Source organism: Pezoporus occidentalis, unplaced genomic scaffold, assembly GCF_034315485.1.
Source record: "Pezoporus occidentalis ecotype Australia unplaced genomic scaffold, CSIRO_AGI_Poc_V1 ctg35, whole genome shotgun sequence".
Taxonomy (NCBI): Eukaryota; Metazoa; Chordata; class Aves; order Psittaciformes; family Psittacidae; genus Pezoporus; species Pezoporus occidentalis.
The window spans coordinates 1,990,320-2,134,498 of record NW_026915483.1 but is presented as its reverse complement, the minus strand read 5'-3'; the positions used below and the strand labels follow the sequence as shown (position 1 = coordinate 2,134,498).

The 144,179-nt window shown below is 41.6% G+C and overlaps 3 protein-coding genes and 1 long non-coding RNA gene across 10 annotated transcripts; 3 read left to right on the top strand and 1 right to left on the bottom strand.

Annotated features, from left to right (window-relative positions):
• Positions 1-18,882: 18,882 nt before the first annotated feature.
• PSMD6 (proteasome 26S subunit, non-ATPase 6) lies at positions 18,883-24,994 on the top strand. 2 transcript variants are annotated; one of them, XM_062630236.1, is made up of 8 exons: positions 18,883-19,112; positions 19,846-20,051; positions 20,554-20,711; positions 21,712-21,919; positions 22,005-22,113; positions 23,195-23,363; positions 24,490-24,561; positions 24,688-24,994. In XM_062630236.1, the coding sequence occupies exons 1-8, from the start codon at positions 18,968-18,970 to the stop codon at positions 24,782-24,784; spliced, it is 1,164 nt and encodes a 387-aa protein (XP_062486220.1). In that variant the 5' UTR covers positions 18,883-18,967; the 3' UTR covers positions 24,785-24,994. The 2 variants fall into 2 exon arrangements, with proteins under 2 accessions (XP_062486220.1, XP_062486221.1); XM_062630237.1 differs by lacking the exon at positions 20,554-20,711 and having other exon boundaries at positions 21,701-21,919.
• Positions 24,995-32,908: 7,914 nt separating this feature from the next.
• Positions 32,909-115,143, bottom strand: ATXN7 (ataxin 7). 6 transcript variants are annotated; one of them, XM_062630231.1, is made up of 13 exons: positions 115,011-115,143; positions 99,467-99,559; positions 91,140-91,397; positions 90,474-90,542; positions 68,897-69,001; positions 40,909-41,161; positions 39,931-40,193; positions 39,102-39,184; positions 37,202-37,467; positions 36,587-36,785; positions 35,602-35,723; positions 34,372-35,320; positions 32,909-33,070 (listed from the first exon to the last, which is right to left on the bottom strand). In XM_062630231.1, exons 3-13 carry the CDS (start codon positions 91,384-91,386, stop codon positions 33,053-33,055), a joined length of 2,574 nt encoding a protein of 857 aa, XP_062486215.1. In that variant the 5' UTR covers positions 91,387-91,397; positions 99,467-99,559; positions 115,011-115,143; the 3' UTR covers positions 32,909-33,052. The 6 variants fall into 6 exon arrangements, with proteins under 6 accessions (XP_062486215.1, XP_062486214.1, XP_062486216.1 ...); XM_062630230.1 differs by lacking the exons at positions 99,467-99,559; positions 115,011-115,143 and adding an exon at positions 91,560-91,784; XM_062630232.1 differs by lacking the exons at positions 68,897-69,001; positions 99,467-99,559; positions 115,011-115,143 and adding an exon at positions 91,560-91,784.
• On the top strand, positions 115,107-124,471 carry THOC7 (THO complex subunit 7). Its single transcript, XM_062630238.1, has 8 exons — positions 115,107-115,260; positions 115,775-115,892; positions 116,760-116,887; positions 117,674-117,760; positions 118,879-118,936; positions 122,639-122,705; positions 122,821-122,890; positions 124,093-124,471. The coding sequence occupies exons 1-8, from the start codon at positions 115,242-115,244 to the stop codon at positions 124,158-124,160; spliced, it is 615 nt and encodes a 204-aa protein (XP_062486222.1). The 5' UTR covers positions 115,107-115,241; the 3' UTR covers positions 124,161-124,471.
• A 4,859-nt stretch (positions 124,472-129,330) lies between these two features.
• On the top strand, positions 129,331-139,504 carry LOC134169564 (uncharacterized). The gene is made up of 3 exons (XR_009966922.1): positions 129,331-129,981; positions 131,138-131,817; positions 131,848-139,504. It is a non-coding gene; the product is annotated as an uncharacterized LOC134169564 (long non-coding RNA).
• Positions 139,505-144,179: the final 4,675 nt, after the last annotated feature.

Sequence of the window (144,179 nt, the reverse complement as noted above, 5' to 3'; positions counted from 1 at the left end):
ACTGCTTAAGCACAGGGTCCTCTCCAGGAGGTAAAAGCCCCATATCCTGACAGAAAACTGTGCCATTGTCCCTGTGCATGTGGACTCCAGATGTTTTGGTTATGGTAAAAATAAGAAGAGCTGTTGCCCACGGGAATGTTCTTCCCTTGGTGTGGCCTTGGCCCATCTTTAGGCAAGATGCCCAGAGCATCCTCTGTGTGACTTAGGTTGGCTGGAAGTGAACACTGGTTAGCGAGCCCAAATCTGCTCACATGAAATAATCTTTCTCAGCAGCAGGATTGCTGGTTCCTAATGAAAATGATTTCTTAACAACCTGCTGGAGAGCTCGCAATGTCCCCCTGGGTCCCTGCGAGGAGGTGTCACTCTCTGCTTGCCAGAGAACGCAAAAAGGCCTCCCAGTAAATCCCCTCTCACCCCTTTCTCATCACTGCAGTAGCTAAAGTCTGAATAGCTTTATCACAACCACCAACCAAAAATGCACCTCCATGCTCCTGGCCAGGTACTGGGAAGACTAGGATGTGCTTGGGATCTCCTCCAAAAGGAGCCAAAGCAAGCAGCCCTTGCTCTGCACTGAGAATCTGCCTCCAGCATGGAAAGCAGATGGATTTTCATTTACAGAGGCACAAGGCTCTCCTGCACAAACACACAAATGGAGTTCTGCATCACAGCCTTCATCCTCTATATGAAGAACTGTGAGGAAATAACATATTGTAATAATGGTACTAATAAATCCCTCAAGCTCTGAATGATAAGGCAGTAATCAAGCTTCACCAATGTGAAGCAAGGTTCCCCAATGCTCCTTCCTAAAGATAAGCACATCCCAGCACCAGCATGATACCCTCTCCCCACCAGCACATGCAGTCTTCCAGAGATTTCCAATAGCCACTACCTTAAACTACAGGCAGAATATCCAGATCTAAATCACCTCCTGTTGTGCTCTCAGCTAATAGTCCCATAACCACATTGCCTTCATTTTCATGCCACATAATTTATTCACAGCTCCTTGGGAAATGAAGAGCCTCATGAACAGTGGGAGTGGACAACATACCCGCAAACTAATATTCTGCTCTCACTGATGCATTACCAATACTTCCCGAGCAATGGACTGAGCAAACGAATTGTCAGCATGCTGTCCAGCAGCATCCCGAGCCCTCTGCTCTCCTGCAGGGCATACACTCCTTATTCTTATCCCAGAGCACAGCGTGAGGTGTAGGGACATGTGCTTAACATAATCCTGACCTGATTCCTTGGTTTCTTTCCTCAGACTGTGGGTCCTTTTATTTCAGGCTTTCAGAAGCCTGCATTACTGAGGTTTATGTCTGGCTGATCCATCCATCCCACCAAATACCATTTGCACAAGCAAGGATGTCAGTACTACGGAATGTTGTCTTAAGCACGTGGAGTAGGTAGGTGGTAGAAAGTACAACGGGACTTTGGTCCAGTGGTGGTGGTGATTACTAACTCCAGCTTGAAAGAGTGGGGAGAAAGCCCAACTGTTTCCCTTGACTTCACCTACATTTCTAAGTTCAATCCCTCAGTCCTGAATACAAGAGAACATGAACACATCTTGGACAGCTGAAATGTGCTGTTTAATGTCAAGGCCATTTGGTTCTTGTTGCCATCTCTCAGCTAAAAGCGTGCTGATTTCTAAAAGGCTTAGGAGAGAAGAGGAAACAGTATTTCAGGTTCTTACAAAAAGAAAAAAAAAATACAAGGAGATACAAGTTCCTGTGAGGTTTTTACCTATTTCATGCCTATTTCAGCTTCAATCCCATAATTAGATCTCCTATCGATTCATTGGATGCTCTGCCCCATTTATCCACAGCTTTCTGACCCTGTTTCCATATCTGGTAACATACTTTCCATTACTGTTCTCAAAAAAAAGAAGGATTTTTGACCTTCATTCAGATGACTGAAATCTGTAAGAACTGCCCTAACTTCATATTTCAAGGGAGACAATCGTGGTGTCAGAGTAGGATATCTATAAAGTAGGAGACATATATACATAAATAACATATATAAATAATATATACATAAAAAAACATATATATAAAGTAGGTTGTATAAAAAGACATTATATCCATAATGAATATAGTGATCCCATGGGGTCTCCTGAAATCAGACACTGAGAGGGGAGCACACCCTGGAGCAGCACTGGGTGCAAGAAGTCTGATTTGGGGGAAAACCTAAGCATACAGGCACATGCTGCAGCCTTTAGCTGGTGCAGAAAGAACGTGTGCTCATCTTGCATTTAAATCAGAGTTTATTAACAGTGAAGAAGCTTCCTGCCTGTGGAATGGTGCATGCTTCCAGTCAGATCCGAGCAGTGAAACCATATTCCCAAATGCCAAACCTAAGAATAGATGAGCTGTGTGGCAACTGCATCACCTTTTTATCTGATAGATGTTTATTAAGTGAAGACAGAAGATCTGTTGCATAAAAGCCACCTGCTGCCAAACAGCAACTTCACTCTGCCACAGATAAATGTGTTCTCAGCTAATTTATGCTAATGCTGTACTTCAAGTTACACCGTGCTTGCCAAATCCCGAAAGAACAGATCTCTCAGTGCTGCAACACAACCCCAGAAAGGGCAACCTCCTCTTCTGACAGGGGCTTAAACATCCAGTGATGGAGGCAGCTCCCTCAGAGAGGCTCTTGGCCAGGTCAGTGAGGCCAATCCAGTAAGTAAGTATTACTGCAATAAAGTCTTTGCAAAATAGACTGCAAACTTGTCTTTGCCATTGCCCATTGGATGGGGCTTTCAGCAACCTCATCTAGGACAAGGTGCCTATAGCAAGCGGTTGGAACTCGATGAGCTTTAAAGTCCCTTCCAACTCAAACCATTCTGTGAACTTGAGAGCACACACAAAAGGCTGGACTCAGAATATCTGGGACTTATTTGGCATGGCAAACTCATCCTGTTAGCCCATCTTCATTTGCAGTTGTAAATCTTGGGATTATCTCTATTGCTCCAAACAACGTCACCACTTTGGCGCATGGATCCCTTTCAAGCCACCCAGTACCTGCTCCATACTTGGATTTCAACCACCATCTCTCCAAGCAGCAATATCACTTAGTCTAAGGCTAGTGTTCCCTCCCAGCCCAGTATAAAATGTGCAGCTGTGTCCCTGAGGAGGGATGAGCAGGAGCAGCTCACCTGGCTCACAATCATCCTTGGCATCTCCATGGCAACTGCTACGGATGCTGCACTCCTAACGGCTCCTAAGGAACCACCGCACTCACAAGCAGCAGTTGTAATCAAGTTCTGTCTGGTCATCTCCAAGGGGGCAAGAGGATAATGCAGAAGAAATTAGTAAGAGGCATTGAAATCACTTTGAGTATCATAATTGCCACAACAATTCCTCTGGATTAAAATTAGTCTGTTCCTTAGAGTGCACAATATTTCTTCTGTCTCTGTTTTTGCTCTGCTACTGCTGCTCACTGATGCCCTGCTCACATCCATGGAGGACCCCAAACACAAGCTTGGAAAATCTAACACCGTTTACCTAGTGCACCTTTCAACTGCAGGATATTGGAGGGAAAAGCAGCTGAAAACCTGCTGCAGAATTTTGGCAGTAAAAAACTAAACCAAACTTCATTATAAGACATATGAGAGTCCTGAACTTAGCTTCTAGGTCAAAATCTCAGTCCTGCCCCCCACACCACTACCTCAAATCCCCAGCCTTCACCTTCCCCACAGGCTTTTTCAGGTGTTGTAGCAACCCCTGAGGGATTTTGTCTTCCAAGCTAAGTGAAAAGTGTATTTTCCATGCACAAGCTGCTGGGCAGCTCTCCACAAGGTCCCTGCTGCCATGGATGAGGTCTGCATCCCGACCCTGGGGCAGAAACACACCTGCAACCACCCAGGCACCCACTTGTCCCACCTCACTGCCGGGCTGCATCTCTGAGGATCACAGGGCAGGATTTAGCCATCCATCACTATTCAAAAGCCAAAAGGCATTTTGGTCTCATGGCTCACATCCAGCTCACTCCTAGTCTCTGTCACCATGGTGCAAGCTCCTCCTCACCAGTCCCTCCATCTCCTCCAGCTCCATGCACCAGGGTATATGGGAAAGCAAATTTACACCAGTTTTAGGGTTAATGTGCTTGCATGCATATGCCAAGCCTTGCTTTCACATCTATAACTCATTTTCCAACATCATCTAGCAAATTTCACACTGTTGGGAAAATGTCAAGGGTTTAATCTGATATGTGTCATACTTACTGATGCCACTACGGAGGGAGATGATTGTATCTTCCACTCCCCATCATGTTTTTTACAAGAGTGAAAACACATCAGGAAGATTCACTGGGTTTCACTACACTTGGTATATGCAAAGGAATATAAATCGAACTATCTGAGCAGCACAAATAACTTTGCATATGAGACAACCAAGGAAGAGCTTATATGATCAAAAGCTTATCTTATATGATCAAAAATCCCAGTTGTATTAGATCGTCTTAGGGTATGTGGCTTTGCCAACAATGCCTGCCATGGCTGTATTTTTACTGCATCAGAGAGCAGGATCTGAAGCCTAGGACCAGCTTCCTGCAAGCCTTATGCTTGTCATCAACTGGATTAAGAGTGGAATTAAGGAGAGCAGGAAAAAAAGCAGATGGATGAAGACTGTAGTGCATCAACACAGGGATTTCTCTCAGATTCATTTATCCCCTGCAATACCAACAGGAAAAAATTCCTCCAAATCTGCAAGAAATCCAGAGAGGGCTTCCACACACAGCAGAGAGGTCGGTGGCAATCTCGTGCCACAAACCAAGCAGAATGAAGCAAGCAGCAATATTCTTTCTGGTCTAAGTTGGTTCAGCTCCAGGATTTTAAACAAAGTGGCTACAAGATGAAGTTAGAGCATTGTAGAGCTGTGGTGGGGCTGGGATCTCAGTGGTTGTGGGATGGCAGAGCCATGCAGAGGGGATGTGTGCCATGAAAACAGCTGAGAGGGCTCAGGATGCCCAATGCCAGAGGGAGCAGGGATGTGTTGCAGGCTGGAGCCAGGTTTGCACAGCTTCACATCCCAGGCAGAATGCCCTTTGCTGTATTAAGCTCTTTTCTCTACCAAGGAAATTACTGCTCTAATTTAAAGCTTGGGATGTGGTGAGGAGAGAGGAAAAAAAAAAGCTAAATATTTCAGGTTTGGCCCTAACCTGAGCACCTGCAAACACATAGCAGGGCAGGAGGCAGGGACAGGCTCTGGTACCCATGGTGGGGAGGACACCCATCACTGGGCAGAGAGCACCAGGCATGTCAAATATCATCCCAGCCTGGCTGATTCCAGTACCCACAAGGAGCCCTCTTGGGCTTGTGGATTAAATTCAGCTATTATTAATGCATGACATTCTGCTGATAGCCAAATATCAATCAATATTATTGACTCCAGCAAATACTGCTCTGAGCCTATAACTGTAATATAATTTTGCTCAGAATGAAAAAAAAAAGGCAAGAAAAAAAAGCACACTGCATGAAAGCGGTATTCCTATGGCTTCATTTTGGAAAGGCATTCGGATCTCAGAAATAGGACTTGAAGTGTTTGTGGTGAGGAATAAGCTTAATTAGATTCATGTCTGTGAAATCTCCATCTGTTCCACAGACAAACAAATATCCGAGATTTCTTCCAGCTCTATGGAGACACGAGGATTGGCTCCTCTCCCTGTTCCCCCAGTCTGAGAGATCTGCACATATGATTATTATCTGGTGCTGTTTCAGACAATACAAGATGCCACACAACCTCTGAGCACAGAGAAAATATCCCAGCATTTTGTTCCATGATTACTTCCACTCAGTTCACTTCAGCAACTGAAAAATCCTTTGCTGCGTTATTTTCACGTGAAAGGCTTTCTGGAAGTTGGACATAACACACATTCATTATGAAATTACCTCATGTGTTCAGGATTGAGAAAAAATCCTTGGCTTTTGAGAAAGCTTTGTGAGCTTATTAAAAACAAGAGCTTGTTATGCACATCATGCTGCCAAATGAAAAGCTCCCTCCTCTCTTCTCAGGCTTGTAAGCTGCTTTGTGTGCTCAAGACATCTCTTTCCAGTGTCCAGCACATTCTCATTGTGCTAACCTGGAATGAAATACCATTCCATGACAGAAGTGGGCCACCGAGCAGCCCCATCATCATTGGGAAGGGATCATGGGGAAGCCATCAGCAATGACCCCTGTGCCACAGGGAACTGTTGTACCCGAACCATGTGTCCAGAGAGAAGCTGCAGCAGGAACAGTGTTGCCAAAACCACAGCTGGCCATAAACATCACAGCTCGAGCCGAAGCAAGCCGTGACTGCTCCCAAATCCACATCCATGTGGCACCACGGCAAGCCCATCCCACCACCCAGGAAAAGGAGCCCAAATGGGCTTCTCAGCACAAAGGGCCACTGAGTACAGCCCTAAGTACATGGTGCTATGGAAATGTAGCTCTTACCAAGGTGTGTCCCAAGGTGTTGGGATTGGATACACGGATTGGGAGCAGAGCATGGAGATAGAGCACCAAACACTAGCAACCCTCAAGAAAGTGAGGTTAACCTCTTGCTGATGAAGCTACCCACAACGATGTGTTTCCATGTCCTGGTGAGGCAGTCAGATAAGGAATGTCACCCCAAACCCACTGTGGCTGGGCTGGACCTGATGGTGAGCAATATATACTGCAAGGGTAAGACTAGCAAAGCGCACCCATGGAGATCACCTCCAGCAGACAGTGGAACAAGTCAAGGCTCTGATCAGCCATTTACCTAAAATTAACTTATTTCCAGAATAAAAAGCCTTCCAGAGGGATAAATGGAGTTTTTGAGCTAACTGGAAAAAGCTGCACAGAGCAGCTCAATCTCACATATCACCAAGATCTCCCTCCCCACCCAAAGAGGGCCACACACTGCTGGCAAGCTCCCAAAGGTTTTCCCAGAACTGGGATAATTTGCTCTCACAGGGCAGAGCGATTCACCCAGAATGGCTGCAATTCACCCTGCATTTCATCTGACTATGGATGAGATGAGCGAGAACTACTACAAGGATGAGTAAAAAACTTAAGGAGCTTTGTAGAGCTCCTCTTGGTTGCCAGCAGATCTCATAACCTCCTGAAATAGGACCTCTTGGTCCCCCTTGCATACCACAAGCCAAGTCAGTGGTTTGGTAGGTGGTGACATTTGGGCAGGCAGGTTGGTGGGACAATTCGGTACTGAATCCCAGCGCATTTGTCATAGCAGATCACATTCTCCATATGGATTATCTGCAAGCCTCTTTCTTTTTCCTAATTCTTTGTTCCCATTTATCTTGCAAGCAATTAAGACTGTTTAAGAAGATGATCACTTTGAAACCTTTTTTCCTCTGATCTGGGATGTTTGTTCCTTAAAATCTAACTTCAAATATTGTGGCATTCTGAATGGTTTCTGTTTCAGTAACAGGCTGGTAATTGTAATTAGTTTTATCACAGTCAAAATTAAAAGATCTGCTCTGAATGCGTTCCTTTGAATTCAGTCAAAAGGCACTTCTGGAGCTGACAATCATTTTGACTGGAGTTTGCTGAGAAAGACTCAGGTTTTCAACTTACGGGAAAAGCTTATTTTACTGCAGGGCTGAGAATCCACTGCCTCAGAGCTCACTGGCATTGCAAAGTGCTAGCAAGAACCAGAGCAAATATTTCTCTGGGCTTCCATTTTCACGCAATATGGTTTAGATTACACTTCAGTGGATTCAGGAGAGGAAGCTGGGGTGGCGAGAGGGAAGGACGTGAGTAGGTAAGAAGGGAAGGAGGCAGCACTTGGAAAAATGGAAGGAAATGGTCAAATAAAGGAAAAAATGATGCACAGAAAAGATGAGGAGGGAACGGCAGGATTGAGAGTAGATCACACAGAAGCTCAGAGTTATAGACTGAATAGATAAGGATCATAAGGAAATATATAAGGATAATGTATCAAAGGATTGCTGTTTGGCACTTCAGGAATGGCTGTGAGTCAGTAGAGGTGGTAAAAACAGGAAAGGGGGATAAGCAACAGGAAAACTCCAAGAAGATGCTAAAAATGTTAACACATTGAAATAGCCAATATATGGCTCAAAATGCTGTTTTTCATGTTTGATCAAGGCTGCAGTAAGAGCAATGTGTCCAGGAGGGAGGATGGAGGATGTGGCTGGGCAGAGGCTGGTGCTGGGTTACAGTGGGGCAGGAGCCAGTCAAGCCTCAAGGTCAGCACAAACCATCCCCACACACAGTGGTCGTTTCACCTTCCTTTTGTTCTTCCAGGTACCAGACCTGATTCCACTGTGTGTTGGGAATCCCTGCTGGGCAGTGGATTGATTCACTTTGCGCCAGGTAAAGATTATCCTTTGTACAAGTCGTTCCATGGGTGATGTATCCTCTTCCACTAGCTGGAACATGCTGCTTCTTTCAAGGCTATGCCCTCTAAATCATTCCCATGTCACTGTGGAGAATGCAATATATATTATGGTAGGCTGCAGCACCTGTATAGTGCTAGTGGGACATAGAGGAGATAGGGATAGGAGAATTAGAAATTGAACTGTATATAAACTTCTGCAGTCATATTTTCAGATGAGCAAGAGCAAGGGTAGCTTTGTAAACCAGCAACAAAGAGCAAGGCTGCCTCTAACTCTGGGGATAATTGTCATGGAAACTACAAGTAAAGTAGCACAAAACACAAGCAGGTATGAAAAAGGTAGCTGAAAATAGCTGCTCCAAGAATGTTTCTTTTCAAAGGTTCTAGACATCAAAAGTCAACTGAATAAACAGCATGGTAATTTTAGATGTTCTTGGAAAATAGATTTTAAAGGGCAAAATGGGGCAAACCAGAAAATTATGGCTCAGCAAAAAATCCAGGAGAAAAAAAGCTCGGAGAGGAACATGAATGCAAGTAAGACACTTGCAAGCCTTATTATATACATACCTATGTATGTATAGATAGATAAACTCATGCTTGTGCATGTGATTACAGATATACAGTACAGTGGGCATATATAGTTATATATATATATAATTTTCAGGTCCTTTCCAACCCTAACTATTCTATGATTCTATATATAACTATGTAGTGTATATGTATGTATATACACACTATTGATAAAAAAAAAGAAGCCAGCACAAAACCAACACTTCCTGCACCAAACTGAAGATGAGTGAGTTTCAGAGAGGTTAACTTGACCAAAGTCCAAGGCCTTGAGAAGGAAAGCAAGTTGTTTGATGAGTTGGACCAGTGTCTAAATGGCATCTGACTGAGGATGGTTATGACCAGAATACAGTGAGGGCGAGATCCAGCCACCCAGCAGCAGAATGGATGGATGCCAGAGAGCTGAAATAATCCAAACATGCACAAAACAGGGAGCTCAGCATGTGTGCAGAAAGCCCCAATTCCCTACCCCTGGAAGGCAGGGTACAACCTTGAACCAACTGGGAGGTACCCTGCAATTATCAGCAAGTAGTGATGGCCACAAACTGGGGAACCTTTGTCTCTGCTCAGGAGAGCAGCAAACCACGATTCACAAAGTGCCTTTTCTTTGCTATGAGGAGCGCCTCCCCGTGCCAGATGGATGGTGGCACATCCAGGGTTATTCCAGCCGGTGGGCTGATGCATGTGAGCTGCAAGTGCAGGGGCAGGAGCAGGGATGCCAGCCTAGAAAGCAGAGCAGCAGGGACAACCTCCATGGGACAGCGCTGGGAGCAGTAGGGCAGGATTCAGTGTTAACACTGATGTGGAGGTACTGTCATGCAGGTCACACTTGGAAAATATTAAAGGGCCATTTAAGCATTTAGAGAGGAAAGGATTGAGTTGTAGCAAGGAAAAATATTAGCTGGAAAATGCAAGAAGCAGCAGAATATGTTATATCATTCACTAGCACACACTGCTGGCTGGGGAGAGGATAATCCCACTCCATTTTTTATGCCACATTGGAGCAAGCAGTGAATAAATGGGAATAATCCTGTGACAGCAAATGGTGCCTGTGTGCTATTAACTCCCAAGCAGTGTGTCTCAGCAGCAAGACAAAAGCAGGTTGGTTCAAGGGCAAGTACTTTAGGGATGTTCCAGCATTGCATCAGGTTCGTGTGAGTTGTGGGGAGTGGATTTTAGAAGCTGGTCACATCTGCACCACATAAAATATAATGATCAAAACCCCAAAAGGAGGCAACAGCGGCAGAACCATCTCATTTACCAAAGGAGGACAAGGGGAAAAGAAAGGTCCATAAAGCAAGAGATGAGGATGGGAAGGTCAAGGGAGAGGTGAAAGGATAGTGGAAATTGAGAGTAAATAACACCATTTAAGAGGCAATTTTAATCAGCTACAAAAAGAGAGGTAAATGCAGCCCCAGTTGCAAGCGCAGCCTGTGAGATGGGCAGATACCTGCCACAGCAGCTAAGGATGGATGCTGCAGCCAGCTGGAGCATTACAGGGCACTAACCAGATATTCCTGAAACACCATGGAGGCACAGGTTTCTTTCTGAGCAGTTACAAGATAGAAGGACACAAAAAGGTACTAATTGCACAGGTGTTTTTTACTTGATAATGTCAAATCACAGCTGAAGAAGATCAAATATACAACCAATAGTTACCCACATTGCTGTAATACTGCTAGTAACACTAGCATTTAGAGAGAGCTAAACCACGCTTTCCTTGCTTAAGGCCCTTCTCTCTGACTTTGAAGGTTTGGTCTCAAGACATGATGTAAATCATCTGGAGAGTTTTCTTCACCTTTGCTCAATGAAGGATATTCCTATTCTGGGAAAGCAGGGTTAGTCTTTCCAATAACAGGAAGAAAGATACTGGAGGTACTTGGGTATCTGAGTTCTCTGCTTCCCAAAGTCACACAGGCAGCTCTGTGCAATGGCAAAGCAGCTTCCATCAGCTAAGGAGCACACAGAGATGGACTCTCAGTTTCAGATGGTTTGAATTTTCTGCATGCTCATTAAACATGGCATAAAACTCCCTAAAGTAATAATCCAGCTATTTTCACCCAAAGTAAAGCAATAGGTACCAGGGCAGTACAGCACAGGGCTGGCAGCATGTACCCTCAAATCCCACTCACTCTGGGACTCATAGTGCACTCAGGAGAACAAAACGAGCATCTGCTTCAGTTAAATTGGCATTCAAGCCAGTGGCCATTTGGTAGATGTTGTTTCCCAGTTACATCCTGGGCATGACGTGCTGTGAAAATATACTGTGATGGCAGAGCATGAGGCTCACAAAGTCCTTGGCCAAACCAAAACATCGCTTGTTATCAGCTTTTAGCACTGCACCAGCTACCAAGAAGGAGAAACATGACTGCTACTGCTGAACCCAGGGCATGCGCTCAGGAGAAGGGAAACCCATAGTGTACCCAGGAGAACGGAACAAGAGCATCTGCTTCAGTTAAATTGACATTCAAGTCAGTGGCCATTTGGTAGATGCTATTTAGGTACAGCAACATACGCAGTGATGCCAGAGCTAAATTCCCCTATGTTTCAGAACTTAGCAGTATTTGCATCACACACAGCATCACACACAACCTCCCTTGATGAGTAAACGTGTGCCTTGCTTGCTGCAAGAACTCAGCAGAAGTTGTAGAACACTTCTGAGCCAAGCGCTCTTTCTTTGCCTGATGTGAAAATGACTTGTTGTTGTAAAGAGTGTAAAATAAATAGAGAAATGTGTTTGTGTTTGAAAAGAAGCTGTGGAAAATACATCAATATTTGTAATTACAGTGGCAGCTGCTGCTCTGTGAGCAGTCACGGATTAAGGCAGCTTTCTCATGCATCCCATAACCATTCTACCCAGCCCATCCCCACTATGGCTCTTCCTTCCCATGTGCCTCATGCCTGTATATATCCTGTCCCTCCACGCCCCCTGTGATGCTCCCTGAACACCAGCTAAACTACAGGCATTGCTAGCACAGGGCACTGAAATGGAGGGCAGGACAATGTGGGTTAGCCAGAACAGCTGAGCCTTCCCAGTTTGGATTTGCCCTACCTCAAACAACAACTTCAAGGAACTGGACATTATTGAGAGCTAATAACAGCTACCAAATCTGGTTCATATTGACCAAGGAGTTCAAGTACATTACAGCACAGAAATATAGATTGATGGGCAGAGAGCATAACAGTATGAGACTACTGCCTTAGAAACACAGGCTTAAAAAAATCATCAAAGGACAAAAGTCACGAAGGCGCTGCAGGGAAGGCTGAAAAGGCCGAGCTGATGAGGAGGAAAATGGAGTAAGTCCCCAGAGGACTGAGAGATTTCCAAATCCTTGTTCTCCATTTCAAATCATCTCAGTAAACTAACAACTATCACATCAACCAGCCAACAACCTGAGGAGTTAAATAAGCTTTTTGCTACCAGCACATGTAATCCCCACTGAATTCCAAACAAATGGTTTACTTGAAGATATTATATGTACTGTAATCAATATCCCAATTACAGCAGGGCTGTTACAAGGTAAAAAAATGTAATTTTAGGCATGTAAAACTCTGCCAGTTTGGACAGAGACTGGGCAGGAGCAATCGGCACTTCTTAAAGTCTTTGAAATTTAGTAAAAGGGCTGAAGTTGTGTAATTACCAGTGAGAGGCATTGTAGCAAAGCAGATAATTATACAGTACAGGAGCATTTTGAGTTGATGTGGTAGTAATCACAGTCAACACAGAAGTGCCCAGCAGAAGGAACCACATACAATAAAAGCAATCATGTGGTGAAAGTGTACAGCACGAATTACTTAAAAGATAAAGGCAGATACAGACACACAGCTGCAGCTGACAGATCTTAATAAAGATTTGTGGGTTTCTACATGCAATAGGATACCTTAAAAAGCAGCAGTCCTTACCCTGTGGATGGTACCCCCCAGAAACCATCACATCAGCCTAAATGGGGCACCAATATTAGTGCCTTTGCAGGGAAGCAAAGGCCAGATCCAGCACCAGTCTGTGACAATACTGACACCACTTGTCATGGGAAACACCAGTTATGTCCAGGGTGCTGCTGCTGTGCATGAAACAGATACATCAGTGAGCTGATATAGAGTACCAATGTTCTGAAAGGAACTCTATAACTAGGGGAAAAGATTCAGTAAATAGACCTCACTTTGAAATTCAGCCTCACAGGTTACCAGTTGCTACAGACCGTCCACCAGTCTGCATTAAAAACAGGCAGATCGAACACAGCACCTAAAACACAAGCTTCAAGCATAAATCACTTGTGTACGTGTGTATATTTACACGTCTCCACAAACAGCATTTCAGAGTCTCTTGGCTTGATGATCGGACAGGCTCTATGCAAGATTTCACTTCCCCGTGCTGGCAGTGCTCTCTCCCACTCCTCATTACAGCCATTTCACCCCAGAGCTGTCTCTTCATATGTGTTGTCCTGGCACCAAACACAGTGGGTCCTCTGCTGTCCAAAAAGATGCAGTCTCAGGCAGCAGCATGTCATCACCCTCCACTGCACCCAGGTACAGGGAGAAGGAAGAGGCTCCCCCCCATCCCTTCCCATCCCACCCCACCCCATTCCATCCCATCCCATCGCATCCCATCCCCTCCTGTCAGTTTGATTTCTCATGGCTCTAACATATGAATAGCTTTTCAGATCTCTAATTACCAATGCGGTTTCATTCCAGGGTAATAAACTCCCCCTAACATGGCTGTTTGTTGGAACACCCTGATTAACAGACTTTAATGCTGTAAAAGACTTAATCTGGGTGCTATGCGAGATGCTGTCCTTCAACGCATCCTGATGTGCTAGGAGGGAAAGATTTATTGATTTGAAAATAAGCAGATAAACAAATAAGAGACAGGAATTGCTGTGAAACACATACCTGGATGATCAGATGCAATTAGCAATATGAAAAGGGTGACAAAACAGCATCAAGGAGGTGAAGAAGTGCATAAATCCAACTCTAAGGGCATTTTCTAACTGTCCTTACACTGGTGCCGGGGGTTGTCTAATGTTATGTTAGACATTAGTGGATCTGCACTGGCAGAGAGCTTGACCTTGTGCCTTTCACTCCTTGCTAACACAGACTGTAATTCCTGAGAGCCACACTTCCAGAGAAAAGAGACATATCTTGCCAACAGTAATTACTTACAAACCCAGGTAACTTCTAGGACCTTATTCGGAAGAAATCAACGGCAAACACCTGTAGGTTTATACAGGGCAGCTGTGAGCATTGCTGTCAACACTTCCACTACTGAAGGATGAAGCCAGACTTGATTCAAGTGTCATCTTTTCCAAAGTTTAACAGCCCTGAAAATGAAACAAACCCATTGGCCTTGAAGATGTCTGAGGATCACAGTGAGGTAAGAAAGTGTAATTGGTGTTACTGAGGTGAAGCTGCAGCTCATGGTGTGGTGGCTGTGCAAAAAGAGCTCTTCAATTACATCATGGGCTGCTTCAGTCTGGAGATGTGAAAGCTCTGGGGAGACCTCTGAGCAGCTTCCAGTGCTTAAAGGGGCAACAAGAAACCTGGAGAGGGGCTTTGGACAAGGGCCTGTAGGGACAGGACAAGAGGAATGGCTTTAACCTGCCAGAGGGGAGACTGAGATGAGCTCTTAGGCAGAAGCTCTTCCCTGTGAGGGTGCTGAGGCACTGGCACAGGGTGCCCAGAGAAGCTGTGGCTGCCCCATTTCTGGCAGTGTCCAAGGCCAGGTTGGACAGGGCTAGGAGCAACCTGATCTAGTGGAAGGTGCCCCTGCCCACAGCAAGGGATTGGAACTGGATGAACTTTAAGGTCCCTTCCACCCCAGCCACTCTATGATTCATTGTATGATTCTATGGACATACCAACCAGCTCCCAGGACACTTCATTCCTACCATGATGGGAATTAAAGCCATTCAGCAATACCCAGGTCCAATCCCAGGCCTTGCTGTGAATCCTGATCTACCCGCAGAGGCTGCTCCCAGTGCTGGGGTCCTCCATGCCTTTGAAGCCCTAGAAAACCAGGTAGTGCCACCAGACCTCCTTGGAGAGTGAAGCAGAACACTTCTGTGACCTGCTGCTGGCAACCCTAACTATGATTCTATGTTTGAACCCTTTGAGGGCTGGGAGAGAAGAGCCCCCATACCCAGCGGCGCTCTATGAGTGGATGGAGCAGTGGCAGCAGGGTCCCTGGCTGGTGGCTCCCAAAGCTTTCGGGTGGCATTTAGCGATAGCGGGGCTTCGCTTTGCACGCTAGGGGAGAACAAATACAAGCCCATCAAAGCGAGCTCCCGGAATTGACACTCTTGCTCTGAAACACTGCCACCTTGTGGCAGCTCTGCTGCGGGACACGCTGAGCCTCACCAGCCTCGCTGGAGGGAGGGACATCGGGCGGCTCGGGTACGGCCCTAAGGCAGAAGGGCTGGTCAGGAAACAAGGAGTAACCTCCCACAGGGGCACGGAAAGCCACCTGGCTCTGAGGAAAGAGGAGACATGGCAAAATGTGTTTTCCAGATATGAAGTTTCTGTGCCAAAACCACCATCAGGTAGGGGTCACCTCCCTGAATGCTATCAAAGCCACTGCTGGGGTTGGTGTGAGCAGGAATGCAGACAGGATTAGTGCTTTGTGGGTGCAGAGCCATAGAGAAGTCCTGAGTAGGTGCATAAGCAGCTGGCTCCTGCTTTCAGCTGGATAACCAGGGTGCATTATGCCATTTAAACAACCTGCATCCATGCTGTTTCTCTTCCAGCAAGAGCATCATTTATTGTTACCAGGAGCCACCACCAGGCTCCTTGCAGCCCTGCTGCATCTTGCAGGGAAGGAAACAACCATTTGAAGTCCATTTTGTGGGGATATTCATAATCAATGAATATGAATATTCATTTATTTGGACCATTTGAATGCTGTAAGGCCACGTGAGAATGATGTTCAACACAAGGCTTTATTTCTTCATATATTTGAGATATAAATGTTCTCTCTGAATCTTTCATGTTTAGCAGTGAACATCATGTCTGTGTAGGCAGCTCCCTTGCTCCCAGTTACTGCTTATATATACATAAATATGAAAATGTGGGCCAATATTTAGAGACAATAAGTGATGGATTGGGTTTATTAATGAGTGTTTCATTACAAAACAAACCCCAACCTTTTAGCATAAACTGAACCCAGGAAAATGAAAACTCAGCTCCCTTTTCTCCCACAGAGCAACTTAGTTTGGGGCCAATTAAAAAGTGGCAAATTCAGAAACAGGGAATAAAACACTTCTTCTGCCAAAGTACATAATGAAACTGTGGCTTTTACTGCCACAATGAATTGCAATGAACACAGCAACGTTGACAAGATGTGGATATTTCTATATACAGTGAGAATGGCCAGAGCTGTAACAGTTATGAATGTAGAAGAATAAGCAGCACACCCCTGCTCTGGAGCACACTGCCCAAGAAATAGAGCTGAGGACAAGATTCAAGAGAAAAAGATGCAAGAGGCCTGAAAGTGTCTGTCATAAACCCCCTAATCAATAGGTCTCCAAGCAAATGTAAAGGCCAACAGGCAAGTAACATAAATGCTGCTGCAGAAGATCTCTGTGCAGTTTTCTGGAAAACATCAAAGCAATTCCTTATCATGCAATCAATGCAAAAGTGATTGCAACTCAAAAAATAAGAAATTGAGACCAAAAAAAACCCTGTTTTTAAAGAAATAAAGGAGCTGCTCAACTTAAAGCCCTAATTCTTCTGTATTTCATTCTAAAACATTAGAAGTACAAGTCAATGACTTAAGTGTATGAAGACAGGCTGAGAAAGTTGGGGCTGTTCAGCCTGGAGAAGAGAAGGCTGCGTGGAAACCTCATAGCAGCCTTCCAGTATCTGAAGGGGGCTACAAGGATGCTGGAGAGGGACTCTTCATCAGGGTCTGTAGTGATAGGACAAGGGGTGATGGATTGAAACTTAAACAGGGGAGATTCAGATTAGATCTAAAGCAGAAGTTCTTTAATGTGAGGGTGGTGAGGCACTGGAATGGGCTGCCCAAAGAAGTGGTGAATGCCCCATCCCTGGCGGTGCTCAAGGCCAGGCTGGACAGAGCCTTGGGTGACATGGTCTAGTGTGAGATGGCCTTATCTATGGCAGGGGGCTGGAACTGGATGATCTTAAGATCCTTTCCGACCAAAACTATTCTGTGATTCTATGAAGAAAAAATCAGAATCAATGTATCAGATATTGGCACTTATGAAAAATGCAGCAGACAACAGCTCCTTACAGCAGACTTTCAAATGATTCACACCCAACACAAAGAATCCAATCTTAGGAATACACTGTGCCAAAACAGTCAAGGGAATGGTTTATCCCATGACCCAGACCAAAAAAACAACCCCAAAACAGAGGCACTAACAAAAAGCCTTGTGTTTAAAACCCAGCTGCAGACATTATTTTAAACCAAAAAGTGTCTGGAGGAGTCCAGTTGGGCAAGGAAACGTGGTCCAGCCAGGCTGTGTGGGATGCTGCATCCCACAGGATAGCCCTGGGCACCCAAAATTCCCCTCTGCAGGAGCCCCACTCCCCCAGCACTGCCCAGGAAAACTCACATGCAAATTCATGAAGACGCATCCATGCTGCATCCAGATATTCCACCTATAGCATCTGGCACAACCAGCGTGCAGGCAGCCTCTAGTGGGCAGGGCAGTGGGGCTGATAGGGTGGGGGGACACATGGGGCCACCAAACCTCACTGCCACTCACCCACCTTGGTTGGGCACTGGCCAGGGACATGCTCCATACCCCGGTACCAGCAGTGTGTGATGTGTGAGGTCTGGAAACACAAACATAAAGGTATTTAATGAAAAGATGGAAAAACGTTAAGAAAAGCTGGATGAAAAGTACACAGGAATGTGGGCCAGAAGTCGGGTGTGATGAGGGGTGTGTGTGTGTCCCAACTGGATGAAATATAACCAAAACACAGGGGGTTTAAAGCCCCTTTTATTTGCTTCCTGCATTTTGAGCCACAGGCACGCTTTGGGGTGACACTCCCTGTGAGTTACATCAGATTGATTCGTGGCAGCAACTCGGGGGTCCTAGTGATCATTGTACTTTGTGTGGAGATGGAATCCCTTGTGATCATTGTGCTATGTGTCAAGGGTATGATAAGTGTCCCTGTCAATACCACAGTGAGGAGGAAGAAGAAACAAGGGAATAATTCCCCTGGGTCAACCGCAATATTGTTTTGTTCATTGTTTAAATTGCATGAATGTTCTTAGAAAAGGGGGGGGGGGGGGGGGGGGTAACTTAGAGATATGTCCTGTTACAGAATGTTGTGAAATCTGTGTGCTGAACAAATAAACACAAAGAGTGGAATTTATGGGGGCTAAGATGGCAGTCAGACTTGTAATAGACATACTACTTCTTCACCCGGAGACAAGACCCCAAAAACAGGTGGAGAAGCCTGGGAAAAGAAGACAACAGGATTGGCTGAAACCCAAGAAGCCCGGGAAACCAAAAAGTATTGAGCTATCCCCAACCCGGTGCGCGCTCGGACGGAGCCTGAGGCTCCCAAGGCGCACCCAGCGCTTGCTTATTGTCTCTCGATATTAATTATAATAAAAATCAATTAAAACAGATTTTTATAACACTCCCCACCTCTTTCTTACAACTTCGAGGCCTTGGACCTGTTTTTTTGTTGTTTTCCCCAGCAAAAGCCGAGGTCCCTCGTTAGGCTTCACCTGCCGACCCTGCGCGCAGAGCATCCACCAGCAAACCGGACCCAGCGTCTCCCGCACCGGGCGTTCGCAACCACTTCAACCGGTCACACTCAATCCCTGCAGCCGTCGCTGGGCATTCGCAGCCATTCCCCGTTCGCCTCTCCTGCGCGTCCTCACAGCGCGCACACTGCGCGACCTGCGCAGCCCTGCGCCCGCCTCACCGCCCGGCCTCCGCGGCACCAGGGGACGCTGCGCGGCGGAAGCTCGCCGCCGGTTTCCGTCCGTCGCGGCTGAGTCACTGGGTACCGCCGCCACTGCTGCTCGCCCGGGGTCCGCCTGGGCCTCAAGTACCCCGGTTCCGTTCCGTCCCGTCCCGCAGCCATGCCGCTGGAGAACCTGGAGGAAGAAGGGCTGCCCAAGAACCCCGACCTGCGCATCGCCCAGCTCCGCTTCCTCCTCAGCCTCCGGCCGCGCGCGCCCGACCCCGCCGCCCGCGACGAGCTGATGGCGGCCGTGCGGCTCCATAGTGAGTGCTGGCCGGGGTGAGGGGAGCCCCATTAACCTCCTGTCTGCCCCTTCCATCCCCTGTGTGTCTGTCTGGAACAGGAGCCGGTCTGAGTGCCCGGGGTAGGCGGGGGAGGGGTGCCTGTCCCCGTCTGTGACCGCTGTTGTATCGTGCTTGGGTGTGTGTTAAAAGGCACGGGTTGAGTACTGTGCGACACTGATCTCAGAGTAGAGTGCTTAAAAGGGGCCTATGAGAAAGATGGAGAAAGACCAAGGAGGGCCTGTTGTGATAGGACGCGGGGTGATGGGTTTAAACTAAAAGAGGGGAGGATGTGGGGAAGGAATCCTTTACAATGAGGATGATAAAACACTGGCATAGGTTGCCCAGGAAGGTGGTGGGTGCAGCATGCCTGGTTCAGGGGCAGGTTGGGTGTGGTTCTGAGCAACCTGATCTACTTGAAGGTGTCCCTGCACATTGCAGGGGGTTGGACTGGGTGAGCTTTGAGGGTCCCTTCCAACCCAAACCATTCTATGATGTTACGAAGTGCAAACGGTAGCAGTGATAGAAAAGAATCAGCAAAAAGAAGTGTGACAGTGCAGAAACACCAGCTGTTCCACATCTGGATTTAATAGGTACCTGATCATAAAGGAGTTAGCTGGCATTAAGGATCAGTCCTAACGTCCTCCAATGCTCTGCTCTAGAAACACACTTGTTGCAGCAATCAGCAGTAGAAGCCTTCCTGCTTTTCTTTCAGACATGGCTCTGTATTATGAAGCACTCTGCAAGTCTCTGGAGTGGCAGATGGACACGGAGCTGCTGAACAAAATGAAGAAAGCCAATGAGGAAGAGTTGAAACACCTGGACAATGAATTAGAAGATGCAGAAAAAATCCTGGGGGAGAGCGAGATCCGAGATGCAATGATGGCCAAAGCCGAGTACCTGTGCAGGATTGGGGACAAGGTTGGTGCATGCAGAGGCTTTATGGACTCTCATGAAAACCACTGCATTGTAATTCTTTTAGCTAGGCACATTGAGCACTGAGTGACTTACAGTGCATTTCCTCTAGGGCACAACTCAAACATGGTGGGAACAGTGGAAATAGGGGAGGGTGTTACTGAAATTCAGGGAAAAAACTAAGTAGCCCTTGTAAGAAAACCATTTTCCATTTGCAGATGTTTTTTTTTCCTTGTGGTCTTACAGACTTTGCTAAGGTGTTTAAACAGTAAAACTTTAAATAAAGGCACAGAGTAGGTTTTCACAGAGATTTAAAAGTTATATTAGAATCACCTCTTTTAACCCGACTTAAACTGATTCTTTAAGATTATTCAATGTTAGAGTTCTGTGGGTAACTAACAACATCAGGACTATCAGCAGAAGACAACACAGGAACTTAACAACAGACATTTTGTGAATATTCTAGGTGCTTTTAACATTCTTACAGTAGAAAATGCTGTCTTGTTAGGAGGGAGCTCTCACTGCCTTCCACAAGACCTATGACAAAACTGTGGCACTGGGGCATCGTCTGGATATCGTGTTCTATCTCCTAAGGATTGGCTTGTTTTACATGGATAACAACCTCATCACATGGAACATTGAGAAGGCAAAAAAGGCATCACTTCAGTCATTTGAGTGCACTAAAGCACTTTGAGATGAAGTGGAAAAAAAGCAATGGAAGATAAAAACCTTGCTGTCAATAAATGACTAAGGCTGGTTGCGAAACAATCACAGGGGTGGGTGGGTGATACCTTGTAGCAGAACACTTCCTATACCTGTTTTTTTTTTTATGAGAGGGAAGAGAAAAGAAAGGTTAATATTTTGTGTCATCTGTTTTCTAGCAACTGATTTGATTTGAATTTGTAGCTCACCCTCTGCTCCCACTTCTCTGTTCTTAGAAGACCATTTTGAGTGTGATTAGCTTGTACAATTGCCAGCTGAATGCAGCTGCTGCCGGTGGAGCTGGCTCTGTGAAGTGCCAGTTTTACCTCTGGAAGCAGGAGCCCAGTGTCAACACTGTGCAGTTGTTCCTCCTGCATTTCCGCTGCTAGCTTCTGTGTCCCTGTGTTTCCAGGTCTGGAATTTCAGCAGTTCCTTTAGCAAGCTGCTGTGGTCAGTCTCTGGCAGTTACCATGTTTCTTGGGCAACACTTTTTGTGTTGTCTTCTCACAGCAACAAGAATTTGCCTCTGCCTGTGCCCCAGCTCACAGCCACATCAGTTTTGTGTTAGTATGGTTCTTAAAACCATATTAACTTTCAAATATTTTCTGTGCTGCTAGTTGGACAGCTGTGATTTGAGCAGCAAAGGCAGGGAAAATACATTGCCACAGCCAAGGCTGACAGCAGTATTTACCTGCACATCTCAAAAGACTGTTGGCACAACTTAGGGGGCTGTAAGCTTTTCCTTTCAGTTGAAGCTTACACCGTGCAAAAGCATCTGTCCTGTCCCAAGGGAGCCACTTCCCTACCGCTCTCACAAAGCCTCCTGGACTGTGTCAGCAAGCTGTCACAGAAAACAAGTTATTCCTTCTCTAATCACATGATGGCAGTTGGTTTACTGTACTTTACAAAATGCATTTACATAAATAAATATTGCTTTTTTATTCTTTTTTCAGTCTAATAGAAGAAGAAGACTGGGGCACAGGAGAAACCACCTCAAAGTGTACCAGGGCCTTTACTGTGTAGCTATTCGAGATTTCAAACAAGCAGCGGAGCTCTTCCTTAACACAGTTTCAACGTTTACATCCTATGAACTGATGGATTACAAAACATTTGTGACATACACTGTGTATGTCAGCATGATTGCATTAGACAGGCCTGACCTCAGGGAGAAGGTAAGGAAAGCAGGTGACAACACAGTTTATCTGTTTGTCTCTGGGCTGAAAGTGATGGTATTTAAATATGTTTGTTTGCTTTCAGGTTATTAAAGGAGCAGAGATTCTGGAAGCATTACACAGTTTGCCAGCTGTACTGCAGTATCTCTTTTCTCTCTACAAATGCCGCTATTCAGCCTTTTTCCAGTCATTAGGTAAGTCTCTGTTTTGGCCTACAACACTAGTTCAGGTGCTTCAGTTTCTTGTTTCAGATTCAGACACAACTTTCAGTTGTGTGTCTACAGTCTAGAACTAGAACTACTTTACACAGGAAAGAAGAGAGATTATTTTACAGTGACCTAAAATCTGCTGCTGTTTGATTTCTCCAACAAGCAAAGAAGACTTCATGTACAGTGAGCCTTCTGAAAGGTCACATCTGATTAGATGTAAAAGCATTTTGAAAATGACTGTGCAACACTGACCTGAAGAGCAGGATCAGATGGGAAAGCTTTGAATGTTTTTATCTTTGAAAGAAGTCTTGTAGACTTGTAGACTAAAGCCCCTGAAATCTCAACCTGTAAAAAAATTACACAGAAGAAGGTTTTCATGGATCTTACCTTTGGCTTTTGGCTCTGGTTTGTGTGTAAAAGGGTGACACTGAAGGAGAGCTTTCCAGAAAGCTGTCATTCTTGCCAGTTCTCAGACTGTTCATTTTCCTTTCTGACAAGATTTTGAATACAAAAGAATAAGATATTTAGGAAGAGCAAAACAGAACCCTTTATTTTATGGAAGAGTGAGAGCCAAGGGCAACATTTTTCTGCTGTTGGCCTTACCACTATCTGTGAACTAAAACTGGTAGGAGTAAAAGTTACATCAGTGCCTGCAAGTCCTTGTAATTAATTTAGGAGGTAGTACAAGAAAGTGAATCTCATTTCCTTACACAGCTTTGGGGACCACCGTTTCTTCAGGTAGTTACATACCAAGTACTGCTTGTTTCCCAGCACATAACAGCAGGGCCCAGCACTTGCCTTTAGTGAGGTGGTCTCCGCTGTCCTGACAGAGGGTCTCATTAGCTTTGCCACAACATTGTCTGCATGTTATCCCTGCTTCTGCTTCTACAACTGACACAGATTATACAAACTTACTTCTCTTTGGTGTAGAGCACCTGAAGTATGCAAGAACACAATATAGTGTGTCCACACTGGTTACTTATTAACAGGTGTTCTGTGGTTTATCTAAGTAACTGATAATTTCCATTTCTTAGAGATTACTGACTCCTTTTCTTATTCTTTTCAGCTGTTGTAGAGCAAGAGATGAAAAAGGATTGGCTCTTTGCACCTCACTATCGATACTACGTACGGGAAATGAGAATTCATGCCTATAGCCAGCTCCTAGAGTCCTACCGATCACTGACATTAGGATACATGGCAGAAGCATTTGGAGTCAGTGTAGAATTCATAGATCAGTAAGTCATTTGTCTTTTTAAGTTCATAAATACCTCATTTTACACCTTTGAATTATTTATAATGATTTGATAATGAATAAAACCTTCGTTCTGCTTTGATTCTAACCCCGCCAAGTTAAGTTCCTGTGCGTGAGCTTGGCTAAAATTAAGCAAACCTTATGTTTTAGTAAAGAAAATGTTTTTAGTGCAGTCTATGCCAAAACTTTACTCATAACTTTGGGGATGCACGCATTTTACATACCCTACATGTCTCCTTATCTACTACTTGTTTTCAAGTACATAGACTGGATCTGAAGTTTTTCATTTCAAACATACTCTGCAGTCTCAACTTGCAATTCTTTTCTAGTGTAAAACCAACAGATTTAGATCAGGATGAGAACTAAAGGGAAGTGCAAAATTGACTTTTTCTCTGTATACAGGAAACTTTGATTCAAATGCCTTCACTAGAATCATTCCTTCATAGAGAAGTTTCATAGAAACAAAGTGTTAAAGAAATGTGAATACTGCTTGAAATACTCAGAAATTAATTAATAGGTGTTTCAAGAGAAACCAAATACCTTCAATACAAATGCTTCCCAGTAATTTATTACTAGCTGTAACTTGTTTTACTGTTGATCACAGGAATTTTTTCTTCTACCATCAGTAATGTGCTGTAGAACACCAACTGATTAAGCAAAACAGTAATTAAAACAAGCAGCATATTTGGAGCTACTACAAAGTAGGGAACTGTTCAGAGGCTTTCCTAAGGAGCTGATTGAATGGATTGAAGATACTTACCTCAGAATAAGTTACAAGTAGGCACACTGCACTGCTGCTACCTTTGCACTCGAAGAGTAGCTGATGATAAACTAAGTGATAAATTTCACTCACTCAGCTATGACCCTTTGGCTTGAGAAGAAGGTACTACGATGTTTTGTGTTCAGATCACTAGAATTCTTGTATGTAATGTCCAAGCTTTAGTAAGATGAGGAGGAAGAAGATAACTTATGAAGATATATAGGCTGTTGCTTCAGAAACACAGTGTGTTGACACTGCTGGTCTGTAACAGCAGGTTCAGTGCTGCTGGGTCTGCAAGTCCTTGCTGAAACATCATTTAACCAACTTGCTTTTTCTTTTCTTTACCTAGGGAGCTTTCAAGATTCATTGCAGCAGGGCAATTACACTGCAAAATAGACAATGAGATTGTAGAAACTAACAGGTATGCTGACAATTCCTGACAGCCCAGTTGAATTCTGGACATTCGATGACACTTATTACAGAAGTGTAAGTGGCTTTGTGTAAAATATGTTCTCACTTCTCTTTTTTTCTCCCTCACAATTCCTAGGCCTGATAGCAAGAATTGGCAGTACCAAGAAACCATCAAGAAAGGAGATTTGCTGCTAAACAGAGTTCAGAAACTTTTCAGAGTAATTAATATATAATTTTTTTTAATGCAAGGGAATGCAGACTTTAGATGTTTAAAACATTTTGGAAGTAACCTATAAATATATTGTATAACTTGCTATACTGTAGGTTAAAAAAGACATGACTAGCAAGAGAGGTAGTGTTTTCACTTTCCACTTCATTCTGTAAAACAGCATTCTGTTTTGGTGTATGGATCCTGGTTCAGTTATTAAATGTATGATGCAGTTGGTGATCTCCTGTAATACACTTTGTTTCTTGACCTCACTGTGTATACAGTGGTCAAAGATCTGTGAGCAGGGAGAACTAGTGGTGGTTCCATGCTTGCTTTTTGAAGACTTCTGTGTTTTAATGCAAGGTGAAAAGGATCAGCTGTATAATAGTAAAGTAGCCAAAAAGTTTAGTTGAGATTGTGCACTTTTGGCAGGACAAACTCCTGTTAGGGGAGGATTGGAGAAGGAGTAAGGATACAAGTGGCTGTGGTGAAGCTGTAATATAACCACAAAACCTGTCAGGACTGTAACTTTGGGAACACCTTTACCTGAAGTAGTCTCTCCAGTAAGATTACACTTTTGCTAGCTGTTGAAAACAAAGTCAGCACATTAGCAAAGCATTACACTTGTAATTCCTTCCTCTGTTAGATGTCAAATTGATGGTAGGAACAGTAGAAGATCCCATTGCAGTTTGACACAACTGATCAGATGCTGATGGGGTGGGGGGCACATGTCTTTCTCTGCAGCTGCTGAGGAATAAAGGTCTCAGGCAGGCTGCTGCCATCCTGATGACACGTGGGCTCTGGCTGGGCCAGAGCCTACAGCAGCAGCTGTTCCCCACCTGGCTTGGCTTGAGGTTTCTTTTCCCAGAGCAAAAATGTCTGTGACTTAGTTCTGTTTGATGCCACTGCACTTAGGAATTCAAGACAACGAGGCTAACACAGGCTTCACTCACTCAGGAGAAATCTTGCTGCTCTTTTAGTGTAGCTAAGAGCAACAACAACAAACTAAACCAACAAAATCCCCCAAATGTCTGCTTTGTGTCAAAAATTAAAGCATTCCTAAAGATTCCCAGTGTGCTGCAAGGTATCTGCAGAGCTTTCAATTTCAGAAGTTTATTCTGACATCATTGTACCCCTGTGGAGCCAAGCATTTCAGAGTCTGGCGCTCTCTGCTCAGGTGGATGAAAACACTGTTCAGAACAGGCACATGAATCCTACCAGAGCAAAAACCCCCTTTGACAGTCCTGCCTTGCTTGTATTGTGATCTCAGCCTCTGTCCTGCGAAGGAGGACTCGGGAAGAGCTGCTTGGCAGAGCTTTTTGGGCCAAGAACTGGCAGGAAAGAGTCGTGACAGTTTTACCTGAACAACGTTAAGGCTTTTGTGGAGCAGTTCAGCCTTCTGGCTCAGAATTGGAACACAATTCTGGATGGTTGTAGGCAGCACCTCCTCAAGTCCACAGCTGGATGCACAAAGCAGCTGTCTATATTGCTCTCCTGCAAAGAAGAAAACCCGATTCCACAGAGTAGGAATGCTGAGGGCTCAGGGCGGTCATGCCTTGGGCTGATCAAAAGCACATTTTTTCCTGTATTTCCATTTTTAACCACTACTTCAATTTCCATGTCAAATCAGAAACAATGAGATTTCTGCTCCCTTTAAACCTTGAAATAGCTTCAAGTTACCCTTCACCACCCCGCGGTCATGTTGGTGTTATCACTGGTTTATTTCTTCTCACAATTTCCATTTACTTCACTGTGATTGTGAGCAGCGCTCCAGACAGAGCCATTCATGCCTCAGTCTTGACACCCTTCCATGGATTTATAGTCCACATGCCAAAGCTGTACATTCCCTCTCGTAATTTAAGCTCATGCAGTCCCTTGAACTAATGCCATTCTCCAGTTTCACTTTGCAAAGCTCACTTCAGATGAGGTGGCCAGAAGCAGACACAGATTTAGATGCATCCACTTCCCACCTTGCTCTGTAGTTGAGACCTGTGGGGACGCAGGAGGGAAGGACAGGAGCTGGGGTGTTGTAGGGTTGTAGCTGAGCTACAAAGGGCTTGAAATCTGTTCTGTGTGCAAACATTCTTTAGCTCCATTTCCTCTCTCACTGAACACTGGGCTCTGAAGTTCAAGGTCCAGCCTTGCAGCAGGGAGTAGGGCAGGGGGAGTGAGCTTAGCTGCAAAACAGAGGATGATCAGAGCACCTAAAGCACTGTCCCAGCCAATGCTGAAAAAGCTTCTGTACCGATCTGGCTGCAGATGACAGCTGCAGCCATTTCTCACAGGGATGGACAAAGTTTTTTGACTGCATTTCTCAGGCCACTTTCCATCCTTTCCTGTAGAATTTGAATCCAGGTCAGTTTGAACAACTTCAGGAAAAACTTCCAAGATTCCCCTGAAGTTTGGTGGGCCAGAAAACAAGTATATGCTGCTTTTCCCCAACCAAGATCCCACAGAGCTGACTGTTAGGAGCAAATCCAGCAGCTAACAGAGTTCTGAGCCAAAGCACTGAGGAAAGCATTCAGACAAATCAAGAGTCCTGGGATGGATCCTACAAGCCACATATTTGATTATTTGTTGCAGTAGAACATGGTAATAATGAACAAACAGGAATTTGCATTTAAATAAAGCCAGTTGCAAGCTCTTGGTATTGGTTGTGGTTGGTACAAATAATGGCCTCAATGTTAACATGTGTCAGCTTCACACCTCTGCATCCAGAGCTGCAAGTGCTGTGGGTGCAGGACTGAGATTTAGGTTGTAATCCTTGAGCCCAACACATCAGAAGGCAGCTGATGCCTTCAGGTTCAAAGGATACAGCCTCAGCTTCCATTTTAAATACAAAGGGCACTGGAAATACGGTGCGCACACCAAGAACCTCTGACATTTGAGTCTGCATTGCAAGCCCTGCTCTCAAACTCCTACATCACCAAGTAACTCTTCCCAATACAAACTGGAGTATTTTCCTGTGAGACAATCGGTGCCAAGACAAAAACTGCTTCTGCCCGTGTGAGTGAAGCCTATGTTCACTGGGTTTTGCTCCAGCACGGCATCAGAAGGTACTTTTCATGACAAACCCCTTTCCTGTACCAACTGACTCACTGGGAGAAGCGATGACCCCCCCAGGCAGCTCCACTCTCTGCGCTGAGGTTGGCAGAGACACCCCAAACCTGCCGAGCTCTGTGGAACCTCAAAGAGCTCAAGAGTTCTATGGGATAAGCACATCTTTTTCCCTCTCTTTCTCCACCACTCCAAGTTTTAGAGGATACTGAGCCCTGTATTGAATGTAAAGTTAATCCCAGCTCTGAAGCAGAGTCAGCTCAAACACTTGCCTGTCCTGCCGCTCTGCAAACCGCCATCCCTGTGCATCACTTGTGCAGCTCAGCACACCCAGCTCCAGTGCCAAACACGTAGCACAGTGCAGATACCAGGAACTGCTACTGGAAAGACAGAGATTTGCAGGGAGGTGAGTCAAACAAAACCTTCAGTCAACACAAGAGGTAAATGTAGAAATATTAAAAGCACTCTACAGAGACAAAACAGAACCTGCCTGTTGGCTGAGCCCTGTTTGTATCTTGTAGCATCAATTCTAAACACTAAGGAAAATTTTGCTCTTACTGTTAACCCAACCAAAGCAGGGAGAGAGAAGGCAGCATCAGCATGGGTGTAACCAGGAAGCCTGATCCCACCAGCAGGAGTTAACTGGCTCTACAAAATGCTCCTCAGTTGTCCACTGCATGTGAGTCCTGAGTCACACCCAGAGGAACAAGTATTTAACCAGATGAATCCACACACCGGGTCTTTAAACAGTGAAAACACAAAGATACTTCTTTGGAAGGGGGAAAAACCCCACATAAATAAAAAGGAAATGCGACCATTCCACACACCGCACTTGGGGCTGTAAAAGCTGCTTCTCATGAGTTACTTTAGAAAACAAGAAACAATATAAAGAATGAATCTTAAGCAGCAAAATGTCCTTATACAGGAGAAATACTGCAGTGACTATGAGGGTAGGTACCTCCAGAAAAGGTACCCGTACCCAACCTCGCAGGATGTACAGATGTGATGCCGATGGCAGGACTTGCCCAGATCCAGTCCTCTGAAATCAGCTCACGTAGGCACCAACACAGGTCATGCTTTTCCTTTTAATGGTGAAAGATTTTAGAATGAAGCAGAAACATATCATGTATTCCATGCAACCAACCTCATTTATTGAAAAGTCCTAATTTTATTGCCTTGTTTAGTAACATGTTTGTTCAACAAACTAATCTTTTTGTCATGAAGCAAAGCACAACTTTTTCTTATAAATAGTATAAATTATTTTATTTACAGAAACTTGTTACAAAACAAATAGACTATATATTTCTTTTCTTCTTTTAAATATCCAAAGTAATTTTTTCTATCTCATGACATTTGTTCATGTACTATACAGCAGCCAACACAGGGTTCAGCTGATCAGATGCTCTTGATTATGTATACAAATTATCAAACTATTCACACATTTTACACAGGAGATTGCTTTTAGAACCAGGCTCAACACCGAGCAAGATGCTTTCAAGGCCTACATTCACATTGACATTATGTAGTGCTCATGTTAAAATCATCTTTCAAACGTAAAATATCTTTGCACAAAAGGTAAAAATGATTCTTTCCTGCTGAACAGCGAAACATTTATAAGAGTCTTTCTAAGCCCAGTTCCCTCCTCCAGGACAGAATGAGTAAAAGACAAAGAGAGAGATTCCTTGGCAAGAGAACTCTTACAGGAAGACAACTGCCTTAGAAATGCCATTTGGAAATCATGTCTGTTTCTGAATGCTTTTAAGAGGTACTTACTTGGGGTTTTGTTTTGTTTTCCTGGATACCAATTCTTTTGACCATCTTTTAGATTATTTATGAATACCATACTCCCCTTTTCCCAAAATGAGACTGAAATAGCTGGTTAAAACCACATTTTCCAAACCCTTGGCATTACATTAAACACAAGTTATCAATGGGATTGTTCCAACACAAGGTATTCTAATGAAAAAAGGTTTTAAAAAAGTCACCAGCATCATATGCTTTGTCATCTCATTCATTTCAGAAAACACATATATATGTATGTGTGTACATATATACACACATATACGCACACACATACATATATACATGCACACATATATTATATACAGGTGGAAAAAGCAAGCTCCAAAGTTTCAACTGAACATTCAAGTCTTTTAAGGAGAAGCTGTCTATGAACAGTCCAAGCTTAAAACTAGTTTTAATCAGGCACTTTCAGTTTTTCCGTTAGTTGGAAACCACGTGAGACCCACACACGACGCACACACACGGACACTAAAGGGAAGAGAGAAGCAGTGTGTCATTTAGAAACTAAATGTAGTCATCTGGGAACCAGGCAACTGAGAAGTAATGCCAGCATTGACCGTGTCGGCTCTGACCCTGCACCCAGGTTCCTGTGGCAGAACCCGACCGCAAGGATGGATCAGCTCCCAAGACAAGGACGAGGGACACAGCTTTCACAGCACGGAGGCATCCCTTCACGTTGCAGAGGCCTGGGAGCTATTGGCTTGGCAGTGAACCACTTCAAATGACAAAAAAAAACCAGGTATTTGCTTTGCTTATTTTTTTTCCTGTACTTTTTTCTTCTTTTTTATTAATTAATTAATAAATAAATAGTAGATGATCTCAATTGTACCAAAACTGGATATAAGAAAAAAAGACCTGTGCAAAAATACATATTTAAATATGTACAATCAATTAACAAAATATGTCTTTTCTGAAATAGGGATACTTCAATATTTATAATAGAACAAGAAAATTCCAAAATAAAGATACAAAAGTATGGGGTTTTTTTTGTCTTTTTTTTTCTTGTATAATTCTTTGTTCATCATTGCAGCAATTTTGTAGGTTAAGAAAACTGCAGGAGTCGTAATGCAAAGTTGGAAAGATTTATAAAAACTGTATCTCTTAAATTAATACCAAAATCTGTCTAGAAACAACCCAGCCACTGCAAATTCCATTTTGCATGGAAAAAATTAATTGTTAAGCTTCCTTAATTATTTACAGTAAGAAGTACGTGATGATAAAAAAAGCTTCAGGAACAATGTTCTGCTCGTAACCAAGATCGAAAACATAATATTGAAGCAGGTCTATGCTCAAGGGCAGACAGGATTTAGGATGTTCTAACTCTATTCCCAACGGCTTCCAGCAACACAGGCACTGCAGAAGCAGCGGTGGGGAATGCCCATGTTAACATGGCTGCACGCTACAAAGGAGCATGAGGTTGCCATTATGCTTTCAGATCAACAGAACATTCAAAGACCAGAAGAGAACTGGATCACAGACTTGCTAATGTTCAACCTTGGCCAAAATTCCTGTTTCCTTTACCTCTGTGCCTACCGAGAGTCAAATTGCACTTGTGACTGGCGCTATCCCGACATGGAAGCTCTGCCCCAGGGGCTTCATCGGAGCGTGGATTTCACTCCAATTTCTCTTTGTGGCATTATCACTTTGGTTCCTTTCCCATTATCCCAATTGCAGTTGCAAAAATCCTTTCAACAGGGCATCCTATTAAATACAAATCCTTTTGTTCCTGAAAAGTTGTCTATATTTAAGTTTGCATAATAAGTGTCTCTAAGTACATTGCTTTCTCAAATGTGATCTTTTGTACCAATTCAAAGCTAAAGTGTCTGCATAGAGGCTTCTTGTTGTTTTGCTATAACAATGATTTCGTAGCAAGTTCAGGTTAAACTGAAAGCATCGTTAGGTAAACAACTACGCAACTGCTACTCAGAGTGGCTGTGGATTCCCTGATGTACTTCCTACTTGCCACCAGAACTGGGGAGGAGGCTGGGCTACGCAAACAATTGGACAGGCTCAGATTGTCTCTTCTCAGCAATAGCTGGTGCCCCTTTAAGGCAGGAAAACCCCCCGTCTTCTTGGTTAGGAATCTGTTTGCCTTTGCTTTGCCCCCTTTATGAAAGTTTAGGTCAGTTTTGAAACTTTACCTGATGTTTAAAAACTTAACAAAAACATCCAAGTGGATCAAATCATGACAAATAAGCCCTTTAGTGGAATTCACTTTTGAGGTGTTTTGGAGCAAGAGAAAAATCATTCATCAAAAGTGACTGGACTATATAAAACTGGGTAAAGCCCCTTTACTCAGAAAGCCTGGGGTAGGCGTGGGATGCTCTGCTGCTAAACTGGCCTTTATTCCAGAACTGGGTAGTGGTTTTGAAGCGTAACATGTCAAAGACATAGCTGTACAAACAAGGCATAAACAAACTGGCTTTTATGGGTTTTCTTAGAAAATATTTAAATACTTTAAAAAGGGCTGTTTTTACCAGCTGGAAGGCAAATCCAGCATCATTTAACCAATACATGTTATTCCTTTTAAATAACAAAGGCCTATGGTATACAGCATAGGTCAATAAATATGTTCTTTGGGCATACAGTTTTAGAGGTTATTGGCCTTTGCCTGTTGGATGGTTTTGGATTCTTTTAAAAAACAAACCTAACTTATTTTCTTCTGCAATCAAATCTTATTCTAAAGAACAGAAAATAAGGTTTGTATCATGGTAGTATAACATTTTTATACTTGTTTTTTTTAAGCAATGGCTTCAAACAAGTTTTTTTCTAGGTTTTGTTGGGTTTGTTTTGTTGCTGTCTTTTTGAAACTCCTGATAGCTTCTTATCCCAAATTACTTGCAAAAGGCTGGGCAAAACAGAGTAGTTTTTGAATTGTGCTATTTTTATATTCCATTAAAGGAACATTGCTATAAGAACACTAAAGCCATATTCCCTTCTCGAGGGCTTCCTTCCCCTGTGCCTCACACATTTTTCCCCCTTGTCACAGGGTCTTCTCCATTGAGGGTGTCTGTCTGGTTAGCTATCACCTACAAAAGACACCATCAGTATAAAAATAAGTCCACAGTAACGTTTATTTCCTCCCAGAAAACATTCCTTTGCCCAGCCAATCTATGTCCAATAGTGGCAAGATGATGTACTCCTGTAAGTAAAATCTCACAGATTTGTAGCAAACAGTCCAGACCACCGTTAACACTGATAAGAGCAATTATGTGGCTGAACTTCATCCAGTGTCCATTTCTAGTATATTCGCTGCTACAGACATGGCTTCAGGGAAATTCCTTGTTTAAGTGACAGTCCAGTAGATTTCCACACCTGAGGACCATGGGAAGTTGGGAAAACTCAAGGCATCTTGGAGTCCAGAAATCCAGATGGAGGTTTTGCTTGTAGTGGAAAGTGTCCAGTTTGTTTCTCACCGTGGTGCATCCAGCTATCAGGGACGTGCCTTTGGCTTTGAAGCAAGCAAAAGAAAGAGAAGGATGAGTGAGGCAGCTATTAGAGCAGGTCCCTTGAAAGACATTTTCTGGATAACAAGAGCATATTTGGGGAAGAATCAGCAGAAACAATGTGATGCATACAAGGTTGTATCCTCCGAGATGTTGTATGTAACAACATGAGGTTGGCTCCTCCAAGACTTGACAATTCTCAAGCTAAAGCTCTTTAAAGTTACAATGATTTCAGACAGGATTTCCTTCCTTAATTCACCTCAAATTATACTTCTCCTTTATACTGCATAGTTGAAAAAGAAACTACTAGGTAAGTTCAAAAAGAAATTCAGCCTCTGAATGCTTTTTTGTTACAGTGAACACAACACAATGGTGAAAAATCTTCATCTATGGCTGAAACTGGAAAGTAAGAAGCCATTCTGAAGCAGCTCTTCCTGACCTTCCTCTGGGTCCTGCAGGGACCCAGACATCGGGTTATCAGCACCAGGGGAAACAAAAAATTTCTTAGTTTTTCAATCACAAAATCTAGTTCTAAAATTCCATCTTCTGTCTTCTCCTCAAGCTGTATCAAATATTTTTTTTCCCCTCCAAGTCAGTTTGAATAGTATTAAGAAGTCTGAGCCACCAGTTTCTAAATTCTCATCCTAGCTTACAAGAACTTTCTCTCCCAATACATTACTTTTCCAGTGCAATTTATCTAAAAAAAAAACAAAACCCTAAACTAAATTTTAAAATGGGATCTTGTATATTCAGATCTGCTTCCTTTATAGTAAATCTATTTCCTTTATTGACTAAAAAGATTTCTATCTTATTCACAACATTTAATCTCGTTATTACTAAGAAGTTAGTCAATGACACCTTGGGATAATAGGCTTATTTTATCACAGTATCACAGTTCTGTTATCAGCAACATTATGTTCCACTTTGCAGAATGTTTATAACTGACACAGAAACAAGAAGTCAGGCTGAGACACACAGCTCAGTTCCATGGCTGGCTGGCAAGATTTACTTTTAAAATCATTGGGTTTTTAAATGTGAGGACTGAATTTCACCTAAGAGCAGTTCAGAGGCAACATCTAAGAAACATTTTAAGGTTAAGTTTAGAAGAAATAAAGCTACACTTTATGAGAGTGTTTACAAAAATGTACTATAAAACCACTTTAAATGAGTAGTGGACAAGTAAGAGAATTATCTTTTACTTGAATAGGATCTGGACTTGGCTTGCTAATAATTAAAAGAACACATGTAAAAAAAGCAAGTGAAAAGGCATGTTCATCCTAGCTTACTTCAAGAGAAAACTTCCTACCTGATGAAAAAGAGAATTGTTCATCAGTCCTTGTGTCCCTGGGATTGCACCAGTGTGTTTTGCATGAACATTGTTCACCGATGTCAATTTGGCAACTTTATTTGTTTTGCTGCTGCTGTTTATGCTGCTTGAACCAGGTGAGCACTTTCTTTTCTTTCCTATTAATTTGTCAAGGGAAGTATGCGAATGTGAAAAACTGCTGTGTGAATTTACAGTCAGCTCACTGGATTGATGAACAAATGGCCCTAGGGAGAGCGTGGAGTCGCTGCTGTTCATCATCACACTCATTCTCTTTATCGATTCTGCAGGGCTTCCAGTCGGAGGACCCCTCCCTGATTGGTCATGTTTGAGGCTAACAGAGTTAGCTTTGCTAGTCATACAGTTGAGGCCAACGCTGTGGGACGAAGCTGTCACTGATGGATGATAGGAGGTCCCAGAGTTTCCAGAGTTAACCACACAGTTTTTCCTAAAGGATTCTGTGGAATGAGAAGGTGCTAGCAGTGCGGAACTGTTTTTACGCTTCTTTCCTGAGCCGCCGCTGCTACTGACGCTGCCGGTGCTGTTACAGGTGCCACTGCCAGCAGAAGATTCCTTAGGTTTAAAAGATTTGCTGGATTTCATTTTCTGAGGTTTGCTGGGCACAGGTGAAGGTACAGAGGAAAGCACTGTAGGTGTTGAAGGGGATGAAGACACTTGTCTTGATTGCATACTGCAGACAGGATCCACTGCACCCAAAGTAGCAGGATTGGCATTTAGTGTCGTTCCATGTGATGGTACTGATTTATTATTCAGAGACACGCAGGAAGGAGATACCAACGCTGGCGATGACATAACTGTGGTGGGTAAGAGGAAACCTGCTGCACTGACACCGTACTGCGAAGCAGGCATCGAGTTTGTCCGATGAGGTGCACGAACTGATGCTGTGTTACTGGATGCTGGAGGAATTTTCCTACAGGTGAACAGAAAAACAAGTGAAAACCTACGGAGCTACTGTTCTTTGGAATAATATTAAGTCTAACAATGCTACATTAAAGTGTATCTTGAGGCTGATTAATGCCACTAACATTATATTAAACTGATAGTTAATTGTTGCAAAAATATGTAAAGCAGATTATCAACTATAGATCCAATTAATCTGAACACAAGGTTACTGTTCTTTAACCAGAACCACAGGTTTCACATATTTCCACAAATACCAAGAAGAATAAGAAGTCTTTCACTTCTACTCACTTCCACATCTGTGAATTAATATGCTTCTCCAACATGAAGTCAAGTGCACATCGAATATGGTTCCACCGCTTGTCAAACACGTAATAACCTCTTCCAATCTGCTGACTACCAAATGTGCAAAACTGGAAAGAACAGATTTTTGTTGGTGTTTTCTACTTTTAGTAACAACTCACTGAATAACAGTTTATTTACAAATAAATCCTGCTAAATGAGTATGTTTTTAGATGTTTAAGTAAAAGATTAAAAAATATAAATTAAATTTTTTATTTCTATGGTGTAACACCATTTTTATTATGATCATTTTCTTCCCTTCTGATACTCCCATGATTATGACCAAAAGCAGTGGTCAAAATTAAATCCCTCTGATTGAACAGGGAAGGATATTAGTTTGTGTTTATATAAATATATACACATGTAAGATCTACTTCAGAGGAGCTATCAGCTCTCTGCTCATAGTCTGTATTTTTCTGCAAAGGAGATAATTTTTTATACAGGCACCTAATAAAGCTTGTGCTTTTAGACTAAGCTTTTGTCAAGACTTGATTATTAAACTAACACATCACTGCTACCTGTACTGTGACGAATGGCACCTGAAGTAAAAAATGTGTGCATGAATGGGGTGGGGGATGCGGGGTGGGGGGAGAAAGTCCAGTAACAAAATCTCACCCAAAGGGCACCGTTTACATGTTTTTATTCCAAACCCGCAGCCCTTTAAAGCAGTTACCAATTTGATCCTCAGCGTTTTGTGTTCCGATTTCTTTTGGACTCTGAGGAAGTGATCTGCAAGCACAGTTCTTTAGCACATTTATTTTACAAGTACAGCTAAACCTTCACTGCCTACTGTGCAACAAAATGATTTTCTTAAAATCAAGGGAAAACCCCCAAGCATATCCAATACAAAACAACCCCTAAACCCCCCTCAAGTAATTTGTTTGCAAGTTCAGAGCCAGTGAGAGACCAAGGTTAAGTTTTACTGGGAACGTACAGCAGCTGGTTGAGGATGATGACCTGAAAAATGACAATCCAGTTTTTCAACAGGCTCTTCTTTTTCATCACATTCGCCCTCATCACTGGATAACCGAGATGCTGGCTCAGCTGCAGGCAAGGGAGGGTGCGGGGACTCGTGGACAGAAGGAGACTCACTAGGGGCATTTCCACTGTGCTGGGCTGGACAGCCTGGAAGCCTAGGCAAGGCAAGCAGGAAAGGTGTTACTGAACTAAATCTAGTTAAAAATTCCAAGCTTAAACACTTACTACTACCAACAGAAGGAAATCTACATTAACAGATCTCCGGTATTTTCCAGAGTCTCATAATACATCCACTGGGAGGAAGGACAGGAGGTCTGGTACCCCTGGAAAAGCAGCATTGCCCAACCATTGCTGAACTGTCAGCAGTCAGTTGACACTGCTTTTACTATTTCAAACACCAAACCCTCCTTGCTAGGAGTTACAGCTCAGCATGTAATTGCTAATTGTACGGTCACCAGGCCTAGAGCAAGAATTCCGCCCTGTCCAACAGATCTGTATCGCTCTTTCAAAATCCACCTGATGAAGCTACCAGGATTAATTTCATACCATGGGATCTGCAGGTTTTTCTTACCTTGGAAGACTGGGGGGGTGAGGTTTGGGTTTGTTAGGTAATAAAGGCTTTGATTCTGTAAGAGTAACTCCATGAGAATTTTGGTGCAGCTCCTGGGAAGTTTTAGTAGGTGAGGGATGTGGTTCCCTGAGAGGGGGCATCTGCTGATGATGATCCGAATGTCGAAGAAGTTCCTTTTCCCTGGTTTTGCTTTTGTGCTCAGCTAATAACACATCAAATCGTTTTCTTCGACCCTGTACAGCCCTCCGCTGGGTTAAGGAATGTGTCTGCAAAACCATGAATAAATCATTAATCCCAGGCTATTAGATTTGTGGAAATCAAACACTCAAAGCATGTGTCTAGAGCTCTGAAACAGAAAATTGTCACATTCACGGTTCAGCAAATAAATGGAAGAATCATAGAAACCAAACTAAGATTGCTGCGTGGACGATGATATCCCTGTCTGATGAAAGTAGAAGGCTTCTTTCAAATTTCTTTCTAAAGAAGAAGCTGCCAAAGTTCTTCTAAGGTTAAGACTAGAACCAAAAATATTTTTCACACTGGTATTTTAATTGCCAACTACTGCACAAACAAACATACTGAGTATGTACTTTCACTTACAAAAATATTTAACACGATATTTAAATCTAATGAAAGACAGGAAAAATATTTGTAAAAATACTCTGCTTCCTTCTGTATAATAATATACTCCTTAAAAACTAATGCTATCAAATAGATATGAAGGAATGCAAAACAACAGAGCAGAATGCAGAGTGAGACAGAATTCAAAGTCCTCTGAGTATCCTGAATGCTACATGTTTATATGGCACGAATTCTAGGTAAAGTGAAAGAGATGGAAGTTATTTTTGTGAATTCTTAATTCACATACAATACCTTTTTTCATATGGTATAAAAGTTTTCCTTGGGTCAATTTTCGTAGATAAAAATTACCATTATGTAATTCAAACACAAACAGCTATTCCAACAGGAATAATGTCAACAAGTATAATGTAAGGAATTGCTGAGAAGCATTTTTACTTCATTTCTACTTTACATTTTTGATTTGCCTAGATCTCTTGTAAAATCTTGAAGCTTTTCCTTCCTTTAGTAGCAAAACAATTGCCTCCCCCTGCAATTCCAAAAGGGCAATGTGTTCAAGTTCAGCTCCTCTGGGACATCAGGACCAGCTTCATTTACCTTTGTTCTGTAGGTAGTTTATTTACCAGATGATTCCCCTACTGACAGTTCAGCTGCTTTGAACAGTAGCTGATACTACACAGTTGTAGGGATCTGGATTTTTGGTTCCCTGGGACTGATACCTCTCCGCATCTGACTCCCCAAGATTTTTGAGCCAGAGGAAACATTTCATCTGACCAAAAAGATTTTATGGGTTGCTTAATTTAGAGTTCCTAACTCTAAAACTCATTTCTGGGTTGGCTGTAGCGGTACATGAGGCAGCATGAGCATTTACACAAATACCTCCTAAGTATCTGCTGCAGACTTTGCTGGGGGGAAAGGAGTTTGATTTATCTAAATCCTGCATAAACAAATACTTTCAATGCTCACGAGGAATTTTAAAATTCATCATTTATGACCCAAAAGATATCCCCGAAAAGATCATGCTGACCCCCTACTACCTACACGCAAAGGAACATAATCTGCCCCATGTCAATATCCATGTTTAAAAGGTTTATACAGAAATACAAACCTCTGAGTTACTTTAAAAAATAAGTGTTTGAATAAAGCATTAACTGAACTTCAAAACCAATTCCTTCTCAGTTTTGGGCAACATATTTTGAGAGGTGCCATTTAAAGTGGTAATTACTGACAGCAGAAATCTGGAGTTTTCCATTTTCTGTCATATTCCTCAGGAAATTGAATTAAAACTTTACATAATTTTCTTCTGATTGAGATATCCTACCTTGCATGTCAAAGACCTAGTACAAGGTTTCCTGGTTTCCACATCTATGACACCACAGTATATATCAGGATCAAATTCTCTCTCTGTCAAAGGTACACAGTATTGAAAAGTTATCAAAAGACATTGTGAAATACTAACATCTATTTTCATTATAAAAATTAACCAGACTGGAATCTGTTTTCAAATGTACCAATAAAACTGCACAATAAAATTGCACACAATATTGTCTACATTCTCAGCAAGCTTATGGTGTGCTGAGATACAGATCTCAAGTCTACAAACAGAACAGAGACATTCACAGCTATAAGGGACCCTGAAGGAGTAGATCCTACATTTTAGGATTAGAGTACACCACCAATATGAAGTGTGACAAATGGTGGTTTTTTGGGTGTTGAGAACTCTTCTACCATTCCACTAACGCTCAAAGTTACTGCACTTAGAAAGTGTAAAGGTCGGACAGGGTTTCCATTTTTTAAGGTGCTAGTCATTCCATTTGCTATGTACATTTTGGACCTTCCATATAGAAAGAAGGAAAGGAAAATACTTAAAGATAGTAATTCAATGTAATTTTATAACTGTAAGAACTGACAGGCCTTAGAGGTCTGTATGGTTTCTGAAAGCAATATCCACATTTCAAGTTGTTTGTGTTCTTTAAGAGTATGTCCAATTATACATTTAAATTCTAACATATAAACCATATATAATTACAAGTTAATGTTATAAAAGTGCTTAATTTACTTCTGAAGCTTATTTCTATATATTCTGTGTATGTGTTTCTATAGATACACTACTAAGAGAAATATAGGAAATAATAATTAAAAACAATTACCTGACAATCTTTTATGTAAAAATTTCCTATTATTTGTATTTTCTTCAGGTTTCTTTTCCAAAAACGGAGGCACAGAGAGAAGACCTTTACCATTCAGTATCTGTCCAGGGGAAGGCAAGGGTGGCTTTGGTATTGAGGGACAATTAAGGCCAGTCTTTATTGAGGAACTCACAGTAGTAGAACAAGTTGGACCAACAGCAGCTTTCAGTTGGGCACCATCTATCTTTGGATGAATCTTTTCCACTTTGACAGATGGAGTCATACTATTATTTATGGAAAAAAGGGGGAAGAAATTGAAAATTACAGTCATAAATTATAAATGTACTTAATATGTTATTACTCAACACTACTCCAATCTATTCACAATGCAAATGGAGGCCTTCCTCCTTTATTCACAGATTTTTTGTTGTTATCTTTGTTTTCACTTTTTTTACCATGTCTGTAATCTCTTCTGACCTCTTTTCCTCATTTTCTTGTAAGTATTTCAGTGAGTCAGAGAATTCAGAAACAGTTGCTTGGATTCACAAATAAACCTATTACCAAAGCAACTGGAATGAGCCAGCTGTGTCCAGTGAGAAATGCCCTGTTCTGTGACAGTAGATTATATTACCAGTTGTGTAATCTCATGTGTGCAGGTCAAAACTCACCTGAATCAGAGCTAGAGCCCCCTTATGATCAAGGTGTGCACAACAGATTGAAGAATTAAGGGCCTCTAATAGAATGGCTTGTATTTATAGTGATTTAAGATGCAGTTTTGCAAGAATTCTTGTTCAACATAGTCATGTTATATCATGACATATATATCATAATGTATATAACATGATCATGTTATAATCTTAGACCAGGCTGCTGGAAAAGATCTGGAGAAGTTTAAAGTGATTTCATACAAACTCCTCTGAAACACAAAGGAAATTCTACTGATACAGCAGTGTCTATGCAAGTAATAACATTTAGTTCTTTGTCAAAAGGCATACTCACATTTTATCATGGGGAACTTTGCTATGCTGTACCGAATGCATTAACCTGTTGTTTCCGCTCATCTGCAGCTTGTCTTTGGGCGATTTCAACACCTTGGAATTTGATGATGATGCACTAGTACCTCCACTGGATGAACGATTGCTCCCACTTCCACAGCTACCTTTGTTTTTTGAAGGGAAGGATGAAATGAGGGAAAATACTGAAGAGGAGGGAGGAGTCAAAGGTGGCTTGCTGGAGGAGCTGTGTCTTCTTTCTGAAAAGGAGGAAGAAAAAGGGATTTTAAGCTCCCACACAGAAACAATTCTCAAATATTTCATGTTGTCATTTACTCCATTAACATTTTTCCTTTATTAGCTTGGGAGGTCCCCTGCCACACACAAAGCATAGAGAATTCAAGCCTCACTGCAATCCAGGAGGTTCCACTCAATGCTGGTCCCCAGCCGGTTATGGGAGTCTCTTTTAACTTTGGGAGCTACATGCCTCAGCCACTAAAGCCTGGCTTTTAATAATGCTCCCCACTTTCCATCTTAAAGAACAAGAAAGTGAGAATGAAACCTAGACCTCAGTCACACAAAGCAGAGAGACAGACCCCTATCCTCCAGCCAAACAAGCTTAAATGTACTTCCTCAAAGGATAACAATTTGTCTCCTAACGGTCAATATTATACTCGAGCCAATGTTTTAACTTTGACTTCACAACAACCTTTTGGTATGGTCTACTAGACCTTCAGTGTGAGAACGCCCCTGAGAACAATACCTGAACTACTGACTACAGTGGATTTTGGGGTGTTGTGGTGGTTGCTTTTTGTTTGCTTTGTTTTCCTCTTATAATTCCACAGGATTTCTATTTCTTCTAAAAAAAAAAAATAAATCTGAACATTTGAATTGAGAGTGGTCAGGTTTGTGTTGGCAAATAAATTATTTAATGTTAGGACATTAATATATTGCTAGCATCAATTCAGTTAAAATATTAACGTAATTACAATGAATTAAATCAAATCTATAAAGTATATAATTACTTGATGCATTTAATGTTATTAATTACTGTATTTGTTATTACTGTAATTATATAAAAATGTAGCTCTACGGAACAATGAATTCCCAGTCACAGCTCCAGGGAGCCCCCAGCTCTGCCTACACTTGGACATGTTAAATGACCTTTTGCTCAACAGATACTTGGGCACCTGTGTTTCCTCGATGATCTCTGTAATCAACACCTGCTTAAGAGACATCTCGTAATCAAGCATATGCAAACCACAGATCTAAGTGAGACTCAAGAATTAGCTGGTCCATCAGGGGAGTGGAAATGCACCTTTCACCTCAACAGCAATAACACCTCTTCCTCAGCCAAGTGATGTTAAAGGTGCCCAAATCCACCACTCAGCAATCCCAGGATCAGTTTACAGATTTTGACTTTAATTTCAGCAAACTATGAAAGAAGCAGGCTACTCATGAAGTTGCAACTACTTCAAGTGAAAGTCAAGTTCAGTGCAACCTGCATGGAAAGCTGTAACACTCTTGAAAACATAAATTAATACATCCATCTTCTGCTTATATGACCTATTTTCATGTTATGAGCAAGCTGGTCTATAGTGGAAGGTGTCAGGGTTTGGAACTAGATGACATTTAAAGTCCCTTCCAACCCAAACCATTCTATAATTTTATCTTCCCTGCTATCCTCAATACAGCAAACACTCAGATGATGACCCACAAGGACTCCATTTATAGCTGGAAGCCACCAAACAAGTCAGCACCAACCCTGCACCAGTGTCATGAGGCACATCACCTGCAAGCAAGACTAACGAGGTGCAACAGCAAGAACCAGGGGGGAAAAAGTCAAGACACTCCAGCAGTGCAAGAGGAAGACATAGGAATCTTAACATCTAGCAACCTTCTTGCAGAGGTGGGGAAGTAATGTTTTAAATATGTTCATTAGTTATGGGAGCGGAAGGAAGGAAGCATATGAGCTCTGACTGGAGTAGGAAACTGCAGTCAAGAAGCAACTCAGAGACTGAACCATGTGATGTGTTTCTCTGTTTAACTGCACAATGGGTGCACCCTAACAAACTTTCTGCAAGAGAGTCATCAGTTCTTAGTGTTAACCAAAAAGCTCTGAGAGGTCATGTGAAATGACTGACAGAAATAAATCACTGCATTTATGCATCACCCATGTCAAGAAACAACTACTTTAAAATGATAGCGTTCAGAAATAGTTATCTGTGATACTCAAAAGTTATCTACTTAGGTTTCTAGAACCAGATGCCATTAAAGGGTTTGTAAGTGAAGTATGTTAGCACACTGACGTTCTAGTAAATGGCTGTGCTTTTAATATGACGTACTGCTTATTGCCAAATGTCTTTTTATAGTAGTGGCAAGAATCTCTGAGCAGCTTTGATAAGTTACTATTTGAGGGCCATTAGTTCAAGCAATGCTACACCCTGTGAGATTATTCTGTGAGATAATGAGAGGAATTGCTCAATTCTCTTCCACCTTCTGTATATTTAGAAAATTCAAAGCCCAAGTTCTTACCACAGTTACAAATAATCTCAATCCAGTGGATGACTAATGCAATCATTGGGAGGTAAATGTGGCTTTTTTTAAGGAAGAGAGGGTGTTACTTCCTTGGCAGATGAGAAGGGACTAGAGTAAGACTGGTATCTCCTTGCATCCCATCATGAGCAATATAGACAAAATATTCATCTCAGCTATTAATCCAAGCAATATGAACACTTCTTTCTGGCAGCTTCAACTGCTACTGTTCTGGTACTGAACTGAGATGTTACTGACTACTGTTTGTACGAACATTTCATAGCACCAGTCTCAAACAAGTGAGTTAATACCAAAATAAAGTGTTTTAAACTGCTGCTAACGAAAAAAAAACAAACAAAACAAAACAGAGACAATTTCTATTCTACAGCCAGATACACAATGTGGAACACACACAATTTCTGAAAGAGATGTTCTAAGTCTGTGAAACCTTCAATCACTCCTTCTGTACATAACCATGACCTGTGTAGTTTATCAACAAAAGGAAAAGACTTTTCAGCTCATTTGTCATAACCTGCCTGGACGTGTTTCAAGTTGACTTACGTACAGGTGGAGCTGCTACTGGGATTTGTCTTGGTCTTTTTATAAACTTCATGTTCTCAAGTGAAATCTGCTCAAGGTCTCTTTTGTACAGCATCTGAAGACTACTGGTGCCTCACCTCATTGCAGAAAGCTAATAGTTTTGAAACTAGATGTGTTAGCATGGCAATCTTGATCTGATGAATATATTTATTGACAGACATAGTCTTTTAATGAAAAAATTACTACACAAACTGTCACTGAATAACAAAGACCACCATGCTTATTATGCTAAGCATATTATAATGATAAATTCTACTAATCATCTGCCAATCTAATACAGTTCCCATTTCCCATTAACTCTGAGTCAGCCTGAAAACATTAAAAGATATAATTATCTTCAGGTGTTCAGTTTTCATATTTTACAAGTTAACACTCATGTCCTTTAATAATATTTCTTGAGAGAAAAACAACTTTTTGATGTCATGATTGCTTCTGCAACACATCAAAGTGATATTTAAAATACTGCACCTATGGAACACGGTTCTAAACTCTAAAATTTCAGGCAGGATTTTGTCATTGGTTTTGGTGTTTTGTTTCTTTAAATATCAGAAAGATCTAAGTTTTGGCTATGGAAAAAGAACTGGGAAACCTTTGTTTATCCCATAGCCCTGGGTAGAAACTGACTTAAAATGAAAGCTGCATTCAATGCTAAACCTTACCAGACAAATTTCTCCCCTTAAGTATCTTTGCATTTATGTCACATCTTTGTGATCCTAAGTAGAAGGCCTGTATGGAAAGTTAGAAAGCTATGAGGAGAGATGGCATCACAGCAATGGTTGCCTCTGCTTGGTGACCAGGATATGTGTCATCTACCAATTTTGACAAATACAGCAAAGAGGTTTTGTGCTATTAGACAAGAATTAAATATGCATACTGCCAAAGAACACAAAACTTCCTGATAAAATGGATATTGATAATGCAAATCTCAAGAGCTTTTAAAAAATACAAAGTTAAACAGCTTCACTTGGCCCTTAGTCTGGCTGCCAGTTTTCTTGGGTTTAAAATCTTATTTTCCATTGTGTATTTGCTACTAAACTTACACCAATTTCTGACAAAATGCTAAAAAGTAACCTGGAAGGTGAACAAAAACAAGGGGAAAGAAAAACAGGAACATTTCTTACCATGTTTGGCTACTACTACTTGTTTTTCCATCAATGAATAAACACTTGGACTTACCGTGATTAATAACTTCATTTATTTTATTAAAATGAAAAGATATGCTTTTATAGGGAAAAATATTCTGTTTTTCATAAAATGCTACTTTCTTTGCTGTATGCTTAAGAACAACATCAAAAAAAGAGTAATAATACTCTAAACAGTCCTCCCAAGTCTACACTTAGTTCCCAAGATGTAGGAAGTGTTTTGTGTTGTTCATTCTGTCTGGGCATCAATTAATAGCTTTGGGCAGCAAATACAAGATGTACAGATCAAATTTCATAAACCCTTGGGGTTTTTATACTCACTTCTTACGTAAGTACTGGGCAAAAAGTCAAACTGACCTGTGTCAGTGCGAGCAAAGCCGTTGTTACAACTGAAGCACACTCGAACACATGGGTTTAGGTCAGTGAAATACGGAGCAACTTCAGTTAGCAGTCAGAAAAATAGCTTGAACATAGGTTTAGCCTGAGTGTGTAATTCAAGAGTATAGAATTGGATGCGTATACTGAAACAAAGCATAATGATAATTTTATGTTGAAGAAACTATTCTTTCATACCTCTGTCTCACCTAAGCATGATAAAAGTGCAATTGAAAGCAAACATTTTTCTCCATCCAAGCTGCTGCTTGACTTGTCATTTGAGAAATTTAGTGCATCCACATTAAGACAAACATCTTTCACCTGAGGATATCATCCTTTTTCTGTCAATATGACTATTATATTCCTAGAGTAATTGTGGAGAGCAAATTAACTTGATCTAATTTCTCCACAAAGATCAGATCCGTGGCCTGACAGGAGAGCAGGGACACTGCTGTTGGAGGGGCATTTCACCAGAGCACCAGACCTTACTCAGCAAGCAACTAAAATCCTTTTTGTGGCTCTAACTCAAATGATCATGTTGGGCTCTGACCCACCATGACACAGGAATAAGAAAAACATTAGATCCATGAGGATTTCACAGGGGAAACCTGGGAGCTAAATCAGTCATGAGCATAGCAGGCAAATTACTCTTCCTTTGATGCCTCCCTGGCAGCCAAAGCTGCTTGGGAACAATCGCCTGTGTGGGATCTTGATCTGCTGCTCACTCACTTATTGCTGCTTCATTATCCGGCTCTAATCACAGGGGCTAGATACCAAGGATTCTGCCTTAATCTTCCACTGATGTCCCTTTAATCACCCCATCAATTCTGTTTGCACTGTAAGTCAGGATGAGGTCACTCCATCTTCAAATGTGCAGTGTTTAAACATATGCTGAGCAGAACAGACAGCATCCAAACGAAGCTGTATTCTTCACTCCAGTAAAGAAAGTTACAGAAAAGAATATTTATAGAGTCCAAGCTATCAGTACGACAGACTGCCAAGGCTTGACTGGCACCAGTACAATCTGTCATGTCTCTAGAAAGAATTCTTCTATTTCATAAAAAAACCCCACACTGTTTTGCAACTGGCAGCTGATATTACTGTTTACCACTCAGTGTTAGCAAAACCACAAAGAGAATCCGACGGATAGTCATGTATGCTTACAGCACTTCATTCACAGAAAAACAGCAGGTTAGCAGAAGAGAAAGGAAAATAGAGTGTATCATTTATATCACAGCATACCAAATGCAAGTGAGGGTAGCACATACGAAAGCATTATGTTGCTTTATGTATTTACATCAATTGCCACCATAGCCTTTACTTGACTAGAGTTCTTCTGTATTATACATAAATAGCAATAGGTATAAATAATTTATCTATTTAGGGTTTTATAGCATCTTTTATGCATATAACTATGCCAAGTAAGCAGTACCGATGCAACCTTATGTCCTGCACTTCCTCACTTTAAAAATACCCGGCACAACTGCAGTAGCAAATATTTCTATTGCCTGTGTAGATACCATCACGTAAAGAGACAGTTAAGCTACTTAAAATGTGTCTCTTCTCAAATATCTATTAAAATACAATACCTCAGCAATTTGAAGAGTATATTTTAAACCCCAGATTTCTCCTCCGTAAGTTGGTATGTTAACAGGTTTGCTTTGCCTAGCAGAGATTTAAACATGCTGGTTTATGTATGTATTTTACATTACACCTTCACCACATATGTGCTACAGTATTATTCAAAGATAGTCTTACATTTACACTGAGATGGTTAATACCCAAGAGGTTAAAACAGGACCAAAAGTTAAAGTCATACACTAGGCAAAAACATAACTATAGAGATCAATGATGTTTTAAATTCCCTATAAAATGTTCTTTCACATTAAAAGAATTCATGGAGGCTTCGGCTTGGTAAGGGCCATAAAACATTTACCCTCACCCACAATGAGAACTTAGAAAATGACCTTCCTCTCAGAAAATCTTTTGTTGAAGCCAAAAGACAAATAAAGCCAATACATCAAGACCTTTCTAATTGCTGACTGGGTAAGCTCCAAAGTTATTTGTCAGTTCCTAGGACACTTTTACTTCTCACATGAGGGCTGTATCACCACTAAGCTTTATATGTCTGTCATCTGTTTTCTGCATCCTTGTTTAAATGACACCGTTGGTGCATCTAATTCCCACTCTGCTGTCCACTGCTCCTCATCCTAGCAAAGGTTCCACTGTTGCAGGTACAAATTCCTGCACCATTCCCTTGTCATTCACCTCCAAAACACACACTACAAGCTTCCTAAAAGGCATAAAATACACTGGATAAAAGAGTATGAAAAAGGAGTATAAAATCTGGCTTTGCTTTAAGTAGGGTGCACTAATCTATTACGAAAACTCATAATTACAGAGAAAAAAAATAAAGATATGCTTTGGTTACAAATGCTCAATTCAGAACCCTAAGCTCTCATATATACAAATATTTGGATTTCAGTGTAACATTCACGTTCCAAAATCCCCCCATAGTAATTCACACTGGTTTAAGACATGTAAAGGAAACATATCTGGGTGTTTATGATGGCCCAGTACACTTAAAAGTCACTGATCATTTTGAATTATGTGTTTGTAGTAGCTATTTTAACTAAAGGTTTCATGTAACCTATTTCTGTCAGTGCAGAAGTGTGAGACTGACAGATTTTAGGCTCAACTCTCAGTTTAGTTTGTTTTTGAAAGCAGGTTTACCAAAGCACTTAACACAGGAATTGCAAGTCAAGTTGGGAATTGGAAAACATACTGGCTCTGGTCTTTGCCAGCCTCACGGCACTGCATTAGGTGTCCTGCTTGAACAACCTGACGCTTCCCACCATTTAAATTTGAATATTTGCAAATTATTTACTCAACTCCCAAGAGGTGTTATGAATGTTAGTTAACCACATCTCTCTGATAGAAACAGAAGGCAAATGTTAGCTTTTGCTATTATTTTGTTCACTTCACTACAGCAGTTACAGAGAAGCACCAGTTACTTTTAAGAATGTTAAAGCAGTTACTCGACTTCTGATTTCTAAGTATGTGTGTTTATTATTTTCCTAGAGATTTACTTTCAAGAACTAAAATGCACTCCCAAGTGATCACTGTGCAAAATATGTTAGCTAAAGAAGCATGAAACTCCATGTAAGCAGGGTCACAGTTTTGTTTCCACCACTGAAAAAAACACAGGGAATAAAAAAAACTTTGTTTCCATCAGTACAATTGTGAATTCCAACTTCAATACTTTAAAATTCTATTTCAAAAAGGAGATGATTCTGTACCTATGACTTAGGGTATTTAAACAATGCTTTTAAAACTGGTACACCTACAGTGTGACCAAGAGGGTGCTGTAATTCTCCAACAGCACAACACTAACTGGACAGGAATGTCCATTTCCACCATGGTAACTGCTGCAAGATGGCCCCAAACCAAAACCACCTCTCCTGATCTCCAAGATTACCACCACAGAAAGGAGTAAATTGCAGTTATTAAGAATATAGCAAACAAACCAGAAACACTAAAATGTATTTAAATAAACAACCTTCAAGTTCATCCCCTTCTCCCACTGCTGCCTCCCCACAAGTCCATGTTACTAAAGCTACTTTTCCCATTTTTCCACATTGATTACTAATCCTTTCAAACCCCCTTGTATTCAGTGCACCTGAGCAGTTCTGTAATCAATTTCCACAGATTTAAAATTCCTTTTTAAAACACACAGGGTTTGCCTCTGAGAGATGTAAAACACCCTTTGAAGTACCAACCAATACATACTGTCACCCCAAGCCTGCAGACAGACTAGGATTTTGCTGCATCGTGCAGCTCCCTCATGCAGTGGCAAACTGGAATTAGGGATGCTCCCACTGGGTTGGTTTCAGCTACTCAGAGCCCTCTGGAGACCAGTCAAACTCTTGAGAGCAATGTGGGAAAACTGATAGAGGCTGGACATTAAATTATTCATATAGCAGAATCACAAGCTTAATGGAGACATGACCAATGGAAGTCCTTCTTCATCACCTAGAAAAGGATGTTTTCCCCATCCCTCTCTTTACTCAGGTAAACCCAAGCACAAGGGCTTTAACATCTCAAAAAGACAGACATAATATCCAAGACCAAACTTCTGGTACACTTTCCTGCCCAACATGCCAAGTGATGGAGGAAAGGACAGATTTCTCACCAGGGAACAGGCTCTGGCCCTTTAGGTCAGTAGCTGTCTTGTAAATCTGTCAAGCACTGGCATATAAATATTGCAGAGTTATTATGGAAGGACAGTAGAGTGTCTTAGATGGTAATCAGGCCATAGAGAGATTACAACGTCCACATTATGAGCACTAATTTCTGCATAGCCTTTGGATGACACGACAGTACCTGCGCTGCATGATTTAAAAGCAGATACTGAATAAATTATTCTTTTGCTATTAAAAAATACAATTATTTGGAATAAGCTTTAGAAAAAGCCACAGTGATAATAAACAAAAGCATCAAATACAACAAAGTTAAGCAGTACAGATGCACAGCATACTGAGGAGCAGTGTGGGTCAGCTTCCTCAAAAATGCACTGGAAAACTTCTGTCTCATATATGCTTACTCTGAATGACATTAAGGAAAAGCTTCAGTTTTCCAAAGCAAGCCTAAAGCAAATTAAAAGTAATAATAAAAAAGGAAACCATTACTCCAAAGTTTCATTAAAAGTTAAGCAAACAGAAACTTAATGGACAACAGTGTGTGGAAAGCATGGGAGTAAAGAACTAAGGGAATAACCATCACCTAATTTCTCATTTTCTCTCTCTTTCTGCCTATTATCTACCCAGAAATCAGGTTTACACCTTTATCACCATGTTCTTCCCCTTCAGCATCAAAAATACCCCTTACATCCAGAGGGACCTTGACATGCTTGTAAGGTGGGCTGATGCCAACCTTATGAGGCTTAACCATGCCAAGTGCAAGGTCCTACACCTGGGTCGGAGCAATCCGAGGCACAGCTACAGGCTGGGCAGAGAAGAGATTCAGAGCAGCCCAGCAGAGAAGGACTTGGGGGTGTTGGTCCATGAGAAAATGAACATGAGCCAGCTTCAGCATGCACTTGCAGCCCAGAAAGGATGATCAGGACTGGAGCACCTCCCATATGAAGATAGGCTGAGAAAGTTGGCGCTGTTCAGCCTGGAGAAGAGAAGCTGTGTGGAGACCTCATAGCAGCCTTCCAGTGTCTGAAGGGGGCCTATAGGGATGCTGGAGAGGGACTTTTCGCTAGGGACTGTAGTGATAGGACAAGGGGTAATGGGTTAAAACTTAAACAGGGAAAGTTTAGATTGGATATAAGGAAGAAGTTCTTTACTGTAAGGGTGGTGAGGCACTGGAATGGGTTGCCCAGGGAAGTTGTGAATGCTCCATCACTGGCAGTGTTCAAGGCCAGGCTGGACAGAGCCTTGGGTGACCTGGTTTAGTGTGAGGTGTCCCTGCCCATGGCAGGGGGGTTGGAACTTGATGATCTTAAGGTCCTTTCCAACCCTAACTATTCTATGATTCTATGATTCTACATGACCTTAGCACATAATATCATAATATTGTGTCATGCATTCGGATGAGTTCACATATCCCAATGCCTGCCCAGCTTCTAGTCATGCCACAGTCAGGAACCAAAATATGAAGTGGGTTATGGGCTAACGGATAAACTTCTGGAGATGGGTATAAAAAACAAGGCCTTGAAATGGAAAGCTCTCCATATGAAAGAGATCAAGAAGAGTGAATTGACTTTGCTTTTAGCCAGGGAATAAGAGGAAGTATCACTGCATATACACAAAAATAGCAGCGTCAGCTAAGTAAATCACATCCTTTGATTCTGTCATTAAGAAAATACAGGGTCAAAAGACACTGAGCACAAACATTTTCCTTATATGCTGTACAACTACCTAGTGATGGATATCCACTGTCACATGATACAAAAGCTCTATAAGATTAACAAAATAAAATAAACATGCACATGGCTACTCAGAACTAGCAACTACAACAGCCCCTCCTCTTCCCTGAGGTGCTACTGCTCATAGTGAAAACACTGATGGAGCCGAGTTGGAAGCTCCTATTGTTGTCTCTAACGTTATCCATCTCTCACCTCTGTTCCTGTATGTACAGCACTGACCATGCACACCCTACGGATGTGACAACTCGGGTGCTTCCCCACGACAAACAGGATGAAAGCGTTTCTGGGCCTCTACACCAATGGGTAGTGCCCACTTCGAGGAAAACGTCGTGGAGAAATGAAGGGATCCAGGCTGGGCAACACCCCATCTTCTATTCTGAGGTTTTAAACACAAGATCTTTAACTTCGTCAGAATGGAAAGGAAAGATAGGAAGCAAACCTGTGGTCAGGTGAAGACCGGTATTTTTAAAGGATGTTTCAAGAGCTGAACAACTTTCCAAAACCATGAAATTTCTTGGAACATAAATACTCAAATTTGCCACACAAATGGAAAATGGAGAATAAATAATTTGGTTTCTTGTTTTAAGTCAGATCCTTACATTATTTTACCTTGATTTAACATTTCTAGGCATTAGTCATTTTTCAACTACAAAATAGGATCACAACAGCTTATTTCACTAGCACTCATCAATCAGAATAGGTGTGAAACAAGTTTCGTGTTTAAACACACTGACCACATTAACTATACCCTAATTAAAATTTTACCACAGCATTAGCACAGCAAAGTATCACAGAAATCACAAATACAGTCAAACGAGGGCATGAAGCTACTGTGCTTGCATAATAATGTCTTTCAAATTAGATAACCAAGCCTTTGCACATTTCACTTTGAGAGAATGGAGCAATGCTGTAATTAGGATGTGCTAAGATGTTTGTGCAAGTTTAACACTTTAAATAAGAACACAACTGCACCTGACATATCCAGTCTGTGTCTGCATTTCCCACCTCCTCCCAAGCAGAGATATAACAGCATAGACCATCCTGCCCAGAGCTAGTCATCCACAGAGCCATAACAAGGAATGTATTTGCCCTCTGATTTATAAATTACACGGGTGAGCACACTCAGGAAAACAAGCTAAAACAAACACAGTCTTAATAGTTTATTTAATTAACACTTTGACTAACAGCTGCCAATTTAACCTAGACGAATTAACCTAGACAGGATTGCAATAGGCCCTGAAGGCTTTATTGCTATTTTCTGCTTCTGAACTTCCCATCAGAGCTGTGCCTTTAGTGCGCTTTTGGGGATATCTGAGTTTCTTTAGAGAGCCCGTGGTCAGGTACTCATACACCCTGCCCTGCAGCTCCAGAGAGAGCCTGGCAGGGTCTGCACAGAGCAGAGCTCACCCTCACTGGGTTGTCCCCATCTGCAGGGAACACGCCGCTCACCTGTTCTTGGAGCAGGGCCAGGGCGTGACGGTGACATTTCAGAAGGGCTCAACAGGCTGCTTGCAGCGCTTTATCCCTCGCTGTGAGACTGATTATCCACAGGGAGCCCTGTCGAGGCCCCACGACACCTGCAGGCAATGCTGTGGTCCACACCGACCACCGTGCACTGAGGCTGTGGCTCCAGGCTGGTGGCAAAGTGCTGTCCCCAGCCTTCTGGCCAGGCTCAGCTTCACCAACGGTGGGCATTATTGCCACAGAGGTGGCATCGGCACCAGGGATGTACAGTCATGGTGGCAGGCTGCATGGATGCCGTTATGAAGGAAGGCTCCCCTCAGCCTTCTTCTCAGCCTGGAGAAGAGAATGCTGCAGGGAGACCTTGTAAAATTCTTCAAGTACCTAGAGAGGGCCTACAAAAAAATCTGGAGAGGGGCTTTTGACAAGGGCCCATAGGGACAAGACAAGGGGAAACGGCTTTAAAGCTTAAGCTGACAGAGGGGAGATTTAGATTAGACATTAGGAAGAAGTTCATTATTGTGAAGGTGCTGAGGCGCTGGCACAGGGTGCCCAGAGAAGCTGCGGCTGCCCCATCCCTGGCAGTGTTCAAGGCCAGGTTGGATGGGGCTTGGAGCAACCTGCTCTAGTGGAAGGTGTCCCTGCCCGTGGCAGAGGATATGGCACTATATGACCTTTAGGTCCTTTTCAACCCAAACCATTCCATGATTCTATGATCAACTACAAGCAACATGCAGGGGGTTGGAACTGGATGAGCTTCAAGGTCCCTTCCAACCCGATTCTCCAGCAGCAAAAATTCACTCCAGTATTTACTATCCTGAATTTCCAGATAGGTCTCGACAACCTAAATTTCCAGATTCTGAGGTCTGAACGTCAAAGACTGATTTCCACCCAAAGCCAGTGCATAGATACTAAAATCTAATTTTTACTAAATTTCTGGGCCATTTCCTTAGTAATCACTCATAAAAATTACAGTGAATCTGCTGACAGAAAATATGGGAAGAAACAGCTTGTGGCCTGCTCTTGTTTTAAATTACCATAATCAAAGCTGATTTCTCTGGTCTTTCCTCACTTATCGAATTACACCAAAGTTCACTTTTAAAACCAAGCAAATCACTTTTTCACTAAAACAAAGTAAGCCAAGAGAAAAGGCAGCTGGCGTGTACAAACACCTTTATGTGTCAGTATCAATGTGCTAGCATATTACTTCCATTAAGAAGGGTTAAAAGGCAGCAGGGAGCACCATTTCATTAGATTAGGGTTTGTTTGGGATGTTTTTTTCTCTTTTTAAAGGAACATGCAGAAACCCTAAGACTACTGCTCCCATTAACAAGCTTAGAAATGAGCACTAAATGCTAAACAACAAATACTAAATACTAACTTTTCCCATGTCTATGCACTCAGAGTATGAGACAGAAACCAGCTCCTCTTTTGCTCTTAATTTCAAGTTGACACCTCATGTCACCTATCCATTAATTGTGAAGGACAACTCAGGAAAACGAAGACATTTCCTTGGATTATGCTGGTTTTAAAACATGTCTCCTTCCATAGCTAAAATTAGTACCAGAGGCATGCATGCTTTTGAAGGAATTTGTTTCTATTGTACACTCTTCTACTTGACAGCCGTAATTAAGGCTGGGTTAAATCTCCATCATATTTTAGTGGTTCACAAAATCCCTGACCTTAAACTACTATGTGGGGAACCAGCACTGATGTACTTGTCTTCTTAAAAACTACAATTTATCCTTGTACAGTCTCTGATTTGGCTTAACCTCATTTGAGGACCAAGAGGGCAAGCAACTTCTATTTTGTTGCTTGTTCCACAAATAAACTGACCAAGATCAGGCAATTTAATTCCCAAGTGGAACAATACAGAACTCTGTCTTCCTTCTGAGTAAGAGTGAGGACAAAGAACCCAACTGCTAAGAAACCCCAACAGCTGGGCATCAAGGCAGGAGCTGGAATGGAAGGGAGAGGCATGACAGTACATTCACATGGGGAGAAACAACAGCCCACGGGAAGGCACACAATAGCAGAGAGAGAATGCAATGGGATTTTATGCTTGCTTATAACAGAAGCGTACATGCCAACTGCCTCAACAACAAATGTGAGTTTGTTTTTATTTACTGTTTCCCAATGACTAAAGTCTAAGTAAGTCCATACAGTAAATACTTACCGAGTTTCACTGTGCACATGCCACAGTGCAATCACATGCTGCAAGTGTACTCTGACAAATGCAAGAGTAATTTTACTTAACGTGGTGAAAACAACCCACTACAGAAGGCGATGAAATTCCAAAATTCTTTTCTTGGTGGAAGTATTGCAAAAGGTTTTATTTTCTAACAACACTAACTGAAGTCATTAAAAATAATTCCCCCAAAGCACCACCAACATTAGAGAATATAAACATACTATCAATTAATACCTGAGTTCAGAACCCTAAAATCAGCCTTGCAAGCTGTGAGGATCCTTTGTGCGGATCCATACACAAAGGGACATACACCTGCACACACACTGCTCGCTCCCTTCTCTAACATCAGCGCAGCACAGGCAGGCAGAAGGGAGAGCAGCAGTTCAATGTGAATCACTGCAGAGAACATAATTTCCAGGTCTTTGGTGTTGCAAGATCATCCAAGAAGGTCAACTGGACTCGTGCTGAAACCACTGCAATGTGAGAAAGTTTGCTTTCTGCTACTCAAGATAAGGTGAAGAACAGCATCCACCCCCTCCTGTTCTCACTGAACACAGATAACATGAAAAGATATTTACATGATTTATGATGCTATCACTATGCACACACATGCAGGAGCTCCCTGGTATGAATGAGTATTGCAGAATCTTAAGAAATGCCTCAAAAAATGAGAAATTCTACAACCTGAAGTATTTTGCACATTTTGCATTGCCAAGAAAATTGCTTTTAAGAATGGCTAGAGCATTTCTGATATTTTAATTACATTATATTTTCTTGCCTGGCTTTGTGGAGTGAGATAAGTACAGCTCTACCATGTCTGCTACCACCTGACTACATCTTAGTGTTCTATATGTTGAAATTGGGTTAATTTTAAGACAAATGAAGAGCTGAATTTGAGGTGGTGCAGCCTCCTGCCCCCTGCTGAGAGAGGTCCCAGAGATACTGGGGTTTATCATTAGCATTAAAATCAGCATTAAAACAGTAAAGGTGAGACCTTTCAAGTGCTTTTATAGAAGGAAGATCTTCACTGGTCAGTCATCATATGCACACTCCAGCTTAGCTGTGCCATGATATGTCTGATTAATCTGGCAGCCAAAGAAACAAAACCCAACCAAAAACCCTAAACCAAACCAAGGGGGCAGGAAGAGAGCCAGGAACAAAACACGACACAAGACATAAAGCTATCTATGTACACAGGGCAGGAGGTGTTGCAACAGGAGGGTGCGCAATGGCAAAACACACAGGAGAAAACCACAGACGACCAGGCTTCATTATCTGCAGTGCACATGAAACAACTCATTTATCCTTTCCCAAAATTCAGCAATCTCAGGCACCAGTTGCACAATCACTTTAAGCTCGCTGGTGCGAGCTAATACTGCCACAGCAGGTCCCTGCCCTCTCCCCCAATCCCAACTGCTCCCTTCAAGCCTTCCCACCATCTGCTTGCTCCCTAACAAAGAGCAAACCCATCAGCTCACAGACCTGACAGTCTCATAAAACCAACTAACAGAGCTAGGAGAAGCAAGGATTAAAGTGTGACTTGATCCCAGGGAATGGGCTGGAGGCCTAAGCAACTGGGGAGGGCAAAAAACTGGGTTGTGAGCTGCAGTCGTCATTACTTTGCCAGTTCCTGGAAGTTTTGGAGGGTACATGACAAAAAAGTTCAGACTCCCATGGAATTTCATCTGCTTGATATCAACACTGCATAAGCTGGGCTTGCTTACACTGCAGCTTGCTTATGTTTACATCTAGTACTGCCTAAAACAATTTTGTTGTAAATATTTTGTTTTAAAGAGATTGTTTGGTTACTGGCTACTATTATTATTCTTCCTGGAAGGAAGAGAATGATGGGCCATGAGCCAACACCAAACTTCTTAAAGTTGATCAACTGAGAACTCCAGTGTAGTTAGTTAGAAAAATTACTTGGCTGATATAGTGGCTGCACAGAAAGAACTCCACCATGTGCTACGTGACACCACGAAACCAGCCTTAGTGAAAGGAACAGCAAAATCATACAGTAAGTAGCACTACAAACTTGATTGTAAGGCCTTGTATGCCTTTCCTCCTTTCCCCAAAGCTGGAAACAAGTGCTCCAAAGTACCATCATGAATGAAATACCCAGAACCTCCAGAAGCATGGGACAATGGATTTTGCAATCAGTGGATTTTTCTCTCCAGCAGCTCCCACTTTGGAGAGCATGTTACATGCTACAGAAAACACAAATATATCAGGCAAGATTTCTGATTTTGGTGTTTCCTTTTCTTTTCCAAGTGGGCATGCTTGGAAGTTCCTCAGGTTTTAGAGAAGTGAAGCGAGTCCAAATTCAAACAAGTACAGAGGAACAACTTGTCAGGCTTGTTGGTGCACAGCCAAGTGACAGCGTTTTATGCCTCAGTATCAACTCCACTTACACAATGTGCTTGTTTATACCAGAAATATGATAAATAACTGCTACGCATATAGCACGTGTGCACACAGAGAGGGAAGGCTTCTATAGAGACTTATGCTATTTTCAGGGAATGAAACCAGGAAAAGACATTTAGTACGTTAGATTTCAAGTGTCCAACCACAGCTATTGTGGACCACTGCCACCTAGACAACTGGGACAGGGCAGAGGAAACAGCAAGCAGTCCAGGAGCTAATATGGGCTTTCAGCACATCCTAACTATATGCCAAGCCTTCATCCTCCCTCGGTATGTTCTTGTGAGCACAGAAAAATGTGATGAGTGTGGTCCTAAAGGTCAGCAACCACCCTTGTTCTAAACACTGACTGAGCCTATGGAGAGCTGAGCTAAGACAGGAACTGGCCACCATGAAATACAAGTAACACTAGCTGTCACTCTCATTCTGCAAAGAGCAAGATGCAAGCATCAAGCTTTGCAATACTACTCACATATATAAGTTTATATAATCTCTAAATCAGAGGTATTTTTAGAAGCTGGCTGGTGGATAGCTTTGTGACCCACATGATGACCTTTGGGCAGAGTACAGGGCACTACAAGGGGAGGGGAGCGAACTGTGGCAGTTTAGAAACCTCTCCTTAGACCTTAGAGGCCAGGAGAGGGCCCACGTGGCATGCTTCCAGGCACATACATGGTTACATGTGGTTCGTCACAGGCTGTAAGCCAAAATGAAACTGAAGAAAGCGAGCGCTTGCTAGTCCCATGCCAATGATGAGAATGGCCAGAGACTTAAAGAGTACTATAAGGTTTCTCATTATGATCCAGAAAAGTGAGAGAGATTAAACAATTACTTCACTAAGACCACACTGACACAGCAGAACACCAAAATGCTTAGCCTGTGAACTCAAAGGAAGACTTCAGCCACATAGTAGCAAAGCAGATGCAGCCAATTTTCCTCTTAGCAAGGAGAGGAGCCATGAATTCCACATGAATATCTACAGACAATGATGAACAGCTCTTAAAACTATCAAAGTATATCACACAAAACTTCTGCTCAAATCCAACTCTACAAATAACCCACAAACAAGTTTTCAGGCTCAAAGGTGGAAGGGCACACTGAAAAAAGTACATACACCTTCTACCTAATGCACAGAATTACCTGCAACCCAGATACTAGGGCTTTTTCCAACCACAAGACATGACAAACAGGTTCTTTGCAACTGGCACGGTCACACATAGAGGACACATAGCACAATACAACTGTGCCTGGCAGAGGAAGAAAATCCTATGGGGTAAAAACATAAGGAGGTGACCTGGCTAGAAGAGGAGGCTTCCTTTCAAAAGCTACTCTATATAGAATTGTGAGTTAAAGATTTTCTGACCAACTTGCCAAACAACAAAGAAAAAAAATCAGTTGTGTAGGAACAGCTTCAACTCTCCAGGAGCCTGGTCTAATTGCATCCTTTACAAAGCAGGGTAAAGAGTGAGAGTTTCACACCAACATGGGCAATTTGTTCTCAGGTGAACAGAGAACAGAAAAGAGGACAAGAATCACTTGGTGATGGCTGTCCAACCTGTGGAAACAAAATGCAATTGCAGTCTTTGTGTTCAGCAGCACTCTCAGACACTACAGAACTTGTATTAGCAGCAGAACAGGTGACGTTTATCAGGAATCTGCATGTTAAGCCACACTGATGGCTTTTTCTCCTACATCATTTTGCTGTTATTCAAAGGATTAGCCTGTTGCCCCTGTTGCATGACAACTGGAGGAACATCTACATAAATTATAGAGTAAAAATACTGATTTTCTATACAAGCACTATTATGTTTTCATTTCATCAATAGTAGATAATAGGGTTTGGAAGTATTTTGGCTGTTACTGCCCAAGATAGCTAATGATGGTCTATTTAGTTAATTATAGTTTCATGGACTTAAATGAAATTTCACCTTATATTTATCTATTTCTGCTTGTTATTTTCTACACTATAAAAAGTAGTTTATCTGTGTTTTCAAATTTCACACTGTTACGGAGCTTGTACAAAGCTGAGTACTGCAATAGCTAATCCAAGACTGCTATTGAAAAGCTGTTTGTTACAGGTAGACATGACATTTAGGAATCTGAATTGACTTCAAGGCCATTTACATTACTTTGATGTAATTAATTAGTGTTAATCTGAATTAAGCCTAATGACTAGCTTAAAAAAATGGCATTAGGTGTGCTCTTCTGAATTTCAGCCTGCAATTATCATTTTAACTTATTAGGTAAAACAGATTATTGACTGCTATTCGTCAATAAACGTGCAGGTTTCAGTGTATACAAAGTGTTACACACTCCCTCTTCTGGGAATACCTAAAAAAGTTTCTAGGCTGTACGTGTATTGTATGTTAGATTTTAAATGTATTATATTGCCTGGAAGAAGAACAAAGCAAGCAGTATCATGTCAATACCAGCAAGTTTGGTTTTAAAAAGCCTGCAAACTGGTTACTAAAAATGAGTAAACAACAGGTGAAAATTACTTGACATAATGCCTATATAAACTAGGTAGCAGCTACCTTGCAGCCATGCCTAAAACCAAAATGCTATTGATTTCTTTCATTTGCCAAGAATAATGTCTCAAGTTCTTCCCCAAAATGCAACACTCACCTTCCTGCCTGGTTACCCTTTGGTGCTCTATTGCTGTAGGTGACAATACAGCTTTCAGAATGCTGCCTACTTTTCCTGAGGCAGCAGATGAAGAAGCTCCTACAAAACACTGCTTTTATGTAGGTCCAGCCTGGGTAACTTTCCTCCAGCTAGTACAGTACCTCATTTTCTACTTGTAGGGAACTGGTGGGCATTCCCCTCACTGCAAACACCGCTGAAAGCTACACATACATCCTACTTTCCAAGAAAGATAACATTTAGAGCACAGAAAATGAGAATTTAAAAGTAAACTTAAGCAAAAGACAGTAGAAGGAATGTACATAAGTAAAACAAAAAGTAAGATGACTTATTAATAAGTGCATATGCATGCATATAACCATCTCTTTTCTTTATGGTGAGTGCCTAGTAAAGCCAGGAGAGGCATCTCAAGTAGGACACACTGTTGTTCTCCCCACCAAAACATGCAAAATCCAAGAATGCCAGGATGTTACACAAACCACACTAACAGCACTGCTGCCAAAACACAGAGAGGAAAAACTAGTGGAAAAAAACCCTTGTGTTTGTTTTGCCCTCTTTAACGTCTCCTTTCTTTCACTTCCCCCCCACCCCTGCTATACAGAGTCACAAAATTAGCACCGTATCTACTTCATTCTGCAAGGTCATTTTCTCCTACCTTCCTTATTTAGTTTCTCCCTTACTGTCTTCATCTTTTTTTATATGTCTTTTACTTAAGTTCTTTGTTTTACATTTCCCTTTTTAGCTATTCCCCCGCGTCCTCTCTTTCCCCTCCTCGGACACACACACACCCAGACTGCAAACCACTTAATTCTAGCTGTGCTGAGCCAGCCGTGCCAAAGCTGCTGTGCTGCTGCCGGGTGCTGCACAGCTCTGTGCTGGGAGCAGTGGTATCCTGGCAAATGAAGCCATGGAAGTCATGGTCACTGATGAGATTTCCTATCTGACCTTCATAGCTGTTTTGCAGAGGAAGAGAGACCATGCGCAAATCTTCTCTCTTCCAAATGCAGCAGTTGTTGGAGAGTCGGGTGGCGAGATGAGAGAGTACAGTCTGTGCAACTTGAAACTATGTCCTTCCATGAAGGGAAAAACTAGGAAAACAAAACAGGCAAAAAGCAACCCAAACTTTTTTCTTTGTAACAGTTCAATACTCAACATGGTTTTATAAGCTTCTCAGAATATTTCTCCCTGGAATCCAAAAGCACCATGGTATTCGTCTGAGGCTTGCAGCTCTTAGAATAATCTACAGAGTTCATGCGAACTCATCGTTCTCCCCCAAAAAACAAATTAGCAAGTGCTTATAATTAATCTGCATGTGGCTGGCTTTTGAAATTAAACTACTTCTAACCCCACTCTTCAACACAGAGCTCTGACATTCTCAACTCTCCTCCACAACAGCAGAAATCCTGCCCTTTTCTACTCCAATTCAGGCTTCTTCCACCTCCCCAGCTCCTAAACAGGTTGCAGCTTCATTCTTCTGCACTCAGCTTTGGGCTACATGCCAAACCCTGCATGCCCATGGCCTGCCCTCACGCTGTGTGCCACCTCCTCTGGCAGGACTCCAGCACGAAGGAGTGGCTTAGGCATTAGAAAGAGCCCTTTTAGCCGTGAAGGAAACCTTCCAAGGATGAGAGGCACATAAGCTGATGGGGAACGGCCTTCCTTGAACCTCCAGAAAATCTGAAATTATGGTTATGAGAGCTGTGTTCTGCTCCACGTGCCGTTTCATCACTCAAAACGAGTTCTGAATGATGAAACTTCAGATTGACTTTTAGATTGGTTAACTCTCTCACTGTCAATCACTTTTAATTGCAGACCTGGTGCAACTATCCTAGCTGGCTTCTTCCAAAGGGAAGCTGTAGCCAAATACACTCCACAGATACTTTTCATGAGAACTATTTGTTCTCTTCAGATCTTACTCCATTTCTATTGATCAACATACTCACTTTTCTCCCTCTTGCTGAACAGCTATTTCAGTAAGCGACAGTGAACATAGCACCACTTCCTCTTTTCCCACAAAGACAAGTATCTTTGTTTTTCTTTCTTTCCACTTGTTCTTCCCTGTCAATGTTTACCTTGAAAAGGGAGCAGTCAGTCCCAGTCTCTAAAATACCTAGCAAGGAGATCACTATAAAAGAGCAGGGCTTTCATGGAACCCTTGTATGTTGAGGCTTGTTTTAAATACTTTAACATTTGGGTAAGAACAGAATTAACATTCTCAGTAATAAACCACAAGGATTTCTGCATCTATGGCAGAACAGCATGAAATTCAATTGACATTAACCACAGGGAAGGGAAAAACACACCAAAGCACTTTAAGTTAGCATTTTAGCATACACAGTGCAGGCAACATGAGTTACATGGTAAGTGTAAATGGTGAACTGAATAATAAATTTCCTCTTTAATTCTGAAGCTGACCATCACCTTTTTGTTAGCTGATACTCAAAACTGCTTTATGTCTTCAACAGAGCTTGACAAATCCATGTACACACAAAAAGGAGGCAGTTTTCCTAGAAAACTACCATCAGCTTCTCAAAGAGCCTCTCTATGGTTGCAGGTAATAAAACAAGCACCACAGCCATTACACTTACAAAAATAACCTTCGGCATACGAACTGTTTGCCATGTTACAATTAACTGCAGCACCTGACTTCAGCACTCCTTAAAATCTGCATGGCACACTTAGTATTCAGCTAATGGCTTTGAGGTACACATTTCAAAGCCTGAAATACATATATTATATATATATGTGTGTGTGTGTATATATATTATAAACACACATTCTTTCTTTCCAGGTGGTAATGCTTTCTTATTTACCGATGCATCACTTAAAAATAACTAAATAACCAGCTGAAATGGGGTTTTTCTTGCTGTTTCTGAAATGAATCCTGTGTTGACCTCTGAGCCCATTCCCTTCTGGGAATATGCCAAGATGAGTCTTGCAAAAGCACAGCATTTCGCATAACTCTGCCAAGAAATTAAACTACTTGTTGCTGAACCAGAGACTAAGATCCAACTGCTGGAATCTGGACTGTGCAAACTACTGAAAGAGGACTGGGTATTTAAACAGAAGTTGCTGAAGCTGGCAGTGATAATTTGTTAAATCATATATATTAACTCAAGCCATAATATGCCAAAAGCCACCTGCACAAGTTTGGCAATATGCTTGGCAGATTACTCCAGCACATCTGTGGCACACCATGTAATATGCAAGTTTTCTTTTTTGGTTAGACGACTACAAAAGATCACTGATACCCAAGAAAATTCTTATGATTTGTATAAAATGTTCCCATCCTGCTTTAAAAAGACATTAGCAAACAGTGGATACTTGATTACTGAAACAAACTGCTTGCTGCCAAAATTATACAGGCTATAATGAGGGTTTATCCTTCACAAAATGTGGATGAGCTGAGGTAACCTCCTATGAGGGGAAAACAACCCCAACAACTAAAAACACCAACCCCCATCCTGAGGTCCAATGGCTTTGGAACAAGATTCAGTACATTCCTCTCTTTACTTATCTGCTTCAAATGTTGCCTTGTACAGATATTTTATCTTTGACTTTAGAATCAAATGAGAGTGTTTAACATGGATTGCAAACAAGCAACATCTGCACAACTGTGAAAAATACAACTTTAAACTATGAAATACTGACGTCAGGTTTTGCAGAACCACTGCCTGCTGCCAAATTTGAGGTAACAGAAAGAGGGTAGGAGAAATTTATATTTGATTCACAGTATGTCAGAAGAACCCAAATATGTAACAGTGCAGGGGTTCCAATACTTAACACAATATAGCATCCAAAACACAACAGCATATTGGCAGGGATAGTTAACAGATCATTTATCCCAATTAAAAACATAACAAATATCACATGTTCTCTCCAAACCCAAGCACTTAACACCAACACCAAAATAACCCCCCCCTTATGACTAGCCAAGTAGTAAACCTGCTAACTAAAGGTGGGTGTGAGAACTGGCTGGGGGAGGAAGGAACATGGTTATACAATTAGATGAAGGAGATCACAAGAGACCTTACACTGACTTGCAGAATGGACCCAAGTAAGTTACACAAGTGAGTATCTCTGGCTCTACCACTAGGATCTGCCCTGTGAGTCTCACCAGACTGAGTATAATGTGTGATGATCTGCTCTATCCAATATCCAAACCTCCTAGAAATCACACAAGGTGGGCTAATCTGTATCCTGCTTCTGAATCCTGTGCTTGAGGTTGAAAGGTGCACTGATCAGAAACTGAAACACTTGAGCAATTCCCCACCAACTCACAGAGTAGTAGCCAGCAAAGCTCACAGTAGCTGCACACCTTTGCCACTGCATGCCAAACCTATGGAAGTTAAAACACCAGACATAGCTTTTTAATGACTCAACAGCCCAACACACTATTATCATCTCTTTCCAGCACGTACTGTATTAATGGCTTTCACAATCACTACATGACTCACATGTACTCTCAGTTTAAGTTTTACAGGTAGCCTTCAGTATTACTGCTGAGAGTTTAACCCCACTTTGTATTCACAGAAAACAAAGTACAGAGGAAATGGGGAACTGGAAAAAAAAAAAACCACTAGGATAAATTAGAAGGAAGAAACCCCACATCTCTGCACTGATGCTACTTTGTACACTGAGCCATCTCCTCTCCCCCAGCTATAAAGCAGCCCAGACAGTGCAGAGAGGCAGCTCTCCTCAGACAGGAGGCTGATAACCACAGGAGATGTGATAAACCCTTGGAACTGTCAAAATATCAACAAAATCTCACACAGGCTGAAAACCATGTCACTTCAGGGGTTCCATGAACAACGTGAAGTAACTGTCACAGTAGACTCCTCAAAGAGCAACCTTCCAGTGAGGCATGAGAACTGTCTCTAGCATGTTTTCAGTGGAAGGACAGAGAAAGAGGAAGTAAAAGGAAAACAGGTACATCCCACTGCCTTGAGCAGTGTGGCAGTTAGCAATTTGAGAGGCAGGTAAGTTTTTGTTATTGTAAGAATTTATACATTAAGAGAGAAAACTGTGCAGGAACTGCAGAAATATACCTGATTTGAATGCAGAGGGAAGGTCTACGTGGCACGGAAGTTGGAGATGCTGGCATATGATCATATAGAGTGGAGCAAAATACTCCAACTGGAGAAAAATACTGTTTTCTCAGAACAGATCATCATGACAAGTGATCTCAGGTGTTTCACCCACAAGACTGAATGCCTGAATATTACACACTTTCATCATCTTTCACCTCTGAATTGATCTACAGCCATCCAAGGAAGATGCTGGTACCATGTAAGCGTAACCATTCCAAAAGCAGTATCAAGAATCCTAGCAATGAAGGACATAAATCACTTGTCCAGCCCCACAAATGAAGCAGCTGAGATGCAACAGAACATAGGATCTGTCTTGAAACAATTCCTTTTTGGTTCCTGCCCCACTAGGTCCTCAGCATCACTGCTGCCCTAGGAAGAGAAGCTAGAATCATTTGTGGTTACTGAAGGTCTTCACCTGCACACAGGCTAGAAGAAATACCACAAGAAGACTTTGGGTATCTCACTGTATTAAAATGCTTTTAAAAACTAACCTACACATGGTGTTAAAAATACCAAATATGTCATCAAATGTTACAAATCAGTGTAAGTATTTATACCAACAGGATAGAATAAATGACAATTCATACTCCAAATGCTTTGACTGCCTCAAAAAGCAAAGTCCATTTTAAACTGGTATCTCTTCTAGTCAAGCCCCTGAAATATTAAAATATCAGTTAATACAAAAATATGTGATTTGTATTAATACAGTATTTAACTAAAAAGGTCAAATATTATGATTAATTAGGTTACATTTAAGTTATTTCTTGTGAATGTGGAGACTACTTGTAGTCTGGGGAAAAAATCCAGCATATGTCCTGCAATGCACTTTCAGCCTACCTAGTTAAGTAGTGTATCACAAATACGCTTTGGGAAGAAATTAATTAGCTCATTAGGTTTAGTTAATAGTTTGCTTGGCCCTCCTTTGACAAAAGTGACATTTTAAAAGAGCATATTCTGCTACTTCAGAATACAAAACCCCACATGACAAGTTTCAAAGAACACCGAGTACAAGCGACACACACCACCAGGAGCTGCAGAATGTATTAAGAGATTATTATTTCTCTGGTAACAATTAGAAATAACTTTAAAAGACCCTAAGAACATCTCAAAGGTGCAGCTTCACACTGCAATACTTCACAGGTTCTGAGAAAAATCTCTCCTTTATCAATCCCAGAAATAATGCCACAAATAAAAGACTACTTCAGGGCAAACTGCCATCAATCCAAAGACTGTTTTACTTTCTTACTATCATGATAGTGTACTTTCTGATTTACAAGCACTGGGTGTTTTGAGGACTGCAGCAATTTCATTCTGTGTTAAAATAAACTCTACACCATTGCCTAGTAATCGATCACCTGCCATATCCATCAGCTTTTGCATTCAATTTGCTAAAACAAGGGACAACTGTATAAGGATTTCATGAACGTAAAGGCTGATAGAAAGCAATGAGAGCTAGCACTACCCAAAATCATCAAGTCAGCCTTCTTACCTTTCTGAGGCTATTAGTTTGGCAAACTAAGGTCCTTTAATGACATTCACCCCACCCAAGCCTGTTTTTCTCATCAGAATGACCCCGCCTGTTTCCTCTACACACCACAGGCCTCTCTGAGTATCTTCATTGTTCAGAATGCGCTTAAGGAATACTAAGAATAACCTCGTAGTTTCCATCCCCTCCTTCTATGTTTCCCTCAAAGTATGTGCCTACCACTGATGTAAGGTTTACCTTAGAGATAGGTTCATGGTTAGAAGTCATGCTCCTAAAATGTGATACAGATGGGAATAGTTAGTATTTATTCTTTTAAAGTATTTTCCATACCTTCATTTTGTAGTTCCCTCTTTACTCTGTCCCTTTTAAATTGCAAGTAGTGCTTACAAAAGAGTTTGAGTTAACTTTGCCTAACAAGCTTAACACTGGTACAAGCAGTATTACAACACGTTTTCATGTCCACGGTCAAGCAGCAATGCTCTACCTATCCAGTTCCTAAACCACTTCTTCAATCTGCCCATAAGTCTGTCATGCCAACAACTACAACACTGGGTCCTACAGTACGGATACATGTTTATCAGGCAGTATTTGGCAATTACCTGCTTGTTTCAGAAAGATAACCCAAAGTGTCTGCAGATACCCACTGCTCTCCATCATTACCAACCTAAGCCACTTCCATGTTAGTGCCACTAACATGGAAGATGCAATATGCCAGAACTCAGAACAGAGTACCATCCAGTCCTCCCCCATATATTTATTTTTAACTGTCAGAACCAATTTATTATGGTATTTTAGAAGGATTTATTAGATATCCCAAACTGATACTCAGTGACAGGTGAGGAATCAACACTGGCAAGGGGTGGACTTGCTGTTGGCTGATACAAAGGCTTAGAGCAACCAGAGCAAGAAATTCTGATGCCCTTTTCTTCTTGTGGCTCCCTACAGCTCTGAAGACCTACGTCCACAAAACCATAGGGTTTATAAAATGTTTTATTAGTATTGCATCCACAGAATAACATGCAAACTAGTAAGAATTACATCACAAAACCTAATCAGATTCTTCTCCAAGTCACTCTGCAACACAAGCGCAGAATTCAGCAGCCATAAGGCATAACAACACAAACCCAAACAAGTGAGAGGTGGAAAGGACAGGAAGTTCACCCTCTGCACAGCATAGGAAGACCTTTTCCCAGTCTCTACGAAGCAGCAGAAACAAGTATCTCTTTTCTTGCCAAAGGGCTGGATTCTTTAAGATTCTTTAAGTTGTACCCAGCATCTCCTACTATTTTAAACACCATCAGTAGGCTTAGAAAAGAGGAAATGTGTACAAACACAGCGTGAGGAAGGAGTAATTCAGAAGACGCTCTGTCCATCTATTTTATTAGTACCAGGACAGAAAACACCCTCTGAATTTCTCAAGAAACAAAAAGCTGAATACCAAAAACCTCCTATCAAAACACTAGCATGAAACTGTTTGAAGTTAATTTCTAGCCTTAAGTGTGGAAAAGAAGAACTGCCAACCTCCCCCCAGTGAGGTTTGTAGGACGTAACAGTGCACCTGAACTTGTGCAGCACTTCACATTTTTTCAGTCCTCTATAAACACTGGCTGACACCAACCAACACAATAAGAACTTCCTAGCACAGTTTATATACAAAACCATCAGACCAGTAAAACAAATACAAACTGATACTTCTGAAAATAAATAAATAAGCTTACTGGCCATTGGGTGTTTTACAACCAAATCTGTAAGTTTAGCTTTTAGCTTAAGTTCGCACTGTAAGAGAACCTGTGTAAAAATAACCTGTGTGAACACGAGGAAAAATGACACACACAGACAGAAGAATACTACATTTACTGTCTGTGAAACACATTAGACATATGTCATTTCAAAACTGAACAGTATGGCTTCAGCATTTCAAGAAGGCACTGAAAAAATCCAAAGGAACAAGATCTTTATGTAACGGCATCACAATGTATATAAAATGCTCAAACACAGGTTATGTTCTTTGACATTATTTAGAATACAATGATCTATGTACCATCAAAAATAAAAAAATTGCCAGGCTTAATCCTGATTTAACCTCACCCTTAATTATTAAAAACAGTTAAGCACTTACCATAATGTGATTGAAATGCCTGTGGTTTTACGACCTGATTACAGTGGTTACACATCACCAAATAGAAATCATCATGAGCCGGGCAAAGACCAAATATTGGCATATCTAAAAACAAAAAGACAAAATGGCATCTCTCAGCTGCTGACAATTATTGAGAAACAGTTTAATTACAGAGCCATGACACTAGTGTTGAATCATAATTGTAATACATTTGTATCAAATTTGAAAATTAGAAAAAAAAAGGGCATATAATGCAAGAGATAATTTTGTGCTGGAGAATGACAAAGGCAAAAATCTTCCTACGATGATAAATGTAAAATGAGTGATTACTTGCAGAAAACATCTATTAGGAAACTGATTTAGGACTGATTATCTTATACCAGATGTAAGAATGTAATAAAAAGAGACTGACTTTAAATGACAACCACAACATCAGAGGGGAGGTTTTATGTATTCTGAAAGAGGTTTGGCTTTTATTCCAATTTAATTACATAAATTCAAAAAAATGAACTTTATTTTCTATTTAATTTTTTTAAACCATTTTAAAACACACAGTCATTCACCAGGCACTATTACATGCCTAATGGTTTTATTTATTTAACAGTGCATTATAGTCCAACCATCTGCTGCCAGAGATCTGTGTAACAGCTATGGAAGAGAGAGAAACAGAGATAACAGTATGTCAGAGCATGTGTGGATTTCAGAGATAACACACATACTTGCAGACTTTTCCTAATAAAATTAGTTTCTACCATTTTGTTTTTAAGAGTATAGTTTCTTACGAATATAGTTTAACAGTTCAAACTGCATTCAGAGACTACTGGCGCATTAAATACAAGATTTACTACATAACTTCAAGGTATATTACATTTATAGAACTAAAAATTATCTTGAATCACCAGAAGATACAAAATAGGAAGCTGCAAACATAATACTATAAATTAATTATTGCCAACCTTGTGGCTAAGGGATCTACAGCACTATTTAAAGGTTTAAAACTGATATAAGAAAACTGAATTTTCTTCAAAAGAAATACCCAAATTACAGATTTATCTTAACAGTAACTTAGAAATTAAGTTAAACTTATTTATCTTAATGCTAGGAATTGACATCAGTGCTTTGTTTTACAGATACTAATTTGCCTGTGTGTATTTTTAACAACATCCATATTTTTGCTCATTAATGGAACATCAATTATGACATAAATTGAGCAAGCTGCATTTGAAGAGCCAATGTGCCCTAACGCAAGGTAACCACTGGCAGAATGACACCGTCAGCCCCGCAGAGCCCCATGGACACTTTGTTTCTCACAGACAAAAGAACGTATCCCCATGGAACAGCTTCCAGAGTGAAGGGCTCCCTTTGTAGTAAGAGTCTTCCATCATATTAACTACTTTCGTTTTAAAAATAAGATTTATCCCTGGTTTTCCAAAAATATTGTTAGGGCTACATGAAAATTAAGCATGATTCCTACAATAACAGCTGCAACTGGATTTTGCTGCTGGATGCAAATACAATGACCGTGGACACCTGACTTGGCTGTGACAGATCAGAGCTACACTTCTCTAAGTCACAGGCACCTTTTTGCAACTGAGCTTACATTGAGTAAATAACTCTGATTTGCACTTCATTAAGTAGTGACTCTTGCTTATTTATTTATATGATATTTATCAACAGAAGTATGAAGACCTCAGGCACACCTAACTTAACACAAACTAGGCATAACTAGTAAATATATGCTGGTGGAAAAAAAAAAAGCCAGATAGGAATAATAAACTTCTACTTTTCAATATCTACCTTCTGTGATGCAATATTAAGACAGATAAGAAAAAAAAGCATATAAACTTAAATGGTAATATTTCATGCAGGAGCTTTTTGAGTATGCCTGTGTAAAACAGTTTTCACAGGGCAATCGAATATTTCCATCTGACTACTCACAGGCCATGATGAATGGGACAATAGCATGCTGCCTGCTATTTACACAGTTAATAGCACACAGAGAGGCTACTACCGTATAACATCTAAGGAACTGTAAATCCACATCCTGGTACCTATTCCCATAATCATACCTTTCAGACAACACTGGGTTCACAGACTTTACACCAGCTTGTACAGCATGAGGGGGGCGGGGGAAATTCGCTTACACCAGAAGAGGATTGCCTACTTCTGTATCTCTTGGAAGATAAAGCACGCCTTGACACTAGTCTGAGACATCCCACTTGCTCTCTAAGTACCCTTCTATGAATATTTGCTGGCAATAAAGAGCTGCAATTTTAAACAACAAGTGAAACAAATTGGCAAACTGATGGAAACAAAAATGTTTTCCTATTTCAGTTTGGGGATCCCAAGAAATGAGTGATTCATGAATGTCCTTTACACTCTGAAGCACATATGTGGGGTTTTAAAATCAAAGCTCTGAGTGACAAAGTAATGTCAAAACACTAATAAATATATAAACTCATAGGTTTAAGAGCAAAACCACATGACAGAGAAATAAAGGATTTGCTGCACAGCCAAAATCTCAACTGTGACTGCAAAGGAAGTCACACACAAGACTCCCAGCCAGATCACAGACATTAATGTAAAAGATCTTCTACCCCCAGTTCCCTCACCCTATACTGATACAGATAGACATACAGAAGCATCTAAATGTAACCAGTGAGGAAGTGGTGATGGTTAGAGTCCTAAATGCGATTTCTTTTGCTTTCTCGTATGAGGTAAAATAACCCATAGCTTTTCTATTATTAAAGCATTTATTTAAAATAGACATGATCAAATCTTTTTGTTAGGGAAATTGATAGAGCCCAAGTAACAACAGAACCTGATGATGCTGAGCGCTGCATGAACACATGAGACTAGCACCTAAGGGTCACAGAACAGATACCAGTGGGCAAAAAGTAGTATCAATACTTCACCTGAACTAGTTTTAACAAAGGGTTTGAAGCTATAAGGAGTGTGACTCAACCAAGATTGGTTAAGACAACTGCAAGAGACCTGAATCCACACTTCCCAACCCAGGAACCTCAGCCTTAGGCACAACACATCCCATGTGTTTAATGTGCTTCACTATCATTTTAGATGAGCAGAGCAAGAGCATGTCTCAGGAAAACCTTACTTCAGTTTGTGTTTGAACACGGCGAACACCTATGTGGCACTGCTGCGAGACTGACAAATGAGACCATGCAAGTGGCAGAGAATAACAGAACTTACATAAGAAGTACTTACCAAGAGGAGATGTGTGCCTAATTTTTCTGTTCCCCTCTCAACCTCTTATGAAAGTTCTCAAGTCTTGCGGTTGATATTCTAATGCCTAATACTTTATACCTATTTCATTTAATGACATGCAAATTCTCTATTTAAAAGTCTAATGAAGTTTATAGTATTTTGCCAGTGTCATTTCAAATGCACTGCTCCTCCGAGTTTAAAGATTACTTTTTGAAATACTTCACTGTACATGTAAAGCCTGTGCCTCTCAAGGAAGAGCCTAGCAACCGTGATTCATATGTTCCTCTTTCAAAGCTGGGCTCATTTAACTCTCTCCATCTGGGAATGTTTTTCAAGGTCAAACTAAAAATTTAATCCAAGACCTCAAACTTTCCATTTATTTCTCCATAAATGCAGTATTTCTGCAGTATCAACATACAAATACTATTATAAGAGCTCCCAGTTATGTTAATTCTACTAATGCCATAAAAAAAAACAACTTCATTTACCTCCACAATATGAAACCTCCAAACATTGTGACCTCCACAGTTCACTTCTCCTTTCAAATGTAACTTAGTTACAGTGGTTTTAAAAAGGTAACTTTATTTTATATATTGCGCTACTCTTCAGCAAGACTGGAACAAGCCTGTGCCATAGGCAGTTCTGAGGTATCTTAACTGCAGTATTTGTTGAGCATGTAATAAGGAAAATGATAGTCATGTCCTCCACAACCATAAAGGGTAAAAGAGTAGAAATACATTACTTTTATTACTTTAACAGGATCTGACAGTACCTGGGACAAGTGTTACAGGCAAATAGGATAACTGTTAGTTAGTTAAGATACCTTGTAGCGCTGTTTGTGCAGAAAGCAGAAAAAACCTCTCCAAAACCAGTGGAATTAGTATATTTAAAAGCTTGTGATCTGGAGGCATGGCATGAGGACGGAAAATGAAGCACATGAAATGGCAAACCCAGGCAGGCTGCAGACAGAAAGCTGAGCTTGGTTATAATCATACCAACTGCTCAGAGCCAGCCCAAACAGCTAAAGCTCTGCCCAAGATATCTGCACACTGGGTGTGAGTCCTGCTGCACCCATGGCTGCACCTATGTTAGCTGTCAGTAACAAGCAATCTTCAGGTACAGGGAGGATCTCAGGTCAAGCTTTATGCAAAGTACACTGCTTTAAACAGCAGTATAAGGTACTGTAACTCAGTTATCTTATGTAAAGCTCCCATCATTTTTAAGTTAAATAATCCCTTATTTTAACTGATTAAAAAGCTATCTAAGTTAGCAGCTCAAAACTTACCTTTCATCCACAAACACTTCACTTCCTGCAACTGAAATACTATTTTCTACACATTATTTTCCCAAACTGTTTTCCAGAAACACTCAAGTGCTTATCATTCATGAACACACATGTGGTTTTGTATACTTATCAGTGTTGAAATGAAATTAAACTACTGGCAATTCTTTTATCATGTACTCTGAAAGATGCAATAAGAAAAAGAATATTCCTAAGCAGATAATGTGAACGAAGTAAGTAAAACTAATACTAACTCAAAGTGAATATTCAGCGTGCTCTGGTTTTACACAAGTTTTAAACCAAAACAAGAGATTTCTGGTAAAATATACATACTTAAGGGTTTTCTGCAAAATCTCAAGTAATGAACACTGATGTATTAATAGAACCCAAGTATTTTATGAACCATATGTGCAGGCCTAACAAATTTGTGCCTGCAAAGAACATATGCATAGTCAAACAAACCCAACGCAAGATGATTAAATTTATACACCGAAACACTCCTCTTAAAAATGTGCCCCATAAGGTTTCTGCTCATGTTGCCTTAGATACAAAAGAACCCTTTAATACAAAATAAAGCAAAACAAACGGACATCCCCATACTCGAGCTGCTATTTTATTTAGGTTCAGAGGGAAGCACTGCTAAAGTATTTTCCGCAAGGTTACCTATTTTTTCCATTCCTTGCCAGCTCCACTCTGTACATTAAGTAACTCGCTTTTCTGCACATTCAGCTTTGAAAGCCCAGCTATGCGAGGAGGCATCTGAAAGGCACAGCTCTCCTTGGGTTCCCACCACAAGCGCATGAACTTTGTTTCACCGTGCAGTTGCCGATTGATTGGGTGAAGGATGGAACAGCTGAAGACTTCATTAAATAGTTTTACTACATTTTCCACTTGAGCAAATACAGCAATTACATAGCATTTTATTGAAGTCCTAAGAATACCTAAAGCTCAAAGTTTTAGCTTGGAGAAGTTCCTTTCACTTCAACACCAAAAAACCCACAATCTAGTTTAACTGGGCACAGGAGCTGCATTACCAGATTTGATTACCATTGTAAATCCTTACAACTGTTAGAACACTTTATCTCCAAAAGCGGAGCCCCCTCTGTCCACTCTCCTTTCAAAGCTCAAAACTGCCTATTTTTCCAAAGCTATGGTTCTGCAGTTTTGACTTTGCTTTTCCAAATTTAAGCAGAACCTTGCCCAGTGAAACCTGAAAGGGTGAAGGAGGACCCACCTCTCCCAGCTCCCATTTTCCATGGATTCAGCTACGCTGCATTTCCAACATCCTTTCCCCTGCATCTGCGCCTTCCTGCTTCACCTCTAGCAAAAAGGTTTGATGTTGCATGCAGTAACACTCCTGTGTGCATACCCAGGCAATAAATCCAAACACCATCCTTTTGCAGGCTACAAGAACACAATCACTGCAATTCTCCCATAGTCTTTCCTCCCTCTCTCTGTGAGATGCAGAATGCAACACTGTCACATCTCCTGTCCTCTGATATTCAGCAGTCTTGGGAAATCTCTGTATCGTGCCTACTGATGAAACTGAGCAGCAGATTCCAAACAGAAGCATGTCATGCACACGTGCACCTGCAGCCTAGCATGCAGCTGGGAGTTCTAATTTTAGGCTCCCAAGATTTGAATGTTCATGTAATTATACATAAAACAACGTATTAAAGCAAACATCAAAGAATTTAGTCAAATTCTTTGTATATGAATTCAGCTACCCACAATTAATCTGTTGGAAATTCTAACACAAAACCTATGTCAAATTGTTCAATTCAAAACTATTAAATGGGTTTCCTAAGTTTATTACACAGAATAATACCAAATTTCAGTGAGCAAGTTTACAGAAGATTGTCTGCAGAGAGGCTGATTAATACATTTCTCAATGAAACAAATAGTGTATTTAAAACTTTTCAGCAGATTGTCTCCCCCCACACATTGTATTCTGTTACATCAGGTTTTCATCAGCAATTTGAATTAATTCAGCCAGCTGCAAAAACTGTTCCAATTTCCTTATTAACGGGTTTTCAAAGATGAAGATATTCGAAATTTCTCCAGCCAATTTGTATAATATTATGTAAATGCTGAACTTCCAATTTGTCATGTTCAAAATCTTTATTCAAAGTCACACATTATTTTTAGGTGCCATGATCTCATCATGCTGTTGCTGTATTTCAGGGAAGCCAACAAGTTATTATTTTGGGTTTGTGTCAAAAAGAATTCCAAACAAAACTATTTGCTATCTTCCCAACACCAAAATAGCTCAAGGAAGCCTCAAAGTTGAGTTTAATTTTGTAATTGCGACACAAAAGTTAAACAGAATTCAGGAAATAAAAAAACTTGGGAGCTCACACAGTAAAATTCAAATTTGGGCTAATTTAATATGAAAGTATACACATAACCATTCCAGTTATTAAACAGAAAAACAGGGTCTATTATGGGAGGGAGAAGATCTGGATAAGCAATTAATCACATAGCCTCAATTACATAAATCATCCACAGAATAGTCTAAACTGTATCTTAAGGCATATACCCTGCAGCATGCTACTGTTACGAATTAACATCAACAAGTTTGGTTCTTCTCTTTCACGCACAGCACTCTGTACGTTGCAGCAGCTATACTTTTGTAGTGGGGGAAAAAAATGTTTGTTTTATTTAAACCTAAACTCACAGTTTACGTAAACTGCTCACTGCAGTACAAGTATTTTGATACATCATGAATGCAAGTGATGTTCTGAAGCTCCTCATCCTCTCCCATCTCCTATCTAGACATACTTTTGAGGAAATCAATTTGGCATGTGTGGGTTTTACGATCTTTCCCCATGTAATTGTCCAAATCACAGCAATACAACTGGGTGCTGGCTGCATCTCGGCACCCAGTAACTGGGGGACTGGTAACAACCATTCACCTACAGATTTACACATTTTCTTATTGAGAACTGGAGGAATACAGTGTGTTCCTTAGAAGAGAAAACAACAAAACTTAGTAATAATAAAACCACATTATTTTCCCTGCTACATAGGACATGTGTAGTGCTCAACTTGCATCATTTCACACTGTTCGCCTAATACCTGAGGGAGCAAATCATCATATGCAAGAACCCCCAAAAGTAAGGAAAATTACAGAGATGACCTGTCAACTGAATTCTATTTCAGTGTTTTATTAGGCAACCCAACTACCTAAAACCACCCCACCCTTGCCACTCCCATTCTCTATGCAATGGAACATCCACCCCAAAAGTAAGAATGTTTCAATCACGTCTATTACAGCTCTAAGAAAACTGATGCCTGTCAATTCTCACATACCAACTTACACTTCCACACCCCTCTCAATTTGGCAGGCACTATAGCTTTTGCATTAAAATTTACTTCCTTTGCTTTACAGATTTACTAGCAGTAGATTTGATACAATTAAAAGAGAATAAAATGCAAGTGGCACAGCAATAAGCATATGAATGTACTATAATGAATAAACCAGTAGCACTGCGATATTTAATAGCATTAAAAGATAAAGTGGAGAATAAAACAATTATTTTGTTGTAGTAAGAGCTAACTCGCCTCTTTTGTATTTGAAGACACATGTAGTGACACAAAGTATTTTAAACTTGGCTATTGCATACCTTTAGACAAATAAATATGACTATTTCAATTATCAAGCTAAGGCACCAGTAAGTCTTTACTTCTCACAATTGATGTATTCCAGCATATACAGAGCTACAGTTATCAGAGATTCCCTTCCAAGAAGAGATTTATCTGTTCCAAAGTGTTGGGCTTTAAACCAGTGAGAGTTGTCTTCTGACACACACTTATATTAACTAAATAGATGAGCACTGAAGAAAATCAAGCTACCTATTCACAGTAAAAGGTCAGTAATTCCCCTGTTGGCTGTTTGTGATACAACAAAAACTTAGTGCAGCCTAAAAATCTTTATGGAGATGAAATCTGTTTTATTGTTATGCAATTTTGAATTCTTCTAAAGGTTAAATTTAGGGTTTGCCTTTACACATCATTTCAACTTTAGAATAAGCCCATTGCTATCCTTATTTCAAGATGTGTTTCTTAGCTCTTAAGAGTGATTCACCTTATTTTAGGAGCCTGACTTCACAGAATTTTTCAGAATTCCATCTTCAAACATTACACATGAAATACATGATACCTGATACAGAATGAGACTTTGAAACCACAGGATGAACAAACCTGTACCAGGTATTCTTCTTCCGTATCTGACACTATCTCTCTGCTACCAAAACCACCCATTCCACTCTTCAACAGAAGGACTGGTTGGGAAGGACTGCATTCAAAACTGAAGATCACTTAGAACATACCATACCTGCACAAGACCTGAAAGGGCTGACATGCTTGAAAGTAAATTTTCTGCTCTGTCATGGTGTGGGCCTCTGTAACATAAGCAGAACACCAGCCCACTTCTGATGTACACAGAAGTTAATACCAAAAGTAAAACAAAACAAAAGCAAAGGAGAGAAGAATTTGCTCAGGCTCTTTAAGGTACTGATTCAGTTGGTTTCATCTAACTCATGCTTCTGACACAAATTTCTAAGACTAATTCTCTCCTCTGGTTCCTCCGCAGCTAACAGTGCTCTTCTCACACTTGGGAAGAAGGTATATGAACACGTAGAAATGGACTTAAATGAACAGAGGAATGTGACAAAAGAACTTTTATCTCTTTTGTGGGCCAGCCAGGAAGGAAAATGCTCTGCCCTTGGAAAAAAAGTACCAAATAGGGCACAACTTTTACTTTTTAGTCATCTCATGTCAAAAAGGACATAAACCAAATAAACCTGATTATACAGGCAGCAAAATAAAGTCATCCTTATGCAGATGCAAGAAGATTAGATATATCTGGAGTATGATCATGCAATGAGCAAGAGGTGTCCTGCACCCCACCAAGAACGCTACAGACTTCAAGCACTGGTCCCGATGCAGCATGTTAGACTAGGCCTGTTTGCAGAGTCCTGTAGAGTAAATGTTACAGAAGATATATGGAATCAATTTTATCAGCAAGAGGCACAGCAAAGGAAATCTGAAGTTGGTATTTAAGAAAAGGCATGGAAAAGCATATTTCAGAGCACTAGTTACCCACCCCTAGGTGACTCAGGATGACAACGGTAAGGTTAAACAGGTAATAGAAAATTGAAAAGTAAACGGGATCCTTTGATATTATAACAAATTTTTTACCTCCCTCCAGCATGCTGACAAGAACCAACACATCCACCTTCCTACAGCAGACAAAAGATAACTACTGCAAACACGTCTAGGATGTCAAGACTGTGGTTTACAATGGAAGCAGATCCTGTGCCAGACACAGCAGTCACACACGCATGGATTTCAGGACCTACACTGAGGTCTTCAGCTCAGACCAGCTCGGAGACTACTGATGCCTATCCAAGGTAGGCAGGAAGCCAAAACCTCAGCTGCCAAACTTGTTGAGCCAGTCTTCCCAGTGCTGGCCCACAATGCACCACTTTGTGTTTGGAAATTGCTCAAAAGCTTTTGCTTCCAGCAACAGTGCTGAGCACTTGGGGAAAGATGCCAAAGGAGTCCAAGAAAGGGTATCACAGGGCCACCGTAACAGTGGGTACACCCCAAATGCTCCCGTCAGCTGGTGACATCACCCTGAGTCACTGCGATGACAAAACAACACCAAGCTTCCTGTTAAGCCTGGATTTCACAGAGTGCAGGAGAACTTAGTGTGATTAAATTATAAATAAACCTGCTGATGCTGCACCTTACCAGCATTTCTTCCCATTTCAAAATGAAGAACATCAACCTATCCAGACTGTGATTTTGGTCCTTTCCCAGGACAGGGGCCTTCCTTCACATCATTGTTGTTATCCACAATGACTCTCAATGGTGTCAGCAGGAGGACAGAGAATTGCAGTGCTGCGCAGAGAACCCCTTTTTCATCCCAAGAAGCTGTAAACAAGCCTTAGGTGAGACACACTGACAAGCACACTGAAGATTTTACTCCTGTGCTCCACCTGCTCCATGGGTAAGAATAGCTTTCTTATCTCCAAGGCTATGAAGCTAACACTTCAGATCATTAAATTCAGGCCACAAAACCAACAGAAGAGTCGTCTAAGTTTTACTCCAGCAAATTACATGGTGGTCTATGCCCCTACATTTAGGGCACAAGCTTATAGTCAGGTAGAACCAAAGGAAATTTCCCAAACAGGGGCTGAAGTGTTCTGGACTTCTCCAAACACCCCATGGAAATAGCAGTGTTGAAATAGCCAGGCAAAGCAAATCAAGTCAGCTGGCTATTAAAGCAGGCTCAAGAAAAGAAACAACAGACAAGGAGAGGGCTCTGCCCCAGCTGAGATACAAAACATAATCAAAACATATCATGAGTAGTTCATGAACGTAGCAGTTCAAACACTGATATTTTCTCCAGAGTCTCATAACACAACTGGTAATAGAAGTCTTCCTTCAGTGACTTGGCCACAAAACAAAGATAAAAAAGAATATTTAGGACAATACTTTGCAGTCTATTCTGTAAGCACATATTGCACCAGCTTTGGTAAGAAACACAGTTCTATTGAATTTGGATCAAAACTCCTCAGTAAATTCCAAACTACAACATGGCACAGCAGCTCCTGAACAAGCATGACTTCCAGACAGATGCTCTGGGTAACACACCTTATACAGAAAGAAAAACCAAAATTGTTTTTAAAATTCAACTTAAAGTATTTTTATGAAGCAAATGCTGCTCACCAGGAAATTCATTTAAGCCTTTCCTCTCAAACACTTCCATTTAGTCCCAGTGAGAGGACAACTGCCACCTCTCTTAGCAGGGCAGAACAGACACATTCAAACACAGATTCTACGTTTTAAAAAATGAATTATCTGAAGAAAACATCCTAAAAACCAAGATTATATCCCTTACAAGAAAAAAAAAAAAAGCCCAGCAAAGCCTTCTGGCTGTCAAAGTTAGACTTCTCTAACACATTTATAGAGTCATATTAATTGAACAGGAATGAAACAGACAACTTTAGTATTTCCTGGGAAAAGTAGTAAAAATCCTGGGAAAACTTCTTATTTTGAAAGCTGTTTTCCATATTATTTCACATGGCTGTCTCAATAATCCAACAAGCTCACTGTCTGGCTAATGGGAACACTTTTCATTCCTTTGATAGAGCCATCAACACCACAGCCAGTTAACTCAAATCTTTGCAGTCTGAGGCCTCTGGATATTCCTCATTACTATAGATTTGCTCTGAAGGGATAAGAAGGCTATTTGGTATGGCTCACACTCACATACACTGTATAGATGATCCCTCTTTCTCCTTCTGGCATCATTCGCAACAGCCTTACAATAAGAGATAAAAATAAATGGTGCCGTAACTCTTCCTCAGCAGAGTAACTCACATTCAATTTTCTCCAGTTCACAATGTTACTGGGAACCACCTCAGGAATTGCAGTTGAAAACCCTTTTGATTTCTATTACCTGGCTTTCTGACAGGGCTAATTACTGAAAATTAAGAAATAATAAAAACATACTAACCAGTATGTTAAATAAGATAAACTAGTTCTTGCTCGCTGTTTAGTTTTCACAATACACTACTCATAACTGATATACACTGCAGTTATCCACTGATACATCATCTCACATAGAGATCCCCAAGATACAAGATCTACTATGCTCTATAGTCACATAGGTAGCCATGTAAGAACTGGACCAAATTCACTCTGAAATGATTCGTCATCAAGCACAGGCCAACAGGTTTGAGGATTACCAGACCTAATAGATGCTGGAAAATTCAGCACCTTCTTTAAGCAACCATCACCTTGTTTTGGAAACAACTTGACAGTTAGAATGCAACCACTATTTCACAAATGTTTCACTCAGCAGAGATGGAGGAGCTGCTTAATCCCACATTACTGGGAGGAAAAAAAGAAAATTGCAGAACCACACCCCAGGTATAAACTGATCCAGGCTTTCTGTATTTTAGCCTGAAACAATAGCCAGAGGGTGTCACTTAGGCTGCATACACGTTGACAAAGCAATGGCTACAATATCGAGGGACTGACAGTTAAAATGTTTGCATTAGAGAAGTACTTTGCTGGCTGATCACAGGTTGTAGTGAATGCGGCTGTCACACACGCAAAGTCTCACTGGCCAAGCCCATACCCTGGTCCTGCATCCTCCTTCCAGTCAGAAGCAAGACTTCAGTGGCTCAACAAGACCTCACATCCCCGGACACTACCTACTAAACTACCAGAACCAAAATTTTTCCACTGACCATACCTACCACTGTGTTTATGCAGTCAGTGAAAATGACAGCAGAGCGGAAAATGCATTTGTGAAGGGCAAAATACAACTGAATTTGATGTTAAAAGAAAAGAAACATTACTGTGTAGTCAGCATATTATTTGCTTTTCAAATTTAAGCTTCAATGCTTCATTTTAATGCAAGCTGCCACAGGACTTTCAAGCAACTTTAACAGCATTAAACTGTCCAACAAACTTTCCTGCAAATAAAAAGAGCTCTAGATGTCAGAACAAAAACACATAGAACATCACAGACTTACAACCCCAAAGCTGCTCCCTATTGATTTTAGCCTTTCAGCTGCTTTGTGTATACGTTTCCAGTGCCAGTTGAGAATGCTGCGTTCTCATTAAATGTCCGCAGTGTGACAGAAAGATGACAAAGTTTTCTGACTGTTATAACCCACCAGAAGAGAAGGGAGGCATAACCAATTCTCCCATTCACCTTCTATTATCAATGAAGTTTGTCTGTGGACTACACTGAAGCTATCAAAAGTCAAAATCAGGGCAGGGTGAGACTGTAAATAAATGATCCTTCTCATGGGAAAGCAGGTTCCCATAAAAGAGCTTATTCCACAAGGGCTGACAAGCATCGTTTACACACAAGTAACTGAGCACTTGAGTATTTCTCATCTACTTGAGCCAATAACCTGGAATATTTACCATCATGATGACCATTTCCAAAGCTAGCGATCGTGGCTCCAAGTGATGTGGGAGCAGCTGTGAGTGCAGTTTACTTTGATGAAGTCATCCCTGTAGTATCTGGGGTTACCACGAGTATCCAGCTTACCACGAGAATCAGTCTGACAGCCACTGAACCACCGGAACTGGCTCACATCTGTACACAGCCTGCACAAGCAGGGAGAACTACTGACTGTGCAAAGCCTTCTAGCAATGGAACAGTGATTACAATGCATTCTTTGCCTTCCATAACAACTGCTTTTACAGTTGTGCTACTCTCCTCCAATACACTTTGAATCCCCTTTGCCAGATTTTAACACTTGCTGCTACAAACTTGAAGTACACTGTTAGAATGAGTCCAGAGGAGGCCACGAAGATGCCCTGAGGGCTGGAGCACCTCTGCTCTGGAGACAGGCTGAGAGAGCTGGACTTGTTCATCCTGGAGAAGTCAAGTCTCTGGGGAGACCTTAGAGCAGGTTCCAGTGCTTAAAGGGGCGAACAAGAAAGCTGGAGAGGGGCTTTTGATAAGGACCTGTAAGAACAGGATAAGGGGGAATGGCTTTAAACTGACAGAGGGAAGATTTAGATTAGATTTTGGGAAGAAATCCTTCACTGTAAGGGAGGCTCTGGCACAGGTTGCCCAGAGAAGCTGTGGCTGCACCATCACTGGCAGTGTTCAAGACCAGGCTGGACAGGGCTTAGAGCAACCTGCTCTAGTGAAAGGTGTCCCTACCCATGGCAGGGGATTGGAACGGGATGAGCTTTAAGGTCCCTTTCAACCAAAACTGTTCTGTGGTTCTACAAAGCTGCATTCATTTCCTACACTGTAAGAATGTCTAGGTAATAACCTTGGTATCTTAGAAATATAGAATAGTTTGGGTTGGAAAGGACCTTAAGATCATCTAGTTGCAACCCCCCTGCCATGGGCAGGGACACCTCACACTAAACCATGCCACCCAAGGCTCTGTCCAACCTGGCCTTGAACACTGCCAGTGATGGAGCATTCACAACTTCCCTGGGCAACCCACTCCAGTGCCTCACCACCCTCACAGTAAAGAACTTCCTGCTTATATCCAATCTAAACTTCCCCTGTTTAAGTTTTAACCTGTTACCCCTTGTCCTGTCACTACAGTCTCTAATGAAGAGTCCCTCACCAGCATCCCTATAGGCCCCCTTCAGACACTGGAAGGCTGCTATGAGGTCTCCACGCAGCCTTCTCTTCTCCAGGCTGAACAGCCCCAACTTTCTCAGCCAATCTTCATACAGGAGGTGCTCCAGTCCCTTGATCATCCTCATGGCCCTCCTCTGGACTTGTTCCAACAGTTCTGTGTCCTTTTTATGTTGAGGACACCAGAACTGCACACAATACTCCAAGTGAGGTTTCACGAGAGCAGAGTAGAGGGGCAGGATCGTCTTTGGCCTGCTAATCACTCTCCTTTTAATGCAGCCCAGGATATGTTGGCTTACATATGAGCAACTTCCACACCACTGGTGATTTTATTCATTAAAAATGAAGAGAAACAATTTTAAAGCATCTTATAGACTATTTAGAATACTCCATTACAAATCAAATACTGTAATGCTTTGTGAAAGATTAGATCTTTTCTGTTTTTTAAGTGCTAAGACATCACACATATCCCCAGCTGTCCTGTGGATGTTACAGCCATACACTAGCATAGTCAGAGAAGGTGTAAGAACTGTATGCATTTTCTTTTATAGATCCACTGCAGTGGAAGCAATAGCTTTTAAAATAGTTACCTTAGAGACAGTAATCTGCATCCTCTTAACCCAATTTATTTAAAAGTACCCTTCACTAAGCCTTTGTGTCTTTCCTGCTCTACTTAGATACTAGTGTTATCAACTCTAATATTACAGTCATATTTCTACATATTTATCACATTGTTCTTCTCTTACTGAGCATCTGTAGATAAATATAGAATAGAAACTATATAAAAAGCAGTATTTAATCAAGAATTATCAAGACATCACCTCTTCCACGCAGGGATAACCCAGCTAATCATACATACCTCTTAAGAAGCGTTAGGTAACACTGAGTTCCTGACAGCGATGTATGTGTACAGACAACCGTCTCAAAGGTTCTTATAAAGAGAAAAATATCCTGCTTCCTCACATATTACAGACAGATTGAGGCAGTTTTTTGGCTGCAGTTCCACTGAAAGTCCCCAAGGCTTTGCAATATCACACTAATACTATGGTAATATCAAAAACCTGCAAAGTATCTTTAAAGCATAAAAGATGACACAGTTCTAAGTTGCAGTCGAACATCACAATATTCTATTTATAACATGTGACTCATCCCAGCAGAAATAATTAAATATTGTAAACAGAACTTGGATTTGAGGGAAAAAATAACAAGAAAACGAGGGCCAGTCACTGCAGATCAGCTCAAAATCCTGTCACACTGCATGGGGCTTAAGCTATCTCATAAAATCTCTCCAATTTTCTTAAACAGTTCAATGCACTTTTAAAGTCTCCTTGTAATTGTTTTACGATAACCAGCCCACAAATCCTTACACCGCTTTGTGTAAATAGTCAATTAAAATGCAATGAAATGAAGAGGAGATTTATCTGATTACAGACTGTGAACAGCTATGCAGGATGTCAAAAGAGAAGAGTGGCACTTTGTACTGCTACCTTGAAATACATATTTCAATCTATTACAAATTCTCACCAGGTATTTGCAGGCAGTCAAGAACTACAGAGCCCTCTAAGCATCTTTGACACAATTTAACACAATAAAAAATCAACTCAATTGAGCACCTCCCAAGGCTGAATAAAGACAAATACGAAATAAGACGCTCTTACTTGTATTTACAACTTAATACTGGAACAAAAGTTTCACAAATACCTTCATTATTTATTGAACTTGCTGCTGGGAAAATTCTAGATGATGGGTCTATGTAGTAAAGATGCACCTAGTGAGCCCTCCTGGCCTGGTCCTGGATTTCACTGCTCAACCCTGCCCAGCTCAGGGTTCAAGAAGAACAAGGGTTCATCACATGTACCCTCACAGCTCTGTTTAACTTTCATTTACAACAACTAATGTAATCAAATCTGAAAGCTTACAATGAATGCCCTTCCTAGAGGTTCATGGAGTCTCTTCCCCCATGCCCAGGACATACTAACTGCCCAAGAGCCAATGTTCAACTGTTATCAGGTGACACGATGCTGAAGAGAATTTGCTCCCACCTGCAATCCTGATGGATTCCTGTAGTCAGAAAGTCTTCTGAAGTGTCTTCTGAAGGTGCCCCCCAAAATCTGTCAACCTGCACTCCCACAGAATATTCAACACTTGCTTTATTAAGACCAGTATAGTCTAAAAACTGTTAAGACTGGTTCCATGCTACATCACCACACAGCAAGCATCAATTCAGATCCTTCCAAGCGCCATCAAATGCACCAGTGACCATCACTCAACTGACCCAAACCTATGATGAAGTAATTGTCTCCTCTGCATCTCCCTCCACAACCATCTGAGGACCACCTCAGCCAAAATAGCTTGGCTACATACAGAAAGCAATCACACACTTCCTCAGGATTCTAAGAAGCACCAAGTGCAAACAGAACAAATCACTGGCAGCCTGTATGGATGCTGTAAGGGTGGCCAAGACCTTTATAGCCAAGATTCAACAATCCTGATCCATGATGATTGATCAAATTGAGCTCAAGACCCAAGTTACAACTGTTCTCTACTCCTCCTAATCCTTTGTTGCCATTTAGCTATAAGCTATGGTGACGGTACTAGGGAAGTGCTTGAAATAGGCAGTACCAAGGGATTCACCTCTCAAAGTACGCAACACACCAAAACAAACAAGGGGCTGTATATGTAACTGAAAGAATGAGATGTTTAAGCTCTAGTAAAGACACCCCATGGTTTCAGAACGCCCTAAATACATTATTAAACACCTAATTTCAAATTGTCTAACCAAATCTTCTCCACGCTTATTTTACATTCTGAGATGCTGTAATTTCCTTCACATTCTTCTTATTATACAGATCTTAAACTTATTTTATAAGTCAATATAAGAATCTAACAGACTTTCACCCCAACCACTTCAAAAGGGTTACACAAGTAACTATTACTGCAAGTAGCTATGATCTCTGAAGAGCAGATAGGTTCTTTCCTCTGTCTCTCCAATCCAGCCTTGGTGGCGGTGGTGATATGTATTAAATAAAACAAAACCAAAAGCACAACATACAAGATAACTGGTATCAACTAGGAGTTTAGTGCTGGAAGAGTCAGTTTCTCAGGGGGTGAGAGAGGGCTAAGCCCCCAGTCACAACAACTTCAGATCTGTTTCTACTTGGTGAGCCAAACTCTTCCATAGAGTGAAAGGAATGAACCTGTTGTCAAATTCTGCAAGAAGCCTAAGTTCATCCTGTTGAAGCCTGTCAATGTTACCATGAATGAACTCTATGCTGACACACACAGTTCTATTTTGAGATCATCTTCGCAACAGTAATGGGCTAAAAAAACTTTTAAAAGCAAACCCAATTCAACAAAGGTTAGCAAGAACCTCCTGAAAATGAACTTGTTTGCCAAAATCTTTCAATGTTTGCAAGAATCATCATGTTCAAATGAAAACTAAAGACACATCGACCTCCTTTTCAGACCTGCTGCATCTCCAAGATGAACTAGGCATATGTGAGCACACTGGCTGCATCCGTTGGCACATGCTCCCAGCATCACAAGTCTGAAGATGCACTTCAGCAATGTTTCATTTCAAAACCAAAGAAAAAATGCATGAAGAAGACTACATTTTCTGCCCTGCCATTTTAGGATGCATTTATAGATCATAATGCAACATGCTGTACTTGCTTCATCACAGCAAAAGCTGTGTGGCAGAGGAATCACACCTTCAGCTGGTTCACAAGCAGTAAGTAGTTAAGTGACTGTGTGAGCTAAAAGATTCTGTCACGTGAACTACATATGAAAATAACAAACAATTGCTTCCAACATGCTCTTACATCGATAGTACTGCTCATCACAAGAATATCTGAGTGTTTAAAGTACCCTTTAAAATTCACTTTTAAGTAACATTTTTTCCATGATGATGGATGCTCCTTTCTCATTTCCATCTGTTGCGCATTTTCCATACCAAAAGTAAGCCTAGTCCATTGGGCCTGTACTGTGCTCCTGCAGCTCCAATTTCTACATCAAAGCACAGTGTGGACTGCTACTGCCTCAAAAAGCAGTAGAAGCATCCAGCAAGTTTCTCACTTTGTGAAGGTCTGTGAGGATGCCAGCAGGAATGACTGCATGTTATGGATTAGCAGAATAGAAAGCATGTAAGAGCAGTGAAAAAGAAACGGGGAAGTAGAAGAGACAAACACAGGGAGTTTGGGAAGCTCAGTTTTTTGTTCTTACTTCGATGTGAGCTTGGTGACATCAAGAAGGGTTAGATACAGAAAAAAAAGGGTATGAGACTATAAACTAATTTTAGTTGCCTGACCCCTACATGGAACTAGCATCACTGACAGGTATTAAGGACTCATCAGGCTTCACAACCAAAATCATGCTGAGAGGAGCTGCCTGATCAGCCAATAGGAACTGCCAGTGACAAAGACGTGCCCAAAATCCTGCCCCTCTCCACAGCTTGCAAATGTTGTCCTGGAATTACAGAGTTATGTCCTTTATTCTTTTCAAGAAATAACAGGCATTATTCTTTCCCTATAAACATAACAAAAGGAGGAGCTGGAAATGCTAAGTCCCTTTTTAATACAGTGTTACGAAAACGGGAACATTCACTCTTCGCTCAGGAGGAACAGACACTCTTTCCTACCAGCCTGAAATCCACCTCTCACCAGGCAGGCTGAAGATGAAGCTGCTCCCACTAGAAGATGCAGAGAAACCACATGTGGGAAAGGAACCGACTACATGCCATGACCCAGTGGGTACACAGGCGAGTGGGAACCTGACCTGAAAGCTGACAATGGTTAAATAAAGCAAGCAGTTCTTGGGTTTGAACCCGATTCTAATAAGTGGGCTGTAAAGTCATGTTCCCGCCTTCGCTGCCTCTCCAGGCCATGAATATTTAATTCTTTTATGCAAACTGGAAGAGTTGCAATGCAAGGTTAAATTAGCCTAAATAACCTTGAAATCCTTTTGTGAAGTTGGGCCTCTGAGTCAACTCCCGATCTGGAGAGAAATGACTTTCTTACACGAGTTCTGTTGTTGGCTGTATTTAAAACACTGTGCGGTACCAAGACAAAATCTTGAAGTTAAGAGTTGATTTGACAGAATGTATACCATTGGTTCACCTTCCTATGCTAAGACCCATGGTTTACACAGTTCAATTATTTAATGTTTGTGCCTCAATTTTGAACGCAAAATTCTTCCTGGGAAAAGGAATCAGTTACAGGATTCTCAAAGTTGTATTTAATAACACAACACACACACATGCTGGCAACTTTTGCTGCTCTGTAAGTGCAAACAGCTTTTTCTTCTGCTTTATTTTGCTCCCTACACAATAGCTACAGGTAGACACCAAGGCAGCAACTCATCCCTGTGTCATAAAGCAACCAAAACAAACAGAGGTCTGGAAGCCTGACAGGGCTACTAAGTTTCACTTTTAATTCTCACAGAATTTTATGAACTTCCTTTAACTCCTAACCCTACAAATGACTCGCATGGCTGGAGTCAGTGCAGAGAAGCTGTGTCTCGGTGGTCAGCCTATGCAAAAACAGTTTCATGAGCTCTCTCCAGAGGAAAAGAAAAAAAGATTATTCTTCATCCTGCCAGCTAATCTTTGAAATCTGGAAACCGTAGATGCTTGCATTTTAAGAGGTAGAAATAAGAAAGAATGTTTGAAAATCCTTATTAGTAAAATCTTTATGAGGGTAATACATATGTTTATTGTTACAAATGCTGTTCTAGCACTTGAATGATTTGTCTATACAGAAAAATAAATATCCAACACAACTACTACTAGATTGGAACTCAGGAGTGGAAGCAATAAGGTCATTTTTTAAATGCCTAAGAACTTATGCAGACACTCAGAAGCTAGCACAATGGCACAAGTGATGCTGAACACCACAGCACAGCTGCCTGTTACATCTTTCTTACAGGTCACTGACCACTGACTTTGGTCCTAGAAATTGATTTTTCCACAATGTTAGCAACAGTAGGAATTCTACAACAAACAGATATTCTGATTCAGCCTCAAGATGCGTCACTGCCTCCCCACCTTATTAGTCTGTACCACCTTGCTTGAGACTTCACCTGTTGTCTCTAGCTCACAAGTAGGTAAGTACTGAATCAGATCATCTCCTAAGGTCCTAAGCCAAGTTTACAAACTCAGTCTTCCATTTCTAACAGCATCAAATTAATTATTTGGAATTAACTGATCTAGTATTTAAAACAGCAAAGCCTGTTCTGTGATATACTTCTCCAAGTCCAACAGTACCTAGCTAGCAACAACAACAGAAGGGAAGTTTTAGAACATTTCTCTGCTATAAAACAACAGACTGGAAAAACAAACAAAAATTGAACACCACAAATCAGACTCATCACTGTTGGGTTTTTTCCACTCCTTGTTACAAAGTTACCAATAATCTATATTTTTCATTCATTATCTGCTTACAACCTGGAGCAGCATTGTTACTCTTTGAGATGAACTGGGCTGTTAATGGGCTTTTGCTAATCACAGGTGAAAGGTCACTCTCATTTAGGAGTACCCTAACAAATAAACATTAACACATGGACACAACAGAGTAAAGGTATCAGTATTCAAGCACTGACAGTGATTACACTAAAAGTCAAAATGTTTTAGTTCAAGAGAAAATATCAGTGATGTTCACACAGCTTCCTTGTAGTCTTATTTGTAGTTTTAAATAATAATTCAAAGAGAAACACTGTAAAGACAACAAGTAACCTCTGCCCTATCTTGTAGTTTTGAGATTATATATTAATTTAGTAACAATGCTAATGACACCACTCACTGACAGGCCGCAAGTCCCAAATCCAAAGCGATAGGATTGAAGTCTCCCTTCTCTTTCCCATACACGTCCTCTCATAACTCGTTACGAGAAGGAAAACTTCGCAGTGCACTTCTCTTCATGACTGAATCAACTCACCTTCTCGGCAAAGTCGCATTGCTTCTCGGTTCCGGCCGTATTCCTTGAAACTTTCTTCTAACGCCGTTCCTAAAACCAAAAAGCCACAAGATGTCAATGCCTGCACAAGTCAGAGAGCAGAACTGACCCCTCCGCTACTGACCGCCCGTTCCCCCGCGGGAACAAACTGGTAACTCAGGAATAGGCGCTCCAGTCGCTGCCGCAATAAGTACGGCTTCCGAGAGGCAGACACCTCTCGTCTCGTCCCGTCCTCGGCAGCGGAGCCGCTGTCACGGCGGGGGTTGCCTCACCTCAGCCGGGACCTGCCCTCGCCCCAGGCCGGGGCTCAATCGAGGGCAGGAGCAACCGGCCTCCGGGGACGGGCTCAGACCTCCCAGCACCGTGTCACGGATTAAAGGAACTGGGGCAAAGCGCTCCTCATCCCGCGCCGCGCCCGAGCCCCGGGGACCGCGCACCGGACAACGAACTCGGCCGCGACATTAGGGGGAAGCGCGACGCGAGCAGAAACGGACCCAACCGCCTCCTAGGGCCCGGTCCCCGCGGCGCCCTCCGGCCGGGCACCCTGCCGCGCCGCACCGGGGGCAACCCCCCCCCCACACTACAAACCAGGCCGGCAGAACGGCTGAGGATGGGGGGGGATGCAAGTGAAGCCTGGCAGCCACTCACCGTCGTTCCCGTGAAGTTTAGCAGCATCGACCCAATGGCTCCAAGGTTGCCCCAGCATCGCCTCGGGGCTGGGCAGGGACCTGCGCTCTCCGACGGCCGCCATTGCCGCTGCGGTGGCGGCGGGGCCGGCGCCGCTCCCGCCTCCTCCGCCTCCTCCTTCGCCGTGGCGGGGCCGCCGCTGCCGCTGCCTGACCGCCGCCGCGCTGCGCTGCTCCCTTCTGACGTCACCCGCGGCCCGCGCCGACATTCTTTCCGCTGCTATAGAACGTAATGGGGGGGGGAGAGAGACATCGGGAGCTTTTTAAGGTGGCGCCGAGCTCTTTAAGGAAGCGCCGAGGGGATGACAACCAGCTTTAATGGGTTTTAACCCCTTTTCCCCCTTCTCCTCTAGGAATCTCTATAGGGAAGGCATCCACTCACCTCAGCGGCGGCCCATGGGGAAGGAGCCGGGCTCCCATTATTGTACTGGGAAGCGCTCCCTTTCCTCGTTATTGCGCTAACAAAGCGGCGGAAGGGAGCTGGGATAGAGGAGGGTTATACCGTCCTCCAAGCGCTTCCCGGCTCCATGGGCCGCTCTTTCTCAAGCCTCACCGCGACCCTACAAAAACAACGGCCGCATCACAACGCCGCCTGGCACCGGAGAGAAGGGGGAAGGGGGGGCGGAACGGAGGAACGCGACGCTGAAGGAGGCGTGACGCGCAAAAGCGGCTCCTCCCCTCTTCCCCTCTTGACCGGTCCACCTTAAATGCGGTGCCTCCTTAAAGGCAGCGGAGGGCAGGAAACGAGTCCTCGGCGGGTGGAGGCCCGACCCCCGCCCCCCAACGCCCGGGGACCCGGGCATTGGAGGGGGGCGGGGAACCGGGCCGGGTCTCCGCCTTCATTCTGCTCGTAACCTGTCTCACGGGGAGGTTTTGTCATTGATATTCCACGTTTCTTTTTACCCAACAGTGTTTTGGTTGTGTTTTATTTCTCTAAACTTTGGGATAAAAGCTCGGATTAAAGGATGCTTTCGTGCTTGGCAACTCCTAGTTACGAAGTTTAAGCAAAATCGAGTTATTTGCTAAAAAAATCTCGGTTTAGAAACTATTTATCAGAGTTTCTAAACTGTAGATTCTAACCCCCTATTATATTACAGGGCTCCCTCTTCGATAGAATAAAAAGTTCTAGTAACAACGTCAAATAAATTTGCAAAGGTTTATGGCTACACTTGATGCTGCCGTCAGTGCCAACATCACAGAATCATAGAATAGTAAGGGTTTGAAAGGACCTTAAAATAATCTAGTTCCAACCCCCCTGCCATGGGCAGGAACACCTCACACTAAACCATGTCACCCAAGGCTCCATCCAGCCTGGCCCTGAACACTGCCAGGGATGGAGCATTCTGAACATTTGTTCAGCATCCTGAACAAATAGCTAAAAACTTAGAAAAAAGTGACTTGCTGCTTCCTAAAAAAGTGACTTGCTGCTTCCTCTACAGTCTTCAGCCCGTGTGTAGTCAGGGTGAGAGCACAGGACTCAAACTGCTCACAGATCTCATATGTGTATTTGCAAAACCAGGCAGCAGAAATCAAAGCTGTAAATAAATCTATTTAGGCTACAAGGTCTCAGTCCTGCAGAAGTGTGTATACATGCAGGCTTAGTAGAGGCTTCACTGGTTTCCTTTAAAGTGTGGAACTATACAAGCTACAGATCATAGAATCATGGAATGGTTTGGGTTGGAAGGCTTAAAGCTCATACAGTTCCAGCCCCCTGCCCTGGGCAGGGACACCTTCCACAAGAGCAGGTTGCTCCAAGCCCCATCCAACCTGGCCTTGGACACTGATAGAGATGGGACAGCCACAGCTTCTCTGGGCGCCCTGTACCAGCGCCTCAGCACCCTGACTGTAAAGAACTTCTTTATATCTAATCTAAATCTACCATCTTTCAGCTGTTTCTTCCCAAATTCTTCCATATAGAAGATGCAGAAATACGAGTTCATCAGACAGTCATCATATGGGATCGGCTGTCATTGTAAGAATAGTTTCAGTGTTCCACTCAACTGATAATTTATGTCACACTCGGAATGCATCTTGCAGAATTGTAGATCTAATACAGAATCTTGTCTTGATCACTGCAAATCTAAGTTAACTCCTTAATAAAAGGCAAACACCAAGAGATTTAGATAAAGAGAGCAACAATGACTCCTGCTGCAGACATCTGTAGTAGGGTTAATTAACAAAGGGTATCAACTTCTGGAGCTCAGCCCTGACCTTTCAGATAATTACACTCTTAACTGTACTGCAGCTTCCCAAAACAGTGAAATAATTCCTCCTCTTAGTTTAAGCATGAGTGAAGATGTTTATGGAACTAGAATCTAAACATAAATGATGAATGATGGGCATTATTGCTTGATTAATTATCAAACTATATGCTTTGTAATACAGAAAGCTACTAAAAATCAAAGCTGAGGGCATGACTGGAAAAAAAAAGTCAGGTGCTAAACAGTTCCTGGACAGAGCTTTTTTTGCAGTGTAGAAGCCAGATAGGCAAAAAAAAAAAAAAAAAAAAAAAAGTCATGATTTCCTTCAAGCTTAGCTCTTCAAATGCTCCACAAATGGAGTCTAACAACATCCACAGCTGAATTCTGACTCCAGCCATAGGATAAGGCATGTTACAGACAGAACTATATTTTCTGTGTCAAATAATCTAGTTTATGTTACAAACTTCACTCACAGAGCTCCCCTTTAGTCTGGAGAAAGCAGACAGAAAGCTGCCTCTGCTGCAGTTTGGAAAAGAGTCCTTGATACATCTGAGTGTCCATCAAATTCATAAAGGCTTTTCCTATTATTTATTTTGCATAGATCATAAAGCACATACAGTGATGGCTGATCAGGCAGAGCCACAGAACACCATCATATACCTTTTAATAGTGATCAGATTTTACCATGGTTTATCAATTTAACATTCACAGATCACATGGTTCTTTTCTTTAATTATTACTGATAGATGTATGTCAAATAACACAAAAGTTCAGTGGCCTCATTTGGCAGAATCACATTAATCAGCCAACTACTTTAACCAACCAGTGCATTAGCAACTGTTCAGTTTCTAAGGTTGACACTCCTCAAGTTAATCAAAAGCATCTCTTGCTTAAAAGTGCCAAGCAGGTAAAGCACACACCTCTGTTCTTTCATACAACTTTGATTATCCCCTTTCTCACTCCTATTTTTTGCCCTTTCAAACTGGTTGTTACATTTTTCTCCCTCCCTCTTTCACAGTTTTTGTTATTTCTTCCCTATGTATTCCCACTCAAGATCTAATTCTGCAGCCTGGGCCTCAGGCTGTCCTCCCGTAATCCTTCTTCCACTAGTATTTTCCCTATGTGTCGTGAATACATCAGTATTCCAGCAGAGGGAGGAAAAGTGGCAGCAGAATCATCAGTGCATCAGCTCAATGCACAAGACAGACCACTCAGAGAGCAGGAATAGGGCAGATGAAAATGTGACTCTACATGGCCTGGAAGTGGAGAGAATTTTCTTTTCCCACAAACTGACCAGGTTGAATATGTACTTGGGTTGTTTTAAGCACACAAGTTCAATTCTCTTAAATTGTTTCCATAGTGCTATACATGGATGCATTGATGATTTTAGGGAAAATAGGGAAAACCCCTGAAAATCCATCATGTTAGTAGGAGATCAGAATTGAAAATACATGTAGCCTTTGAACAGAAATTATTATTACAAATCTGAGACATCCAGGTGAGGAGGATGCTCATCCAAAGCTCCCTGGGCAATCAGCAGAGAGTCAGGGTAGTTTTTGGATTAGTTTGGTTCCTCCTGGTCCAAAGCATTTTTGAAGAAGCCCTTCTCTTCCTGCTGGCCACAGAAGTAGTCATAGATGACCATGCACATAAATCAGGCACCTGCATTAGGTACCCAAAGTTAAGTTGGATGAATCTAGTTAGGGGTGGGAAGAACACTGGTGTGAAAAGCACTGCCTAGAAGCCAATGTTGCTTTAAGAGAACATAAAGGGGTCCAGAAATGCTACAGTTTGAAGGCCTTAGCTGAGGAACGAAAATAGCTTAAGAATTAACATCACGACTGAGACAGTGTGTGAATAACCATGAACTACTCCTATGTGTGAATGTGAACAGGTGTTCAGAGAATGGAGAGAAGAAACAAGATCAGTTAAGTCAGATAGACAGTGGGAAAGGAAACGTGAGGCAGGAAAGCAGCAGAAAACTGGGGATGATGCGGAGAAAGCTGCCAAACAGTGGGGTGAAGAAAGCATAAACAAAAAATATAACACAGCCTGCAAAATGAAAGAAAGGAGTCAAGAAGAGGAAACCAATTATACAAAAAAGGAGAACCTACAGTATTAAACCTCACTAAATAGATTTAACAATATAATATATGCGGTTGGTGGTACTATGATTGAATGTATGCTTACAAACTGCATACAACGACTGCTTAAAGCTGTACGTGTACCACCAGGTTTCTTTCTTTTGCCAGTGGGACTGGGAAAGCCATTCAAACAGGGAGCACTTACTTCAGCTGCTCAGTTACAACCTGTAAGACAGCCTCTGTATGGGACCTGAGATACGGTTAACACTTAACTGGAATGAAAAGGGAAGGATGAATCTGTAGCTGAACTCTTAAGAACAGAAGCACAACGATACAATTCACTGATGATTTTCCACAATGGAAGTGAAAGAAGACAAGAACTGAAGTGCAAAGGGAGAGGGAGGAGAACCTTTATCAGTACTCAAAAGAAAAATAGTGAATTCACAACAAAGTCTGTCAAGGAAAAGATCTGAGGGGCATTAAAGAAAATTAAAAAAAAGTTATTTCTAGCCACAAGGTATGAAGTGATCAAGAAGGGCTTAAGAACCAAGAACAAATATTATTAGTGAAGACTTGTTGGTAGGTAAGATTCAGTAGCTGATAAGCTGAAGTTCTGACCCTCTGCCAGCTCCTGCTGACAGTGGTGCAATGGGGAGTACATGCCATGCATTTTGAAGTATGTCCCTGGTATGAGAATTGTAAGAATATAATTGGGCAAGTGAGGAAGCAAGACATAAAAAGTTCATATAAATCAGAACAGACAGAGCTGGGAAAACTATCCGCCATTCAAAACAGACTATTTCATTTAAGCCCTGCTATAGAAAAATACTAATACATAAAGAAAAATGCATTATGGTAATCTGTAGCTCACCCTCACCTCCAGTGAAATCAAGCAATTTCTCCCTCTATATAGTCTGTAACTATACACAAGACTGTGATTCCCCAGAACCACAATCATGAGCAGCACACAATAAAAAATTACACAACAAGCCATGCCAGTCTGTTACCCTTTCTCCCCCAGATCCTGGCTTCAGGTTGATATTTGTAATTTCATTGATGAGTAATACTTCAAAGGGGGAGTCAAAGATGCTCAGAAATGCTGGAATACAGCTACTTTAAATACTGGAATATAAAATTACTGTGGGTAACTCTTATAAACCACTTATACCAGGGAAAATAACAATATTGTTAAGATTTGAAGACTTAAAGTATCCTTTTCTGAGGAGAAAAAATGGGAGAATATAGGTCAATAAATGTAAGTAAATCTGCAAAGAATACTGCATTAGGATAAAAAGGCAACAGATGTCCCTGTATGTTTATCCAAGCATCACAGTGACTATACTGAACATAGTGTTAACATTTTTACACCCAATTTATAAGTCAATGTCATTGCCATGGGCTAATAGGATCTACAGTATCTAGCAAAACTTTGCAACTATTTCCTTCTTCTCTTAACTATCAAATATGCCTCAAATGCAAGTCAAATTTCTGCAAGAATTGATGACACAGCAATCTAACACAATATGGAGTGTAAGGAATACAGGAACACAGATCATTGACCTGCATAGATGTCACTAAATACTGTCAATTATTGAAAAGAATGTTACAGAGAATACACTGAGTAGTGACACAAAGTTTTAAAGTGTTATAGGGAAATAGGTAAAACTACACAAGATTCATCCAGTTGATATGTGGAAATCAAACTAATGTTTATTAATTTTACATTAAGGTATTGAAATCACCTTTTGAATTTGGAAATGTTAAAACCATTTCGCCAATCCAACTATGCAGATGAATCACTAAGCAGAGGAATCAGAAATGGGTATGACCTTTTAAATTCTCATTTATACATGGAGACTAAGATATTACAAATAGAATGATTAAAATACACAGCTCTTCAGGTCAACTGTAAGAAAACATTAGTGCTGTATTTCCATTTATTGAAATCAAAGCACTGGGAACAGTTTGCTACCTATGATTTTCCAATGGAACCTAACTACCACACAAGGTTTCATAACCCTGCCTGGTTTCTTGCCAGCTTGCCCACGTAGCTCCTTGGCAATTCATTGAGGCAGAACACTCTGGGTCTAAGCACAGCCCTCAGGACTCAGGAGTTCCCCGAGACCACAATGATGCCTACCTACAATGCGAAGCTGCCTCAGTCCTCATACCCTCAGAAGTTTAATACGCTGGTTAACATCAATTAAGGATCCTGAGAACCCTGGCACAAGGAAATTTAACTTCATACCATCCTTCTTACATATTGCTTGCTGCTTGCTGATACTCCTTGCACTGACCACCGATTTTGCTAGTTAGCAACAATACATCATACAAATTGGACAGGGATAGGTCTACTGGACTTGACAGGATGCGTGCAAGGGTGCTGAGAAAGTCAGTTTGGAAGGATGTTGACTGTGAAATTGCTGGCAAACTGGCTAAACTCCTGTGCTCTAAGGGTGGTAATGGCTCAAAATCAAACTGGCCAGCAGTCACAAACAGAGCTCCTTGGGATATACCTGAAGAAAGTGTCATATGTACAAGAGACTGTGACAGGCTGGAAGACTAGGCCAAGTTCAAGAGACACATTAAAAAACTACACAGGGCTCAGCAGCTAACCAACAATGTGATGAGAAGGTTGGAAAATTTTATGAAGAAATTTGAAGGAATTGGGTTTGCTCATCTAAAAAAGAGAAGGCTCAGCTGGGGTGTAATCACAATCTTCCAATAAGGAAAAGATACTTGTAGAGAAGATGGAGGTACGCTCTTCACCAGGCCTCACATAATCACCTGCTTTCAAAAGAAGGTTGGACTAGATGATGTCCAGAGGATTCCTCCAATCTAGACCTTCCTATGATAATATGAAAACCTGATAGATGTGTGACCCTATTTAGTGATGAGCAACAAGGAAGTAGATAAGAACAATGCCATTTTTTGCAGCCCGAGGCACTCTGGGTTCTCAGTCTGCTGGAAAACCCAGGGAAGCATTTTGTTACAGAAACTTCATATACCGCAGCTTCCAACATTACATATAAATGTCAAACATTCCTCACTCTTCTTGAACTCAGGTTAACTCATCCAGTTAAATAAGTTCTGCAGACCAGCTCCATGCTAGCTGTAATGGACCTTTCTGCTGCAACCTGTTTTAAGATCTATTAAAAGATTATTTGCGCAGAAAATACTATGCAGGCTATAACAAACAGGATTCTTCAAGTCTGTGCATAAGAAAAATGCAAACTTAGACTGAAGTCTTTTCTTTCATGAAATCAACCAAAAAAATACATAAAATGCTGAAATGATGTGATGAAAAAGAGTACAGATAAATGTAAGGAAAACATACAGAAGGAAACAGATACTGATTCAATGAATTAGTAGTGCCTGATAAAGCACTCTAGCACTAGCAGCTTTTTAACCAAAATTTCAATTTATTATAGTAGTTTTCTCTTTTTCCTAACATCTTGCCAAAAATGCTAGTTACAGAGAACAACCCCACTGCATCAGGCAACTACATTCTTAGTTTACAATCTTGCTTTCTGAACTTGTAAGATAACAAAACTGAGGCACCTGGTAGATTATAGTGTATAACAGAGCCTAACAGCCTTTAAATGCCTAAAATTATCATGGAAACTTGGAAATAGACAAAAATAATTAATCAGCTTAATTCTTCTAAAATATAATAAATACATTAAAACTATTGCCTGTCTGCCACATTTTACTTCTCCAACTCGCTTCATGCAAATGACTGAGAGAAACAATCCAACTTACTTTATCTAAGTCTGGCTGTTCCATGCACTGAACTCCCTTTAGGTTGATTGTAAGGTCGCCGAGTTTCCCACTGAAACATATATTAAACACCTGCATTTAAAATAAAAGTCTCCCCACTGCATCTGGTAACGCTTCAGACTTGCTTTGCAATCCTACTAATATCCTGTTCCCTACACTTCTCACATCTAAAGTATGCGAATATTATGCTTAAGGAAAATATTTGGCTAAGCATGTCACAGTACCTTGAAAGTATGGTGAATCGCTGGCTTGATTTATCAATTGATCTTCATCTGTTCAGATTTTGGAAGCTGTTTCTAACTTGTACCTGATTAATTCTGAAAGAAAACAAAAAAAAGCACTAAGACGTTTGAAACCTTACCTCCATTTCGTAACTACAACTGTATCTATTTAAAAACTACTATGGAGCATTTCATCAATTGTACAAATTCAGTTTCTGCAATGGATTTCAAAGGTAAGCAGGGAGCTGTTATGCACTCTTATGTACAGAGCAGCTCTCTAAATGGCAGCCTGACATTACCAGAAAGGTATGCATTGGATGAAATCTCAATCTTCAGCCCAGTTACTGCACTTACATCGACTATTACTGACCAGACTTCCGAGCAGGCAGTTGTGTCTATACCACAAGCTGGTTACATGACAGGGCTGGATTTTCTACCCAGGATTTTGCTAGAATACAGCACGATTTGACAACAGGGGCTCTCGGTACAGAGTCATTGACATTTTTACCACCATGTCATAGAACGCAGCTAGCTAAAAATGATCCCTCACGTAACAGCCCTCAGTGACTAGAGCTGCATTGCTGATGAAGGATTTCACAAAAGCTTGAGAAATGTATAGGTTGAGGTTGTCCTTCCCACCAAAAGAACTTTCATCATCACAATCAAAGTCCTTTCATTCAATGCTTATAAACTTATATAGGAACCAAATGTAAGCCTAGTTTGCTCTGGCTGAGCATAAATCAAACCAAAGCCCTGTTAAAACATTAAGAAATTTTCAACCATCCTTGTGCAGAGGTTATGTGAAAGATCAAATAACTAATTTCAAAGCACTTACAAAAATCAATCTGGTGATTGTTTTTTGCATCTACTAAAAAGTCATGCAGATAGATAGAAGTAAGCCAATCTAGCGCTGGGACCAGATGACACTTCAGAGAAAACTACTTTTTTCCTCTCCAAGGATTAAAGTCCAGAGGAAAGGAATGCAGTCCAAGAGGCCATGGAAGCTGCCCCACAGGCTGCAGCCTCTGCCCCAGTGGAAGGTGCACAATGAGCCCGTTCCTTCCTTCTGCTCCTCTGGGAAGCTGTCTACAAACTGGGTTCATGGCTTCAAATTCTTCTTATGTATTGAGGATAAAACATCCCCCCTCTTTTTTTCCTTTTCTTTTAAACTGCAGCTTAGTAGCTGACACTATCTTGCCTGAGATCACCTACAGATACATTGACTATTTCCAAGCTTTACTCTTCTCAGTGACATAACTAAAGCTAAGAAGCACATCTGAGATTAATTATATTCCAGTTACTCTATAAAATCCAAAACTTTCTTGTGTTCAGCGGACAACACTTGAGAGCAGGATTATTTCCTCTCTTTTTTCTGCAGACATGTTCTGCTTTATGATTAATAAAACTCATGGTTAACACATTTCTACACTAGTAGAAGTCTCAGAAAACGTATTTCCTCGTTACACACACCAATCTCCTTGAATAGTACAGTACAAAACTTGCTCTTCAACTCTTGCTGTTGCTCACTGGGAAAGGCAATGCCAAAGTGTTTGCCAAAGATCCATTTTCTCCTTCGTTTGTTTTCGACAGGAGACTCTTACTTCATAGGGACCAACCTCTTCACCAAAGATCATTCAGTGCTTAGCCTTAAAGTCCCAATCCCTCCAACCATATGACTTCCCTGCAGTGGAAATAACTCACCCCTTCATCTCTTCCCCAGTTTCTTCAGGGGATATGAGAGTTCTGCATGCAAAGCGCTTTTCTATCCTGACATAAATGTTATTTGTCATATCAAAAGTAAGTTCCATCGCTTCATGTAACAATGAAAACAAAAACTACCTATAAAACAGAAGGCCTCCAAATACTTAAAGATCTAGAAACAGGGTAGTAAGTAAATGTAAAAAAATGGACCAGATGAGGATGAAGGACGGATCAGCAAGAATTTTATTCCTGTATACAAGAGATCAGAGCATAGTATGTCACCACCTGTGAATTTTGCTGTAGGGATTACATCTGGAGTTGAGTTTGAAGGAAGTTTAGAGAGTAAGTTTCAAAAGAGTAAAGTGACAGCTTAATGAGCCTTGAAAGAGGACTTTTTCTCTGGATAATGGGTGGCAAAGAACAGGAACGATTCTTGTCCAGAATTTACAGCAGGTCAATTACAACCACAAGTGTCAGCAGAGAGTAACGCAGGGAAGAGATGGGATGACTGAGAACAAGGCAGGAGGAGCTCTCTAAGCTTTGGTACCCTGGGAACAGGAGAGCTGGTCGGAGGATGGAAAGATGACAACAGCAGCCAAAGCAGCAGTCAAGGAAAATGGAAAAAGGCCTGCATACTGCATGCATTTTTAAACCAGTGAAGCAGACTAAGCATGATGCCACTCTCAATGCCTGACTATCAGAGAAACTTGTTTGCAATTGCTCTTTAATACTTTGAGGAGATACTGATATGCCACACAGGAAACCACAGTCTGGCAGAGCAAAAGCTGTATCACAGTCAAAACTGCATCTACACAGAGGTATATAATAAAGGCATGGTTACTGTGACTAACGTGTAGTATTCATTTAAGAGGAAACACATTTACATTTCCTATATTTTAATCAGTTGATCTGTAATTACAATTTTCATGTAAGTATATATGATAAAGCATCCTGAACTTCTGAAAGTTCAAAACTAATGCCTCAGCTACACAAACTCCTTTAACTCTTTCATCTTTCAAGCTGTCAGAAATATGCACTAGAGGATGTTCCTGACTTTTGAAACATTTCTCCTTTGTTATCTACTAAATATCCAAATTTAAGATAAAGTACAATGTCTACATTTATATAAGCCATTATATAGGTATAATACCATTCATACAGGTATAATCACCTCAATACTGGGCTTCATTTAGACATGTTATAATTATGGGGATAATCTAACAACGTCTTATTCTTTCCCTTGGAAAAACGGGCACAGGAGGTGTGCGTGGAAAGAACAGGAGCTGGTCAGCAAGAGGCTGGAGGCTGCTCTTGGAGCTAGCTAATAGCTCAGGGGTAAATCGGAGCAACTCTCAGGCTACTACACAATCTCAGAGGGTCAGAGATGGTGAAAGAACTGTAGGCACCTAATTGTCCCTTCAGTTCCCTTCGGGAGACACAATTCATTACATCTTCACGGACTAAAAAATAAGCACCAGCTACACCCTTCCAATAGGGATTAGGTACCAAACTTTGCTAAATACAATTGCAAAACTGCAGCATCTCAAGATTTCATTTAGTTCCTATGTATACCAGTATAAAATATTTCTCTGAAACAAATGCAACAGAATATTCAGTGCAAAATATGATACAAGTTATTCTGAAACTATTTCAAGCATGCACAGGTATCTTCAGAATGAGAAGGGCCAAACCTCAGTAATATCTTTGTTACCACATAACCTTTTGGATAATTCTAAATAAATTGATAAAGATTGTAATACAATTGTGCACAGCAAAGTGCACGTGAGAGGTCTTAACTCTGACTCCTGTCCTCTTCCTTTGTCTAATGGCAACAGAAGAAGACTTGCATTAATTATTTTGTTCAACAAATCACATTATCACTAACTTTAGTTTTATCTTCCAACATTTTCTCTTTTAACTTAGAAACCCTTTTAGCAGCAACAAAGTCCTAAGAAGCCTCTGCACATTACACTTTAACCCTACAACCACACAGAGCACAGAATAGAAAGATTTGGTTTCAGAAATAATGAAAGATACTCTATAAGAAAGTAACTTGTCATATAATTCAAAACACCTGCACCTTACAGTATGATTTATATCACCAATTGAAAGTCCAATCCATAAAACGCATTAGCTTACTGCACCAAACTAAGATAAATAAGGACAGTTGAAATTATATTTATACATTTCTTTAAACATGGTATTTACATACATCTGTAGAGAAGAAACATACATGTTCTGCACTTTATGCCACAGCAGTATTTCATACTGATTACAACTTGTATTACATCAGAAACACAAACATTAACAGTCTGGTAGCAAGCAATAGAACACTGGACATGATTTTCCCCTTTTTTAAATGAATAAAATCCTGGTTGGTTAATTTAAAATGGTGTATGAAGCAACACAGTAATGTTTAAAAGAATATACAAACATAAAATATAAATCTACTTTTCAGGAGAGAAAGGCACAGCTAATCAAGACAATGCAGAGTACATGATTACCCTGATTTGCAAAATTTATTACTGAGCTGCTCTGTTAAAGGTAATATTATTCAAACTACCCTGTCACAGTTATTGAAGATTAAAGATTTCAAATTAGCTCCTCGTGTATATCATTATTATGAGTGGTTGCATTTTATCTGTCTAATTTTAAATTACTGCAGGCAGATGAAAGTCATCTTAAAATCTGACTCATAATTTAGGTACCATAGCACTAACCTTAGCAGAGATGCTGGTTCTTACACAGGTACAACACTATTCTCAATGTAAACAAAGGACACTGGCATGCACCCCAGGCTAAGGATGTCAGCATTTTTCCAGCACCTTTCTGACTGTTCCATTTTATGGTGATGCAATATGACCTACATTTTCAACGGCCAAAGAGAGACAGAGAGATAGAAAGGGAGGAGATAGAGACAAGAAAGACAGACCTTTGCTGTCCTTATTGTCCATTAACTACAGCTTTAACTGTCCCTCATGGGGATGGTAATGGGCAAGAATAAAAGCACAATAACCTGATTGTAAATTCTGAATGAGAAGCTCAAAGATAGGTTAGCATAATAGCAATTTTTTTCTTTCTGCAATCCTATGAACAAGTCCATAGCAATACTCTCAGTGGGAAAGAACAGTGGAATCAGTAATTTTATAATAAGTTGCCAGGACAAAGCTGCCTGTAATACAGATGTTTATTTTACTACCTTTTATTTCCCAGCATGTTCCTACAATTTCATTGCTATGTATTCCCTTTAGAGCTCAACAGGAAACACAAAATCGTATACATCGTTATCGTATTTTTTACAGAGAAACTGAGGCAGGAGGAGTGATTTGCCCACAGTTACCTACCAAGCTCAAGGCTGGGATGGGAATAGAAAGCATCACTCCTCGTATCTCTGTACTGTGCAATCTATTAGGGACAGTGATACCTGTCAGCCTAATATATAATTTTGACTTAACACCAGAATTATCTCTATCTTGTCTTTCTGACACGAGCTTCACACTGAAAGCTGTGTTAAATTACTGCTTTCCCTCACAAACGATAGTCCACACTTCTCAAACTGGCTCTGGCAATGCACTTGACAGTGAACTGTAGAACTGGCATAATAAGCCAATGGTATTTTTCATTATAAACACATAAAAATTAAAGACCTAATTAAATCTTTGGTTGCTTTTTTTCTTCTTCTGCAACTAAAGCACCTTTCCTTTCAAACATCAGTAGTTTTTCACAGTTAAACTAGTACATTAAGAAATGAAAAGCTTGTTGCTAGGATTGTATTAAGCAAAAATTAAGATCTTCTGATTTTCACTTAATCTTTTAGTGCAAAAGATATCCTGCAGAGTATCTGCAAAGCACTTACAGGATCACAGTCCCTTTACTGATATTGGTAGTTAATACAATACACAATATAAATCCTTTTCATTGAAACTGAAGGCAAAAACTTGATCTTAAGTATCCCTCTGGAAATCCAGAATGACTCCAGCATTTTTCAAAGAGTTTCTTGGGATTTGCACACATGTAAACAAGACTGTAACTTGGCACTGCGTTTGCAACCATGTTGTTGCAAACCACAGATCAATAAAACCAGACATCAATAAAATCACATGTATAGATTCATTCCTGGGGTTTAACTGTATTTATTATAACAATAGCTTTCTTATCAAGCAGTATTCATCTGATTAAGTGAAATCATCCTAAAATGGCAAGTGCTGAGAAACTGTTGTTCATATGCTTGAGCACTGCTGCCTTTTCTACCTGCAATGTGACATCAAACTGCTCAACAGCGGTGAGTTAGGAAGGCAAACAGCACCTGTACAAGGACAGGGAGAGAAAACACTTCAAGCCCATCCTGCTTTAAAGAGAAGAGACAGAGTGGAGAATCAAGAGACAGATGGTGAACAAGTATGATGGAAAGGAATTACCTGTAAAGCGATTTGATGGAGTTTGGAAATTAAGGGAGGCTGGACACTGCAAAGGGAGAATGGGGGAAGATACAAGGTCTTAAGCAAAAAGAGAACTATTTCTCCAACAACACATGCCCATGAGACTGTGAGGAAATCCTCACTCAATTAAATGAGATTACAGTCACACATTCCTTCACTCCTACTATCCCTGGCTGCACCTTGGTCAATCTGTTTTACTCTTTGAAACAAAATTTAATGGAAAACTGCTATTTTTTTCCATTATAAACAAATTTAGCTCTGTTAATCTAGAACAAGAGCCTTGCTGATATAAAAGAAATCTCTTCACTATCCTCGGCATTACTGAAGCTCTCTTGTAAATGTTTCACTGCAACGTTTTCTCAGTTCCCTTTATATTTCACCCTTTGTTTTTGTCTTCGCAGCACCTCTGTTGCATCAGGGAAGGGAGAGAAGCTGAGGTGATGCTTTGATTGCTGTCCAACACAATACAAATTCCAGCAAGAGAAGCCATCCGGTGCAGAGACCTGTAGGGTCCAAGCCCAGCAACGCAGACATGCTCTTCCCTTTGCCTACCAGTGACTGCCACCTACAGTCAGAGCACACCGCCTCACACGGACCATGGTAGTGGTAAAGATATGAGAGGTATGAAAGAAATGTCAAGCCCATTCAAAAAAACTCAAAAATTTCCCATTCTATAAAGTTATAACTAGCCTAAAGAAATAACTTATTTGGGTTTCTCTTCTTACCACGCACTCAGCCCATGTCTCCCTGCTTTTCTCTGAACACTGTAAATGCATTTTGTTATAAACACTCCAGTCGTATATGTGGGGAAACTTAACACAGCACCACACTGCTTTTCAAGTAAATCCTGTGTTTCAGCCTGTTTGCTGAGAAACATGCTAAGAAACTGAGAACAAAATGTCACCATAAACTCTCATAGTTACATTTCCTATTTTTGATTTGTATTTCTAAAGCAAGTTTTACTCTTGAGCTTTAAACTCCGGTAACAACAGACAACTTTATCACAGCTTCAGCACGCCTCTTGAAGACACTTGCCTGGGAAGATCTTTCACTTGACACCAGATGACTTTTGGCAAAAGAGACCATGGAATTTCCAGCAACTCTTCCCTCCTTTCTCAACAGAAAGGATAATGCAGCCTAAAGAAGTCTGGGCCCTGCTGACAACTGGATTAGCAGAAATCATTCTTCTTTAAGCACAGTGACACATAGTTAAGGTAGTATTTCCTATTTCTATAGTTTTGTCAAAATAAGTGCACATTTTGATGGGAATTACTGTAATATATTTCTCAATGACAACAACAGTCCTGTACCGTACCCATACCTACTAGAAACTGTCTTGTGCTAGAGCTACCTGTTACCTACTTCTCCCCAAGAAGTGACAGTACTGCAGCTGCTTAAAAGACACCATGGGCACAGAAGACAGCAGAGAAAAACTTATTTAAAGACAACTATACTGTTGAGTAACTTTAAGAGGCCTCTTCAAGGCAGCAGCATGTTCTCATAGCATCCATTGCCACAAAAGAGTAACGAAGAGAACCACCACCATAAAAAAAGACACAGAACAGCAATTACACTCAACTGATCCTAGCAGAAAGAGAAGAAAATGTAGGTTGCAAAATGGATCTCTTAAGAGTTGTAACTCTCTGTGCTAAATTTAGTAGGACAGTCTTAGAAAGACATGATGGGGAACAGACTCTGTAGAAAGGCAATTACAAATAAAGATTTGATAAGAACAATCCAGTCATTAGGAAACTTATTACCTGTATTATTACCATATTACAGGTCTATGCTAACATTGGAGAAGACTAGTGAAGTTCAAAATCCCTTTAGGAGCTTGCAGACCAGGCTGGGCTTTTTTAACATAAACATGTCAAAACAGCAGCTCTTGAGCTATTTCCTTCCATTTGTTTGATGACATAAACTACAGTCACAGTCAGTTGCTCCTGTCCGTGAAAGGCTTTCACGTAACAGCAGGAAAGAAAAGCTTTATCAGAAAACCTGACTGTAAATATCCTTCTATTCCAAACCTGGGCAAAGTGGCTGCAGCTTAAGTGCAATTTAGGTACTTTGAAAATCAAATTTCAAATTCATGACATAAAGAAAAAGAAATCTCATCTGTTTTATTTTAACATACATGCACACAATTTTATTTCAGGATACTGTTCAACACCATCCTAACTTTACACACACACACACACACACACACACACACCAAAAACCACAAACAGATCTCAAAAATGAAAGAAACCCACCAAAACCCCAACCCATAACTGCCAAAGTGACACTGGAATGAAACTAAAGTGAAAATAGAATGAACCATAAAATCACAGGTGCATACTTGTAGTTATTATTAGCATGGCTTTGTTTTACTCTCATCTCTCACAAGCCAATCTTTATTCATGTAGGTTATAAAATCCAATTTATCTGCCTTACCTCCTTTATTAGTTCAATTCTCTCCCTGTATAATCAATATTTAAATTTATATTAAAATAAAGGCAAAACACAGACAACCAAAAAGAACTTCTGGTGGTTTTCAAAGAACATTTTGGGCTTAATGTTTTGGGCACACGTAACCACTTTTGTACCTCAACTGAAAATGTACATGCATACCTAAATAGGTATATACCCTCACTTTATAGATAACATATTTTGTGTTAAATTTCTCTTTTTCCCACTGTTTGACATTAATTTTTCTACTTACATTTTGCAACTCACTGAAACAGTTCATGAAGCAGATTATTTTATTCCACCTTTTTTTTTGTTTGTTTCCCTAAACTTTTTAAGTCCAAATTCTATCCCTGCTTGCAAATATAATTTGGAAATTCCCCAGGAAGACACTTGTACATCTTTGAATAGAATCTGATCTGCAATGCAAAAGTTATCCTTTATGTTCTTTTGCACTTCTAATTTGCTTTTATGCATTATTTCCCTAAACACCTTAGTCCCCAGTCATCTAACACCTCCTGTGTTGGGCTATGCTGTGGTGTTCAGCTTGTCTTTCTGACAGCAACACCACCTCACACTAATGAACAGCCTGGTGATTACAAAATTTACTCTGATGGAAAGAATTATGGGCATTAATCCCCTCAGGAAGGAGGATAGCTGGGTTAAAGTCTCCCACACATGTGGTGAGCAGTGTAGCGGATAACAGCTCTGCTAATGATGAAAGGGGAACCAGAACCATTGCCACCTCCTGGGTTTTGAAAGCAAAGACTGACCTTTGCTCCCTTTTTGAAAGAAAGGGCTTATGATCCTAATTTCAAGAGAGCGTGAATCCAAAATGCTCCCTAGAGAAAGGTGCTTAGCCCTCGATAGAGGCAGGATTTAAGCACATTCCTATTTTGGCTACTGCATAGAAAACGTGCAGATTCATCATCTCTCTCAAGCTGCTCTGGTGGGTATAATTTTAATGAAACATCAGCAAATGCTAAAGCATTTGCCCTGCTCCACCTTCCTGGAAACATGACCCCAGTGGCTTCAGCCTTCCCTTTGGTACAATCAGCTTGAGAAAGGTAAGGAAATGCCATAACCTGGATCTGTGAGTCTCTGCTGGAAAAGACAAGTTACCTTCTCATAACAGTGAGAAATGAAGTTCACTGTTTTCATTCAACATACAACATGCTAAAACCTAAACCTGAGCAGGCATCTCAAAGCATGTGACCATGCCTCCAGTTACTGGTATTTCACTGCTCAGGCTTGTAACTCACTTACAAATCAGTGGATGAGAACATGCTTCAGCGTACCATGTTTTGTTGGAAATGTAAATGGTAGCCATGCTTAAACACTACCCACTGACAGAGTTACTCTATGAAACAAAAATAAGCCACAAAATAACCCAAAGCAAAATATAAACCAAATCTAAAACGAGAAACGAGTTTATAGACATAGAACTGATACTTTCTTCCTTTATCTGCTGAGATAGAAGTGTTTCTTTCAACATCCCTCCAAGACACAGTCAAGCTCAAAGCCTTGTAAGATTTCCACATCTTCTTTTATGGATTTGGATTGCTTTTTAACAAAAATAATAGATCAAAACAAACTGAACCAACCAACTTGTATTAAACTTTGAAAAGCTGACTGAGAGGCTGCGCAATAGCTCTGATTCAGCTTGCTTAGCCGAGGCAAAGCATCTGGCCACGTGATTCAGAAAACACCACTCTGAAGTCGAGCAGGAGCTGCTTTCCAAAGGAGGAAATGCCTGTTTTCCCTTGTAATCTGTGTGCAAAGTTTCCTCAGTAGCACTAACAGCTATTTATTTAAACATGATACAAGTAAATATGATATTCACAACTCTCTCATTGTTCATCCAATGTTTGGAGCCACAGTTAAGTACAAACATTTACCATCTGGCCTGATGCCAACATAGATGAATTCTTCTTCTTAGTCAGTGTTAAAACCTCATTCAACATCCACCTCTTCCTCTGAAAACTCTGGCACACCACTGATGATCTTCAGGGCACAATGTAAATACTCCAAACCCATAAATGGAAGGATTGGGGAAGGAAAAAGAAAAACATGCGCTTTTTTTTTCTTCAGAAAAATAAAATAAAGCCACATTGAAAACATCCTGCCAACAAACTAGGAGGCTACTAGATAACTGACTAATGCTGCCAAAAATCATTCCGCAAGGATAAACGGCTGCTTCCTCACAAAACACACAAAAACACAGACTAAAATTACCTGACAGTCATTTTCAATCCCAGCATACAGACACTGTGTGGGATCTCCAAGGCACTGCACAGGCAGCTGAAGCCTATGGTGTTAACCATCTTAGAACTATCTGACCATCTAATCTGTCTTGCATCAGTTTCATGAGATACCTGCTAAAACACCTTGACTTTCTTGCCAAGCGGAAATCTACCAAGCCACTGGCAATATCTATCATAATCCAGTGTGCCACTTCAACCATCTGGTTAAGTTAAAGCACCGCTGGACACAGAAGCAAGTCGTGCTTCCATTTGCTGGGCACATCCCACCAACCTGTAAGCTCAGTTTTCTATACTGAGTACCTAAATTTCCAGTATCCTGTAGTTTCACCTTGAGTTTGACAAGCTTTAGTAAGTTAGCGACAGAATGTACAATAATTGATCTTCAAGCTTCATAAATATTCAGTAGGATCCGGGTATGAGATGTAGAAAGCTGTTGCATAATTCCTGTGAAGATAGCTGGAAAAGGTCAACATCAGAATGCCACCTCTAAAATGGAGATTAACCAAGAGACAGAGCCCTTAGGAAGAATTATCTAAAAGGTCCATGCAGCACTATTTTTTAAGACTAAGATAAGCTTTTGTCTCCCTTCATGAGAAAAGTAGTAATGAAATGTCTTTCCAATAAACAAAATATTTCCAGGACTTGCATTTTACAAAGTGCTCTTTTGAAAAATGCTGGAATTTTATAGGCTTCTTCCAGTTACAAAGCAAAAAACAAGAAACAAACACGATCCTGTAGCCCACAACTTGTGGTGCCATTACTATCTGCTTTCTAAAGTATGGTATTAACAGTCCATTTAATCAGTCTTGGTAACACAGGCAGTAGATAGAAAAATTGATTACTGGTCCCGTAATAAAATGTTGCATTTTTAAATTACTGCTCTTGTCACTACAGTCACAACAAGTATTTGCACTCTCCCTCCTCTCGTTATGTTGTAATTCAATGAAAATGTGCTAGCTCTGCAGAAACACAAGGGTCCATGTTAGGAAAGCTTTTTACAAGGCTAAGAACCACATGGCTGAGTGTCTAAAAGTAAAATAGAAACCCTACGACTTCTTTGCCCCTATCACTCAATTGAAATATTTCAGGTTTATCTGCCAAAAGTGAGTGTTTTAAAATCTGCAGAACCAGACCACAAGTGTCTTAAGAATTTTTACAGGATAAGATGACAAGCTCTTGAAACACTGATGTTAGTTTTCAGTAAGTGAGGCTAAAGAAGGCTGCAAAGAAAACCCAACACTCCAACATGATTTAAAACAGGACAGCAGGGTGACACCAGCTTGATTTGGTCTTGCCCAAAATCATAGTATACAATCAAAGAAATAAATGATGGTGGTAAAAAGAAACCCGAAACATAGGCTTACAGAAAATAGGTCTCACTAAATAGATTTGGTATGGCTTTCTGTCAAGAATATAGGTTGGACTGGATAAAAATACCTTGTAGTTTCTGACCTACTATACTTAGATCTCTGTAAGATTTAGTGCCACACACCAGTCTGATTTACAAGTTATTCAACACGAAGAAAACCTGGAATCTAAAACCACCTCATAAATTATTAGGGAGGCTTAGGAAAAATATTTGAAATCCACCTCATCAATAGTTAAAGCTGTTTTCTCAGCCCTAAAATCATAGCTCATTAGAGCCTGGAATACTATAAAAAGCTTCTTTCCTTTTAACTTTTTCTACAGTTGTAAAAAAACCCATATATACAGAGTTAAAGAAAAGGGAAGGCGGTATAAAGTCACTTTAAACTTTGACTCCCGTAGGTTATTTACTTTTTAGGAAAGAAAACTCCAACTGTAACAGATTTCCTCAATAAAAAGGTGTACTTAAAAGCCATTTTTTCCAGCAAAATAGAAAGGGCAGTAATGAAAAATCTGAGCCAGTTCCACACACATGTATCATCTTGCAGTACTAAACTTACCTAGCTTATACTTCCCATATCCAGAGTCACCTGGAAACGTTACAGAGGATCATTTAACACTTTTGACAAGGACAGGTGTGCAACAAATTATTATGTATAAGCTGCTTCAGGGTCTTACCATACGGCACACATAAAGGAATTCAAGGGAAGAGGGAAAACAACATCACATTTAGCTTGGTTGTAAGCCTGCACACACAGGTACTTATTCCTAAAGAGCTGGCACAGCTCTACCCTTGCTATACCCTGTGCAAGACATTACTGCATGACTCTCCAATACTGATGCCCTAAGAAGGTTCAATGCTACTCAGTTTTTCTGCTAGGCAGTTGAAGGATTATATAAAAGTCTGAGTCTGCACAGAATACAAGAACTGATGAAGGACAAATAAGTAAGAGTAGGTCAAGCCTGCTCCAGAGATCCAGATTATACATGACACTGAATTAATGGGAAAAACATGCTGGTATACAGCCCAGCACAACACACACTCCACATATGTGAAATAAGGGGTGTTTCATACAAGATGGGGAACTCCACTTGGAGCAAATGGAAAGAAGACTCCAAATACATAACAAATACCCAAGTGCATAGAGAAACCCAGCAAGCTGGACCTGGCTTCCTGGGCACAAATATCTCATGGATATTTAAAATGGCAAAATAGAGCAGGGAATAGAACAGGCTATTACATCAATACATAGCCTTAGTTTCTTGGTGATTTATTTGCCAATAATAAGGAGAGAAGTTAATGAACACTGAAGATGCCATAAAGCCCTGTCTTGAAAAGAAAAATAATGGCTTTGTTCTCAAAATTGTTCTTAAGAACTGCAGACCCAGGACAGAGAATTTGCAAGAACCTTGTAATTAGTAACACATATGAAGACAAGAATGGCAAAAAATTCATTAGATAACTAATCATATGTACTGCTTTATTCTATATTAATTACTCAAGGACTATCTATCTTTGTAGAGAGTTTAATAAGACTATCTTATCAACACTGGTATGATGAACAAAAAGGGAGAAAAGATTCTATTGGATTAAATGATAGAAAAGAGCACAAAAGTATTCTAACATGATTAAATAAACAACTGTGGATTTTCACTTGCAATAGTCTACAGTTCAGATCATGGTCTATCTGTGGTAGAAATGGAAAAGGTTTAGAAAACAGAAAGAGCTCAAAGACGGGCAAGAAAACAAGAAAAACAGTAAGTTTTTCATCCAGTCATTAGGACTGGATGCTTCAAGATGCTTAAGACTTCCAAGAGGTAATCAGCGTGTGAAGAGGGAAAAGCAGCAAAAAAGCGCACTGTAAAGAGAAGTTCAGCTAGGTCTTCTTGTCACCCTTTGGCAAAATACTAGGGCTGGATCATAGTGATCAAAGCCTTAAAAAACCAAAAGTTTTTGTCAAACCAACTATATTAAATGGCAATAAATTCAGAATTCATAAAAGTGAGCATTTTTAATAGTGCTTACATAGCTCATGAATTCATGACCTGTTCTTCAGCCCAAACTTTGTATAACTGAATAGAGAGTTAGGTTTCCACATGCATTATATCACTCACAAATCACAAAATAATACATAAAGAAATTCAAGAACAGAAATCACTTATCCAGGTTTTCTATGCTGGAACCTCTTTATTCCCAAGAGTTAAGGCAGAATTTTAATGACCATTCTCTGTAATGCTTTCCCAATAGCACCTTCCAAAGAACCTCACCAGCTGCTTATTGACAACAAAGCACTGGCTTGAAACAATCTACAAATCCGTATTTACCGCCATCCAGAACAAAAAAAGCACCTTATAATCACTCCCAGCTCTAAAACCTGGGAAGCACAGATCACAGCACACATTCACTTTGTTCTTTTCTTACCCTCATTTTCCCCACCACCCTAAAACTGTCAGTTCGAAGTGCTGAGCAGAACAAGTCATGTACAAACCATAATGAAAAGAGAGTAAGAGGGTGTCAGGCTCTGGACGTATGTCTCATGTACCATGATATATACTACAGTAACATTGCCAGCTTTAGCACTGCCCAAGTGTCAAAGTCTGTGGACCAAAAGCCCAAAATTCAACACTTAGTATCAGTAACACTTAATACCTCTTTTCTCCAGACACCTCTAGCCTTTTTTCCAGTGCCAGCTTAGCTTTCAGGGTCGGAAGAAACAACTTTTGTTCTTATCCACTGGTGAGAGCAAAACTTGCCAGGAAAATACCAGAATAATGATGTATTTTACACCATGGGCCCTGCTGCTTGTCTCCCCTCAGGGATGAGCCAAAGGGCAGCCCAGGAGAGGCCAACCTGCTCCCTCATGCCGGCACCATGAGCACGTCCTCTGCACCCTTACCAGGGAGCAGGCACAAAGGCGCTGCTATTCTCAAAACACAAGGACCGTCCGGCCACCACGGTGGGTCCTACCACCCCTGAGGCGCCATCACCTCAGTGCTGGGCACCACAGGAGGACCATCCATGTGCTCCAACATGCCATCCACAGCCCCCAGGCCACGCAGGAGCCCTCTGAGGGGAGAAGGGGGCAGCCAAGGGCGATGGTAACAGCGGCCCCGGGAGGACCCTGGGAGGCAGGACCGTGGCGGATGGGGCACCCCGGCCCGGCGGCCACCCCGCCACGGCGCGTCGAAGGGCGAGGGAGCATGTGCTGGGGGCATGGCGGGGCGGCCCGGGCGGGGGGGCGGCGGGGCCGGGGGCGCGGTGGCGGGGGCGGGGAGGTGGAGCCTGGCTGCGGGCGCGGGGACCGCCGCTTCCCTCCCCCGTCGGCCCCTCACCTGGCGGGGCCGCTCCTCGCCAGGGGGCCGGTTCCACGCGGGGCGCAGGCCTCGCCCGCCGGCCCTCCCCGCGGCAGCCGCCGCCGGCCCGCGCGTCTGCCGACAGCCGGCTCAGGCCCCAGCCGCCGCCGCCGCCTCCCCCTCCATGGCCGCCGCTCTCGCCGGCTGCATTGTGGGAAGCTGACCTCACTCGCTGCTGCCGCCGCCCCGCCGGCTCCGGCACTCGCCGCCATGGGGGCCGTGACCGACGGTGAGACCTCCCTCCACTCCTTCCTTCCTAACTCCCTCCCTTCCCGCGCCCCGGCTCCGGCCCGGCTTCGGCCCCGACCCCCGCCCGCTCCGCTCCCCTCAGCGCCGGGCCCGCCTCGTCTTTTCGCCCGCCGGCTGCCGCCTCACAGCCCCGGCTTTCTCGCCCGCCCGCCCGACAGGGAACGGCTCCCGAGTCCCTGGCCTCAGGCCTCTCCCCGCGGCCCCCCGGCCTCTCACCCCGTAGGCTGGCCTCCATCCTGAGCCCGGCCCCGCAGCTCCGCTCCGGGGCCTCTCATGCCGGGGCACTCTCAAGCCTTGGGCGCCCCCCACCCCCAGGCCTGTCCGCCCGGGTCCCTCAGCAGCGCGCTCCGGCCCTGCGGCGCCTGCTCTTGAGCAGACCCTCCCTGTTTAGCCCCGGGAATCGTTCCCTGAGGGCCCGGGATGGAACTCGCGCTCGGCTCGGGGATGCGGCTGCCATAGCGTGAGGCATTAAACGAGGTTTTTTTTCCCCTCAGATGAAGTTATCCGCAAGCGACTTCTGATCGATGGCGATGGTGCTGGTGACGACAGGCGGATCAATTTGTTGGTGAAGAGTTTCATTAAGTGGTGTAATTCTGGATCTCAAGAGGAAGGGTATTTGTTTTCTGTTTTCTGTTTGTTTGTTTTAGCCTTGGAACCGATTAGCTTGCGTTTCAGCAGAAAACCGGGCTTGATCCGTTAGGAAAAGATCCGTGTTAAAACGTATACATGTGCTGTTCACAATTGCTCTGTGGTGCTTCCAGTGCAAACGCCGAGCTCCGTGGTAGGAGATGAGGACTCGAGCCAGGTCAGAAATCACTGAAGGCTGCAGGGCTGTATCATCTAATCTGCGAGAACCGCTCCAGTGCCCTCAGGATTTGTTGTCTGGGAGCCCTGCTCTTTATTGTAACAGGATTGTGACTCGGATATCTTAGTTGGCAGTTCTGCAGTCGTTCTGTCAGGGAAGGGAGTGCTGTTGGTATTCTGCTGCTGTGGTTCTCTTTCATGTTTGAATACCAAAAACCCCCAAACCAGCCTAAAGTGGCACTGGATGAGTGATAACGTGCTGTTCTGCTGTGGATCTCTACTAGCACTGGATATAAATTCCCAGAGAGCTCAGTATAGTGATTGTGTGTACAGAGAAGCAGTGCACTATTAAAATACTAATCTTGGTGGTCACAGAGCCAGCCCAAGCTGGGAACTTTACAACCCCTGGATCAATCACTTTACAGCTACAAGGACAGACTGGTGGTGTTAATGGGTGCCGTGTTTCTAAACTTGTAAAGAAATAAACATTGACTTCTTGAAATATTTTCTTTGGTTAATAATTGTTAAACGTTTAACTTCCCTTCTGCTATATGACGGTTTGTTTTCTTGTTCTGTAAAGGTAGGGGGGCCATGCTGCTTAGGAATAAATAGCTTAATAAATATTTAATAAATGAATAATGAATACATACAAATTAACATCTTGTCTGTTTTCAGATATACCCAGTACCAACGAATGCTGAGTACTTTATCCCAGTGTGAATTTTCAATGGGAAAAACTCTTCTGGTGTACGATATGAACCTGAGAGAAATGGAAAACTATGAAAAAATCTATAAGGACATAGGTAAAGTGATAAAATATAACTGTTTTCTGCTTGACAGTTGTTCTTTCATGAACATTTTGTGAGCATAATGCATACACGACTGGTTTAGGTTTTTTTTCTTAATAGGGAGCACTCATACGTACGCTGTAAGCATCTTATCAATATATAAAATACACAGAATCACAGAATGGTTTGGGTTGGAAGGGGCCTTAAAGCTCATCCAGTTCCAACCCCTGCCATGGGCAGGGACACCTTCCACTAGAGCAGGTTGCTCCAAGCCCCTGTGTCCAACCTGGCCTTGAACACTGCCAGGGATGGGGCAGCCACGGCTTCTTGGGACACCCTGTGCCAGCACCTCAGTACCCTTATAGTAGAGAACTTCTTTCTTATATCCAGTCTAAATCTCACCTGTATAAGTTTAAACCCATTACCCCTTGTCCTATCACTACATGATGAGAATAGTCCCTTCTCCAGCATGCTTGTTGGCTCCCTTCAGGTACTGGAAGCCTGCTATGAGGTCTCCACACAGTTTCTCTTCTCCAGGCTAGACAGCTCCAATTTTCTCAGCCTGGCCTCATGTGAGAGATGCTTCAGCCCCTAATCATCATGACCTCTACTGGTCTTGCTGCAATACAAATAAAGAGGTTTTTTAACCTATTGAAATGTGTGTAGTTTTGAAGCTGATAAAGCTGGCAGGCAACTATGCCACAATTAGCTCTATATCTCTGTATGATTTAGCAGAATAACTTGTTTACATGTATTGTTTGATGTAAGTATAACTCCAGGTACTTTCTTTATTCCTTTAAGAAAATAGCATAGCTGCAGCGCATGAGAAGATTTCTGAATGCAAAAAGCAAATCCTGCAAGCAAAAAGGATTCGAAAAAACCGCCAGGGTAAGGAGCAGTACCTGTTTTTATACACTGGGCAGTTTCAGGGTTTGGTTGGCTTTTCACATACATTGTATTGGAAAACAGGTTCCCAATTTTACAAAGTACAAAGGACTATACACAGAGACAGTGGTGCCAGTTACACACCCAGCAACACTGTTTATATCCTCACTGAACCTGTTATGAGGGGTGTATTTTTTCCCTACTCTTAAAAGTATATGCTGATAATTTCAATAGAAACTTAAAGCATTTCCCTGTAGTAGTTTTATCAAAAGTTTAGCAATGGAAGAAAAGAATTTGTTTATTTATTGACATGATCAAAATGCTAAATGAGAATGTTTAGGAGTATAACAGATGAAACGTTTTAAACACAACTGATCAATTTTGTGGATAATTTTAGACTCAACTGGAAATTAAAAGAACTTTAACCAGTAGGAATGTAGAACTCTTACGTCTTCACAAACACAGGTCCAGAGTGTTTGCTTTCTGATATGTTCTGACCAGCCTGCAGCACAGATTTTGCCATGTGAATGAGGTGGTTGGCATATGTACTATCTTACTATCAGGAAATGGCTATGTTATTTGCCCATGTAACTATAATACTGTTCTTAATGTGTAAAAAAAATACTGTTGCTTCTCATGACAGCATGAGAACATTTCTAAGAACATTTAAAGTTCTTAGAAAAATGTCTATGTGTAACATCAGCACCATTTTCTGTACACATAAGTTAGACTGTATCTAAAACCAATGCTTTGGTCATACAAATGACCAAGTGTGCAGCAATGCAGAGCTACCTAAAGGTGTTTTCTGGCCACATCCTTTACTAATCACTAGTACTGGGTAAGTCTGATTGAGTAGATAATGGCCTACAGTCATATTTGTAGTTTATTTAAAATCTCCTTTGATGTAATGAGATGTTATGGTATAAATTATATAAATTTTTGTATATGTATATTTGCAGATACTTTTCTTACATATGTAAGGTGTTATTACAAATTGGAAGAATGTTAAAATAGTTTTTCAGGAAGGAGAAAAAAATCTGCACCATTCTGTGGTACCTGAGTTTTGGTTCTTGAATCAATACTTTAAGCATTATTTAGATAACAATTTAAATTTCTTTCAGAATATGATGCATTGGCTAAAGTCATACAGCACCATCCAGACAGACATGAAACACTGAAGTAAGTGTGAAACTACATTAAATTATAATAAGCCAGTAAGTTGGAAGTAACCATAGTTGACATTCCTTGGTTTCAGTTTGACCTTTCCTCACTTTTATGTAATTTCTTGTGACACAAGAAAAACTTGGCGTTTGTTTTAAAATTGTGCCCTCATCATCTTTCTTTCATTAATCTCCCTCTTGCATAGGCTCAGATATGTTGCTGGTCATTCTGTATTTGAGATGTTTCCATTGCTAAAGCGAATAAGTGAACTCAGAGGTGAATGGACATCTAATGTTAGTTTACCAGGAATGGACTACTCTGAAAAGAGAGATAGTGGGGAACTGCTGTAAAGTGTGCCAGCGAAGGAATCAGTAGACACCCAAAATGCATAACATACAAGAGAAAGCAGGGAGAAAGCTTTTAGGGTTTTTGTTGTTTTCCTTGTAGTAGTTGTTCCTGCATGCCCGGTTATAAATGATTGCATGGTGTACCACAGTATAACCTGCTCTGGCATGCAGGTTAGACCTACCTGTTGTCCAACTAGTCTTGCATGTAACTTACAGTATTGCTTGTGTCACTGTGGGATTTGGATTACTATCTGTGCTTTTGGGTCATTTGTGAGGAGATAATCTGTTTAACTTCAAGGCCCAGAAACATTCCAGAACTTACTGCATCTTTGAGTTTGTTCTCAATCTGATTACAGATGCAGCGTAGTGTTACTGCTGTCATTTAAGCACAGCTTTTGCCTATCCTGTTGCCCATTTCCAGTGAAATTGCAGAGGGATGCTGTCTTTTCACATTCCATGATCTTTAATGGCAAAAGGAAGACTTTTTTATTATATTACCCTAAAAATAAGATGTTTCTAGGTATAAAGCCACTGAGAGTATTTCACACATTCCTTTCTTGTGTGTGGTTTTTGTGTGCCTTGATTGTATTACAACTTCAATTATTACAGGTAGTTCTTATGAGGCATGACTGCTTCATTAGGCAGCATGTGCCATTTATCAAGTGAGGCTTCATAATAAAGCATTACAGAATTGAGGGTTTTCAATAAATCAAATAAGAACTGAAATACCTAAGTGATCATACTTTCTTCTTAGAGGATGCCAGGTTTAGGTTTAGAGAGGTTGTTCTAATTTCGTTTTAACACATCCAAGTATAAGTTTTTCAAGCAAAGCTAGAAATGATGGTAAGGTCCAGCTAGTAAATTGAGTATTTTGTCTCTTCTTAAACTTAACTTTATAATCTACTTACCAGAGTGTATTATGGTTAGAAAAAACAGTGTAGTCCTCTGGAAGAGCAGCCACAGTGTATGCCCTTCGTCCTTCATATCTGGAGTCAAAAACATAGACTGTAACTATAATATAGTATGATCCTTCATTTTACAGATGGGGAAATAGGGCTTGGTTACAGAATAGAACATTTTTAAAGGAACCTTGGTTCATTAGGTATTTTAGCTTTAACTCACCTCTCCAAATGAATAGACTTTAAATACAGGAATCAGATAAGTTTTCATTCAGTGCTTCAATTAGAAGGCTTCCTTTCTCTCCAGTTTGAGGAAAGCATACAGAAAATGAGACTGTTAACCAAGAAGAATCACCCTTACATCAGAATTCAGGAAGCCTCGCTGACAATGTCACACTTCTTGTAGACTCTTAATCACTAAAAAAACTCGATAAAACCTTTTGTGAGGAGAAATGTCATGGTTTATTACAGGAGTTACATTTATAGCCTTTACAGGTTATATGGCACAATAGAACAAAGTTCGGAAAAATACTTTATGCTTATAAAGGGACTGTTTCTTGGACAACTAGTCATACAGCACAAAGGAAGAAAAGCTGTTATGAGCTTAGTCACAAGTAATACACAAGAGCCAATTCAGGAAGTAACAGGAGCTGAACTACTAAATGGCAGTGCCCACAGTGTAATTAGATGCAGTATCAGAAGAGCTGCTTGGTCCATAAAAGGACCAAGACAAGACACCAAGTCTTAGAAAAGGAGATACAGAAATGAGAAGGCTAGGCAGAGATTCTCTGGAGTGGAAAGTAAAATTCGAGATCTAGCTTGGATGTTACTGGAAGAAAAATTGCATGTGTTCTCACAGTCTGCTTATACCTGACAGCACGGTGTAAACAGCAACATTTGGCCAAATGGAAGCCTTTCAGAAACTAGTAAAACCACTGTATAAGCTTATAAGCTGTTGGTATGTTTCCATTAAAGGAAAGGATAATGTCACACCCAGCCCTCTTCCAGGCATTCCCTTCAAGGTACCAAGTGTAGTGGCTCAAAAGAAGACACCCCCCTCAGGTAGCACTAAACTGTTTCCCAACCATCATGAGTTTCTTAGGACTGGAGGCCTTGCTGTGGTTCCCTGCCCAGACTAGTTGCAGGAGTTCTCAGTGCTTCAGAAAAAGCTTTATTTCCTTTCTGGGCCTTAACATATTTCTGTCTGCTGATCAAGGATGAACATCTTCAGTCCACTTCACCTTTAAAGAAACACATTGTTCTCATTGCACCAAGCATCAATTGTGGTAGGCATTAGAGGGAAATTAGAAGGACCAAACAGGACATTTGAGTTTGAGATGATGCTGTGTCCTCATATGAAAGCTGGTGTACATTATTATACCTATTAGTCTTTGCCCTACCTCAAAAAGGATTGGATGTGGTGGGTCCAAGTGAGACCAGAAATGCTTGCAGGAAGATCCCAAGAGATGTTGAAAGATAATATACTTCAATAATAATGGAGATTACAGGTGTTGCATGTTTCCTTTATCTCCTGATGCCAGAGGCAAGCAATTAAATTAAAACCTGGCATTTGAGAAGGAAGTGAGTATTTATATGGATCACAGTGTTAAATTCTGTGCTGTAAGGCATAAGTTATAGCATGTAATTCCATCAAAAACATAGATTATTCTACATATGCTTGCTGTAAAGTCTACATGTTGCCCAGTAACTCTGTCTGGTCAGGCCGTTGTCAGAGATAACGTACTTGACTGTGTGTGGTCAGTTGTTGTGTTTGTATGTGGGGTATGTATGTTTATCAGATATGTTCTCCAGGTTGATGCTGTGTTTTTATTTAATCTTATGTCAACATGGAAAAATCTGTGAAGTAGCAAAACCTATGAAAATGCCATGGGTGTTTAATGTAACCCACTTTTAACTTTCATTGTATGTATTGTATTGTATTGTAAATACCATGTTTGTAGCAGGACTGAATTGTTAACAGCCCAAATGCCCTGTATACAGCTGTTACAGAACCACAGAATGGTTTGGGTTGGAAAGGACATTAAGATCATCCAGGTCCAGCCCCCTGCCATGGGCAGGGACATCTCACACTAAACCATGTCACCCAAGGCTCTGTCCAACCTGGCCTTGAACACTGCCAGGGACAGAGCATTTACCACTTCTCTGAGCAACCCATTCCGGTGCCTCATCACCCTCACAGTAAAGAGCTTCTTCCTTACATCTAACCTGAGCTTCCCCTGTTTAAGTTTAAAACCATCACCTCTTGTCCTATCACTAAGCATCCCGGCTTGAAGACTCTGTTTTCTGTAATTTAAAATCTGTGTGAAGTGGCCTTACCTCTGTGTCACTTCATTTGTTAGGCTTTTTTTAGCTATGCTGTTTATTTAATGGTTCTTTTTCCTTTATTTACTTCATATCTATTTTGCAAGAACTTTACAGAACTTTTTAAAAATACTGCAACAATTTCTTTCCAGGCAGCTGGAAGCTTTGGGGAAAGAACTGCAACATCTTTCTCACATTAAAGAGAATGTTGAAGATAAGGTAGGTTTTTCATAGAGATTGTTAGATAATAAAGTATTAGGAACATCATGAATGGAGAATCTGCTATGTGCTGTCTGTGCTCTGTTTCCTAAAATACGTATTTTTATCATTCCAGTTGGAACTGAGAAGAAAGCAGTTTCATGTTCTCCTGAGCACCATCCATGAACTTCAGCAAACCCTGGAGAGTAAGTGGTGTTCTTGGGTATTTTATCTATAACTGGGGTGGGTTTCAGCAGATCAAAAGGACTCGCAGCTTCCAGCAGTGGCCAGATGTGTGCAGCTGAGGTTGGAGACCTCTTGAATCAGCAGCAAGTTTTTTCCAGTAGTAGCCCAGAGCCTGAGACTGCTCTGAGATTTTTTTCTTCTACAAACTGGCCACTGTGTCATTTCATGACTAGCTTCAGATTAGTCTGTTGTAGACAACAAATTTATTTAAAACGTGAGGGTGGAGAATGACAATTTGAGGTTGTTTCTGTTTTTAAACAGAAAAAGTATTTCTTACAGAAAAGTATTCTTGGGCATACTTCCAAACTTGTTTGTGTAATTCCAGTTTCGGTGGTTATGAATGTGTCACTGCCATTGTGGTATTGTTTGAGGCTTTGCTAAAGAGAAATTGGAATACAGGAAAGCAAAATGAGTTGCTCAGACAGCGAGTCTGTAATAGAGGAGGGACTAAAACTAGCATACACAAGAGCTAAAGTCAGGAATTGAGTCATACTCATCTTTTGTCATACAAACACTTAATATTTTCAAATCAGCATTTACTTTTCATTCTCTAATATGGATGGTATTGTTTCAAGTAGTATTTGCTGAGTATTTGCCATGCCTTTCAAAGATGGAATCATTGGTATAGCCTTTGAGCGTGACCTGATTAAATACATACATGGCTATCAGAACAGATTTTCATTCTCTGAGGCTGTCTAGATCTACTTAAGCAGAATGAATTGTTAATCCTAGGTGCATTTTAGCAGAGGGATGTTGTTATGTGCTACTAATGCTTAAGTATTGGTCTCTAAAATATGTATGAATGTATAGATTTCCTTTCAGTTCTAGGATTTTGTGAAAAAAGTAACAGTTCAGTGGACAGCACAGCTTCAGTTTGGAGTAAATAAACCATTAATAGGCAAAGTGAAAGGATGTGATTTAAATTTGGTACTTTTTGCTTGCATTGATGCTGTAGGGTTTACCCCATGTTTCCTGCAGTAGCTTTTGCAGACAAAACCCTTAAGCTTTGAAGGATTTTGTTTCAATTTGAATTCAGCATTTTGTGTAATAAGACAATCAACTACACATTTAAGGCAATCAACATAAAGTATTTAAGTGCTCTGCAATGCAGTCTGTTAAGTACCGCCAAGCATGTTTGACTAACAGTCATATTGAATTTTAGATGATGAAAAACTTTCAGAAGCTGAAGAATCTCAGGAAACTCAGATCGAAACAGAGACCAAACAGTAGATGTGATGTGAAGACTGACCATACTTCTGAAGAATGTCCAAGTGTCTTCAGTGTGTGTTGAAATCAACAGTAAAGAGGGATGGAGAAAAAAAAATGTTTTCTACTATTTCTGTGATGTTCTATACACAAATACTTGTTTTTTCTTCAGGGGAAAACAGTTACAGATCTACACAGGCAGTTTGCATTAATCCACAAAGTTTGCAGTTCCTGATAAGAAATATACTTTGTTTTTATAAAGGATGAAACGTCTACACAATGTTCATGAACTAAGGTGTTTGCAAAACACTGTCAATAAAAGCTGTTTACAAAGAGTTTTGTGGGTTTAGCACACATTGAGCCTAATAGTAAGGACACCTTTACTTATTTCACATTGGACTGAGGATGGTGCATCTTTGCATGAATCCTGGCCTCCATACCTGAGTCCAGATGGGACCTAAACCTGAACTAAATAGGGCTTTAATTTGTCAGGGTAGCTGCCATTTTAAACTCACTTGTGACTAGACTAGAATTTGTTAGTTTCACATTAAAAAAAAGTTACTTCTGTAGAATTCATGCTTGTCAAGGGGTGTAAACCGACAAAAATCATACTGCACTAGCTTTATTTTCTTCTCAAGGTGATGCAAAGAACTGCAGTGATTTGAGCCTCACTATGCTGTGTTCTGTGCAACCGCATGAAAAGTCACACTTTGAAATGACGTGTTTGAAACTGCAGTTCAAAAACTGTTCATGTAGAAGGAGGAATCTAATCCCAACACCATTTATAACCTGTTTCTGGATTTTATCTGCCAATTGGCCATTACAAAATACATAATAGTTCCCAAAACATACGGTGTAACTTTCTTTCTCATGACAAACTGAAGCATTAGAGCAGCAATCACGCTGTTAAAGAATCTCAGATGCTTTTATTATTAATAGGGAAGGTGGAATCTATCCACCTGGATCATCCTGCAGTCTGTCAGGAGGTAGGAAATGCAAGTTTCAACCTTCCCAACAAGTGAAGTGAGTATACTCTAAGCTTTTGCAAGGCAGGGAGAAGAAACAAGGGGCAGCAGCAGGTCATGTCAGTACCTGTTCTCTATGTTCTAAGAACACCTGTTACAAAAAGCCTCCAGTGGTTTGGATAAAGGAAAGATGGTTTGGACTGTGCTCAGACTGAGTCATAAGCATATATGGTTGAAGTAAAGTAACGATCTTACACAAAATAGAGCCACCTCCTCAAGCTAGGTGACAGCTGAGGGATTTCCAGGAGTGTGGCTCTGGACTCCTGTTGTCTAAATGCCATGTAATTCCCACTCAGTGGCAGTGGATCTCTGAACAGACCCTTCCAAGCTTGTTTTGCTCACATTCCAAGTTTGCTAAAGGCAAGCCAGCTGAACGAGGAGTCAATTTTGGTAGCACAACACAGCCCTGGACTAATAAGCTGTCAGAAGTCTTCCAGTTCACAGCTGATCAGCTCAGAACACAGGGGAAGCTGAGGTTTGCCTGACAGAACCTGTGGAGGCATGCAGGGCTTCTCCTGCACTACAAATGTTGCAGATCGGGAGGGATGGGTAAGCAAACAAAAGGTATTTAATATGAAAAATACATTGTCAAAAAGTATTTAGTGTTCTCAATTTCAGACACCCTCCTCCTAACAACAGTGAATAGTAGACTATTTTGTAGAGCAGCAATATTAAGTTATTGCCAAACCAGGGAGGAGTCACTTCTATGCATGTATGAATTACAAGGATCATAAATGACAAAATCTAAACACGCTTAAAGCATATATATTCTGTGTTTGAAAGGCCCTCTGTGCCTACCTGGATTGTATTTTGCTGCAGAGGTGGCGACATTCACCAGCTCAAATGGTCTCTGATGGCATTGTCATCAAAACCTCAATTTTTCCTGTTTTACACAGTTCTTTGGAAATTACCTGTATCACTCAAGTATCTTACCCCACAGCTCATGCTGCTTTGTACAGAACCTGACCAGAAACAGCCTGTGTCTGCCCCTCTGGTAAAAGAATATGTAAGTGGAAACAGAAGTTGTACAGCAGAGAAGCAACACAAATGCACAGCAAAGTAAGGAGTATACTCAAGTTTGAACTACAGTGATGCAATCTTGGATATATTGTACTAGTGTATGAACCACTTAATATACACAACAGAACCAGGGGAGTAAAGCAGTAAAGAAGGGCTCTACCTTTCATGCGTCATCCTGATTGTCACATGTGTTCCTGGGTAGGTAACCTTCACCGTCATTTCTCAGGTCTGTTTTAACAAATGTTATTATCCATGTTACAAAAGCGCCTGTAAGTGCCACTTGTACCCCAGGGCCCACAGATTGCAGGCGCTGTACAAAGGCAGAACAAGAAGCCTGTTCTACCCCCTTATACCAGGCAGCACGACAACTGCCGGGACACAAAGCCAAGGCCGGGAGCAGAGTGTCCCAAGCCAAGGTTTCTAGAGTAATCCTAAAGCTGGGATGTAACATTCCATGGTATTCGTCCAGGTTAGCAGAGACCTGAAGGGAAGGATGAACCTCTGCAGGCTGAAATGGTGGAGGGCTTGTTTTTCTAGAGAGCCCAGAAGCAGAGCTGCCTGTGTCAGGCAGCAGTGCTGCTGAATGCCAGGAGCAGGTATTAATCGAGGAACCTATGAGGATCAGAAGCAAACTCGTTTTTCTACATCTGTTCAGTTTGTTCCGTGTCGGTTTTGCGTGGGGCTGCACGTTTGGATGACGCACACCACCACAGCTCGGCAGTGCCAGCTCACACCGCCCAAGGGTTAAACCCACAGCGCTGAAACTACCGAAGTGACTCAAGGCTGCTCAGAGGAGCATCTGCTGAGGCGAGGCAGAGGCAGGATGACGCGGGCAGCGTTTAGCTTCCACCCCACCGGCATAAAACTCATCTCCGGCTTCCCTCGGTGCAGAGCTCACCGCCGAGCTCCGCGTGCCCTCCTGCCCAGCACACCCTGCTCGCTCCCCGCACCCCAGACACGCAGCGCCAGGGCCGGGAGCCGGGAGCCGCGGGCGGCCGGCAGGGGGCAGCAGAGCCCGGGCTGTCCCCAAGCGCACTGAGCGGGGAACCGGCGGAGCTCGCGACCCTCGGAGGGTGTTTCCATCACTTACCGGCCACACAAGTCCTTTAAAACCCGTTAAAACGGTGTCTGGAGGGGTTAAAGACTCAAAGGGTTCTCTCTGCTTCCCCTCCCCAGCTTGGTTTATCAGCGTGTCGCCTGAAATGCCCTGAGGTGCTGGCACAGGGTGTCCGAAGAAGCTGTGGCTGCCCCATCCCTGGCAGTGTTCAAGGCCAAGTTGGATGGGGTTTGGAGCAAGCTGCTCTAGTGGAAGGGGTCCCTGCCCGTGGCAGGGGTTGGAACTGGATGAACTTTAAGGTCCCTTCCAACCCAGATGATTCTGTGATTCTCCAAACCTCTCCTAAACCACCCAAACCCACATAAAACACTGCCGAGGAGCGAAAGGTTCAGTACTGAAACCTTTGCTGTTTTTAACACCCCACAACATGACAACAAGTAATCAATACTTAATTTTCCTACTGATAAGAGCAAACAGACACCTCCTGCTTTCCTCTCCCACACAAGGACAGGAAAAGCAGGAGTCAAGCACCCTCCATGTTTCCTGCCTCTGGTACACCTAGCCCAAGGCGAGAGATGTTTTTGGATCATTCCATACAGAGATGCTCAGGATTTGTAGCATCACAGTAAGAAACTTGGCAAAAGTTTCCTCAAAGTGTTATGCTGTGTGAGAATGCCTCAGACAGTCAATGGCTGAGACACAGGCGCTTTTAAATCGCTCTCACATTGAGGAAAGATTAAAAGCAAATCAACAAAACAACGTTTTTTTAGTGCTTTGCCAGTTTGCTTGCAAGTTACCACTGAGAGAATTTAAAATGATGGGTTATCTCCAAGGAGGAAAGGATCGTGCTGTTCTGAACAGAAAAGGGTTTCATCTCAAATACATGCTGGAAATAACAGTGTGTACTGCGTGGAACAAATAGGACCCACTAGTAGCGCTTTTGGAACAAAAGACAACATAAGCTTTGAGCTGGCAGGTCAAGTTGTCTGCAGCCACCTTTCCAACCCCTCCTACAGAAAACATTACTACACTTAAATCTTGCATGAACTAAGTGAAATTCATCTTTATATTGAACTTGCTGCACCAAAATCTCCAAGCATTAGCTCCTATTTCAAACAAAATATTTTCACTAGGGCACATTATTGTTGCTGAAAAATCCTCCCAAATGACATTAAGCTTCAAAGCCAAAACCAAAAAGCTTCTGGTTGATTACCAAGCACAAGAGCCAAGTTTAGACACAACACATAGGAATAACCACCAATGTCCAAAGTAGCTTCTCCCAGTTATATGTAGGGAACTTTTCCAACATGTCAGAAATTCAGAGGTGGAGATGTTTTAACTTATTTGACAGGAAACCTGGAAAAAAAAATGACGTCTTGATTTCTTTCTTAGTGTTTGTTACCATTGATGCCTTTCGACTCATTCTGCATGAGCTCACTTTCAGATCAGAAAGCTTTCAGATCAGTTCTGCTTCACTCTGTTGTGACTGCTGGAGATAGGAAGGGCTGTGGAGGACGGGGGCCACCACCCCTGCCATTATGTCATTAGTGTCCCCAAAATCAGAGCAGGAACTTCTCCTGTAGTGGGAGCATCCGCTACCTGCCTACATATCCATGAATGCCCCAGTGTCAGGAGACAGTTTATGCTGGAGCTTGTCCTTGGGGCGGCCAATGCATGCTGCTTATTTTTCAAAGCTTCTAGTGCTGTGTGAGGTCTCTGCCCTCCTGACATACCAGCATGACACCTTATTGGGTGGACTCGAGATGTAACTGGAGGCAAACTGATGTTCCTGGTGACAGAAACCTTCCCTGGGAGATGTGTGCCTCAGTCAAATAAAATGTGATCATCCAAACTAAGGTCTGTAGCAGCAGTGGGATTCACTGAAAGAATGAGACAACTTCTGCATCTCAGGACTCATCCTGTCAGGGGCACATATTCATTCGTATAAAAGCAGGTTCTTCCCAGCACTACTTAGCACACTGATGAAGAGAACAAAATCCCCAGGACCAGCCTTTCTCAACCCAGCAATAAACACCAAAGCCAAGGGAAGATTTCTTTCTGTACAGTGTGGGCTCTGGCAATGCCACCTTTGCTTGTGGCAGCGGGTGGCAGCATAGGCAGTGCTCTCCAGGACCTGCTTGGGCATAAAGACTGTGCTGAAGAGCTGGGGAAGCAAAGCGCTGTATTTGGCATGTGTTTGGATTTAATTTTTCAGTGCTACTCATCAGGAGGATGCTGTAAGAAACACTAAATCCCTTTTTGAATAGACAGCTTCCATTGGTATTCAACTTGTTCTCTCCCTTTCTCCTCCTTACTGCCTAACCCATCAAACCTGCTAGCTGCTTCACTAAGTACACTAAGCAATGGCAAAGGATCTCGAGGCACACAAGGAAAACCAGTCATGTAATCTCCTTGCTCTAATATAGCAAATAGCCAGCATATTTACTGAATGTAAAGGGGTATAAAAAGGGGTTGTGTGTTCCACTGCAGCATCTCTCAAGATGCAGATACAGATACTCTCTAAGCTTAAATAGGACTAAACCCAGACTCCAATTCTTCAAGTGCATCAGCAAACACTGGTTTTGTTTTTGCTGATGCTTATCTTACACCAAATAATGTAATATGGAATAAACCAAAACAGTTTACCTGCATTTCAGGCTTCTCACGTAATGCTGATTCACTAGACATCATATAAGGGCTGCAGTTAGTACCCAACAAACACTTCTCTTTTGGGGTCAGAGTGGTGACAAGAAGGAAACAACACTGCTCTTGTGATCTGGTTTAGGGACCATGATGAAAACAATGCATGGAGGTTGCAAAACCACTCAGATAAAATGAAAAAATCCAGTGAGAAAGAGCAGGAAAACCATTGCAGGTGTTTTGGGGACAGAATCCTAAGGAAAATAAAAGGAATGTTTGGCAGCACAGCTTTTCCACAGAGCTGTGACTGCAGGACCAGCAGAAACGCTGTGCAAGTTCAGCCTTGGTGATGCAGCAAGGGACTGCGGGCTCTGCTCAGCAGTGCCTGCACCCCGCTCCCACAGGCCTGGCCTTTGCTCGTGTTTACTTGGCCTATGGATGGTTTTTAATCCCATGTCATGGGTTTTTCAAGTGTGCTGATTCCTGCTGTAGCCTGCTGCCAGCTGATAGATGGTTTATGCCACTAACAGCGCCTGAGGACGAGAATTACTAAAGAGAAGTGGGAATACTTTCTCCTGTTAATGCAAGTAGCAAGCAGAGGACTTCAAAAACCCTGTAACCTGCATGCAGCCAGCTGCAGAGCAAGCTTGGCTTGGGGTGAAAAGAAACTGTGGGACACAGCTCCATAGGGAGAAACAACTAAAACATAACAAATCCTCCAGGCAGAGTGCTCAAAGACAGCCTGTAGCATTAAACCACTGCAGTGCCTGCAGGGAGTGACCACGTAAGAGATGTGAGCCAGTGGGCTTATTTTCTTGGAAGAGCAGAAAGAAGAAAAAAAGAAGCAAAATAAAGAAAGGAAAAGCAAAGAAATTTAACTGTGAGCTGATTTTCCCTGTCTTATTCCCATTCTCCAGGAGTAGACCTATAGCCTCTGCATGTGCTTGTATATGCACAAATGTGCATGTGCACACACACATACACAGCCGCACAGCTTGAAACCTTGCAGACAATCCAAAAGCACTTGTGGAAGCTTAAACTGATTAAATCAGCATACACATCTCAGGGACTCCCATGTTTTGCTGAAAGCCTCACCCCCATCACTACGATGGCTTTTCAATCCAGCCAGCCCAGAACCCCCTTCACTGCTTCCACTCCCATGCCTCTACCAGCAATACAAATAATAATACAAAGCCACACACAGTTGAGGAGAAAATACTCGTTATTATTTGCCTTGACACGTGGGGAAGCACTGGAAGGTTCAGCTACCTTGCTAATTCACATTGTCCTGTTATCACCCAATGTCAAACTTCCTCTGCTTGTTTGCTTTACAATTGCTCATCCCTTGGGAAAACTGCGGGGGAAGAGTCAGGGCATGTGGAACAGAGAGCAGCAATTTCACTGAGAAATAATAGTAACCAAAATGAACTGATTATCACTGCAAATGAGACAAGCAAGATTCCCAGTTGCATTATCTCCAAATTGCTACCTGCCTGTTGCTGTGCCTGTGATTAGCTGGGTTCAGCACCCCATCCTTTTCCTGCTCATTAATTTCAGCAGCAATTCCAGTGAGTGTAACAGGAGCAGATTGTGTCTGTTTGCTAAAATGCTGTAAAGGTGCCTGGATGGTGCACTCAAGCCAGAAAGACACTGAAATCGCTTTGAGGTGTCTGTTCCTGGGGCTTCACAGCAGACTAGCTACTGGTCTGCATGCAAGGGACCTGGTGTGCCTGGGCACCATGTGAGGATGCTGCACCTCCCTCCGGTCCCCTCCTGCACACCAGGTGACTTCCTTCTCTTTGCTTTTTCTTAACTCACAGGTTAAAGTAAGGTACCTGAACTGCTCATACAGGATCACCCAGTGATTTAGGCTGCAGAGGATCTTTGGAGGTCTCTAATCCAACCTCCTTCTCTGGAGCAGGGTCAGTTTCAGAGTTAGGTTGATGCAGAGAGTTGACCAATGTACAAGGTGAGGTTGCTCAGAGCCTGGACCAGCATATTTGAGTGTCCCCAGGGTTGGAGGTCCCACAACCTCTCTGGGTCCCGGTTCCAACATTTAACCATTCACATGAGGAAAATTTCTACCCTTTGCACTCTGACTGACACTCCTTTACCAGCCATTGCGCTGTTGCCCCAGCCCTTGCAACCATGGGATGAGGTGGGCTCTGTCACACAGCTGAGCATTGCCTGGATGTGATCTTCCCACAGCAGCTCCCCCAGACCAGTTGTGCTTTACAAGGCTTCTTGTACCATGATCTGGCCACTGAATTTAGTGTGCAGTTGTGCTACTGCTCACTCAGACAAAGCACTGAACAGGTGAAAAAGCTCCTCTATTGACAGTGGCCCAATATTTCTTTCTGCAGCAAAATAGGAGAAGGTTGGGTTTCACATAACATGGGAATTGAGCTCTTGGACAGCATTATTACGTCCCTGCTGTCAGCACATCCACCCTGGCTTTCCAGCCCCCAAGGGGAGAGAGCAATCCCAGCATTTACCATGTCAGATCCTACCCTGCTGTCAGCCTGGGTGGCTGAAAACCTCACCCTGAAACTGTTCTTTCTGGAAGCACTTTTGCTTGCAGTGTTTCCTGCAGAGCACACTGTGCGCTGTACCTTTCCCTCAGCAGTAGGCTGACATGATGAGCATCTCCTTCCCAATAATATTTCGTTTGAAGATCCTGAAGGAAAATAATTGCTCATGCTCCCCATCAGAAAACCAAACAATTACAGTGGTGAGTGATATTGTAGCAGTGCCTATAATTAAGGAACTGCCAGCATTTTAATTATAAACTAATAACTTCAGTGGCTGACAATCCAGCTGTACAGCAGAGCCATTAAAAGCAAGATTGCCAGTTCTAGAGTTATAGACCAGCAATTAAAGTTTTAAGGAGCCTTTTTGTACTTCTTGCTTATTAAGATGTGTTCCTTGCCTATTAAGGGCTTTGGGGAAATTTCAGTGAAGTCCTTACATCAATGAATAGTGGGTTTTCTTTTAACTTTCAACGATTCCTCTGTCACAGTATGGGGTGAGGACATCCTGAGGAGAGCAAGTATCTCACCAGGCTTTCTGCAATCACACTGAAGCTGACATAGGTGCTGCTTTAACGTGTTCCACCTTCCAAGCACTGGGACAGTTATTGCTCAGTATCACCAAGGAGCTTTGCTGAAGTCTGTTTAGAAGGTGCTTTAAGTACCAGTGGGGATTTATTCAATTATTACTTAAATTTTTTTAAAAAATAGATTTTAAACAATAAAATTTCATTAAGCATTAAGAGGTTAAGAACTCACTACTTTACAATATTAAAAACATTAAAAATGAGATGAAGCTTGTCCCTTCTCCAGCTTCTGAGCCATTGCAGAACCAGGCTGAGGTTCAACTTCCCTTTTTCCTTCATTCAGGAATTCAAAGCATTCAAATGCTGCAGACATGGAGTTCCCCCGGACTGCCTGCCCCTGCAATGGTTCACACATTCCAAGCCTGTGCTCATCCCACAGCCAAGCAGGTCAAGAGGAGAGAGCAGCTGGCAGCACACAGCCAAGTGGCAACCAGTGAGCATACAAGTACCTGTAAGCTCATATAGCCCTGTGCATACAGGTACCAGACACACCAGCATCACCTACTCAGTGAGTTTCCTGCTGAAAACTTCCCTACCCTGCAGCAGCCATTGCACATCCCAGGACTGCGATGGAAACACTCCTGGTAAATGCTGCTGTTAGGTCAAGCCACTTCAAACCAAGCGCAGGGTGAGGAACAGGGTCACAGAAATGACAAACGCTGATCTAGGGATGTCTGCACAGACAGATGTTACCTGCCAGCAAGGCAGGAGTGTGCTGAGACCCAGGCTGTGCCTGGCTTACGCAGCCAGCCCTGCTCTCAGTGCAATGGGGACAAAGCCCCAGCCAGGGCATGGACCTTCCTCACCTCCCTGCCTTTTCCATCATGGGTCTCCAGTGAGGACCAGTGTACAGGCTTTTCACTCATCCCCTGCCTGGGGACACACAGGGATGCTCAGCCGTTGCACAGAGACATTCACTACCCAGGAAATCACCCGCACTGTGATGCGTCTCTGAGAACATATTTCCAACCTTCAGGCCTGCCTCAAGGGAAAGGTCCCTGCAGAGCTCAGAAGAAGCAACACTTGGGAATAAAAGCTTGCTGATCAAGACACACCATGTCTTAATTACACAGAGCCAGTATTCCCAGCACTTCCTTTGCAGAAGCAGATACTGATGCTTGGCCTCATGTGATTCTGAATGCCACAAATACACTTATTTGTTTCCATTACTTATGTTTTGCATATTTTTCTAAACCTCAGATTATTAAGCACAGTTTTCTGTGCTGGAAAGCTCAAATATCACAACATGCAGGGGTATGCCTCAAAGCTTCTAGCAGGCACTAGTGACATCTAAGCTATGCTAAAATACTTCTTTGTCCACCTCTTTAAACCTTATGAATGACGATTTGACACCTTTTCCATAAGCTTTTGAAGAGCTGTGCTAAAGGAGGGAGGATTAACCTTAGGGCAGGGCATAAGCAGAGATAGAAATTGGGGTTTGTTCAGCACTCAGACTATCACTTCTCATTCCAGAGCTAGTTATGCGAGATGTTAATTTGAACTGGCAGCAGATTTTGCATAAAGACATCTCAGAACACTAGCCAGCCCCAGCATTTGCCATGGGTTTTAGTTCTCGTGTTATTAAAACCTTTTAATGAAGTTTTCCAGGATAGATCTTACTTCAAGCTTTGCTGCTGTGACATTCAATGCTAGTTGAGCATATACACACTCCAAAGGGTAAAGAGAGGGTATTTTATTACTATTAAGTGTCCTGTAATTGGCCTTAACTTCTTCACATTATAGGACACTGAGAAACACTGGGGTTATGTCTATAGGATTCGCAGCATCCCTCCTTTCCTTGTATGTGACAGGACTGCCTAGAGCTTTTATGCAGGAGCAAAATATTTACTGTTGATACTGGAACCATTTCTATGACATCTTCTTTCAGTCTAGAATGTATTTATTTTATCCTCTCTTTATAATGATAGTTCCACCAAAGTGGTTACCATGCTTCAGAGAATCTACCTTCCACGGCTTGCATTTCCCTTCTGAAACCAGAGACAGCTGCTGAAAACAGCTTATATCCATTTCTTTTTTCTAACTGGAAAAAAACCTCTTAAACCCTGAAGTTGCATCTTTAGAAGACTGACGGCAAACCCTGAATTCATTTACTTGTTCAGCACAACTTGCTCTTGAGGTGTCACACGGTTCTTTATCTACTTGCTCCCAGCTCTTTGTTCAAGCCTCCTATTTCATATTTTAAAACCAAAAATGATCAAAACATACCCTGTGAAAGGACTCTTTTTTTCCCCTCTGCTTGCCTCTCTTCTCTTTGCACAGGGATGCCTTACAAACCCGCCCTTGCCCACCTTCTCTCCACTTGCTCCTTGGCAGTGTTGGGAGCAGAGCTCCTCTGTAGCATCACTTCCCACCCAGGATGGGGGAGATCCTCAGCTGATTCACCCACTGTGGTCTAATGGGTTCCTGTACTTGCTGGGAAGTGACCCATAGTCCTGAGTGTAAAAGAGGAGCAGAAAACAGGAGAAAGATTGCTGTCTAATTATAGGTAGTACTTCTACACACAGGCACAAGATGTTAATGTCAGGGAAGCTCATTTATGTCCTGTGTCTTCCGTTACTTATTCTGCATTCTTCTTAGGATACAGGAGAGAGCAACTCCTACATACAATTTATATATATCTGTAGATGTGTGAGAGATTCTTAATAAAAAGAGGATGACAGTTGCCACAGGAAATTATGAATACATGCATATGTACACACTCGAACACACACCCGGAGCCTTTGAGACTCTTCCATTTCTTGAAGGAAATACTTTTAAAGAAGCGTGATGCCCCTCTTGCTTGAACCAAGAGCTCAGCAGCAAAGAAGGGGGTGAATACGCACCCAAGCCTTCCTCATAAGCTCTGATCTAAGAGAACATGTCACTTTGTGATGTGGGCATGTGAATAAGTCATCTTCATGTAAGCCACAGCACAGCTGCTCTAGTAAATATGCATTTACCTTTCTGTTACTGCAGGGTGGGACATACGGAGGGGTAACTGCTTCACATGGCAATTGTGAGCGTCAGCTTTCCTCTACAGGAGGGAAGAGTGGGGTTTCATTTCTACTCCACTCTAAATGCAGCAACCAAAGAAATGAGGCAGCTTCACCTGAGATTCAGACACTGACGAAAGGCAGTAAGACTCAAGCTTGTTTTCCTCCAAAACTCCTGTAATTGCTACAGTAATAATCAGTTTAGTGAAGGATAGTTCAATCAATCTGGCCCTGGGAAAACATTATGTAATAATAGTTTTGTACAAGCTTCAGCCTCGTGTCTTTATTAAAAACCTACATCAAAGCCCATGCCTAGTCCAGTCTATTCATGCTACCACTCTCATTTGAAACATGCTCATACACCAAAGAATCCTGATGGATTGGAGCCCTAGGAGGTAAACCGGCAGATTGAGGAGGTTAAATGTATTTCTTTACTAATGGGACTGATGCTGTTCAAAGCTCCCATAAAAATTCAGTGTGAAGAGCTTCCTAAGCTCAGGGGGTTTATAGCCTTCATGATCATTCAACCTTTAAGCAGATACAAAGACATTTTTTCTCTGCCTCTCTCTGAATATATCCATCTCCTCAGGAACAAGAGAAAGACTTTTAAAGAGAACTTGATAAAATTCCTGAGACAGCTCATTAATTCTAGTCTCTTCAGCAGTGACTTCCCCACCAATTGTGGCACTCAAAGAGGTTATGGATTGCCTTAGTAAGAGCGAATCCTGTTCATTAGCCATTTCCCTGCACTTGCATATTAATATTGTCTGGCCTTTTTAAATATAGAAACCTATTTTCTTCTAACCCATCTTTAACAGGCATTTTGTTTCCTAAGGGTAGCCACAAAATAATTGATACTGAGTTATCCCACCACTAAAAAGTTTGTGAAATTCCCCAAGTGGCCTCCTGTTGCTGCTGGGGAGCTGGGGCATGCTGCTGGTTTGCTCTATAGATGTAGCGATTGTACCACTGTTGTGATGGGCAATTTAGGATCTTTTGCCCTGCACACCCTCTTCTCCACTTTGTGAAGACACGATTTAGACAGTAGAACTTTTATCTCTGTTACACATGTGCAGAGAAACCGTGGCTGCCCCATCCCTGGCAGTGTTCAAGGTCAGGTTGGATGGGGCTTGGAGTAACCTGCTCTAGTGGAAGGTGTCCTTGCCCATGGCAAGGGGTTGGAACTGGATGAGTGTTAAGGTCTCTTCCAACCTAAACCATTCTATGATTCTATTATAAACAGAATTCAGTGGTGAGAATAGGAGATAATAACCACAGACAGTGCAAGTTGTAGGTGTGAAGGACTCTGCAGCAGTCCTTTATCCTGTCCACAGCTCGGATTCACACAGCACTACCCAAATGAGTATCACTGAAACTCTCAAGTAACTCAAAAGCAGAAAGACTTGGAAGCAGCAGGAGGTAACTTGCTGCCAAAGAAATCTTTATTCTGCAGGGTAAAGGGAATTCTGTCAATTTATTTGACTAAAATGAGAGCTGTTTGAAATCTCTCAACTGTGTTTTATTGAATGAGGTTTTTCATGTAAACAGAACTTTTGAAGGACCTTGGGGAGAGGAGGTGTATTGAAGAAAATATTGCTTCCTTGGCAAAAGAAAGCTTAAAACTTTGGAGGTTTCTATGAAAATGAGGTCTCTTGTGCTGTTAACTACATACCCTGAAATAAGAAAAGGGATTTTCATCTTTTTTTATCAGCTTCCAAGATTAATAGCTTTACAAGAATCTAATCCTTTTGGAAATCCAGCACAAATACTTCCCTTTTGCATCTTGCAATAGCAAACTATTCAGCCAAAGTAGATACACAAAAACCTAGCAACTAATTTGTGCCCATTTGGTCATTCTGATGAGGCTGCAGTAAAAGAACTGGGAACTGGAAAAATTACAAGGGAACTCCCAAATACTAAGTGGCAGCCAAAACCTCCCCCTGGTACTGACAATGTACCATCAGTAAGGAGTGGTTCAAACCCATGGCTGCTGCTCAGCTTCTGGCTGTTGGTGTGGCAATATTCATTGTAATGAGGAGTTTCTGATGAGCTGTTTATAGCACAAGCCTGGGTACGGATCATTTTCTGAGAATAACTTCAGTGAAAGAAATAAAAACCACTATCTGCTGCAGCTTTTTGACAACTTGTAATTATGGTTGGAGCTGCAGTCAAGTGATTTCAGACAGGAGAGCAGGTAATTTCCCAGAGTTACCCACTGGAGCAGCACCCTCCCTATCAGGTCACTCACGGAGAAGAGAAAGCTCCCACCATCCAAGTTCCTGCAGGAGCTTGAGTACATACAAGAGTATGTGCAGGAGGGGGAAATGTGTTTTTTTTTTATCCTTTAAGGAAAAAAAAAACACCTTCAATTTTTCTACCCTTTACAGTCTATAGTTATTTTCTTGATGCTAAAAATACACCAAAAAACTCAGCTCTCAAGTGTTCCTGCACAGCACTGAAGCCCTCCATCCCCATGCGTCTGCTGCTGTGTGTTGGAGCTCCAGTTGTGAGCACCACACTTCAGTATTTAATTCTGCACTGAGTGACCTCCACTATTTTCATACTGACTGGACACACAATATAACCATGACAAAAGTCCTTTTCCTGCTCTTTTAGCAACTGACTTGCTTCCCATCCTCAGTACCTGTGCTGTATGTTTGATTCACTCCAGTTCAAATCCCATCTAGCGTGGTTCTCCATGTTTTCAGGAGCTGGCCCCTTGTGAGGAAGTACAGTTAAATTCAGCATCCTTTAAATCATTGCTGACTTTAGCAACGGTACAGGTGAACCTACTCCCAACAAATTTCACTCTACTTTGATGCAAGACCAACATAAATAAGATCAGAAATGTGATTCATCACTTTTAGAAGCCACTTTGCTGTGTTTTTCAAGAGTCATGATGCTCTCTCAGCTGAATTTTACCAAGAAATCGATTATCTACTAGCAATTGCATTTATCAAGACAGGTTTCCAGTGATGTAAATCATTGTCACTTTGCTGAAGCTGGTAGCGCCAAGCACAAGCTGGGCAAGTAGCCTACCTCTTATTAGGATGAATGGCAATATATGATACTTGTTCAGCTGACAGACCTTTATGGAGAATAATTATGGAGACTGCAAGAATATCAGTTACTTTGGCATGTTAATAGTTTCTCTTTAATTAGATATACGGGCACAGAAGTGATTGCAAATAATTCAGTTGTTGCTGAGCTAATGTGTCTTTATCAGGACAGGTCCCCAGATGTACTTTGTTCTGCACCAAAGAGCAGTCCATCAAGTATGGGAAGCTCTTCAAGCGAGACCAAGGCTGGAAACACCATCTGTGAAGTAAAACTGAGCCCAAGTGTTTTGTTTGCCACAAACTACCCTATTCGTGGTGGTGTCTAGCCAGACCCAAGCCCACCCCTAGCTGGAAGCAAAGTGGATGCGGTACCAAGCAGCTGGTGTTATTTGGGTTTACATGGGATACAGCAGGGAAAGGAGAAGAGGTATGCTGGGGAGGATGAGCCCCTATCAGGCCACAGTGCTCATGGGGCAGGCAAGCATCCTGCTCTCAGTGCTCCTGGGGATGGAGGTGGCTTTAAGCAACCTCTTCCATGCTATTTTCAGAATGCAGTTTGAAAACTAAACACTCTTTCGCTTTTGACCTCAGATATTAATATCTCAAAGAATTACCTTGTCATTACGTGGAATATATTATTCCAACCATGCTTAATTTTAATAACCACCTAGCATTAGCAGTATGACTTGCTTTGTCAAGCTTTCAAGGTCACTGAGGAGTTAGTTTGTAAGGATCCAACTGAAATTGCAGGTGTTAATGTACGTGAAACACTGGTATCTGTATATAGTAACACAAGGCCTTTCCATACAGGAACATTTTTAATGCTAACTGCTTATTTAAAAATCCTTTCTATAGACCCCTTTTATTTTCTTATCCTTCATATCAAAAAGCCCTATTTCAATCCACTTCCTAGAAAGCTGGTGAGCAAAGCAGCTTCCACTTCTCTCTCCAGACACTACAGCTGTGATACCACGAGGGACCATCTTCCCCATACTCCATTTCCCCAGGAATTTCTTCCTTTTGGTCTGCGGTGAACGCCACAGGGTAAAAAGAGAGCAGTGAGCTATGACCTGGTATTTAATCCCTTGTTTCTAGGAGTAGAAAGCAAAGTTGGCTGCATTTCCAGAATGGATGCTGGCTTAATAACTTCTCCCAGTGTCCTATAGCAACCCTGTTGGCATACATCACCCTTTACACGGACACCACACATGCACATACATCTATGAGTGCAAAACCTATATGCATTTCAGCTTCCCTTTTTTAACCCAAATGGGGATAATGGAGCATGGTGTGGATGATCCCGGCTTTTCTGGGATTTAAGGAAAGACTAAACTCCCCTCACCCCCCTGCCTGCCTCCAATAGTCTCCACAAGAAGGAGGAGAGCTGCTTTGTTCAGCATCAGCCATCCTTGCTTAGAAACAGAATTTGCTTTCAACGAGACACACAATTGTGACACATGGCATTCCTCAAAACAATGCCATGTTTAGCAATTTGTAGCATTAAACATTGAAAGGAATTTTCTCTGATGGAGTTTGACAACTTTGCCCAAGAAATAAAATTAAATTTCTTCAAGCTGCCAATAGTCTTTAATAGAAGCAGATTTAAATACAAACTAAAGTTCCCTCACACTGTGCTGTAAATCACAGGGGAAATATAATTCATTTGCAGCAGTTTTCAACAAGAAAACTTGGCAGCCTTTCAGCAAGTTTCATAATTGCTCTATTTTAAACTTCAGCTTGAAAATGCTCAAGATAGCTTTTAGTTTTATTGAAAGGTTAATTTCACACCTACAGAAAAATATCAGCTTTCCATTAGCTCTAACGGAGTGTTAAATGTGAAAATTACAGTCCCTTCATATAAATGTGCAGAGTTTGTTGCATTTTTAACCCAGCTCGCTTTCCCATTCTTTCCTGGGCACTGAGTTCCATCACTCATTGCATGGACTTGGTATTGCTCCTAGGTGAGAGCTGCAAGACAACACTGGCTGCAGCAGTTTGGGTGCTAGCTACGTGGGACAAGCACTGAGCAATACTACTAACTCTTCACAGATTTAGGTCTCAAAAAAAATCACCATTTTTGCATCTCTGGACTCATTTCATTTATAGAACAGTACAAACAAGGGGTAGACAAACAAGAGATTTACCTGTCTCCCTTCCCATCCATAAGCTACCATTGGAGGCCAGCCTGCTTCTGTGGCCCCACCTCCCATGACCAGGCAAGAACAGCTCCTCTCCCACTGGAAAGGTCAAATTAGGGTGCAGAATTAGGAAGAACCCCAATAGAATACTTCTGGTGACCTATGCACTTGGTACAACGCTCCGTCACACAAAGGTGCACTGGGTCCATCAGTCATTTGGGCTGGGGGAATGTCCCTCTGGAGCCATTCCTACACAGCCAGTGGAGCCCCAGTAGGGCACTTCTAGGAAACTAGAGCTAAATATCTTGCTGTAGGTATTTTGTGACACAGCCTGAACCTCAGCCTCACATGTCTTAGACCAGGTTTTGGATGGTCCCTGCAAACATGATGATTTAATGGTTAGTGTTTTGTGATCTTCACTTCCCCAAATCTAGTGCTTTCCCCCAGCTTCTTGACTCAGTGCTTCCTAGCAATTAAACACATATAGCACTTGTAGCAGTAGTGTCAGTTACCCCCATGGATACGGACACTTCACGGCTCCCAGAACCATCATTCCTCCAAGTTTGTGTGCGAGGATGAGCGTGCACACTGTTGGAGGGGGTGGAGGACAGGCAGATAGAGAGGAGTGAGTTTGTGCAGCCATATGCAGAAGGAATGACATTAGAGAAAAACCTAGCCTTTGCCTCCAGGAAAACTATGAATCAGTCTCTCCTTTAATGGGAAAAAAGTCACACTGAATTTCATTTAAGTGTCTTAAATTCAGTCTCACCAGAAACTATTTGTCAGGTGAAAAGGGAAAGAGAGTGGGTTAATTAATCCCGAAGAATCCCGGTACCATGGCTGTGTGCAAGGTTATTTACCATTGCACTGTTTTCCCTTAGGTGCAAAGCATGACCTTGTCATTGCCAAGGACTTCTGCTTGAGGAAGCTGATGCTCAGGGCAGAGAGATCATCTCTGGCATCTCATCAGAGCTGCCATATCTCCCCATCCAACCAAGCAAGATTCAGTTCACAGCAACCAGCACACGCAGGTGCTGAGCCACATTACAGCTGAGATTACAGCGCATACGTGGGCTGCTGCATCCAGGGTTCCCCAAGTACAACTTAAGCACTACTTGCAGACAAAGGTTTAATACAACAAAAGAAGCAGGTTTCTTGATTGAGAGCTACATTCCCTGCCATGAGCTGCTCTGTGTCAGTACAATGGCACACAGGCAGGCCATGCAGCACAGCACAGATATAGGCCACCGAGCACCTTCTCCTCCATAACATGCAGTATCCATCTCACTCAGGAAGAGCTCCTGGAGTTTTGGTAATCAGTGGGAATTTTTGTTGCAAGCTTCATATTCACAGTCCCCAAGAAATAACTGGGGGCATCTCATGCCCCAGAGTTCTGGTAAAGCAGACCTCATGCATGGCAGAGACAACCAAGACTGCAAATAGGTTGGTGTGGACTCGAGCAGATTGATTTGGAAAAGAGCTTAGAGAAGCAGTTTTCAATCAGGTGTGGAGGTTGGGAGCAGCCAGTGCTGAAGCAGAGGTGGCATTTTGCCTTTTTAAGACCGGCATGTGTGAGAAGTTAGGCAGAACGCTGATAAAGAATAAAAGATAACAATAAAATAAGTGAGTTTTCTTTAGTTGCTTGCTTCTCTTTTATAATGGGTTTCTAGTTTCTCCCCACAATTATGAAAATAAATAACTTGGATGTCTTGGATCCTCTTGTCTAGAAACAGCAGGAAAAATGCAGCTCATGAAAGAACCTGTCTTTTTAAAAACAAGCTTCCTTTTAACATTTGCAAGTTATCAGCCTTACAAGGATCCTGGCAGCGGGTGAGCCATCCTGGAGGAGATGGATGGGCAATTGCTTGTGCAATTTGGCTGAGTTAGTGGGAAGTTGAGAGAAAGAAAAGTTCAGTCATCAGTGAGAGCACCTCCAGGCATCCTTCTGAATGCCCCAGGTGAGCAGCATCCCTCATCCCAAAGGCAGATAACCTTTATACTTCTCTCTGGCATTCAGTCTCTGGCCTTTAGAATCGTTGCTCTTCCGATCTGTTCCATGTAAATGATCACACTTCCCCTTTTTATGATATTCTAATTAAGAAAACTGTGATAACAGTAACTAATTATGTCCATAACACATTTTGAAGTGCTCTCTCTGCCTGTCAACACTCAGAACGGGAGTCTAAACTTTGGCAGGGGTCCCGGAGCCAAAAAAGGGTCTGGAGCAAGATGTCATTAACCTCCTGTCATGAATCTTAGATAAAGAAGTTCCTATGAACAACCAGCGGCTCCTTTGCCATCAGTCTCCAGGCCCCTTGTTCAGCATTTCTAATAATAAGCAGCTCAGTTGCACTATTCTAACCACTCTCATTTTACTATCCCATTATCCTGATTAAATACCCGTTTGGAAGGATTGGGTATTATGATGCATTACAAGCAGTATTTTATGTTTTAGGAGACTGTGAACTACCCCAGCCCTTTAAAGAAAACCCTACTACAATCAGTACAATTGAAAAGCTTCCTCAAATACACACAAAACCATCAAGTTTTGTCACCCTGATGTTTCAGCTTCAGTTTCTTTCTCCCATTTCATAGAGCTGCTTAGTGCAACACACGTGCACCAGAGAAAGCACGATCAAGGCCTGGGGAGCCCTTCTTGTTGGGGTCAGAAGGGAGAGCTTCCCAGAGCTCCACAAGTTGAGACACAGGGGTTTCCAGGGTTGGGGGAATACAATCACATTTCAGCAACATGACACAGCAAATCTCTGCAGCTTGTTTAACTGGCTGAGAAAACAAGCACATGTAAATTGGAGAAGTTCCAGCAGTTACCAAAGACCTGCTTTGTTGGGACAGGGCAAGAGACCTGATGGTCAATACTCCTGATGGGAGATGCCTTGAGCTACTGGCATTACAAAGAAGTAACCTCCATCCCCAATTCCTCCATCTACCAGTAACACACCCAGCTTGGAGCTGTAACTTCACCCTCCCACTGCCCC

Bases quoted from the DNA above. Each gene is read 5' to 3' on its own strand.
- ATXN7 (XM_062630231.1), bottom strand. From the start codon at position 91,386: ATGTCGGCGCGGGCCGCGGGTGACGTCAGAAGGGAGCAGCGCAGCGCG. The intron at 90,543-91,139 runs GTGAGTGGCTGC...TTTTGGTTTTAG, and splicing joins TAAACTTCACGGGAACGACG to GAACGGCGTTAGAAGAAAGT. The intron at 35,321-35,601 runs GTGAGTAGAAGT...GTTCACCTGTAG, and splicing joins ATTAATTCACAGATGTGGAA to GAAAATTCCTCCAGCATCCA.
- PSMD6 (XM_062630236.1), top strand. From the start codon at position 18,968: ATGCCGCTGGAGAACCTGGAGGAAGAAGGGCTGCCCAAGAACCCCGAC. The intron at 22,114-23,194 runs GTAAGTCTCTGT...TATTCTTTTCAG, and splicing joins AGCCTTTTTCCAGTCATTAG to CTGTTGTAGAGCAAGAGATG. The intron at 24,562-24,687 runs GTATGCTGACAA...CACAATTCCTAG, and splicing joins GAGATTGTAGAAACTAACAG to GCCTGATAGCAAGAATTGGC.
- THOC7 (XM_062630238.1), top strand. The intron at 116,888-117,673 runs GTAAAGTGATAA...TATTCCTTTAAG, and splicing joins AAAAATCTATAAGGACATAG to AAAATAGCATAGCTGCAGCG. The intron at 118,937-122,638 runs GTAAGTGTGAAA...ATTTCTTTCCAG, and splicing joins GACAGACATGAAACACTGAA to GCAGCTGGAAGCTTTGGGGA.